This window comes from Scomber scombrus, chromosome 19 (genome assembly GCF_963691925.1).
Source record: "Scomber scombrus chromosome 19, fScoSco1.1, whole genome shotgun sequence".
Taxonomy (NCBI): Eukaryota; Metazoa; Chordata; class Actinopteri; order Scombriformes; family Scombridae; genus Scomber; species Scomber scombrus.
Window position 1 is genome coordinate 23,490,804 of NC_084988.1, and position 144,179 is coordinate 23,634,982.

Below are 144,179 nucleotides of genomic sequence, written 5' to 3' on the forward strand. Positions count from 1 at the left end.
GAGCATAAGATAATAATAAAAAAAATACACACAAAACACACACACACACACATGTACAACCACACTGGAAAAAAGGGCCTTGGGCAAATTGAACACAAGTGATCATGATGCAATATATTGTTGTCTTGCATGCCATGAATTTTCTCACACAGCTTACACTGTTATACCACAACTACAGTAAGGTCTTATGACAGCAGTGATTTTTGGGAGTGTAAATCAATGTTTTTTTTTCCTTTTCTTCTAATGCAAACTAATGCAAATTACTAACATTGCCCGGCTCTGAGCTTCCATTTACATGAACGGTCATTCGTGCCTGAAGAGCTATGGCTGTACTCGAACACCAATCAATATATTTGTTTGATCTTTGCTCCTCGCATCATGGACAGAGACAACAGAATGCATCACTTGAGCAAACATCGGAGCAGTCGAGGTCTGGAAGTTGACAGAGGTTAACTTTAATAAAGCCCTTCTACAACTTACCACCACTCCACTTCTTCATTTACAAGATTGCTGCATATTGATGAGCACAATCTTCCGATACACCCTAAAGAGACATTTAGGCCACGCCTGGTTAGTTGACATTTCAAACAGGTTCTCGGATGTGTGGAGAATGTCTTGAGTGACTGATATTTACAGTATAAATACCAGTTTACTGCATTTCCTGTGCTGGCAATCTTTGAAGTGATAAGCTTTTCATTGCATATAAACTCTCACTATTTGCAGGCAGATTAACCTATATAACATGGAGCCTATATGCTGGAATAGGCAGATACAGTGGCACTGCTGACGTCATTGTGTGTCCATTCTCACATCCTCACAGCTGATAACAAGAAACAACAAGAAAAATCAATTAGAGTCAATCAGGTTGGAGGGTTTTGAGGCTGCAGATCAATGCAATTGATGGCACTAAAACTTGATATCTGCACTCTATGGAACCTGGAACTTTTCCATTAAGCCAGACTTTCATTGAAGGGAGTAACAATGGTAAATCATAAAGTTCCTGAAAGAAAATTCCAAAGATTTAAATATATAGCCACTTTAAATTAGAGTAGAACATAGGAAAATGAATTATAAATTCACCAATAAGAAAGAAACTCAAGAAAATGAAAGAAAAAGGAAATTAAATTGACAGCATTAAAAATACACACATAGAATATAGAAAATACAGTCACCGGCCATTTCATTAGGTACACCTGTGCGATCTAATTCAATCCAATACAACAGCTCTGCTATAAATTCTACTTCTTTTTTTTCCCAGTTTTTGAACATGTCAAAAAAGTAATAACCATGACCTCAATAATAAACATAAAGTAGAATTATCACCTTTCTAACAATGTTAACAAAAACATCATAAATGTAGAATTTATAGCAGAGTTGTTGTATTGGATTACATTAGATTACACAGGTGTACCTAATAAAGAGGCCAGTGAGTGTACATATATTATTATTTGATTTTAAAGTCATTTTAATGATCTTCGATTCTCCTCATTTTGATACATGCATTTTCTAGAATGAAGTGTAATTCTGTGTTAATGCTTACACTGTTAAAACTATTGATTAATGAAGCTATAAAATAAAATAAAAAGCTTAATAAATAAATAAATAAATCAACCTCATCATCATGTCAACCTTTTAGAAATTATATTAAATGAATTATAGGCTGTTTTGTTTAATAGTGGCAGGAAAGACTGACCACTACTTACTTTGTGAAGTGTTACATGTACTATAGAGTGTCTTATCTCGACAATGTTACACCTGTAGTAAAAAAAAAAAAAAAAAAAAAAGACTTAACCGCAGCTTGTAGGGTAGGTGACCCCCCCTCCTCCTCCTCCTCCTCACCTCCTCCTTTGCTTTTCTTTTGGGTTGCTCTTCTTCTGGGCGGATCTTGGGTGCTCCTCTCTCTCTCCACTCCCCCTCTTCACTCTCACTACTTTAGCAGCCACTACTTCTCCGGCTGCGCACGTGGAGAGAACACTATATACTTGCAGCAACGGTCCCACGCGCTTTATGACTACTTTTACGCGGTCGTGTCTCGAGCCCAATGTTGTCATCTGCGGCACGCTCCATCCATTTTTTTCAAAGCCCTCGCGCGAAAGAAGAAACATTTTGGAAAGCAAAATACTTGCAGAGAATGACTCCAGCATAACATCGGCTCCTGTTGTTGTCTACCCCCACCTCTCTTGTCTCTTTTTACCCCCCCCCCCCCTGTCCCGCGCTCTCCAAGTTTGAGTCATTGCACAGAAGTATGGTAGATAAAGGCCCCTTGTTGACTTCTGCCATTATTTTTTACCTGTCCATTGGGGCAGCAATTTTTCAAGTTCTGGAGGAACCCAATTGGAAGCTGGCTGAAAAGCAATATAGTTTCCAGAAGGCTAAAATACTAAAGGACTATCCCTGTCTGACTGAAGATGATTTGGATCGAATTTTAGAGGTATGGACAAAAAAAAACTACTGTCACTTCTCCAACAATTTTGAATTCCTCATATGTTTAAGATGAGATGATTTCCAACTGTTTATATGTATTGCTCTGCAGTTTTTCTGTGACACATGAGTGCTTAATGAGCCTCAGCTGGTATGAGATGTTGTCAGCCTCTACTGTTCATCTTTGTGGGTCAACAACAGACACACTTAACAGTCTACTCTACCAGCCCGAAGGCCTGAAGTTGTCTTAGACATTTAACCAGTTCCACCATATTATCTGATGTTATCTTTTGGTGGGATCCCTGTGTTCTCTCTTAATTATGATAAGTGTTTTATAACCTACTTTTAATGACTTTTCTGTTGTAAACCTGATAGTCAGTCTGTCTGGGTGTAGGCTGATTATGATGGCGGGTGTGGAAGGGGGCAATCTGTAACCCTCAAGCCCCATAAAAAATCAGCAGTACATGTTGTTCCATTGCCAGTTTTTCGTGTCCAAAACGGCAATTCTGCAACCAGCGGTGAAACTGGTGCCATTGACCTTTGTGGTTTTCACCGTCTGTCGGCACAGGCTCAATGAACACATCTAGTAAGTCAACACGCCTGTGATTTCACAGGTGTTCGCCTCATGTCATGTTGTTTGCAGACTTCCTCGAAATGTTGAAGCTTTTTTGACCTTGATTTTTTTTTTTTTTTTTTTCCATTTGTCTGAGGTGTTTGAGACAAGATAAAGTAGAAGAAGAGCGCAGAAAAGACTTGATTTATGTGTTCGCACTGGTGTATATGCAGCATTCCATATCAGAGGAATACTTTTCTTTTCTGCACTAATAACACCCGACAGTGTTTCAAACATTATTGCAATGCCTGGTTGTGTTCCCCCCCCTTTTTTTTAACACTTGCAAGCATGACCAGAAACATGTCTCAACCTGTGCCCCCTTTTTTGGGCCCACATCAGTTTTAGGGAGATTTATTATCCCCCCCACCATCCCCCTCCTTCTGCTTCCTTCTGCTTCTCCTTTTTGTGCCCATGAACCCCCCCAACCCCCGTTTCTGTAACACCAAATCCCTGCAATAGCCAAATCTGCTTCGGGGGTGGGACATTATGGTTAAGACATTTTGGAAATGTACCTTTTTTTTTTTTTGGATGTTGTTTCAGTACCACTGCTGAATCAGCGGTCATTTCGGTTTCACTTCTTGAGGCTGTTAAAGTGAAAACAAAAGCAAATACAATAGAATGATTCTTTTGAAAAGACAACATTTAATCTCACGTCTGACATCTTAACCCTTTCCCGAGTTATAGTGTGTTGTGTTGCACTGTTGTTATCATCACACGTGAGGCCTACCAGTGTTTTTCCTCTGTTGGTGTTTGCCAGGACACCTGCTGCAGGAGGCCCTGGAGTCAGTATATAAAACCAACATATACAGTAACAGTATATCGCCCCTTTAGTTCCCTTTTATCAACCTCATTTGTGTCAGGAACAAAGATTCTAGTAGATTTCCATTGTGGAAACTTTGCACAACTTGTTAACAATTAAAAAAATATATAAGCAGGCTTAATAAGAGAAGGCGACACACTCGTAAAAGTTAGTCCTCCCTGTTTTATTAACAAGGAGTTTACTATTAACTATAGGACCCTTGAAGTGGTCACAGTTTACAGATTGGATTTTATGGCCCATCAATGTTGCCTCTTGAGAAGCTGTTATAAACGTTCAGCTGGGAAGAGGAGGGGGACGAGGGGGGGGGGGGGGGGGGGGGTGGAGTTTTTCTCCACATTATCTCTCCTGCGAATAAGAAGTCAACATTCAGAGCGTCCTGGTTGCAGTGTGTGAGCGGCGCGTTGTGTTTAGCGTGAAGTCGGGAGGAGGCGTCATAAAGTTTACCCCAGGCTATACTTGAATACATGCACAGTAGGGTCCATGAGTCTGAGACCACCAGACTTTTTAGACCCTACTGTATGTATAGCTATATGTGAAGTGTGCTATAATTTTATTAGTCTTTGTCTTTGGTGCTCACCAGTTAAGTAGCCCCAAAACTTTACATTTAGATGCATTTAAGAGGGGAAAAGTCCTAAATTGTATCTTTACCATTAGAAAAATAGTTGCATAAATTACATTTCATACATTTTCTTTACCACTTATCATCTAAAGGGTGGCTTGAGAGCTGCAGGCAATTTTAACTGACATTGGGTGACCTCAGTCAGTCACAAGGCAAATATACAGTATAGAGACAGACAACCAGTCACACACACATTCACACCTACAGGCAATGTAGGGTCACCAGTTCACATAACCTTCATGTTTTTAGTGTGTGGGAGGGAGCCAGAGAACCCACGGTCCCCCAACTGTCCAGTGGCGTCACACCCACAACCCTCTTTGCTGTGAGGCGACAGCGTTAACGACTACACCACCGTGCCACTATAATTATACTTCAGATAATAATAATCTCTTAACCAATAAAAACGATGAGAATCTAAAAGAAAGACGCATATATCACACACTTTTTATTGCTATCAAATCTCATGGGATGTTATTCTAAACCAATATAATGCATATAAAGCTAAATGTAATTGTAACATTAAATTAGGTCAGTCAGCAATAAATATGAGCAGTTTACTTGATCAAATCATCTCCAAAACATGTTTTTTTTCCGTCATATAACGCGCTGTAAAACCCTGAACTCATGCAGCACACACACAGCATGAGATGTCATTAGAGTTGCATAAAGTGCTGTGTGTCAGTGACAAACGGAGGAAAATATTCAAATTCTTTAAAGAAAAGTCAATATCCATGTGTTTCAGTTTTTTTTGTTAAAGAAAAAAAGAAGAGATGTTTGTAATATTTGACAATTATTTTTGCCTTTTTTTTTTTTTTTTTTCTTTTTTCTTCTTTTTTCCAACTCTGAATATTAGGCTCCAGAGCTTCCCCCTTTGCAATGAATCAACTGCACCCAGTGATGCAAACTGTGGAGCTGGGGTAGGTTAGGGTAGTCCATGCTGCACATGACCTGAAGATCACGTTTTGTGTGGCCAAATCAGGAGTTTGCAAAAAACCCTGCCAATGTGTTTATCAATACATTGCTGTCACATGCTTAAAGTGAAACATGGCCTCCGGTCAGAATGAAAAAGCGCAGATAAAATGAAGTAGCACACTGTTTTCGGCGCTAGCTTACTTTGTCATGTGCCCAGGGTGCTGTTGAGCGGCCACCGGCTTGAAATAGCAAAGTCTTTCTTCCCCCTTTTTTTTTTTTTTTTTTTTTTTAAAAAAGCGCAAAAAAAGAATGACATTACAATGAAGTCCTGGAAGGTGGCAATGGATGTGAATGTCATGAGTTTAGGTGTAGGCAATTAAAGAGACAGAAATGTCTTTATAGCCTTGTACGCCTCATTTATTTTAACTTTAGACACAGGCACAGCCTCAGGATAAATTGAGAATGTAAGCACACCAATACAGACTGTTCAGAAGGGGCGCTCCCATCCGCAATGAACCTGCGACAAGCTCAATTTAAGCTTCAATTGAGCTCTTAACTTGTAATAAGTCATTGATGTATACTAGGGTTTAATTTAAATGTTAATAAAGTCGGCAAATGAAAAAAAAAAAGACGAAGGAAAAATCCCCATGTGTGGCGTTAATGAAGCAAGTCTCACCCATCACATGCAATATTACCAGCCTTGTTTAAAGCAGACGCTCACAAATCTGTTAATGGTATAATGCTGTGCCGAACAGATGTGAGAATCCTTTCACTGTCTGGAAATGTTTGCTCGCCCCCCCCAACCCTTCTTCTTTTAATGTCTTTATCAAATCCAGAAAAAGCAGTAAATTGGACACGGTAGCCTGTACATTTGTCTTAATCAACATCAGATTCTTCTGTTATTTTGTAAAGATATGATTGGCCGATGCTTTGGAATAAATGGCACACAAACTTGCGTCCCACACCGCTTCAGATTTTCCATCCAGATTGCAAAGTTTCCCCCCCCACGCTCTGTGGCAGATCTTTGATTGGTGCAGACAGTAAAAATCTCAGCATTGTTTCTCTGGATGCATTGTTTGAAAAGCCAGGGGCGGATTTAATGATTTAGGTGGCCCTAGGCAGACTCAGGCATTGGGGCCTCCTACATGCCTTATTTTCACCCTTTTGACTTATTAAGAATGTTGGTGCTGGCAGTGGAAGACGGAATATCCTACTCAAAAATTTAAATGATTAAAACCACAATAAACATAGTGTGTTAAAGGTCCTGCATTCTTAAAATGTAAGAGTGCAGAAGTCTGTTTTAAGTTGGAGCTCATTTTAAGCATAGTTAAAGCTAAAATAAAGCATCATATTTAATTTGTTAATCACATATTTATATTGTGTAGAATCTGTAAAATAATCAGCAAAAAGCTATTAGATAAATGCAGTAAAATGAGAAGTGGTTACTTTTTAATACATGCCATTTAAAGAAGTTGATGATTTCTCTAGTGAGGTCGGTTACTTGAATATTATACTCCTTATGCTACTTTTATATTTATTCTCCACTAGAATTTGGATACAAAATATATCAACTGAAAAAATATGATGCATCATTATAGATTAAACCCAGCGCTTGACCTATACAACATTCGAACTGACAATAAAATGTTGATTATAGCAGTAATGATAATAATAATAATAATAATAATAATAATAATAAAACAAGTAACATAATAAAACTTTAGAACTTTTAAATGCAGGGCTATGGCTTGTAATGGAGTTGTTCTATTATTGTGACTTCTTCCATCATCTCAGTTTTCTTTTCTTATAGGCTACTAGTCGACTCTGTGTTTTCTTATGTTATCATCATTCTCTTTGTGTGTTTTCATGAGGGGATTGGGGGGAAAGGGTTGATGTTCCCATCCACTAACAAATGAGTCAATGTGGTGGTCGCAGCGTCTCCAAAGCGATGGAAAAGTTTGTTCATCTGTAGAGTGTGTGGTTGGGGGGGTGTCTCAAATTGACGTGTTTTTATATACTCTGAGGACCTTTTTGTAAGCACTTTCAGGGTACATTGACTTAGAATAATTACATATTTTTATATTTTATATCTAAATATCATAGTAAAGCTATAGTAGTTGGGTGGGCCCTAAGCAGTAGCCTACCTTACCTAATGGTAAAGTCCACCCCTGTGCAACACATTCACGTCTGTATCAGGAATCAATACACAATGACATAGAAGAGCTTGAGTGACTTCATTGTTTGTGGTTGGGGTCAATCCTGCCCACAAGCAGCTGCTCCTTGGCTGCACTGTGTTCATATACTGGAAGTGGAAAAATACCTAGGGACTGGAATGGTATGCTGGGCCACCGGCTGTCCTGATAACAGTTGGAGTTTGTCATTGTGGCTTTTACTGTCCCCCTGGTTATCAGCGTGTGGCAGTAGTAGATTGCTAAGCCTGCAGTTTGGCAATATTTTCAGTTTTAGAAAAGAAAGAAAGAGAGAAAAAAAAAAAAAGTCAGTCCTTTTTTGCTTTGAAGTGTGTGGGCCAGCCTCAGCGTTGGTCATGGGGATATGGTTTGGCTACTTTTTTATGGCATCGTACTGTAATATCAGTGCGAGTCAGCATATCTCATGCCAAGCTTTTTTTCACAACTTTGTCTGCGGCGTAGTTAAAAAAATAAACAGTGGAACCCTTTATTTTGGATATAGAGCTAGTCAAAACTTATTGCTCTAATTGTTTGTTTCAAAAAGTATCAAACATCCAATAGATAATTTCCACAGATCCTGCAGAAATTTGAAATGAGTCATCCCGCTTGGCGTCGTCTTTTACTACAATGTTTTTTGTTTATTGCAAATTTGCAGATGACAGCGTCGAATTTGTAGCATAAAATGTGTTTTTAAAGCGTTGGCGACATTCTGTTAAGTTGTGTCTGTACCAGCCGTAGCCTTAAATGACACTGCTTCAGTGTAAGAGGTTGCAGGTTTAATTTTCCTTGGCACATATATTTCTATTCACTTCCTCCTATGACATGTACCAGTATGAAGTTCATCAGCAGATATTTTCCTCATTCCGTGCCCTAGGTGTGCCACTTGGCCAAATGCCATTCAGGTGATCATCTGGACAGATTTATAACTATTTACAGAGCTTGCTTGTTTTGTGTTTTTTATTTTATTTTCCATAACTAAATTCAACATTTACAGAAGAATAAATGTTGTTTGTGTTTCCACTGGGTCATGTTTATTTTCCCCCCCCTGTGTTATAGACTAATTACCTCTTCTACAACATTCCATTTCATGCAGTCCATTTTTTGTAAATTGTCCAGCAGTCAGGCATGTGAAGAAGCCCTTAAACAAAAAAAAAAAGGCCAGTCTAACAACATCCTCCTGAGCTGGTTTGGGCTCAGTCTTACACAAAGTGTCTATTTATCTTCCTCCCCCGGTGCTTGTGCTTTTTCCCCCTTGTTCTCAGGGTCATTTATGACCTCTGGCGACCATGAGTTGACCAGTGGCTGACCCTTTCACCTTTTAAGAACCTTGTGCATCGCTAAGCCTGTAGTCAGTGCATGGATACCATCTTTTCATTGGTTCGTGCCTCGTGTACAAGAATCAAACTTTCTCCTTTCCTAGTTTTGAGCATGCGATGGTCAAGACGGTTAAATGGCATCAACGAAGGATTTTCGAAGATTTGCATCAACAAATGGACATTTTGACCTCTAAAACTTTAGTTTCAAAGGTTATATTCCTCGTCCTCCATTCAGCTGACTCTCGTGATTTAGCTTGCACTCTGCCCTCATTGTATTGTTGTGAATCAGCGTTTTGTGCGTCTCAAACTTCAGCACTTTTTATCCGGCAGACAGACTGTGAACATGTGCAAATCACCCTCATGAGTTTAGAAGACGATGCAGAGCTGAATGCATGCACACACAGACCACATACATGACACACAAACATAATATTTGTCACTTTCTTTATGTAATCTTAGTGGCAGGCAAACCTCAAAGGCCTCAAGCTGTTAAGCAGTCATACCTATTAAGACAACCTTTCATATTTAGAGGAAGAGGTTTGGGTAATTTACCAATGTATGTCATGTGCATTTTTGAGTACCTGCTTTTGCAGCTGTGCTTTTTCAAATGCCTCATCACTTTCCTCTACTTTAACCTACATTGTTGGTGGGTGGCGCTCTCAAAACTTGCAGTACATGTGATGTTCTTTACCCTTTTTTCTATGGGAGGTTTCTGTTCTTTATTCAGTTACCAAGGTAACCTGGTATTGGTTTCAGACTACTGTGGTACTGTGTCTCTTGTTTAACTAGTGTGTCCCCCAGTTGTTCAAACGTGTTTGGAGCTAGAGGTACATTTCGTCTAATGTTCTTCACGTCAATAGGGATATACAATTTTTATCAGCTTAAGCCGAATAAGAGTTTAGCCTGAGCAAGGCTTAAAACAAGGTTCCCCATGGATGTAAATGTAGGCAGTCGTTACAGATGCTGTGGTCTGTCAGGAGAACTGGCAAATGTGAAAGTGCGTAAGCAGGACAGTCGTCCACTTGAGTGAGGTTTTGCCTCTTTAATTTCTAGTCATGGATCGAACAAACTTTGTCATCACTGCTGTCATCTCAAAGCCCAACGGAGGCACTGTGTTGTTTCAGCAGACAAAAGAATAGCCTCCCCTTGCGCTGGTAATTACAGAGCAGAACTGTCACAAACCTGTTATTATTAGAGAACCAAGCATCTTCCAGTACTTAAGGGCTCAAATGAATTTTGCCAACCCCTGCACATTTCCCCCTTCAAGCACATTTTAAGAAAGAAAAACTTTGGTTTTTCGTTCTTAAATGTGTCCCAGCACACATTGCCGGGTGTTTGCGAATACCCAAGAGGGGGAATTCAGTTTCTGTTGTGGCCGATCAAGCACACATATGGTTGGAAATGATTGATTAAGCATTTTCTGTATCCTCTGTATTTCGACACCAACGCTTCCCTGCAAGAGTGAGCTAATGTATCCGATGCTTAAGGTGTACAGAAAAAGAAATACAGCATGTAGATTAAGCGCAGAATACCTGTCATGAACAACTCTTTGCATGGTACACATTCCGTGCAACCACTGGAGAACCACCTGGTCCTTTTAAATCCATGCATCATCATGCGATTATGAAATAGCTGTTTAGGTATGCGGCACTTGCCTTCCTGTTTCCCTACCAAAGTAAGCAGAGGTTGGAACTATAAAGCCCTGGGGTTAAAGGCAATTCTCTTGGGTGCCTGAGTGTCGTTTCAGCTCATCAGTAGTGCTGGAGATACCATCAACATATCACAGGAAGGATGCGGTGGAAGAAATGGAGCTTACACACAACAAACTTCCTGTCTTCCTTTTGCTCAACAACATCGGACTCTTATAAACTGTTGAATTGACATTAGCATTCATGCATTTCTGTATTTATTTCTCTTTTAAGATGAATTCCAGCCTTTGCTCAGTTGTGTTCTTTGATCTTATTTGTCCTCAGGTCGTGTCCGAGGCTGCCGGCCAGGGGGTCACCATAACCGGTAAAAAGCCCTTCAACAACTGGAACTGGCCAAATGCTGTTATCTTCGCAGCAACTGTTATCACCACTATCGGTAAGCACTTTGTGGAGGTTTAGCAGTGGCATGATAGAAAAATATGCAATTTTTTATAGATGTAAACTTTTTTTCTGAATCTTGACTGTTGCTAAGTAATGTTAGAACTGAGCTGTTGGGTAGACCTGTCATGCACGGTTGGACAAACTTTCTTGAAGTCAACAATTTAGCTACTCTGTTTTTAGTGTGTTCCATTAAAACATGTTTTTTATATTGCTCAACCTGTCATTAGCATTTCCAAGTCTCTCAAAGTTAGTCTTGCTAATTTGGTTATCTAATAAGATAGGTATGTTGCATTAAATGGTTGTCTCTGCCGTTCATTTAACTCACCACTCTGTTTACACTTTTCCTTTTTAAAGGATATGGGAACATTGCCCCCAAAACGTCAGCAGGCCGTGTATTTTGCATCTTCTATGGTCTGTTTGGAGTGCCTTTGTGTCTTACCTGGATCAGTGAACTAGGAAAGTTCTTTGGTGGCAGAGCCAAGCACCTGGGCCAGTTTCTAACCAAGAAAGGATTTTCACTGGTAAGATGATATGGGCTTTTTTCCATGTCTGGGAAAAGCATTTGCATCTCTCTATGGTATTACGAAACCCCTCACCTGAAGTAATGTCGTCTTTTTTTTTCTTTTCCAGAGAAAAGCTCAATTTACCTGCACAGCTATTTTTCTTCTCTGGGGTGTGCTGGTCCATTTAGTCCTTCCACCTTTTGTATTCATGTCCCAAGAGGGTTGGACATACATCGAAGGCTTATACTTCTCATTTGTCACCTTGACTACAATTGGTTTTGGGGACTTGGTTGCAGGTAAGCTCGGAAATAAATACTCTTGTTTTATGTTGCCAGGAACCCTGTAGTTAAAGCATAAATATCCCTGATTATCTTGAATGCATCACATATAAAAGGCAGTTGAGCAATAATGTATAATGCAATATACACAGATAACAGGAAGATTGTGGTTTATCATTTTGTTATCAAATCATCCAAAGTTATGGCCTGGTTTAATTATACTTTTATACTTTTCTTTGTCCTTGCAGGTGTGGAACCAAATAAAGAATACCCTACTCTGTACCGTTACTTTGTGGAAGTGTGGATTTATCTGGGGCTGGCATGGCTTTCTTTGTTCTTCAACTGGAAAGTGCGTATGGTGATTGAGGCCCACAAGGCACTGAAGAAACGCCGCAAGCTGCGTAAACTATCTCTGGACGAGCTCCGGCATTACAAAGAGTCTCACAAAGCTGCCCTTCGTTTGCCCCCGACTCCAAATGACGTCAACATCTTCAGCTTCCTGTCCAAGAAGCAGGAAGGCTACAATGACTTGATTAAGCAGATTGGCACTAAAAAAGACGGTAGAAACAATGGTAGCAATGGCAACGCAGTCAGTAAATCCAAAGACATGTCTCGCTCTAAGAGTTGTAATGATGCTCCCATGTTTAACGGCCACACCATCCTCAGTCTGGACCGCTCGCCGCGTCAAAAGAGACGCTATAGTTTCAGTGACCGTGTCACTGTTGCCTTTTCAAAGTCCAAGAACTACCTCCTGGGCTCAGACAATGGTTTGCTGCTAACAGAGGACCATGTAGAGGTGGACCTAGATCTTGACCAGGACCCAATGTTTGAGAACCAGCTTGACAAGGATGTCGACCCAGAGAATGGAGGAGGGGGAGAATGTGGAGGAGGTGGTCGAAGGGCATGGGACTCCAAGGATTACCATCCTCTAACCTTCCAAAATGCAAATATTACTTTCATTGACGAGGAGAACTTTCTTAGCAATAACCTGGAGGAGGAGGACGACGATGATGATGACGATGATGATGATTCGAAAGCAAAACTATCCATCACTACATGTGATGAAAACATTGAAACAAACTCCAAGGAGGAGCAGTGCTCTGAATCTGAAGGGTCTGTGTTCACCAGTGAAGGTTCAGAACACGGTCACTCCTATGAGAAACTCGTAGAGGAGTATGCAAAAGAAGACAATACAGAATCTTGAGATAATAGGGTTTTGAACTGTGCAGTCAACACACATTGATCTACTGTTGTTGACTGCGTTATTATTGAAGTAAATGCATTTCTAATGTGAACCGTTTGAAAGGACATCAGAAGTACTATTGCACTGCTGGGGGTCCGATGATGAAAGACTGCAAAGCCCGATCAAATTTCAAATGAATGTTCTGTTCTTGGTGGAAAAATGAAAAAAGCCACATGATTTTGGCTAATGTGAAAGGTTGAGCTTTCTGTAAACTCTTGGAACAAATGACCTGGATCTTGATGAATATGGAGTATTTAACATCTGCTCTATTTATGCCTTTTTATACGGTTTTAAAAACTATATGCCACGCATTCATTGTAATATGCCCAAACCAATAACTATTTTCTGTGAGAGCTTGTTTTTTTACTCATAGGCTAATAAGAAATGATATGTGGAAATGGTTTTAATTTCACATAGTTTCTTCTATACATATTCACCATATTGGTGTTTTTATAATATTTATTAAAATGAAGGACATGGTAGCTTTTTATTCATTGGCTACATGGGTTTTTATGTCTCCCATTGCACAATTCCACCAAATGAGGACAGTGTAAAGTCCATTCCAGTGCAGATTGTCTTTTAGAACCTGAGCCAAACATTGTCTGAAGGAGGTTAAGAGACAATTCTCCCTTTTCTTTTTCTTTTTTTCTTTTGGTATTTCATTTTTCTTTTTGTGAAGTCCTTGATAACTTGTTGTGTCTGAGATTGCTGTTTGTTTTGACTGTAAGCAATAGAATTGTGACTGCACTAGAGGTCATCAGTGATGCATAGGCGACATGTGGAGACCCACAACTAACTGAAAGGAAACTTGGAAAAGAAAGTCATTTACTTTTATAAACAGAGAAGCATTTATGGCAAAAATACGAACATGCAGCCAAGGAGAAATTCAAACTGGAGATATTTGTCCTTTTTTGTATAACTCTGTTCCCAGCCTTTTTTTCTTGACTGCTTTGAGAAAAAAAAAAAAAAAAATCTGGTTTGCAATGATCCTCCCACTGTGACACAGACACCTCTTAGTATACACTCAAACCGGTTTTCTTGAACACACACTTTTTATTGTTGTGTTTTGCTGCTGACAGCACGTCAACTGTCAACCTCTGTTTTTGGCCCTCTACCATAGCAGTGAATAATGGGAACAAACATTTTATAGCAACAATATTCTTTCCCCTTTTTTTTGTCTCTTTAGCACCCTTTCACATCATTGTATTTGCCATGTAAATATTGGCTGAAAGCCCACCAGTAGCCACAAATACAGCTCCTCTCAGGACACGGCCTTGCTACTCGTGTTTGCCTTTGGGGGCTCGCACTGGCATGGATGACTGAAGTACCGCTTACGACAGTCAGCCAAGGTTAACCTGCAAAAGATCAATGCTTTCTTGACGTAGGCTTCGGTTATGAGGCGAGGTTTAGCGGTATTGGTGCTTTCAGTCCTTTTTATAGTATTTTCCCCTCTCGTAGCATTTGAGAACAAAACTGTAAACTTGAGGGGATTCAATTTCATGTCCGTTGCTTTTCACAGTCTCATTTTGACCAATCCCTGCTCCACACCGTGCGCCTTTTGCACACGTTAACTTGCACAAAAACGTGAACCAGTGTTACTTTTAATATTAAGGTGGCAGCGATCGCACTGTCACACAGGGCTTACTTTGAATTTCAAACCAGTCTCAAAATTTAAGCCACATACAGTTCAATCTAAATATACTGTAAATACAGTCTCCATGTTTGTAGTTTTTTTTTTTTTTATGTGAACACAGGGACCAAACCATCCTAACTCCTAACTCTGCCTTATAGATGACTGCTAGGAAGTAAAAATGCCTTAAATCCACTGCAAAGCAGAGGGTATGCAGTACATACAGTACAATATAACATCTGTTGAATGTACTTTGCAACGACTCACTGAAAAGGTGATGTTTTTTTCACACTGGGTGTTTTTATTTTTCTCCTGTTTTTTTTTGGTATTTTGACACAGAGCCACCTGTTTTCTGTACGTTCCTCTCCGTCATTTTCACTGGTTTTCCTGCATGTGTTGGTGCAGCATTTTTATGCAGCCATGGTACTTGGTCTAGACTGAATTTCAAGCATATCTTAAGATTAACTAAGAGCAGGTTAAGTCTCTTTAACCCATTGTCCTACCCATTTTCCTCTTAATGTTGCTCCATTGTGTAAAACTCCAGTATGGTTATGTTTTAGTTGTCTTTTTTTATGATTAAATTATTCATGTTTGTAAAAGTTTGTATATGAATTCTAAACAAAACTGTATATTTCATGTAAAATAAACATTTAATAAAAGTGTTTTTGATCATATTATTGACACATTCTAATGTCTTTTTTTCTTTCTTTCAGTTTAGTACTGTAGTTTGTGGTTTTTCTTGCTTTGCTATAATCTCAATTTTTTGCAGTTGATTTTCTTGAGCATGTTCCACAGGCTGTTACATTCCTCAGAATGACCATTTATCCAGTCATGTCTCATTAATAGACCGGCATTCATGAAGCACTTTTTTTATCCAAAGAGCTTTAATGTGTGTGTCTTGTTGCCTCATTCATACAGGGAGACACAGATCAAACCACCAATGATTAATGAACAACCTGCTGTGCTGCAAGCCTAAAACTCAAATGATATGTAAAAGGGAAAAACTACATCATCAGAGGTTGTTTATTCATCCATTGCATTAGTTAAACATTTTGTCACATATTAAATGTCTATTATCAGATTAGATTGCACAGACCGCACAGATAGAGTATTTTTCTTATAGTGACATCATTCAAAATTTAAATATAGCGCAAAGACACCCCTATAAAAACAGTTCATAATCTGCCTATAGACACGTGCTGTTACTCTGTAAAACATCTGAAGCTGCAGTCCTCACTCAATGTCAACAAGTTCATGTGCAAAAATGTGTATTAGATATTAACTTGATGTTTAACATAGTGACACCTGGCATTACTCACTATGCACACACACTTCAAGGTCGTGCCGTCAGACAAGTGAACCACGCTCGGCAGAAAAAAAGGAGCGAAAGGCTGATATGCAAACGTAGTCTGAATAACGCAGCTGAAAACCAGAACAAAGCTTGAATAATTTATACAAAGAGTGAATTGCAAAATCATCTGTGCTTGTTTGAAATGTACCTCAACAAGTTTATATGATCAGTTAATGATTGGAATGCGGGTGAATTTTAATACGCGTGGAGCCAATGAGCTGGGCTGTTGACATTTCCCCGATCAGCCAAAAAAAACACGAGATTAGTGTGTGCAAAACAGTGGGTTGTTGTTGGCACAGGCTAATAATGAACACCACTGCCTGGAAGGATTCAGCGGCATAACTTTCCCGGGTGAAGAATTCATTTCAGCGACTTGTCCCTACTTAACTTTTTACCTGCATTGAGAGAAATATGAAATGAAACTCACAATGCGTTGACATTTTTAAGGACTTTATGAATCTCTTACGTGACATTATTGCCCCTCGGTCCGATGCCATGTGAAACACTCACACACAGTAAGTCTTTGCAGCTCCGCCATCAATGTTTCACTAGAATGGGTGGCGTTAGAGGAACCTTCGCCCTCATAAATGTTCGCTGTTGAGGTCTTAACTGATGATGGTTACTGAACCAAACTAAAGAAAAGGGTTCACTTTGAAAATGTGCTGAAGCGGGTGGAAAAACTGCATGTCTCCTGTTACTGTGGGATTCCAGGCGCAACATAAATCAACCCTCTTTTACGTCTTCGAGTTCCTCGCTCCGGATTTCGATCCAGCAGTTGAATTACAATGGAAACTGAAACCATTGTTGTATTTAACTGGAAAAAGCCAATGTGAAATCATTATAACGACGAGATGGGGGATAAATAATCCCGCAGGAAGTCTCGTTGCCACATATATGATGAAGACTGATTGCTAAAGGTGAAGATTGAACTGCATTCACAGGTCCTCGTTGAAAAGCTTGAGTTCATCATTCATAAATATTTAATCCGACCACTGGAAAAAATGATATTCCTTTGAAAGTTTAAATGAACACTCAGAGCTTCATGACTTTGTGACTTTGAGTCATAGAGTGTAATCTCTGTGAGTCACATTATGATCGCCTTGCAACATTGGTTTCATGACTAGCAGGAGGCGCTAGCCGTGTGCTACGTGTCCAACATCACAAATGTGAGGACAAGGCTCATCTTCAAAAACAGATTACAGTATGAGTGCACTCAATATCAACATAATTGCAATTTGAGACATGCCTCAGGATAGTAGGAATTGGCATTTGGTCTTTGACTGGACTCAGTCATTCTCTGTTATGGGAATCAATAGCATGATTCAGAGCCAATGTTGTCTCAAAAAGGGAGCTACAGTAAAGATACTTGTGTTTATAGTGGTGTATGCCTTCATGCTCATTTAGTAATAAACCACAGGTGAAGAAGCATCAGAGTCTCTTGTGTCTTTAGGGTCACAGCACTTAAACTTCGCACACTTTTACCACAACGTCAGCAGTGATGATTTTGAATGGTCGGGGGGGGATTTCAAGACAGAAATTCGATGAGGATAAGAGATCTGGACATGTTTGCTCTTCTGAGATAATACAGCCCCCTTTTAATTTGTTGACTTCTAGCCTACAGATAGGATCTAGAAGCATGCACCAAAACCACACTGAGCTGAAGCAGAAACATAAACTGGCTGCATGTTGTTATTGGACACCTAGAAACTTCCATTGCAGTGCTCGGTGGACAGTTTTTATTCCTCTTTAAATAGTCGACATATGACTGATTGACCTTTGGATCTACTTCCATTTACTGTCTTAAAGCTATTAATAAGCTCACATAAAACTAGACTGGACGTGCTGGTTGCCACATGTATAAAACACATTTCTATAAGGGGCATAAATAAAAGTGTGTACATAAAAGTAGGACTTTTAGCACTCAAGGTTTTCAGTTTCAAAGACATCATGAAAATGAGTTGAGGGAAGTTCCCTGTAGACCATGATTTAGTTTTATAGCATGCAGTCAGTGTATCATATCAACGTAGATTGTTAATTCACAACTATTGATATGAATATGTCGTATGAACAGCATTTACATGTAACAACGCAAACGGACTATGATTTCCACGAGATGTAAGAAGCCGAGTGGAAAGTGAACCCTTGGTGTGATGAGCTGCTGAAATTTTACACACATATGTTGAATGGCACGGCACAGTCGGCCACCGTGGGTCAAAGGTAACACATTATCTTGCCATTTGATGTGAACGGAGTCAAAAAACGTCTTTGAAATAAAATAAAAAATAAAAAAGATTAATAGGAATCAAACCTCTTATGTATTTCTTCTATGGGTTTAATACAAGAACCTTTATTTTGTACACTCAGACACCTACAGGATTCATAGACTGCATGGGTTTGTGTCTGTGTACCATTCATTTCGAGAGTCAGATTATGCAAGGAGACCTGAAACCAGCCTCGGTCTTTCACATCGCAGTACTTCCTTCAAAGTTTGTGTTTCCCAGATGTAGTGTGTGCTTGTGAAGAGATTACGGTAAGGTAGCGTTCAAGACTGGTCGGCAAACACGCTTCCAAGTCCGACTAGATTGTTCTAACACAGGTCACCATTCTTGACCGAATTCCCTGATGTAATGTTACATAAAAGGCCAAATTCTCTTCATCTGTTCTTCTTATTCTTCTCTTCTTTTCTCATCATTTCAAATATACAAATACTGGTGGTGTTATATAACGGTGCACATCATTCAGTCACTTCCTAAAGTGGTTATAAAGAAGAAAAAACCTGCAATACAAAACAATCCTCAAAGTGCTCAAGGTCTTTTAACAGTAACTAACACTCGGGGGTGTATGAATAAATCAATGCCATCCTCCTTTGTGTATCAAAAACATCATCATCCTGGGACATAGTGATGCCAGCTCACTTCCTTGTCAACAAAGGAAGAGGGGGAACCAGATGGAGGGTTGTTTCTGTGGCCTGTAAAACTGCCGACGCAACAACCGCTCACTACGCAAAGGTCCAGGATGGGGAAATGTGACTGAGACGGACCCATGGACCTGACTAACACTCAATTATTTCCTGAGTTTCTGTGTCCGGCCTTCCGGGCCGGAAACTTTTGGGCACCCCCAAGAGGTGAGCTGCACTGTTCAGTGTGGTCATGTGTGTGCATGTGTGTGTGTTCTGTCATAGGCTACTTTTGGGGACAAATTTCAGAGTTAGGACCAGTTCATTGGGGACAGCTTGTGCTATAGGGGACAAAGTTGTGTTCTCAGTTGGGAAAAGGTTGATTTTTAGGTCAGTGGTTAAGGTTTGGGTTGGGGTTGGGGTTAGGCAAGTAGTGTGGATGGTTGGGGTTATGGTTAGGGTTAGGTTTTCAGAAAATGAATGTAAGTCTACAGTATGTAATGTTCCCTAAAGTGACTATGGCCTGATCTGTGCGTGTGTGTGTTTTGAATGTCGGGTGAGGTGGGATTGTTAGTGAAGATGCGGGAAGTACATTGGCAAAATGCCCATTGCTTTTTAAAGAGCGTGTTGGAAAGGATGGGAAAGAATGACACTGAGCAAAGAGGAACAATGCCAGCTGGTTGTGTTGACTAGAGATACTATGTTCACAAAGGAAAGAAAGTAGTAACCTTGACCTTTGACCCCACAAGACCCCACCAATGTAATAATCACAACACACTTTGAAAATATTGAATATTTTGGCCTTGGGAGCATTTGTACCCAACATTTTATGTCATAAAGTAATGGATTTTTAATGTAACACTTATGTAGGGCAACATAGCCAGGAAGTAGAATCATGTACATTTCTTTGATTTTTTTGTTGGATAGTGGCCCATATTTCTGGCATCTACTGTAGTTATCAGCTACTGTATCTAAAACACTGGTGGTTTTGGATGTAAGCCTGTAGAATTACAAAGCACCGCTTTTTTGTTGAAGCTGACATGTTTCTTTGATGTTTAACCGTCATAGCGACAACACTGAAGAGGAGGATGAGTTATGAATTTCTCACAGTAGACAGTAAAGACCACAAGACTCATAACACTCTTATAAACAAGCTCAGAATGAATAGATTGTAACTGTGGGTGGCGGGTATACGTCTGTGGTATTGATGTTGTTCTTGTAACCTGTGAAGTTGTTTGTGTAATTCTCGTGGCTGTACGGAATGTGAAAATAATTATCCTGGAAAGGACAATAAAAAAAAATATCTATCTATCTCAAGGAGAAACACCATTATAGTAATGTATGAAAATATTTAATTAGCTCGATATGGTATAATAGTGTAATGAGTGCATGAAATTCAGTAGCTCAGTTGCTATTTAAAAAAAACATGTCATCCTAACATTAACCTACTGCCCTATAATGTAGTTTGTCATATACTGGCAATATGCAAGTGTTGTATTTTTCAGAAATTGAATATAACAGAGGTTTTCAAATTGGGGTTAGGTGGGCCTCTCCAGGGGGGCTTACAACAGTTTCAGGGGAGGCTCAGTGAATGGAAAAGAAAAAAAATATCATATTAGTTATTACATTAGTTATCAGAGGGAGATCACAAAGAATAGCCTAAATTTGTGTGATTTGGTTAAAGAGATGGTTTAGACATACTGTAGTCTGGGGGAATTTTACTGTTTTTCCAACTTTCCCAGAGTCAGAAACTAATAATGCCTGCAGACAGACCTTTTTATGTATTTGGTGTTGTCTGAGGTTACGTCAAACAGCAATATCAGACTATCTTGGCTCAATTGTTTAGTGCCTACGGGATCAAATAACTTAATAATGATCCCAGGAATTTAGTGAAACGAAGCAAGTTAACTAAGGGGTGGGTGGCGGGTGGGTGCCTTTTTCCAAGCTTTGCCTGAGGGGAGGCCCACAGTGTCATACTTTGAAAACATCTGGAATATAATATTAAGTATTATAAGTACGTTTTAATTAGTGTATAATCACCTAAAATTCAGCTGGTTGCATCTGCAACCTCAGTGCTAGATGCTGCTTAGTACTACACACTGGTCCTTTAATCAAGAATAATATAACTGCAAAGAATTATGGAAAATATGTTTAACCACATTTCCTTCTCGATTTATCACTAAGACAGCAACCAGAATATATGAATGCACTTTGTTTATATCAGTGACATTGGGTTTGGCTGCTTCGCCTGCAGTTTTCCACAGATCACTGTTTACATTTGAAAAGTAATGCACATGCTCTACATTAAAAAAAAATATACACCATAATGGCTGATGTTATGAGTGCAGCACTCTAAAGTTTAGCATTAGAAAAATGAAAATACAGAGCATGGCTTAAGATCAGAACCACTGACCACTCAAACATAGATTTATACCGTCCTCTGCTGAGCAAACGGTGCACACACACTTTTGCAAACGCCAGTAAATGACACTGTAGATTAGTGTTGAGTAAACAGTAAATTATACTGTAGACTAAACAGTAAATTATACTGTAGATTACACTGTCGATTAAAGAGTAAATCATACTTTAAATTATACAGTAAATTATATTGCAAGTGCCCCATTTAAGTTAGACCCTAAACATTTTATTTTGGCAAATCATTTCAAGTCTCCTTTGTAAACAGTGTACTCCGCTTTTATTTTGAAAAGATCGACTCAGCCGTCACCCGGAAACACTTCAGTGTTATTATGCTAGCGATGTGTCATCAACAATACACCAGCGAAAGGGTGGGAACTGCGAATATTAGGGAAAATAAGAGCACCAGACACTTGTAAATATTTATTTAGTGGCCAGTTTTAAACCAGTGAGACATGCTAACTTTGTTAGCAGACTGTCATTCATGTTAACTCGACGGCACGACTCGCAAACGGTCTCGAACTGCTAAGCTACGTTGATCTTTTTTTCCAGCTGGACTGTTAGCACGCAGGCTAACTGGCTCATTCCCTGTCTGCTTGTGGTCCTGACGGGACGGGAGAGAGAGATGTCCTGCAGCTTATTGGAGTTTTGTCGGCTCCAAGAGCTCAAAACGGTCAGGGACTACTTGTTCCAGAACCAGAAAAGCGAGCCAGTGGAGGAGAAGAATCACGCAGGTAGTAAACATGGTCATTAGATAGACCGGTGTTATGTCCAAGTCTGTTCCCCTGTCGATATGTGTTCCTCCTTCTTCATAACCCCAACCTGCCATCTTCTGAGGTGTTTAACCTTAACTCCACGCTTACCTTAAACTCAACCAAGCTAACTATAACCATAAACTAATTCCAACTACGGGTGTGGTGCTATGACAAACACAATTTTAACAGGAGGGGAATCTTACTCGAGGGGGAACAGACTTCAACATAACACCGGACTAACACAGTATAGAGTTACAAAACGGAAAAGTATTAGCTACCTGTGGATGTAGTGCTAAATAAACTAAGTTATATATAAGTTTAAGGCTGTAATGTGCACATATAGAAAACTAACGTAGTTGCCTTAGTAAGCAAGATTGGGTGGTGGGGTAGAGGAGGGGGACTGACATTTTTGGGCACATGTTAATCATGAGCTACATCATATAACCATCGGTCTTTTTATGTGGCATAAATCCCTCTCATAACAACGTTTTCTATTGGTCTGTCTGGCAGCTACATTATAATGTAGCAGTAGTGTTTATTTAGTAGTAGTAGTATTTATTCAGTCATCACAACATAACAAACAGAAAAGTAATTACAGTATACAAGTATATAGATTCTATTCATGTAAGATGTTAATGACTGAAAAGGTATAGGCAGAGGCATAATGCTTATATATGCCTATCCTACATAAAACCCCACATTAAATTAAGCAACCCACCAAAAAATAATAATGAAAATGAGAGAAGAAAAAAAAGAAAAGACTACCTATTTCAATGTGTAACTCTCAAAAATAGCCCTATATGCCCTTCTTTTGAAATTTAATAGTGAGTTACATATTCTCAAATTTAAGTCTGAAGCCTTATTCCAAAGTTTAACCCCAACAACAGACATACTCCTGTACTGAAAAGAGTCTTTGTACCGGCTCTGGCAGTGACTTTATTTTAGCTCTGTACATTATTTGCTTTATTTTAAAATAAACCAAGTCATTTAATTTTAAAACGCGCGACTTCATAAACAATGGGTCGCGTGTTTTAAAATTCAATTTAGCAAAGTGTAGGTTGGGTGGGGCTTCAGCTGTGCCCTGCAATACCGTCAAGCCACACTGACACAGGAGGAGGAGATCTGTCTGCCTTTCTTTGCTATGAGTCATCCTGCACGAAGGCACCTGAACGCATCACTGCAGGATGCTTAACAAGAAAAAGAACATCCACACTAAAAGGGCATACGCCACACACACATGCACGTGTCATTAATCGTCGAAGCGGTAGATGTGTATATGGCGAGGTGTGTGTCATCACCGCAGCCTTCCAGCACATTGACAGTGACCCCCCACAGGCACACTGCACCAGATGTCCATGGCAACAGGATTTCGTCATGGATTGCGCTGATTTTTCTGTCACTTTGTCTTCCACCCACTCTTGATATTGTTAGGTTATCCTCCTTTAGTGCAGCCTGTGCCACCAATTCCCCCCCTTATCCTTTCTGCTGTATTTTTTTTTCTTTTTCTTTTTTTCTTTTTCTTTATTCTGTTAATATATCATGCATGTCCATTAACCCAGTCCAGGTTTTTCCTGTAATTTGACATATCTCTTCTTGGAACTGAAACATATTCAGTGTGTTAGTAACCTGCCTGTAGGTGCTTGGTCATATGAATAAAAACATTTCACCTATAATTTGCACAAGCTGCTCTGTCAGCATGTGTTCACAAAATAAAAACAGTTTAATTTAATTTCTCTGTTTGTTCACTTTTACCCAGCCGCAGCAGAAAATGAGCTGTCTTGGGAAACTTCTGACTGGGAGGCAGCGTGGGATGCTGGCGACGGCAAAGAGGAGGAAGCCACTCCTGCAGCAGCGGTCTGTCTTCCTTTTGTATTTCATTATGTATCATCATATTTTCATTTCTTCCCTCCCATACTCAGCAACATGTGGTTTTACAAAGCTTACTCACACACTGTACGCAAAAGGCAGTATAAATCCTATAGAAATGATCAATAATATTTCAGTATTGTTTCCTTTTTAATAATTCCCCTTTATTTTATGATAAATGACCCCAAAATAGTAGCTGTTGATGTTGGAGAAAGCCACAAACAGAGATTACATGTGTTGTTCAGTGACAAAACACTCTTCGACTTGGTTCTGTTTTGGTTGGTGGGAAGCTGGTGAGGGATCACATTTTTGTTGCTGTGCTCCCAAGTTTATCTGGAGTATAGGGAAATTGGACACTTTAAATATAACAAAAATATCCAGTTCTGTTCATATTCATTGAACTCAAGGTGCTGCGTGGTTATTGCTCACCATAGAATAGACTTTATTGTCATTGCACAAGAAGTACCACGAAATTTGCTGTGCCATGCCTGAATATAAAAAATAGACAGTAATAAATACACAAACACACACTCGTACACAATCATCCCAAATCAATAAATATATAAAAGCAGCTCGAAAGCAATATTGCACAAGTTGTTCCATTATTTCACATTGAGTTAGGTTGTAATAAAAAGATTCTCAATGCAGTTGATGACACAATGGTGGGGCACTGACTCACTGACTTTCTTTGCTGTGCAGGTGGAGGAGGAGGAGACCACAGGCCAGAGCGGACCCTGGCTGCATGATTGCATCGTGTCCCTGTCGCCCTGCTCTGACCTATTAGTGGTGGCCCGTGAACAGAAAGCTGTCTTCCTTTCAGGTCAGATACTCTAAAACAAACACACACACACACACACACACACACACACACACACACACACACACACACACACACACACACAAACACACACACACACACACACTCCTCTCTAAATAAACAGAGGAGTTGTGTCTTGGTGTTAACGCTTATTGATTCCTACAGCGAAGTGGCGCACGGATGACAGCGGCAGAGAGGAGATGACCCTGGCTGTGTCTTGGACTGGAAGCCTCAGCACTGACGAAGGGTGAGAGTGAATTAGATTCACACCAGGAGGAGTAACAATGGGAGGCAGGGATTAGAAATAAACCTCAGCATGACAAGGAAAAGAGGATGAAGAGGGATCACATTGAAAGGGGATGGTAGAGGAACTAATGAAACAGAAGACAGAGCTGCAAAGGGACATCTGACACGCATATACTTCATCTTACTCTGTGTGTGTGTGTGTTTTCTCTCTGCAGGGAGTGTGTGAGCAGCTCCATCTGTATACCGCTGGCAAGCCAGAAAAGGTAAGAACTGCTAGTGTGGGTGAGGGAGAAAAACATCTGCAGAGTGGCAACATGCCTGCGTGTGTGTATGTGTGTGTGTATACATGTGGTAAGAGCTGCTTTTAACAGTGTGTGTGTTTGTTGTTTGTGTGTGTGTAGGAGCTCCACAGGACGGCCTGACTGGACATGCGTCGTAGTGGGTTTTACTTCTGGATACGTCCGCTTCTATACAGAGGTAACTTTTCAATGCACAATATTTTTCCTCTCAATTTTTCATGCACAGATAGCAGTGAAAAAGTTAAAATCGGTCTTTAAATAATCAGGAATGACATGTTGTTTCTCTACAGAATGGGGTTCTACTCCTGGCTCAGCTTCTGCACGAGGACCCCGTGTTGAGACTCAAGTGTCGCACCTATGAGATCCCTCGCCATCCTGCAGTAACCGAGCAGGTAATAACACATTCCAGACACTGTTTCACAACTATTGAAATCCTATTCAAATTAAATGTATAATTATTATTGAGTGTGGAGATTAAAGTGTAACCTGCGTTCTATGTCAGCACATGTATGATAATTGATTTGTTGATCACAGCATGAGGAGCTGAGCATCCTCTATCCTGCTGCGCTAGTCACCATCGACGGCTTCAGCCTCTTTCAGTCTCTGCGTGCATGCAGGAACCAGGTGGCAAGAGGTACTACTACTTCTCTGTGTGTGTGTGTGTGTGTGTGTGTGTGTGTGTGTTTGTGTGTTTGTGTTTGTGTTTGTGTGTGTGTGTGTGTGTGTGTGTGTGTGTGTGTGTGTGTGTGTGTGTGTGTGTGTGTGTGTGTGTGTGTGTGTGTGTGCGTGTTTTTTTGTGCATATGAGAGCTACAGGGCTGTAGTGTTAAATATTCCAGTATGTTGCAGTGTGTTAACAGAAGATGTTTTCTTCACTTGCTGGCTTGGTGGATAGACATTGCCACAAAACATGCAGGTACAAAGGAGACAGACACATACTTCCATCTGTAAGCAAACCTTTATAGACTGTAGAGGGTTAGTCAAGCTTCAACAGGGTGTTAGTGATTATCTGTGTAGTAGTACTGTGTGTGTTTGTGCGCATGTCTTTGTATCTTTGAGAGGACCAATTTTAGAACCAGCGTTGTGAGGACATATCTATGTCGTGAGGACATTTTGGCCGGTTTTCACAACTTCAAAGGGCAATTTAAGGGTTAAGAGTTAGAGGTAAGTTTAAGATTAGAATTGGATTTAGGTTAAGTTTATGGTAAGGGTTGGGTTTAGGCACTTAGTTGGGATGGTTAAGGTAAGGGGCTAGGGAATGCATTATGTCAGTAAGTGTCCTCACAAGGATATAATGACAAACGTGTGTGTGTGTGTGTGTGTGTGTGTGTGTGTGTGTGTGTGTGTGTGTGTGTGTGTGTGTGTGTGTGTGTGTGTGTGTGTGTGTGTGTGTGTGTGTGTGTGTGTGTGTGTGCTTGCTTAATGTACCCTTAATGTACCCATATGTTTTAAAGCACTCTTTGGTACTATTAAAGGGCAGTACAAAAACACTACAAGTGTAGCTAAATGTGAGGCTGGTCTACTAACCAAAAGCCATCAACAGATGATGAAATTCCTGCTACAATCTTTGTTAATACTTTTTTCCCCCCTGTCAATCCAGCTGCAGCAGCAGGAAGTGATGTGATCCAGCCTCCTCCTCTGGCCTATAAGAAGTGGGGTCTGCAGGACATGGACACCATCGTGGACCACAGTAGTGTGGGTAAGAGACTATTTCTGACAGTGACTGAAGCTCATTCTGACTTATTATTATTGTATTACATCAGTTTCTATTGCACATATGACTTAGTGACAAAATTCTCACAATGTTAAGACTAAAAAACTAAAAACGAGAAAGAGTTGAGTTACATGCTAGTAAAAATTCCCTTGTTTAAAATAAATGGAGTGAATAATAAATAGTATTAAATTCCTGTCATTTTCATTCTGCTCATCCCTGTTCTCTTCTCTCGTTAGGTGTCATGACGCTGTGTGTGTTTGATCAGATGAAGAACGCATCTATCCTGGGGGGGTTTAACGCTTCAGTTAAGGGCAGCCCCCCCGCCATGAGCCAGTACGTGGCTGTGGGAGGTGGGCCGTACACTGGCTTTTACTATGCTGTAGAGGTGAGAGGTGACAATCAGCCGTTAAACATGTCAATCTGCAGAGAAAATGATACAAAGTGTGCATTTTTGAGACTTTGATGAATAAATGTTGCCGTTTTGTGTCTCTCTCTCTGTCTGTCCTCAGGGAAGCTCCCAGCCTCTTCTCTCTCATGTGGCTATGGCTGTAGCCAGTAAACTCACCTCAGCCCTCTTCAACGCTGCCAGGTGTGGTATTCTCTGTGTGTGTGTGTGCGCATGTTAAACTGTGCCTCCATATGTGTGTGTATGCAGAATGAATTCTGAAACATAAAGCAGTTTGGAGCCTCATGAGACAAAGAGGGGCAACACTAACAAGCACGGCTCAGTTTGTGTCCCGTATTGTTTAAAGAGCAAATAAGGTCTCCAGTGTTTCTTTGTGCTTGTTTGTGCCCTTAATTGCTGTCACACACACACACACACACACACACACACACACACACACACACACACACACACACACACACACACACACACACACAGAGACTGAACTCTACTGCTGTAACAGCACAATGCAACCTCATCCACACTCTGAATCGTAGCCTGTTCTCTCCAGAGTGCCAGAATAATGGAGCACAATTTGCTTTCATCCTCCCTCGAGCTTCCTTTTACTCTCTCACCCTCCTCTTTTCTATTTTACATGGATTCATTATCTTCTCTCACTCTCCGTCCCCCGCCATCACTCTCAGTGGATGGTTAGGTTGGAACAAAAACAAAAACGAAGAGGAGACCGTCCAGAAACAGAAACCCAAAGTGGAGCCTGCGACGCCCTTAGTAGTCAGGTACCAGTCATGATATCTCAGCAGTTTTCCTTTTGTGCTGATTAAAACTGGCAATATGAAGCTCGTCCTTTCTCTTAAACCTGACCCCTCTCTGACTCTCTCTCTCTCTCTCTCTCTTCCTCTTCCAGATTCGGTCTCCCTGACTCCCGTCGCCACGGCGAGTCCATCTGCCTGTCACCCTGCAACACGCTGGCCGGAGTGACTGATGACTTTGGTCGAGTCACGCTGATGGACTTGGCCCGGGGCATCGCAATCCGCATGTGGAAAGGTGAGAAGAACATGGAATAAAGCTTGATTTATAGTGTTGAGTTAAAGCCACCAATATAGGATCTTTGTAAAAGATTGAGTAGATTAAGAAAGGACTTGTGCTAAAGATGTAGAGCTGTTCTTTCCCTCCTGTATCAATACTTCAATAACTTTGTGTTAAAAGTGCAACATTCAAGTATTGATGAAGTCTACCAGAAAACTTGATCCAACATTCATAGTATCGGTTCTTTGTTGAAAATCAGTTGTGACGTCCCCTGTGTCCCTGTTCTTTAAACTTCAGGCTACAGAGATGCTCAGCTGGGTTGGCTCCAGGTTCCAGAGGAGCGGGGCGACAGGCAGCACTCCCCCTCCGCTTCCCACCCCAGACGCCACGCTCTGTTCCTGGTGATCTACGCCCCTCGCAGGGGGATCCTGGAGGTATGGGCGATGCAGCAGGGGCCTCGAGTCGGAGCCTTTAACGTGGGGAAACACTGCAGGTACACACAATGCACTCTCGTTCACTTTCTATTACTATTAAACATAAGAGATTAGAGAAATTACAATCTTCTGATGTGTGTGTGTGTGTGCTCTTCCAGGTTGTTGTATGCCGGCTACCGTCTGATGGGGGTGAACAGCGTGACCAGTCAAGGTTGGCAGCTTCACACTCAGCAGGTGTGTCTGCTGGATCCCATCACAGGAGCGCTGAGGACGGTGAACATCCCCTTCCATCTGGCTCTCAGGTTCGCACACACACAGACAGAGAAGCACACACACATACATTAAACTTAAAAAACACTGTAGGTCAACTCCCAGCTGCCCCCCATCCCATGGCATTTGGAGATGTTGCTGTCAGCCTTGCAGCATAAACCATTTAATCTACTGGAAGCATTTGAGCTGACATGGTTTTCTCTCAAGTCTGTATTCTTATTGGCAGTTGTGTCAGCTATAGGAATGGGTAAGCTGCATACCCTTACAGTGCATTAGGAATACTGCTGCTTCTTGCTTGGTGATGCTAGAGTTGTGCTGCACCCAAACACTGCATTCCACCTTAAAGTGTGGTCCCAATCTGAAGCCAGTCAGCTTCTATTGAGCAGCACCCTTTCCACCTTCCTCAGGGCGGTGGTTGGAGCTTACCGGTGTTATCTACATCAGACACACCCTGCCCACATACACCAGCTGTTTGTCTGATACAAATCTTAGCTGCCTTGTGCAACCAGTCTACAAGACTAGACTCAATGCAATCTTCATATTGTTTATCATTAAGATGTTTGTTCAGGCTTCCTATTCTCTTTTTCTTTCTCATCATACATTTAAACAATACAGGATACTGCATAGATAACACAGAACACCTCGCATGATGAACAAAATTGATTCCGGTGGGTCACCTGTGTGTATTAAATGTATTACTTGACAGCTGGAGCGTACATGCACTGCTTTAGGAGTTTAAGTAACTTGAACAAACTTCCTTTTTCAACAAAGAAAATACACTCTATGTAACTCAATCCATAAAGAACTTCCTGCTGTAACACAATGACACAGAGACATTTTGGAGTTTTTCCAAGAGTAAGGCTCAGTGCCAAAATAAAATGAAATGACAATAGCCTCCAGCCTGTCTACAGCTTGTTAAGGATGTCCTTTCAGTGCCCTTCTCATGGCAGCAGTCCATCCATACCTCATCTCTGTGTGTGTCCTCTCTGCTTCAGTGACAAGAAGAGCGAGCGAGCCAAAGACATGCACCTGTTAAAGAGACTGACTACTATACTGAGGAGCAGAGAGGTGGAGCCCGGTAAGAAATACAAGATGTATAGATGTAGACCGAGATGTGACGAGAGAGTTTTTGAGAGCATTTTTGATCCATTTTTAAATCTTTTTTTTTTTTTTAGATATTTTGGAGAGTGAAGCCAAAAGCGCACTGCTGGAAATCAAACACCCTGCCATTAAGAAGCAGGTACGATCATAGAGAAACACTTTATTGGATGACAGTGGCAGCCACATTTCTAAATCCAATCTTTGCCCTTACCTCCAGGCTCTTGAGTCTCTGCTGGCAAACAAGAACGCTCCTGTCTCCTGTCTCACTAACATCACATCAGCCTTAAATGACACTCTGAAACAACAAGGTAAAGCAGCAGTTCATCTGTAAGAGACTTTTTTTCTGTCACATTAAAACCCAAGTGTGTTTATATGTGCATTTTTAAGAAGACTAAAGAAATTATTTCATGGCTTTCTGTTCATGGTGTGTTCTTCATCACAGATCCTGAAGGACTGGACTCAGTGTTAGTGGAGCTCTGCTCTTCACAGCTGAAACTGCTCCAACTCTACAATGACATCCAGCAGCTGCACTCTGCTACAGACACACAGACCTGCTCTGAAGCTGTGAGAGGACACACACACACACACACACACACACACACACACACACACACACACACACACACACACACACACACACACACAGTGTTTGTTAATGTTACTCACATAAATATTAGTGCTTATGTAGACTGAGTTAAGGGTTATTGTAAATTAACAGTTAATTATCCCTCATAATCCCCACAATAAAATCCCCTCTCCTCCTCCAGCTGGAATCCCTCGAGGGCATAGAGGAAGAACTGTCCCGCGTGGGCCCCACTTTACAACGCTACGCCCAGCTCACCTCTAGACCCAGCGTCTCCTTCGCCCAGGACTCACCCAATTTGCCCCTGTCCGCCCAAGCCTTCCTCTCCCAGATGGAGTACACTGAGGAAGGGCAGCTGAACGTGATCCGCGGCTCTGAAACTGAGTGGAACAAGCTCGGTAAGGCAACACAAGTTTATGACCCACCTATACCATAATAGATCCAGTATCTGTATTAATCAAACAAACTTTATTTATATAGCACCTTTCATACAGTCTAGCGTAATTCAAAGTGCTTCACAGTTAGTGGATTGACAAGCTGATAAACATTGACAAACATTAAAAAAAAAAAGGAATAAAAATAAAGAATGAATTAAAGACAACAATTGAGACCAATGCACACAAGAGAAAATAAAAATGTAAAAATGTAAAAATGATAAAAATGTAAGTAAAAATAAATAATGAAATAGATATAAATAATTTTTAAAAATGAGTAAAATAAGAGAGATTAAGAGAAAAAAAGGTTTATTAAAAGTTAGGGTAAAAAAAACTAGGTTAAAATAAATTAAAAAGACAAAAGAATAGTCAAAAGACAAAGTTTAATAAAAACTGTACTAAAGCTAAAGTTAAAGATAAAACTGTAGAATTAAAATAATAAAATAGTATAAAATAAAGTAGACAAAATAAAAAATGATTCATCAAAAGCCAGGCTGAACAGGTAGGTTTTGAGTTTCCTTTTAAAAATTGTCAGAACAAACAGAAAAGCAACCTTTTTGTCTGTTGTGTCATTTCTTATTCGTGATAATGACTGAAGGTTTGCTCTTGTGTGTTCTGTGTAGGGAGCTTCTTATTTTGGGGCTGCCTGTATGGAAAAAGCCCCGTGCATGAAGTCTGTGATACACTACAGCAGGCTGGCATCAGTCCACAGCAGCTACTGGTAAGATGGAGGAAAACACTGATAGAGGGAATGAGTTAAGCTGAGTAGATGTTAGATAATTGTTCCCATTATCGACTTTAACATGTCATTTTGAATCTTTTCTTTTCTTTTCTTGCTTTTTCTGCCAGTCTCTGTTGTTAAGTGTGTGGCTGCAAAGAGAGAAGGAGGTACTACAGAAACCAGAGGAATACGCTAAAAACCTTCACACACTACTCATCACCTTCAGCAACATGAAAGGTGTGTGTTCCTGTTCAGTGTGTGAAGCTTTGTTTATTAGAGAGTGGAGCACAAGGTGAAAAAGTATGACTGCAAGATGAAATTCTCTTTTTCATCAGGTGCGGTTGAGGAGTCATGGGACACTCAGTCTATCTCCCCCTGGTGGCAGCAGGTCCGTTGCACGTGCGTCCAGTCGCACAATGCTGCCGCCTCTCTGCTGGCCGCCTTCGTTGCTCATCGTGCGGCTAAGGCGAGCATCACCAGCCGGGCCGACAGCAAGGTAGAGAAGTCTCATCTACACACTCACTGGTGCTCTCATCCAGCAGTACCATTAAAAATCAATGTAGGGAAATAATGGAGCACATGAATAGTTTAATCTAGGGGATCTATTTTAAAGCAAGAAATCCAATTTAAGTGTTGAAGCATAAAGGTAGCACTCCACTCTGTTTCACCATTTAGACATTCTGAATTACTGGTGACATCACAGCTATGTCTGTCCTTAACATATCATGGTTGCTTAATAATGTTTCTTCCCATCCTTACTCTTCTTTCCCCCACGCTCTTTAAAAGTATCTCAGAGGAGACTAAAAGTGAGGAGGCTCTTAGGCTTTGAAGGAGGAACCACAGTGGTGTCCTATGCAGATGTTTGTACCAGCTGATCAGCTGATCTGAGAGACAGTAAAATAAACAGCCAGCCTGTGTGGAAACAGCTTTACTGTAATATTAATAATATTGCATGACTGTAATACTGTAGATCAGGCATGTCCCAACTATTCCATAAAGGGCTGTGTACCTGCAGGTTATTGTTCCAACCAATCAGGAGCACACATGAATCAGCTGTCTGAAGATTGAGATCAGCTGATTAAATGAACCTTTATGGAATAGTTTGTGTGTAGAATCTGAATCATGAAAACAGTCTTGTTCATACTTTACTTGTTCATTTTTTCTTCATCAGCCAAAAGGTTTTTACTTTCCATTTATTTCCCGTTCCAAGTGCATCTCTGCTTCAGGAAAAATATACACTTATATCGTCAGTAAAGTTATAACCTGTCATTGTTCTCATTAATATTAAACGTATAATATCAGCATGAGCTTGAAAAGGACGCCATGCTTACAATACATGTGCTCTGGTAGTCTTGACTTGTATATGTTTTACAGTCGTTGTGCATCATGAGCATTTACTGTCTTCTCCAAATGACGCTGGAGTGAATGAGGATGTCTTTTTTTGGTCAATTGAATTCCTCCGTCCTCATGTCTCTTCCTCACACTCACTGGCTTTGACACCTCTGCATGTGTTTGTGTGTGACAGCTGCAGGAGTGGGAGACGGTGTCCCTGGAACTGGAGCAGTGGGTGGTGTGCGTTCGGCAGCTGGAGGACGTGCTGGTGCTGCAGACTCTGCTGTTGGTGCCTCCGCCGCAGGGATCAGTAGGGGGCGCTGCACCACAGTGCTCCATCAAAATGCTGCTGGAGGGAGGCACAGGTACGCTGAAACAACAATATCTTACTGTCATGTTTTAGTATGTAAGTTTCATTTTTCCCCTTAATCTAAGTACTTTTTTTATCCCTACTTAAGACACATACTTTTATATTTCAACCTCAACTTCAACTTTATTTATAAAGCACTTTAAACACAACATATTTGATCAAAAGTGCTTCACACAGACGAAAAAATAAAATAAAATAAAATAAATGACTATATTTCAGTTGGTTTCCTTTCTCATTTTTCTTCCAAGGTGGCATTACCGACAGTGTTTCCAAGTGGGTGTTCAGGCATAACTTGGCTCCCGAGCGGCTGAAGGAAATCCTGCAGGAGAGAGAAGATAAAGAGGCAGAAGATAAACTGGAGCAGGCGGAAGGAGAAGAAGGAAAGGATGAGAAAGAGAGAAGCCAAGAGGACACAGACAGAACAGCAGGTCAGACATATGTACAGTACAAGTCAGTGCAAGTGTGTCAGTAGATTGATATTTAACCTCATGGAACCTCTTTAAACCCTGAAATGTAATCACTAAATGAAACACTTTCTACTGTTTTTCCAGAGCTGTTGGTGGCAGTGTGCCAGAGGTTCCCACACTCCCTCTCACCTGATTTACTCTTAGCCCACTGCTGCTGGGAGTATGTGGTGCAGTGGAATAAAGACGCAGAGGTGCACACACCATTCTGTTTCTGCATATTTTTAATGTGTTATCAGAACCAATCACCTCTGTTCTTCAATCTAGACTCACACCTACTTCTCTTCCCAGGAGGGTCGATACTTGGGCTGGGCTGTGGAACACTTAAAACTGGTCTCCAGTCCACATATCCAACTAGGTTAGGGGCTGAAATACTTGTTATAAACACGCATACTAATTAATAAAAGTCATATTTATCCTGTTGTCAACTTAAGTCATTAGTCAAGCTATTAAACTGCACTCATTTACAAGCTGTGTGTTAATAGTGAGGTTTTTCTCACAGGTATTTGTACGATGATGTGGAGTACGTTCATTGTCAAGCGTTTCTCAGCAGCAGCCTTCCTCATGGAGAAGGTCAGTCATACACACACTTACACAGTCATGTCTGTGCATCTATTATGCTGCTGTTGAGTCTTTCAAAATATTCACACTCTTTTTTTCAGGTGGGGAAAGCACCCAAAGATCGCTTATTTCGACGAGTAAGTGACTAATGACTATTTCTATGGATTCCCTATTTCCTGTTTCTATGGTAAATGTATTAAGTGGTATATGTTTGTGACTGTGTGCAGGATGTAGGGATGGGAGACAAAGCCGTGACGTCGTTCCTGGGTTGCTGCGTCCAGCTGCTGCAGATCCTGATGGAGGTGACTGAGCTGTTGGTTAACAATAAGAGCCCTTTGTATTTTATAGATTACTATGTAAGTAAGGAGAAGACACTACAGAGCATGATGGAGAATGACCTGCAGCTTGCATCAATCCAATACAAAGCATGGACAGTGACTGAGGCTAGCAGCTCCAGCTCCATCTATGCTTTGTTGTTTTTTTGTTCCTTTTTGAATTTGTAAAGTTAAAATATTGTATTATACACAGCACCCTGACTTTTTGCATTTAAATTGCAGCATCTTCCAGCTTGTGTAAGTTTTAAGGCTTTTCACTGAGTGTTCATTAGGAGATATATTGACTTTATGTTTATTCATTATGTCTTGTGCCTTCTAACAATGACTATAACACGTTTAAATGAATCTCATTCCAAGTAAAGTTTATAGTTAGCATGCTGGGTATGTTGCTATTAATACATTAATACATGCATCTCAGTAGAATTTAGGAAGTTTGTGTTTGAAAATGTTTACTACAGCTTTTACTACTAATGTAGTGGCACTACTAATTATCACCATTTCACTGCTGTTACCACTAGTATCACTACTGTCACTACTACTAAAACACTCATTTGTTATTGAATAATGAAAATAATAATAATTAGAATGATAATGATAATAATAAACTTTATTTATAGAGCTTTCCCTTTTCCCTTTCATACAAATGATGAAGCTCAAAGTGCTTTACAGAGAAAAAGAAAAATACAATACATAAAACTACAGCAAATGAATCAAATTTTAAAATAAGTGATAAAATTAGACAATTTGTATTAATTAGATATTTAATGAAAAATAAGTTAAAATGACACTAATAGTCTTATAGCTTTAGGTAGAGCATATGCTGCACTTCCTATTTTCTATATTTAAAAAGACCAGCAGTAGATGATCTGAGAGCTTGTGAATCTTTATAAACAAGTTTTTTGTTTTGTTTTAAGAATATTTCTTTTTATTATTATTATTATATACAATACAAACAATATATACACAAACACCCAAAAAAACCCATATGGAAGGATGGGTTGACATCAATTAATACAGCAGTATTTATTGATGCCAACAGCTAAATCAATACATATCCCTTCTTTTTTTCTCTCTTTTTTTTCTCAACAAGATTGTTAGAAAACAATGCCATTACATATAATCCTTAAAATCTATTCTAAAATATACAGGGTGCCAATAAAGTGTAGCTAAAACTAGTAATACATACATAATATTTTTTGGCTTCCTTGTTTTGGTTAAAAGTCTAGCAGCAGCACACAATATTGAATAGGTTGTGAGTGTTTTGGTAGTCCAATAAAAATAGCATTGCAGTAGTCCAATCTATGTATATATTTATCTGGGATAGGAACAGCTATTTTGGCCATATTTCTTAACTGATAAAAAGCTGTTTTTGATCAATTTCTTTAAATGAGTATTTAAATTCAACTCAAGAATAATACATTGACATGTTAACATGTTGATTTAATTTGGCTCTTAATGTCCTTTTTAAGTAAATCGCCTAACTCTCAATCACACTTAGATGTTTGATGTATCACCCAGCTGGCTCACTTACAGTGTGTGCATGTTCTATATTCTAACTAAACTCTGAGCTGACATTAACATCTGAATTAACCACCACCTACCTCTTCTGTTCCCTCTCCAGGCTGACTCAGCGGTGGAGGAGATTTCCCCTCCTGAGCTGTCAGTAGAGGAGGCGTGGTGCGGAGCGGAGGGCCCCGCCTCTATAGCTGAACTGGCCATGGAACAGAAAGGTGTCCACTTCCCTCTGGTGCAGCACCACTGCCTGTTAGCCTCCCTGATGCACGCTGCTATGACCTTTATTCTGAAGGTCAAACCACTCAGCCTGTTTGACAGCAAGGTGAGGGGACAGAGAGGCACAAAGACCCATTTATCTTACACTTCATTATTAAATATGTTTCTGGGTTCCATTACAACCATTATTTGGACTATTAAATGCTGATTTGGCCTGTCAAAATGTCCAAAAAGTTCTTAATTTTATTGTTTAAATGGCTTAAATCTTATAGAAACATCTATTTTATGTCTACAGGTAATTTTGAATTGAATACTTGAGTAAATATAACGTGTGTGTGTTGTTTCAGGGTAAGAACGCTTTCTTCAGAGATCTGACGAGCATCCAGCTGATGCCCTCTGGAGACTCAGACCCAGGCCTGGTCTCACTACGACAAGAGGTGAGAACTGTGATGTGAAGAAGGAAAACACATCTCCTCATTCTTCATACTTCTAACCTCTCCTCCTCTGCCTCAGTTCCTCCTGCGGGTGCTGACCGGCTGGGTGCAGGCTATAGATGATGCTTCCAGCTCAGCCTCTGGCACCGGGTCTTCTCCGTTACCTTCTAACGGCCCCAAAGCTGACTGGTGGCCCTCGCTGTGTCTGGAGCTGGGCTCTCTGCTGCAGGTCAACCCCGACATCCTGCGACGGCACCTCGTGTGCGAGCTCTACAACCAGGGCCTTGACCTGAGAGCAGAGGAGGTCAGCAAAATAACCCGAGTGCAGTTTAGAGCCTCAAAGTGGAGAATGGCTCCAAAGCATGACGAAACATCTGGTTTACTCTTTGGCAGACAGAAGCTAAAAATCACAAGACAGTATTTGTATAGATTTTGCACCTGTAGTTCTTATCATGTGTGTGGTTATCATGCAGGTGATGCTAGAGGTGGAAGACAAGGACGTGCTGGGCTCTCAGCTGCTGGTGCTGACCGGCCAGAGGCTGAGCTACCTGCTGCTTCACAGTCAGAGCCAGACGCAGCCTGCCATGGAGCTGCTGGCCCGCCTGCCCCCCACCCTCTGCACCTGGCTCAAGGCTATGGTGAGAAATGTCTCAGCTGTTGGATGGACCGTCGTGATATTTGTGTTCCCCTCAGGATGAATTATAATAACTGTGTTGACACTTTCACTTCCCCAAATCATCAGGTTAATTTAGCCAGTACTTTGGTTTATAAGCAGATTTGTGTACAACTGACATTCCTATCACCTTTAGTCATACTTTACCCCTTTTAATAAGCAAATGCTATGATGCTAATATGGTAAAGTAAGATGCTGAACATAGTAAACATTATACCTGCTAAGCATGAGCAAAAAATGGGTCAATCTAGACCCAGTTTTTCCTTAATTCAATTTTCATATCATGAAATTCAAGACTACATTTTTGTCCTGGCTTTTAGACCTGTCTGCATGTGAGAACATGATTTTATCTTTTTTGTTTCAGGACCCCAGCGAGCTGCGGTGCCTCCTGGTCCCCCTCTCCCAGACCAGCAGGCTGGTCGGCCGCTTGATCGAAATGCTGCCGGAGAACCACGCCCAGTACAGCCTGGCTCTGCACCTGCTGGAGGCGGTGGAGGCCCTCACGACGGAGGACTGACCCTTAGAGGGAGAAGGGGGGGGGTGGAGACGTCTATGAAGGCATGACCATAGGAAGAGGAAAGGGGTGTTGGGAGACTAAATGAAGCAGAGATATATATATAATAATATGGTCACTGCTGAAAGACGCCCCCCCACCTCCACCATCCACTGTTGACATTGTCCTGCCACTTCAGAATCTGGACTGTGGAGTCCAGAAACACACACACACACCATGCTCATGGAGATTTTTTTCTTTTATCATTCAGATGATGTTAATACGATGAAATCATCCACATGACTTAATTGTAGAAGGCGATGATAAATATAAAGAGGGGATACGATAGACTTTTAACTCTTTTTTTTAATCCCTGATATTTTTGTGCATGTAACATAAATTATATTGAATACTTGCTATTGTTAGGATACATTAATGAGATGGTTATTAAGGAACGAGGCACGTCTTTCTCTTTGTCATTATGTCACCACCTCACTGACTGTCACATCAGACGTCACTCTGTGGGTTTCCTGCCTGTGTGCCATATCAGCGTTCGGTTCCAACACTTCTCTCCTTCCTCTTTCCGTCTCTCACATGGACAAGAGTGATGTATCATAAAGAAATGGACCTTATTTTTTATTTATATATATGCAGACAGTCCTGTACTAGCTGTGCCTGTACGCCTCCTATTCTGTAGTCCCTCCTCCGCCCCCCAGCTGCTTTCACTGGGCTAATTCAACTCAGAATAAAGAGGTTTCTCAAACGCTTTGATGTACAGTCTTCTCTACCTTTTTTTTCCTGACATTTAAAACACATTCTGAGATCAAAGTCCATTTATTTATCATTCAGACATTTTTTCCCATATACTTTTTGAGTTTATTATACAAAGATAAGCAGCTCACCCATATTTTATATCACCCTTATATGCAAGATCAACTCTCTGTTATCACATAGTGACACCTGTAGTGAATTCCTCCATATTCTATACATTTAAATATCACTTTAAAAAAAACAGTGGCTTCCCTCCTTCACTGTAAATAAAGTCAACACCTTTCATTCCCATCTATAAATACAGTTAATCATCTTCCTCACGCTGTATCGTAATTTTGGGTTTACGGTTCAAACCTGCTGTTTAAGCGTGTTAAGTGCATCAAGAATGAGAACCGGGCTATCAGCTGTTAGGACGTTCCAACGCGATGCCAGAAAGCTCAACCTCCGAGCTGATGTGGGAGTGTGAAAGCTGGTGTCCACTCCCACCCGAAGCAGCAGCAGGAGGAAAAAAAACACGAAAACAGCCGAGGTGATGTCCACTGGTCGTCACGGCGACAAGGTGTTTCGTCAGTGAGCCTGCGAGACGACGGTCTGGCAGCGTGGGCACATGCAGTCTGCTGTCTCGGCGGTGTAGCGGCGGCATCGAGGGCAGCGGGGGGTGGACGTGGGCACCGCTGCTATACTGTAGGCGCTGTCCTCCCGGATAACACCACCTAACACACACACACACACACACACAGTTTTACAGGTCTGCAGCTGTATTTAAGTGCTAATGATGATCATGCATGTTAGTAAATGTATCTATTATTATCGTGAGTGGTGCTAATGCTCCTCACCCTCCAGGTTGATGAGGAAGCTGCCTTGTTTCAGCAGGGCGTCGGGGGGCAGGTCGCGGGGCAGCTGGCCGCTCAGGTTGACCCGCGCTGCCATCATCAGCTCAGCCAGCTGGGAGGAGGTGGAGGTGGGCTCCTCTTGGAGAGACTAGAAAACAAATCACTCTAATTAAAATGTTTTAATTTAAAAGGCATGGTCGAGTGAACATGCAGTAACTTCCTGTGTCCTACCTCCATGAGTTCAAACATCAGACCGGGCTCGATGGCGATGCTGAGGTCGTACTGAGCCGCGTTCTTGCCCGGGATGGACGACAGGAAGGAGTCCCTGATGGCGCACGCCCCCTCCACCACCTCCTCCAACCCCGGTCGCCTCCACACAGAGCTGCTCTTGATCCAGCCGCTCCTGAATAGCGTCTCCTCTTCTGCAGACACAATTAGAAAAGGCAGCTTATCTACAGCCTTGAACAATGCTAAATATCAACTTCTAAAGCATCAGATGAAGCTAAACATACTGTCATGTCCTGGTGCATATGCATAGACCTCTTCCGCTAGATGTGGCAGGATGGGAGCGATGGATCTGGTCAGCCCATCCAGGATTTCCTCCAAGGCGGTCTGACATGATCTTCTGCCCAGTGAGTCTTCTGGATCACAGTACAACCTGAGAGACAGAGGCACAATGAAGAAACATGAAATCTTAAGGTTTTTATTTATAGTTTTATATAGTTTAACCCCAACCTTAATATCCAATCCCACAACCAAACAGGCTACAACAATACATTTAAAATATATGATAATAAATCATAAGACTTGGTATATTAAAACAAATAAATTACTTACAAATACACCTAAGAATACAATAAATATCTGCAGTAATTTGAAAAAACACTATAAACTATAAAATGACATCCACATGTTATATTTGATTTTCTCTAGTTTTAAATGATGTGATATCTCTCAGCCACCTGGAATGAGAAGTGTGCTTTGGATTTTTTCAGTTATACAAGATAAGACAATAAGATATGGGGCTGACAAGTAGGTAAATGCAACAGCATTGTAAATATTCATACAATATCCTTATTGTGTGGTTTAACACTAAAAATGCCTCTTAAAAGAATTTGCTTCAAATCTATCAGAGATTTAAAGATTGGTCCCAGAATGACCAAAGCATGTGAATGAGAGTATCTGGAGACAGTTTACATCTGGATAATGTGATCATAGACTTAGTTTCAGTATTAAATATGAATTAAAGATGTGTGAGGTTAAAGGAGACTCAAAGTGAAGAAGGTGCAGATAAACACAGTGTAGGAACTGTGTTTTCTAGCTGTTACCTGTCTTTAATGATGCTGAAGTAAAAGCTGGAGAGATCTCTGGAGATGAAGGCTTGCAGGATGCGGATGACCCTGCCTGCATCAAACTCACTGTAGGCGTCTGTCACCTGCAAATACACACACACACACACACATATATATTTCAGTGGTTTTATTTCAGTCAAATGAAGTAGCATGGACTGGAACAAGGTAGGTAACTCTAAACACACCTTGATGCTGTACTCGCGCAGCAGGTGCAGCATGTACTGGTCGATGTAGTACATCTCTTTGGCGTCCACGGCTTGAACTCGAGGGTCGAAGCCTTTCAGGTTACCGAGGAGGAACTTCAGAGTGTTCCTCAACTGACAGAGAGAGAGAAAGAGAAAGAAGAGCAGTTAGTAGCATTCATGAAAGAATAACCACTCAATTGAACTAAGTGCTTTTTTGTACTTCACCGGTACCTTGCCGATGCTATCTTTGGCTGAGTTTAGCACAGTGGGCCCGATCTGAACCTCAGAGAATATGTTGGACTCTGCCACCCACCAGCGCAGCACGTCTACCCCGTACGCTGGACAACTGGAGTCCTGACAAAAGGAAAGAGGGGCAGGTTGTGTGGGAGGGAAACAACGCTGTCAGTAAATAAGACTTATTGTTTAGATGAATGAATTGTTAATGGTGGTTGGTGTTAAAAACAGTAATAAGTGAAAGCCATGAGATGTTAAGATTGAGTGCACCCTCAAAAAAATCATACTATCTTCAACAATTAAAGGGTCAATACACCAAACAAAAATTTAAAAAACCGTATACTTTTCCCACTTCCTTCCTATTTCCATTACTGGTTAATTTGCTGGTTATTTTATCCATTCATCTTTTTGTCTGTTAAATGTCAGAAAATAGTGAAAAATAACCCTGATCATCTTTTAGAGCTCATGGTGATGACTTCAAATGTGTTTTATCTGCTCAACAGTCTAAAGCTGTTACTGTTAACTAACTGACTGAAAAAGTTATTTGATTATCAATATAGTTGCTGATTAATATCCTGCTGATTGACGATCAATTAATCAACTAATCGTTGCAGGTCTGCTGGCAACATTTCAGAGCATTTCAGTTTAATTTACCAAAAGTGTGACAATAAAGGAAGTTCCATTCACCTCTGTTTTTATTTAAGTTTGGCAGGAACAAAGAGAAAAAAAACAATAATTATGGCTACACATAACTACGAATCAAATATGGTTTATTGTGATTTGGGTGAACTGACCCTTTAAATTTCAGAAAGGTTGCTTTTTAATGAATACAATATTCAGTTCAGATCATTGCAGACTTTCCAAGGAGCCTTAAACACTCACCTTCCCTCCATTAATGACTGTATCAGGATCCACAACGTTCCCCAGAGACTTGGACATCTTCTCTCCCTTCTCACTGATAGTAAAGCCATGGACCACCAGAGATCTACACACACACACACACACACACACACACACACACACACACACACACACACACACACACACACACACACACACACACACACACACACACACACACACACACACACACACACACACATCAAGATCAAAGCCCGAGATAATTTGTCCAGAGATGCAGATAATTCTCACATTTTTTATTGTTGCAGATACAGTTCTTGCAGTCCTCCAGATACTTCTCTCCTCAAAACATCCCTTGTATGAGTTGATAATGGACTGGACTTTTCTAGTCTTTTGACCACTCAAAGCACTTCTACACTACAAGTCACATTCACCCATTCACACACACATACATACACTGATGACAGGGGCAACCACGTAGGATGCCAACCTGCAGGAAACTAACATTCACTCACACATTCACACACTGTTGGCGCAGCCATCAGGAGCAATTTGTTGTTAAGTATCTTGGGAATCGAACCACCGATCTAGTGGATGACCCGCTCTACCCACTGAATACCCTGTTGGGTAGTGTCTCAAAAAATGTTATGCTAGTGCAGATGTTATAGCTGAGGTTTGGTAGTTATAGAAATATAAGCATTTTTCCTGCTAAACCCTTTTTCATTTAAAAAAGGAAACCTAAATTTACAAATATAAAATGTTAAATCTTAACACAAACAGCTGTACAAGAATTTTGCCTGAATAATTGTCTCATATTAACATAAATATGATTCAAATCAGGGCCATCGGTGGTAAATAAACACACCCAAAACTACTAATTCCTGTGTATTTAAGCAGCAGATTTAGGTGTTTAGTTTTGATACACTGTGCTATAGACACCCTGATGACACATCTGTTCCTCAGAGTGAACACAGCAGCCTGTGCATGGGGGACACTCACTTGTAAGGCGCTTTGTTCCTCATGGCGACACTGGTTAGCAGCGAGGATTGAAACCAGCCTCCGATCTGATCCTTCCCCTCCACGTATGCATCTGCTCTGGAGTCTGACTCTGCAGGAAGAAAAGAGCTCAGTTCAGTTATTTCTACACTTCAACCACAAAAATAACCCCATAAAGAACATGGTTAGTGTGTGTGTGAAGACTTCATCCACAGAGGACAGAAATATCTGGAAAAGACATGAGAGGTCAGCCAGTGTTAGTTGGGGAAGTTGCCCCGATGCATCCTGTGTACAAGTCATCTTTATACTCATGATGGTTTAGAGGCTTCACATAGACAGCCAGATGTTTGTAACATGGCATCAGTTGCCCCTCTCCACCCTGAATCCATCCACAATCCACAGTGAGGCAGCACAGATAGCAAAGAAGTGCAGAGTTTGGGTCAATCCTGGAAAAAGAAACAAACTGTTCTCCCAAACTAGGGGCTCTGTCTAAATCCTGCATGCAGCAGAGAGAGTAAAGGAAAGAGAACGGTTGAGATTCATGCTGCCATACAGAGTTCCTCATCATCTCCTACTTCCATGTCCAATATTTATAAATATTCCTCATAGCACGTTCAAATGCTTACTGAAGGTGAATGTTTAATTGTAGTCATCATCAGCTGCTAGAGAGTTGCTGTGACTTTCAGTAGCAGAGTGACAAAGTTCATCTGGCAAGCGTTGGTATCGTGGAACATTTCCCAACTCATAATTTCACCTTAACCGAGAGCATTTGAAGGTACAGCGAGGAAGAAGAACTAGATATTGAGAGACAACAGGTATAAAAGCCTGAGAAACAAAGAGAGAGGGACAAAGACACATTGGCAGACGAGGGGTTGCTGTGTCAGCCAGTAGGCGGGTGGTCAGATAACCTGTGACGAGGGGTTTGCGTAGCGGAGCAGGGAGCCAGCTGAGACGTGACTCAGTCTCCTCAGACTCTCCCTCCATCACCTCTGGAAATGACAACACAACCAAAAACAATGGAGAACATGTCTACTTTATAGCAGCTCATAATCTGCTGACTCACAACCTGTTTTATAATACGACTGAGAGTCCACAACCATGCTAGCAAGTACAGCTCTGACTTTTGTAGCTTAGTCTAACTATTTTCAAAAATGATGAGACAAGACTCTGGACTTCAAATCAGACATGCTTCTTCAGTGAATATAAAGAAACCATACATGTTAGCTTGTGGCGACTGCTAACAAACAACATCTAGTGCTAACTCTTAGCTTCTAAATTTAGCTTCTAAATGATGAATTACTATGTAAATCACACTTTCTAATGTTCTTTTAATTCAATATTTACCATATTAACTGTGTTACATCAATTATCAATTTATTAACAACTGTTATGAAATAAAATTATCATTTAATAAAGTACAACACTGACAAATGCTAATGTCTGACAATAACAATGCTAATGTTTGGCAGGTATAACATAGATATAGTTAAGCATGTTATCATGCTAACATTCGCTAGTTTAGCTTCTAAATTGAACTTCTAATTTATTAATGAATATGTAAATGAAAATGTGTAATATTCTTTTAATTCAATATTTTCCATATTAACTGTCTTACATGCATTATCAACTTAATAAACGTTATGAAATAAAATGATCATCAAATGAAATCACAACACTGACATAAATGCTAATGTCTGACAATAACATGAATGCTAACATGCTGATGTTTAGCTGCTATAACGCAGGTATAGTTTAGCATGTTATCATGCTAGCATTCGCTAATTAGCCCTACACACAAAGTTGGGAAGGGAATGTTATTAGTCTATAGATATTTGGTCATAAACCAACATTTTGGACAAATGAATATTCTGACCTGAGGATGGCGCTACATGAAACTTCAGGAGATCACTAAAGAGATTACAATTTATTATGAGGGGGACATGAAGGTCTGAAAGTTTCATGACAACTAATCCAACACATTTCATTTGAAAACCTCTATAAAACCTAATGGTGGTGCTGGAGAGAACCCCAAGGTTATAGGCATTCATCCTCTGGGAATCATGCTTGTCTATGCAGAACTTGTAGATGTTAAAGTATAATGTAGTCACTGGATGGACCTGCTGTTGGCGCTACATGAGAAGTCAGAGGATCACCAAAGCCAGTAGAATTCATCCTCTGGACACCATGAATGTCTAAATTTCACAGCAATTAATCCACAACAGATGAGATATTTCAGTTTGACTAACCAACATCTCCATTACTACAACCACACTGCTATCATGGTCAAACAATTGTACTTGGGTATTCAAAATTTCCACAAAACAAGTAAATTATTTTTCCAGTTACAACATCACTGCCTCTAACTTCGCTGGATAAAATAACTGTTATAATGAACGATTTCACAGTAATGAGACAGAAGTGTGGCAGTGTATCTGTGATGAAAATGCCTTCACTGATTTTACTGTCTGCAGTTCTAGTAACATTGAATTAAAAACACGTGTGACCCTGAATGCTGAGACTGCATGACTTGCTAATCCATGTTTGTGGTCAGCAAACTAGTGCTTTTACTAATGATACTCTGCAAAACAACTTAGTTGGGATGGTGGACTACGTAAGACGGGTGTAAGTAGCTTTCCTACAATAAAACTAATGAAAGGAGAATTAACTGGTCAGCAACCCTGATCCAGTATCTAACTGATGAAGGGGACAAAAATATTAGTGCTGCTGATTCCACTAAAACATATCCAAATTCATATGAATCAACATGATTTGCATGAAGAGATTTCAGGTGTACCTTCTAGTACAGCAGCCCATGATGCTCCACTGTCAAACCAGATGTCCAGCACGTCCTCTCCACGAACATAGTCAGTGACTGGACCTGCTTTACTCTGATAGACACACACGCACACACACACACACACACACACACACATACACGAAAGTTGACGTTAACTGTCAGTGTCAATCAAATGACAGTTAGATGTACAGTACTGTGGGTTTATGGGGTGTTTGCTGAAAATGTCTACTTGAAACTTTCTGTATGTAACAACTGTACAGAGTGAAGACTCAATCATGTGGTAAATATAGGAGTAAATATAAAATGAAATTAAAGTTCATTTCAAAGTTCAACTTTGACGTGCAAATCCACACAACTGACCTTAGTCATCTTGACATTTTAAGAGCCAAAATGGAGGAAGCTATCATGGCTTATTTGCTGTGCTTCACCACCCACACCACTTATTATACCTATACACAATTATACTCTTGGCAGAATGAAAAAAAACACCTAAATAGTTTTAATAATTATAATATTAATCAAAATAGAGGATTACACTGTCTATACACTTATTTTGTGGTCCATATCACCTAATGAATCAGTGATACTGCTTCTAACTAACCCATCAGTTCTAACTTAATATCACCTTAACAAATACAAACTCACCTTCTTTATCACGTCTGCTGGCAGCAAAGTCTCAATAGGAAGCTCCCACCAACAGTCACTGCCCTTTTCTTTGAAGAGCTCTGCTATATGGGACACTGTGTGTCTGCAGAGGCCAGAGACAGGAAGAACGTTTAGTATATAACATATTAGTGTGTTTGTGTGTGACAGACAATGTTTTATCTCTAAAAATGTGACCGTGTGTATCCAATAAATGTGTCTGAGCCAGTGTGTCTGCATGTTTGGGCTTACTTGTTGATGAGCGGCTCTCCGGTCTCTTTGTGGTAGAACACTGGTATAGGGACGCCCCAGCTTCTCTGTCTGGAGATGCACCAGTAGGTCCGTCTGTCCAGCATGGCTAACAAGCTTCCCCGCGCTGACTCTGGCAAAATACGCACCTTCTGCAGCGCATCCTGCACCAACACATGCACACATGTAAAATGCATCACTCTCTTGAAACCCAGGAACAGACTATGTTTTTTTCCAGCAAAAAGGAGCTCAACAAAAATGTATCAGCTTTACCTTGGCCTTGTCTTTGAGTGAGGCTGTGTTAATGAACCACTGTTTACTGGGCCTGATGACGACTGGCTGCTTGGTCCTCCAGTCGTACGGGTAGCTGTGGACACACTGCTCCTCTTTCACCAAAGCCCCGCACTCCTTCAGCATGGAAATCACTACAACGGGCAGTCAGGTGATCACATAAACATAACAACAACAAAACATGCAGATAAATGTGAAAAAAAACAAAAAACTTTCATCCATGTTATGTGCATCTTTCAACATATACGCATTACCTTTTTCAGTGCCCTCACTCATCACAGACAGATCCTTCAGCTCAGGGCCGGCCAGCTCAGTGAACTTGCCATCCTCATCCACCATACACTCCTTAGGTGACAGAAAAACATACAAACTATTTAATAAAAATTCACTATTTTGAGTTTACTGGGATGAATTCAGCACCCTATCAAAACCTCATACAGTAGCTATTAAATAAATAGCTTAAAACTTACTATGAAACATTCATTTTATTAGGGCTGCAACCAAGGATTATTTTACTGATTGGTTAATTATTAATTTAATGTATAATTTGTTTTTTAATATTTAAAAAAGGCCAATCTTAAGTTGCCAGAGCCCAAAGTAACATCCTCATATTGCTTGTTTTGTTCTTTCATCAATTCAAAAGCCGAATTTTAATTATTCAACTTACAATACAAACAGAGAAATGCAGTAAATCCTCACACTTTGGAATATATTATAAAAAAAAATAATTTAAAAACATATTATCTTTAACAGCACAAACAACATGCTTTTCTTTACTCCCAACGTACCACAGACAGTTTAAACTGTGACGCCACGCTATAATCATCCATGCCGTGAGCTGGCGCTGTGTGGACCAATCCTGTTCCTTTCCCCATAGTCACATGATTGGCCGGCAGTAGCGGCACTTCTTTGTCGGGTATCGTGGGATGTTTGCAGACCCCGCCTTCAAGTTGGGACCCTTGGAGAAAAAAGACAGGGAAATATTAAGACTCACCCTAAAGACTCTTTTGTGTATGTGTGTGTGTATGTGTGTGTGTGTGTGTGTGTGTGTGTGTGTGTGTGTGTGTGTGTGTATGAGCATTACCTGTGTATGTGCCTACACTCTCCAGCTCTGTGCCCAGCAGTGTTGCCATGCTAGCTATACGCTCAGTGGCCACTAAAAGCAGCTGAGAGTTGTCAGTCCTCTTCACCACAGAGTACCTGCAAATAGAAAAAAAGTCACTTACTGAAGCCTTCCAAATGTAATTCTACATTCACATTATATTTTATAATTATCCTATTAGGAATAAGAAGGTACCACAACTAGTATTTTAACTTCAATGAATAATTACAGTATTAATCTAATGACAGTTGAATTACTATAAGCAAAGAAGCCCATCAGTAAGGGACTGTAAGCCTCTTTCCAGGTTGAAGTAAGAACATTAACAATGGCTCCATTCCTAAAGTGCCTCAGTAAGCTGGTCCAGTGAATAAAATCTAGTTATTATTAATGTTATTGATTTCAGCAGTGTTATTCCTGCTGGGAGGAGTGAAAAATGGTATGCATCTATATTCATATATTTTCAGATATAGTTGTGTTTTTTTACATAATTTTTAAGCAGCACTGAAATGTTTAACTCTCAAATAGTGACATCATAATCCAGCAGAAGCCTCAGACTGTCAGGCCCTGTTGAACACTAACAAATAAACACATTTTGACATGTAGCAGGAAAAGCGCAGGTGTGAATAATCTAATTAACGACGGCTGCTTCAGTGGTTGCTGTCACACAGTCCTGACTTACTGCAACGCATAAATAGAACGGAGCCATTGTTAATGCCATTAGTAACACCTGCACTTTCCATACAATGACAAGTCAACATGCTTTAATGGCAAAACACAAGGAGAGAAAGTTGTTCTTCCACTGCAATTAAAGATACCGCTTTTATTTTGAAAATCTGGAAAAACTCACTTGACTATTTCTCTGCTCTTTCTGATCTAAAACCAAATGTACTGCAGCAACAAGCAATTAACTACTGCAATTAAAGATAACACTTTTATTTTGAAAATCTAGAAAAGTCACTTTACTTTTTCTCTGCTCCTCCTTATCTCAAAACAAATGTACTGCATCAACAACCAATGTACACAAGCAATTAACTACTGCAATTAAACATAGAACTTTTATTTTGAAAATCTGGAAAAGTCACTAACTATTTCTTTGCTCCTTCTGATCTCAAACCAAAAAACTCAGGGCTGATGGGAAATGCAGTTTAGGTTTTAAGACATCATTAGTGTGAGAAAATGCCTCATCAGTAATTACATATTCTATTATTACATAGACTGAGGTAGTGCAGTTAATGATGATAAGTGCACTTTAGAGTAATGAAAGTTGGAGCCTTGGCTGACAGCAGAGAGCTGAGCTTGACTGACTGAGACTGTGTTAATGTCATTTAGTGGTGCTGGTTCTTACTGGGCGTTGGGCATGTAGCAGACGGCCTGGTTGGCAGGAATAGTCCACGGCTGGGTGGTCCACACCAACACAGAGACACCGCTCAGATCTGCTGATGTACACAAACCAGACACAAACGCACACACAGTGTCAGAAATCTTCACTTTAAAACACTCCGAATTACCTGTACCTGTATGTATTAGCATTACCTGCTTCTGAGGCTATGTTAGGAGGCAGTGTGACCAGGGGGAATGTGGCATAGATGGCCCTGCTCACATGCTCGGGGTTGTACTCCAACTCTGCTTCCGCTAGGGCCGTTCTAGAGAGGAAGAGACACGGAATTTAAGCATAAACAAGGAGCGAAAACAAAAAAATGTACAAAAGTTAATCTAGTACCTTGATGATGGAGACCAGAAGACTGGCTTATAGTCCTGGTAGATGAGCCCCTGAAACACAATCAAGTAGAAAAACCATGTCAGACTGAAGAAAAACTAATTATATCCAGTACAGATGTACCACTGAGAGGCAGAAGTCAGCTGGTTTAACATTATTATAGCTGTTACTAATGTTACTATTTAGATGAATAGTTATTGAAGCTCTTCAGTCTGGTTAAGCATCTTTGCCCACCTTGCTGTGCATATCCTGGAAGACATTGAGCTGAGCCCCCTCATAGGCTCCATCAAACGTGTAGTAACACTGGTCCCAGTCAGCCATCACCCCCCAGCGTTGGAAAGCAGCCTTCTGACGAGCTATGGCCCCCTCTGCAAATTCCCGCGCTGGGTGGGATAAAAAAATAAAACATTACAGCAGCTGCAGAACTAACAGAGCTCACATTCAACCAGCCTTCTTCCTCCTCTCCCTCTTTACCTTTCTGTCTGATCTGCAGAGGACTGAGGCCGCTGGTCCCCAGCTCTCCCAGAGCCTTCAGCTCGATAGGCAGGCCGTGACAGTCCCAGCCTGGGATGTAGTGGACCTGTCGCCCCCTCAGCATCTCAAAACGGTTGCGGATGTCTTTCAGGATCTGGATCGGACAAGATAAGAGTGGATTGGATGATGACGGACAGTGTTTGAGCTGCTGTTAGATGCTGGATTCTGACAATGACAAAAAAAAAATGTAATAAAAATGACTACCTTGTTGAGTGCATGTCCTACATGAGGGTCTCCATTGGCGTACGGAGGTCCGTCATGAAGGCAGAACTCCTTTTTGGCTTTCCTCTCTTTCTGCCAGGTGTACAACTCTGCAAATCCACACTCCTACAAAGCAGTCCACAGGTAGAGAGGGTTTATGTTGTGATTTGGCACAAAGCATCACGACTATGAGGCAATCTGTAACCATGATTATCTATCAAAACAGGATGTGTTGTAGAAATGTAACCCAGCACTGTATTTCACCCACAGAGCCTTACACATTAGTTTCAGTCAGTCTCAATATGAGGTTGTAAGAGCTAAACACATGTGATGCATGCCGAAGTGAAGACTGTACTGTAAACATAATATAATATTTTAAATTATTTGCTACAACGCGTGTTCTGCCATCTACAAGAAAGAAGAAAATTAATTTGACAGTTTTTTGAATGGAGTCTGGTCAGCCTCTTATATATCCTTATACCTGCTGGATCTGGAGCTCTCTGTCCAGAAGCTTCTGTCCGGTCAGCTTCATGGGGAAGTCAGTCCGGGGCAGGAGCACTGTGTCTCGGTACAGGCCCTGAGCAGAACCGGCCTCTGCGGGCTGAGCGTTACCTTCTCCTGAACTGACAGCACACCAGCGGCCGGTGCTGAAGGAGACAGCCCGCTGGAGGAGGCCGTCTCCCCGCTGTGACCTCCGTCCCCATCTCGCTAGAGTCTGGCCCACTGCCGAAACCCGGCACAGCAGCATGAAGAGGAGGAGGCTCTGTGGTCAATAGCTGAAATAAATAGCTAAAAACTAGCTAACTGTTTCACTTGTTGTGACAATGTGCAGGTCTCTTGTTGGTATGTTCCACCTTCTTACAATGCTGTGTTTCTTCCGGAAGAAATATTAGAGAGGACAACTACGGCAAGCCAGTGGGTTCAGTCGCAGTAGCGTTTTTAAAACTAATGTGATGAACGACGCTGGAACGATATTTAAAGAGTGATTCCCCCTTTTTAATCACTTATAAGTGAATACGTGTAAGCCTCAATTTCCTTAACACTGCTTACTTACATTTAGATTTGTTAAACATTTATTGTATTTGTGAACAAAAAAAACCCTACTTAGACTGGTCAAATCTGGACTATTAACAAGGTCTGATCTTCATCAGCAAAATGAAAGCATCATAAACCTGAAAGTGATATTAAACAGCATTAAGGCTTTTGCTACGATGCCTCACACTTTCTCAAACATGTAAAAGATGCAAAGACAGAGAATCAGCTGCTAAACATCAATATATATCAATATATGCCCAAACTTTTCCTTAACTGTAGAATATGCATGTGGAATAGTTTCAACACCTCTGTATTCTAACGTGACTTTTATTAGTTAGCTACTTATGTTTGTAAGCTTATTGTTGCTATTAATATTGCTTTTTTTCCTTTTTTTTGCACAGAATATACAAACAACCAGACATTCCAATTCATTAAATAAAATGTATATAAACATAAAATAATAGTTTGTAGAAATAAAGAAAAATAAATACATAAATAAGTAATTAAATATAAATTCATAAGTGACAGACTTCTTCAATTAAACAAGTCTGAGTTGATTTTTAATTGCAGGCATACTTTTATTTTTTATATGCCCTCTGGTGGTCACTGTGAGGAACTACAACTATAATACAGTAAAGTAGAAATAATAGTAGCCTATAGATCATTATAAATCCGGTTGTTGTTGTTTTTTAAATGCTTATTATTGCCATTTTATGTCAAACTGTCAAACCCTAATATCAGAGCTTCAACCTGGCACTTCAATGCACCACCTGAAACTGCAGTGTGCGTTGTGTGTGCTTCAGGAGCATAGGGGAAACTCCAAATGAATATATTTGCATGCATCCTTTTTATATCTACCTCGTGCATTTTGTAATCATGTCAGATGGGCAAATCATTCAAACTACACTTTGATAATAAGCAAACTGATAGTAATAAAATAGATCAGAACATATATGCCTCCTGTATTTCCCACAACACTTGAACGCAGCATGCCTGTGCATCAGCAGGTGATACTGATGGGCTGATGATGTCACAGGGGTATAAAACAAGAACCCGAAGTCAAGCATCTCTAGTTTCAGTCACCTAGTCAGTCTGCAGCGGACCTGATCGAAGCGAAGAGCCTAGTACTTGTTCACACTCCACATAGACATGATGATGATGAAGATGTGTGTCGCCTACTTTGGAGTTATCCTGCTGGCTCTCCATGTTTCATCACAGGTTGGTTTTTTTCAATCAATTCATGATATTCCTTGAGTTTAGTTTGAAAGTATTATCTCATATGTAAGAGTGTTATTCAGACAAGAGGACACAATTACCATGATGTGGCCAACTGCTTTTTCCCCCCCAAGACTAGAAGCCCTTATGCCACAGGTGGCTAATTTCTAATTAAAGGATGTTTTTGCTGTAAATTAGTGGTCTGTCTAAATATGTTGAAGTATAGCACAGTAGGCATAGATCTAAGGAGAGAAATATCTGTTATATTTTTTTTTTAAGAGAAAGGGAGGAGATCTATTAATCAAGCGACAGGTGCAGCCACTTGTAACTTAATAGGTTACCTGTAGAGCAGTGTTTGGGGGGTTTCGTGTCATTTGATCCTCAGCAGTTTCTTAATTTTTATTTTAGGACTTATTTAAAATCGAGCCTCAACTTGTCCTATTAGGCTCAGGGGAAATTCAGACTACTTGTATTGAACATAACTTTTTTTTCTTTTTTTAAACTGAATTGTGTGTGGTAAATCAAGATCAGTAGTTTCGAAGCTTGGTTAAGTATGTGTACCCTTTCTACATATTTGGCACCTCGCCTGCGTCCTCGAAATTTACGCATGTGTGCATAAAGCTCCATTCATGAGCTGTATGACTAAACTGTGCTGATGCTGTTAGTCATGTAGGAACTCTGTGCATATCTTTTAATTGAACTGAACGAACTGATTTTGCAGACTACACCTGCCATGAACGAGACCACAAACGGAACTACGACCGATAGCACCACCGTAACGCCAACCAGCTCAGTGAACATGACGACCCCAAAGAAGAACGGGTGCGGGAGGACCGACGCCTTTACGCTGCTGCTGCCACTGGCACTAACGGCCCCTCTCCTCCACAGTTGGTCCTAATGAACCGGACTGATGGCTCCTCTGCACTTGACACACGCACCGCCACGCTCCGGCAGGATTGATAAGGCCGTTACCGTTACTCCAAGAGCAGTCTATCTTTTTTTCTTTTTCTTTTTTTAAAAATCCACCCCTCTCACTCACTCTTTTGGATTTCACCGTTAAAATTGTCTTCACTGGGATTTCATTCTAAAAGGAGTGCGCACTGTAGCCCAGCGCGCGCCGGTTTCAGCCTTTTACGCGCCCTGCTGTTCCTGTCATTATGGCCTGCTGTGCTTGCAGGAGGCCTGTATGGACTGAACTCTTTGAAATTCCCCTTCTCCAGGGACAATTCGGTTCCTTGGTGGCTGCAGTTTCATAGCGGGTGGACGAGTTTTTGTGGCTCGTAATGTTATACCAACTGCGTTATGTGAAGCAAAAATACTTTATCAGGCTTCACAGGTCTGAAATTTTGTCTAAAGAAAAAGGTTTTGTATCATTATGAAAAACGTGTGATTTAATGTAAGTTTTAGCTCGTGTTTTTTGTATGTAATAAAGATTTGAACTGTAAATGTTCAACTTGTTTGCTGGTATTGGTTTAATTTTAAAGCCAGATTTATTTTCACTAACTGTCCACAGATTAAACAAATATGCTTTCAATCACCACGAAACTTTATAAAACGACATTTAAGGGGCTAAAAACAGTTTTGAGGTGTGTAAGGAGGCCAGTTTAACTGCATATGTAACTTGTAAGGAAAGGATCAAGTAGCTATCGGTTACATTTGGATAATCCAGCTCTACTTTGAACTTTAAAGCTCTTACTCTGGTATGAGTTGAAGTGCTGGTAAACACACTCACAAGCTCCAATGCTGTGGACAATAAGCTTGTCTATTTGTCAAAGCTGATGTGCTTCAATTTTGGCAGCCGGAACCCTGCTGGCACAAAACCTCAACTATCATGTGGCTGTGGGCACTCCCTTTTTTTCATTTTTAAGATTGTTCAGTTAAATACTGTATGCTGTTAATTTCTAGGAGTTTTTCCCACAAGTGTTAAAATGCTTTTTAGATGACATCACTCAATTTTTAAAGATCAATCTTAAATCTAATCTTGCTCATGACAGTTGAGATTTTAAAAGTAATTTACAGCAGGAAACTCAATTTAAATGTGTTTACTAGATCACAAGTTGTCAGTTTCCTGTAGCTACAAATGAGCTCAGACTTTACTTTACACCTTTCCTATCCAGATGTGAAAACGGCCTTTAAGCTCAGACATCCAAATGAAGCAACACAGGTAAAACTTTTTTTTAACTGGAAGGGGACTTTAATATTTGTCTTGTCTGCTGTATGTATGGAGACAACAATATCAAAAGACAGGCTAACCTAACACTAAACTCTTATTTGAATAAGCTATCTTAAGTTAATGCTTGCTGTTGGGTGTCCTGTTACACAGCAGCAACTAACATATTGGCAGTCTCCCCTCGGTATAGGACGGGCCTTTTATTGTGTAGTATTTGTAAGTACTACTCAAACACAGGAGGTTGTGAGCACCAGCCAAATTGAACAAAAACACTTAAATTATTGAGAGCAGGTAAATAATTTAAAAGCCGGGTGAGGTGTCTCCTCCTTCACCTGGTGCTGCCATCAAAGGGACTATCTGAAAGACTGACTGGTATAATTCACCTGTTGTTGAGTCCCCTTCCTTCCTCCTCTCTGTGCACCCACTCCTAATCTGTGTGGGAATTGCATCCCACCCTGATCACATGACAATGGTTGCATTGTCTGGCTCATCTTATCTCCAGAAGCTTTCAGATCAGGACCTTTGCACTGTGAGCCTGTCTTGCATTCTTCCAGGTACCTCTTTGCTTCTTCCTCAAACATATATATTTCTCTTTTATTTTGAAGATGAGGATCTTTTCCTCCTATCACTACCTCATAATCCAAAACTGTGCAGAGGCTTGACGGAGCAGTAGCCACATTCCTGCAGTGCGGCCGTGAAACCTAAATGCCCGAGGAGTGCGGTCAGGTGATCGAGAGAAGAGCTCTCTCCTTTAGTTGACCGCCAGAGTGTGACCACTTAAAACCCTCCTCCCTCCTTCCCTCCCTCTTCCATCCTTCTCAACCACTCCACCCATCTCCTCCTGAAATGTAAGGAGAAACCTCCAGTTCAGGTATAGGTGTTTGCTAGTTTGGAGGAGGAGGGAGAAGCAAATAAAAGAGAGGGGTGGTAGAAACATTGGGGGAAAGGTGAAGGACACTCCAAAGCTGTGCAGCTCCTTCACCTCCTCTCCAGCTCACAGGAATCTGCTGTTGAAAACAAAACTTAGTTAAGAACCCTGACACTGAAGCATCTGATAAGTGGTCTGACATACCACTAAATGTCCAAGCTGCTTTTTACCATTTTACCTGAATGCGTCACACTTTTAAAAGCACTTCTTTTATCCTTCAGCAATGACTCAGCATCTATTCTACAGTTCCTCTGTGTCTCTCTGGAGACAATAGCACAAGGTTTGCTCCTCATCAATAAGTCAAAGACTATCATGTGCTGGAAACAGGTATCACTACCCCTTTACTGAAGCTTCCCAGCATGAGACCTAACAGCTATGAGAAGGGTGAGCTTGTGCTTCTGTTTGCAGAATCAGTGAAGTCATTAATGTCAAATTCATTGTGGTTTCACAGTGAGTCATGCTTTTAATTAAGGGGGTGAGAAGCTGATGCATTTCCTGCTGAAATGCCGTAATGATTTGTTGTTGAGTGACATCTTATTTGTCCCAGATCTGCAGCTGAAGCATTCGAGAGCAACCGAGAATCACCTTTACTTTAAACTATTGTGCATGCACACACTATGTAGCGGATGAATATAAATAGGAGTCGTCAGCAATCAGACAAAATAGCAACATACAGAGGCGCCCTAGTAGGCCAGTGGTTACAGCACATGTCATATACACAACATCCCTGGTTCTAAATTTTATTGTAACTAAGTCAAGTTACAAGTGTTGACAACATACTGCACATTAACAAACACTTAAAACTCTCCTGATATATAAGGTAATATCATTATAATGTGTTGTAAACCATTTTCTATACTGCTTAAAGATCAGCAGATAAACACTGTTTAACTTCAAGTAAAGGGTGACCACCATTTTTTTTAACCTAAATGAAACTACGAAAAATTCTCAATACCCCTGCCAAAGTTCAGAGCTGCTAACAGACCAAAACACATCACCACGACATCATCACGACATCACCGCGACATCACCACGACATCAGCAAAATCTCCTCAAATTACATCACAGCTTGAGGAAAAAGAATAATGAAACAATGAAACTGCACTAAACTGTATTAGCTCCATCAACCCCATTTATTGTCTTCAATGCTTACATTCTGAATCATTATACTGCTATTGTTAACTTTATACAATGTGTTCTATTGTAATTAATTATGGTCATATACCAATCCAAGAAAAAACTGAATTAAAAAAGAAAAAGTGAGTAATAGATGACTTTTATTGATTTACACCTCCAACAACCCCCGTGGGAAAGAGAGGAGCATATGTACACACACACACTCTACACATGGGTGAGTGTGACAGAGATAAAGAGAGAGAGATCTAATTTCAAGGTCTCCTGTGAGCTTTAATGGCTGCACAGATAATGACAGGGATGCAACTCCCTGTAGGTAAAGTTATACAGAGGTTGAATAACATTTTTAGCCACGCTGCCATTCTAAAGATCCCTTCACTTACCATATTTATTGTGCCGATATGAGCCATCACAGCATGCATCATTGCATAAGGGAAGTTCCAATTTGTTCTATCAGTACATCCTGTTCAATGCAGAAGTTGCGAGATGTGACACAATTAATATTTCACAATTCTCACAATCATGCATTGTATGATTTCTGAACATGACAACGAAAGAATAAACAATTCTCTTTTGCTATTTTCATTACAGTTTATGGGGTGACGCTTGATTGTGTGATGTTTTAAAATGCTACCCACCAACCCTGGCCTGCACTCTGTTTCCTGTCTCTGTTTGAGATAATGTTGCATGCAAATCAATCAAAACATCCTCTTTTCTTTGTTCTTGTCCAATCTGACACCTGGAGTATTAAACACCTTAAGATAACATTTTCCCCATTTTATGTATTAAACATACAAGCTTAGAGATCCAATTATCAGTCAAACATGTTACAAAGCATGTATGATAAGGTTACCCAATCATCTGGCTACCACAGCAACCATCTGTATGTCCATTGGTTATCTCATGATGTTCCACGGCATGTGCGGCCTTTCTGATACATTCATTGTGTGTGTTCCCAGTTCAAAGCCCAGCATACAGTACGTAGCCGTGAGGGTGAATCGTCCCATTCCTGCAGTCTGTTGTGGAACAGCTTGCGTGACCTACTTTGCATGCAGTGCTTTGAGGTTTTTATCCACAATATTCGTCACACACGGAACATAGAAATGAGATGTTGACACTGATTTATAGTTTATAAAGGACACCAGGTGTGAAATATTGTTTTGAACATTAAGGCCCTTCTACAAGTACTAACATTGATGTAATTGATACTTCTATGAATGACAAAAAGTAATTTCAGTAACAGTTTGTTATGTCTGAAAAGGGCAGAGCATTACTCATGTAAATGGAATAGTTTGACATTTTGGATTACTCAGTATGGTCTCAGTGTGGATTACTCTCAGTATATTAATATATAAAGGTGTGAAGAGTACACAAAGTGTTGAGATAAATATTGAAAGGTTAGAAAAGTGACATGTTAATTTATATACATATAATTAGTGGTGATGTGCAGTATATACAGGTTATTTTGGTACTGAATCTAAACACACAAACGGAAGTGTAAAAGTGACAAGTTTTACTGAGCACAAGTCCCCAGAAGACGGTGACATAATGTTCTGCGAAGACCAATCTGCCTCTGATTGGCTTTGACCCCGATATACTTATCCTGACCCTAACCATCTCACACCTCATGATAAACCTAGCTTAGCTGACCAATGAAGGTAACAAGTGCGAGCCAATCAGAGGCAGAGTAGGGCTGGTCTTCGCTGAACATTCCGTCACCATTGGAAACAAAAATCTGCGGAGCTAGCTAGCGTAGCTGTGCCCCTGTTTCCAGTCTTTGTGCTAAGCTAAGGGCATACTTGTTTGTGTTTTGCAGTATATTTGGTTATAAGTTCAATCTCAGCAAACTTTTTGGTTAAAATAAAACACACACTTGTATTAAGTTTAGTTATAGTTTATTGGTTCAGTTTGAGGTCATAAATGTAGTATTTTCTTTGTTTTTACTTTGTGTTACAAAATGTTCTTAAAGTGGGAGCATGACACTTTTGAAAGAATAAATAACATATTCATTTCCTTAGAGGAAGAAGAAGTTAAACTCATAAGTAATCTCTTTCTTCATTCATTCAATACACTAAGGGGTTTGGGCTATAACCTTTGTTAATCTATTGACTGGTAGCTAATGGAGGCTAATTCTAGCTAACATTAGATACGATATATTGCTGTGTAACTGACATTATGATGTTAGCCTCTTATAGGCCACCATCACCTGGGCTTGTTCAGTGAGAAAAACAGTTTGATAAGTGACATTGTTAAAGAGTAACTGACCTCAAGTTTGTCTTATTGTTTAATTAGCATACTGGGCTTGTTAATAATATACTGAGTAATCAAAGTAAGACAAAGCTCTTTTCTGATACTATTGGAAAACACCTTGGGGTTAGGGTTATGGTTACTCATTTTACTAAGATCAGTTATATATTCAGAGGGTATTTAGCACAATAGTTGTGGCCTATTATTTAATGTAGCATTTTATAGTTATGTGCTACTGATAAAGGCAAAACAAAAGTCTATGATAACCAGGTCCATCCGTCCATCCATCCAGCCAGCCTTGCAACTGGAGACTATCCAAACATGGACTTGGCAAAAGGCGCAGGGTACATCCTGGACCAGCCACAGAGCTAACATATATAGACACAATGTGATGTTTGACATTGAACTGGATCCAAAAACAACCTTTTAAAGAATGCTGAACTTATGCAACCAGAAGTTAATCTGTGAAAGGTGAAGTGAGCTGAAGGAAGCTGTGGTTGTGGAAATCTCTAACATGGCAGCAACCAGCTGTGTCACTAATCATTTGGTTTAAAGAGAAACGTGCCCCTACCAACCACTACCCTACCACACACACCCCACACACCACAAACACACTCTACTGCTTGTTTTTTACTTTTATATATACAAGACTTCCACTGGACAGGTGAAGACATGTCTTGTTCTTTGCAATACAATTCTTTCTTAAACCCTCTCTCCTGTGGATGGGTGTCTGTTATCACTAATCACAATCACTGAAACTAAAAAAATATGACACCAAAATCATCTGTGATGCTAAGAACCTCTGAGGTGTGATATGCCTCAGTATCCATAACCAGATTATTTGATGTCTTGCATCCAATGTGAAAACGTCAAAGGCATACAAAGCTATACACTACATACATTTTTATATGGACCTGTTACCATGTATGTAGGAGTATCAGAATTGTGTGTGTGTGTGGGTGGAAGATGGCTTATGTGTATATGAGAGGAGACTGTGCTTTTCTGAGATTTCATTAGCACGTCCTTTCTCCGTCAGCTGTGAGCGAGGGCGACAGTTGCGTAATGCGCGCAGGGATCAGGATCAAATGAAAAGCAATGGAAAGAGTCGGGCAGGTGGGAGGGATGGAGCGAGGATGAAAGAGAGGAGAAAGGGATACCACGCAAATCCACACATTAGGAGAGGAGAATGTCAAAGGAAACAAGAGCCTGGCATGGGCCCTTCATGTTCTGCTTTGTGTTTGTGTTGTGTGCGTAAAATATTGGAAACAACACAGCTAGCTCAATACATGTGACAAACTCTCCTAAGCCCTATATTTAAAAGGGACATATTATGGTTTTGGTGACTTTCTGTTATTTATATGCTGTTATGATCAGATATCTATACTAAACATGGTTAAAGTTCCAAAACTTATGGTTAACTTAAATAGAAATGCTACATGCAAGTCTGGCCAACTGAAACTGGCCAATCAGAAGGGGTGCCTTAAAGAGACAGGAGCTATAACGGCCTGTTTCAGACAGAGGCTGAAATGAGGGGGTGCATTAAGGGCAAGTAGGTTATAAGATAAATAGGGAATGTGATTGCTAGAGTGCACTTTTGCAAATCCATGCTGTCGTGTCGCAGGTGCTTTACCTTCTATGAATGTCGTGTTATGGTACTAGTATCACATTAAATACAATGATTGTTCATTGATATTAGAGTCTTGCTAGAGTTAGAACTGTACAAACAAAAATATAGTTAGCCATATTAAAGCTGGAATGTGGGAATTGTGCATATAAGTGAAAGTGCAACCTGACCGACAATATTTATGTAATTACTCTCACTGCAAGAAAAAATTCCCACTGCAGGTATAACGTTATAGTAGTAGCTAGTATGCTTAGCTTACCTTGACAGATAGTGTAGCCTAGTTAGCTAGACAACTAAATGTTGTGACTAAAGTGCTAAAGCGTGATTTTATGCAATAACTTTTGATTTGACTAACAACTTAACTGGTTAACTGATTTATTCTTCTCATGTTGGCATTATACTTTTTATATTTGCTATTCTGTCTTCCACAGTTTCAAATTAATTATTTTGTGATTTTCGGTTTGAATCTCCTACAATATTTCCTCTTAATTCAGTAGGCAGAATAAGCATCATGTATATCAAGAAAAAGAGAGACATAAGGCGTTACTTCTTGGTGAATTAAGTAGCTACATTATATATGTAGTAAAAGCCTGAGCTAACTTGCTTTACATCTATCAGCAAATACCATTTGCCAGTAGCATCTACTTGGTGAGTTAACCTATTATCTTGAGATATATTGCAAATCAGAAGTTGCCTTCATTTTCATAATTTACATAGCAAATTAGAAGTTCTATTCATTTTCATTTAGCTTTGTTGTTAACACAAACACCAGAGAAAGAGACAGAAAAAGAAAGAGAGAAAGCCAAGACTAGGTAGGGAAAGAGAAGAGGAGGGAACAGGTAAGAATTTATACGATGAGCTGTAATTTTACCTCAAAGAGAACACCCTTTAAGCAGTGTTTTAAACCAATTTCTCTCATCGTTCATTCTAAGCACTCTTTTTTTTTAAGTTAAGGTATGTCATTTAATGGTTGTCAATACAGGTCAGAGAGAGAGAGCGCTACACCTGTGTGTTGTATGTTATCTCATTGAGCAAATCCCATATACCAGACCAAAACTATATAAATGTGGTTGTCAGTTACAGTGTATAACTTTTCAACTGTGAGCTTTGGTGTTGTCTGAGAGTGTATTTCTGCTTCAAATATTTATAAAACATTTATAATAAGATTAATAAATCATAATACCTCAGACACAGCAATGGCAGACCAATGCATAGGGTTGAAGGTGAGGACTTGAAAGGCCCCTCCCTGCCGAATTTATGTCCCCACCACTTTCCAAATCAAACGACTATACACCAATACACCCAAATAAGCATATTTCCACAAAATGCTAAACCTATTCCTTTAAAGATGAAGCGCTTGTTAATGATTTAACAGACACGAGCTCAAGCCCTAAGTTGCCTAATACTATTCTTAATTGTCTTAATCAGGCCCCATTGGCAGAATCCAGAGTTACTTTAAATACAGTAGAGTAGTCCATAACTGCTTTGTGTTCTTCTCAGCAGGAGTTGTCTAAAATTAGCAAGTATGCTATGTGCATCCTAATTGTAGCAACAGTGAGCTGGGATTTGGGGATTTGGGGTGCAAGCCTATAACACAATTAGGGAATGGTGGAACTGGTGGACAACTCTTAAGAGAAAAAGTCTTCAGTATACACAGCATACTGAAGTCCGCTGGAGTTTGACCTCATCAACTTATTTTTCAAAAGCAAATAAATTAGTTGAAAGTATTGTAATATATATAATTGTTCTTTTTTGTCTCAAGAGCAACAACCTCATGTATTATTTCTTTCTATCTCGAAAAAAAAATGTAAATAGTATAATTTCTATTAAAAACAGGTTGAAAAAAATTTGAATTAAAATGAGATTTATTGGCACAAACACACCCATACACCCACACACACGCACATAGTTGTGAGGTAATATTTTCGAGAATAAGGAAGTATGACATCAACCCAGTATATTGAAACATAGTATAACTTCAGTAAATGAAACTTATTTTTTCGAAATAATTGGGTGTGACAATTATTTATAAATAGATGCTGGTACAGAGGGGAAAAACCAGACAGGAAGACTATATCATGTCTCTTCACAGCAGTGAACAGGGAAATGAGCTACAGTAATCATATCCATTTTCCATTTGTTATTCAGTAGCAGTTTGGCGAGCAAATTATGCAAAATTTCCTTGCTCAAATGTCTTTGATATCAATTCATCAAAAGTTCACAGATCAATGATTAATACACAAGGAAGAACACAAACCATATGTAAATATATGTAATAAAAAAAAACTAAACAGTGACCTTGTGTGTAAGGAATTATGTTCACAGTTTTGCACAAAATATTCTTAGAACTAATCGTGAGTACCAAGTATAGATCCTCTCCTGCAGAGAAATGGGTCAGGATTACATGGAGCTGGGGTTAACTGTGAGCAGGTTATTGCTGACTCTGTAAGCACCTGTTGAACCTCAGTTTAGGACAGTTTCCAGTGCTGCTGTAATTGGCTGACTGGATTCATTTTACTCAAGTTGACTCCCAAGACTTTACTGTGTACAGTCTTAACGCTTGAGCTAAAATGGTTTGTTACCCAACTCCTCTTTCGATGGAGTAGTAGACCTAGCTAACGTTAGATTTGCGTTATCATTCGCGGTACCAAATCACTGCAGACTGCTAAATTAACCCAATAAACCTTCTGATGGCTTATATATGACATATATAGCTTGCGGCGAGAAGTGTCCATAGTTCCACACTCAACTTTTTGACAGTTTTGAGTGCAACATCCAGGTACTCATAGTGCACTGAATTGTCCCATACTTCTCAGTGTGAAAGCACTTATGCACTCAAAATATTAAGTGTAAATACAGAAGTATGTGATTTGAGACACAGCATAACACTTGCACAAATATGGATAGTGTTTTAATTCATTTCAAGTTATCTCCACAAATTGTGCAGTTTGGGGAGTGGAAATTGAAAAAAGCTTCTATAATTGAAATTTAAACAATTCCTCAGGGTGTGTGTTTGTATGTCTTATTATATGATATGGGATACTTTATATAAATGAGAATTAAATCATATTTAATCTGCTCAAACTGTCTCTGATTTTGCAGTATGTGTGTTCATGGACACCGTATAAGAAATATCACTCAAAATAATCCACCCATCTTTCATTAATTTAATAGCAGAAATACAGCAGCATGTCACAGGTTAAAAAAACATAATTCTCCACTCAAACATGATGCATGTTATACGACAGTTTGACACTTCTTGTAATTGTGTTTCATTCCATTAAGGATGCTTAAAGCTATCATGTAAGAAGTGATGTCCATAATTCCAATGAAAATGTCCAGAAATAGCATCTCAAAAGTAAAGAACGTCCATCTTAAGTAAGTGTGCCTGTATGTAGTGACTGATTCTTCATACAGCTGAAGTCTGCTCCCTTTGGGTCACACCCGCCTCAATCCTGCTCTCGTTGGAGTCTCCGAAGTCAGCGATGGAGGGAAACCCGACCCTCTGCTCGATCCACTGGGCAACACTAAGCAGCTTCCTGTCTTGGAAGGCTGGGCCTATGAGCTGTAAGCCAATGGGAAGGCCGCGTCTTGATAAAGCGGTTGGCACGGACACAGCCGGGAGACCTGGGGTGACGGCAAAACAACAGTTGAAGGTAAGTTCACACAACAGGCAATGATTAGGATCTCAAGGTTAGTTAGAGGTTAGTTTGGAGAGCGATAACAGGCTGGAGAAAGTTTAACTGAATGCCAAACCACCATGTTAAAGCCCTGAGGTTCACTTTGATGTGAGATAAAATGATGACGTGTTGACAAGGTTATGATTCTGCCCTTCAGTGGTTTTTACAAAAGAACAAATACTAAATGTCCCCTGTTTAAATTTCACTTCAACATTTATGAAGCCCTGAGCCTGTGGTGTAAAATAAGGAAATAATTTAAGGTAGTTATGAATGAAACGTATCAGTTACTGGAATGTGGATGTGTGTCTATAGTAAGTGTATCCATGCATACAAAGAAACAAAAAAAGAAAGTTCCTGAATCCTCCCACGTGTTAACTTATGCACGCATGAGTGCCCCGTTTTTTTCTCTCTGTACCTGCCATGTTGACAGGCTGGGTAAAGACGTCTTCCTGTGCGCTGCGTGTTCGGTTGTCTTCCTGTGAGAAGTCGGTGTACCGCGCGGCGTCGGTGAGAGTGCTCGGTGTCAGCAGCACGTCGATGCCTGAGCTGAACACGTGCTTGAAATCCTCCGCGATCAGCCGGCGAACCTTCTGGGCTTTCACAAAGTAGTGCTCGTAGTTTCTGGCAAAATGAAAAAAACATTTACTCTCTTATATTTAAAGAAAACGACCAAATCGGCTCATAACTGAAAAGAAAAGGTCAAAGCAATAAAGGGTCTGGAGTCAGTGGATTGAATAAGATTGGTGGGATGATGCTCAATCTATTGTCTTACTGTTGGAGGAGAAAGTAGTTGCCAGACAGTATCCTCCCCCTCACCACATCGTTAAAGCCTTCGTGTCTGGTGGAGGCATACATGGACTCTGTCGAACTGTCCACCTTGCTACGGTGACCTGACAGAAGAGAGACGCAAATCAGTGACATTATCTTCTGTCATGATTCGGACTCACTATTCGCTTTCACACTTTCTGACACAGTCTGGCACATTTCCTGTGTGATCTACCGTATTCTAGGCCGTCGAACCGCGCCATGTTTGATGCCACCTCGGCATGGCACAGGACGTGGTAACACACAATCGAGTGCTGGGTGTGGGGGAGTGAAACTTGCTCCACGTGCGCACCCGCCTTCTCGAACATGTCAGCCACATGACTCCACTGTGCTAGAGTCTCCTCTGACAGCCCCGGGGCATGGTACTCCTGCCACACATTCACACAAGCAGATTTATGAACTTAATGTATCTATCCATACAGGATAAAGTTGATGATCATTTCGCTAAGACCTACAAATTTCAAGTGCATGAATCTGGTTTAAAAATACCTTCGGAATGCCTATGCGTACGTTCTTAATGTCAAAGTTTTGAGGCAGCTCTGTTGGTGACGATGGGGCCGGGACTGTTGTTGAGTCTCTCGTATCCAGGCCTTGGAGAATACCTGTGTGACATATCAACAAAATCCCACATCAATGCCCAGCACTGTGGATAGATATATATTTATCATGTCACATATATTTTTATCAAATGTCAGTTAGTATTTATTGCGATATATGAGGAAGCACACCTGTTGAAACATAAACTTGATGTTTGAAGAAATGTGGAGGAAGTGAAACCCTTTTGTTGTAATTTTACTTGGAAGCGAGACAGACAGTGTGGCAACAGACAACAGAGAGTGTGATATGCACGTCATCAGAAATATTTTATTGAATAAGACCCACTTCATGTTTCTTTTATACTCCCTGGTCAATAGAAAGAGCCTTTAGCCTATTAGCCTACAGTGTAGCACACTCTGTAATAAGAGGTCATCATCAGTTTCCTACCTAAGATGATGGCTGCATCACTGACACTGCGGGTCATAATGCCAGGGACGTCCATTGAGTTGACCAGAGGAATGAGGCCATGTCTAGACAGCAGGCCATAGGTGGGCTTCAGAGCCACAACACCACACAGTGCTGCTGGGTTACGGGTGGAACCGCCTGTGTCCGAACCTAAAGCCCTGCCAGGTATGGACCAAACTTGTTAACATAATTTTAAAATCTATATGTTTTTTTCCCTTTAAAACAGTTTTGGAATGGACAATGAACATGAATCTGATTGCGTTCCCTCACAGGTAGCTGGTTAGGGAGGCTACGGCTGCAGCGCTTCCTCCTGAGCTTCCTCCAGTGATGACCCAGTCGGAATCTGGTGTCGCCCCCGTCTGTTCTATGTAGGAAGCAGCGTAGCTCCAGGGGTTCCTCACTGGACCGAAAGCCCCATCCGTGCTGCCAGAACTGGAAGATAAGTAGAGTCCATTTTTAGAATTTTTGTCTGTCACTGCATTGTATATTTATGAGGAGCAACTCTGATATTTATAACAATGGTCTTACCCCATAGCAAACTCATCCATGTTGGTCTTCCCCATGAGAACAGCCCCTTGGTCAAGGAGCTTCTGGACCACTGTAGCATTGTATGGTGGTGTGTAGTCTGTAGAAAAAGTAGAGTCAGATTATCATTAGAGCTAATTATTTATATAAATGGGAAAACGAGACACAGTAACTTTAAACTGAAGTAACCTTTGAGCATCTTGGAAGAACATGTGGTCTTGATATTCTCTGTACAGAAGTTGTCCTTGACTGCAAAGGGGATTCCATCCAGAGGACCTTTGGGAGCACCTAAAAAGGAAGACAAGTGTTATCAAACAGTAACACCGGTGACTCTACACTGACCAGATGAAACACACGCTCATGGGTCCATACCCTGTAGCAGTCTGGTTTCTGCTTCTTGCGCCTGCTTCAGTGCCAGCTCTTCTGTCACCGTGATGTAAGCATTTAGATGCTGCGTTTTCTTAATGCGGTTAAGACACTTCCTACAAAGTTCTGTTGGGGAAATCCTTCCCTCCCGGAGAGCCAAGGACACCTGGAGAACAACGAGGAAAGATCAGTGGAGGGAGTAGTTCTGTCGTTAAAAATACTTCTTCTTTACATGAACATTTACATTTTATGATACTTTATACAGCACTTCTACTCTGCAATATTTCAGCAGTCAAAACTGTATGCATTGTAGTACTACAATGTTGTACTTTTTTACTCCAGTGCACTTTGATGTCATAGTTACTGGTTACTTTGCAGATGATGCATTGCTATATATTGAACTACTCAACAACACATCAAATATTTAAAATTTGCTGAACTTTTATATTAAATGCCTTTTACATGTTGCTGCATCAGTTATAATTAAGGCTGCAACTAGCAATTATACTCATTATTGATTAATGTGTTATTTTCTTAAATAAATGATTAGTTGTTTGGTCCATGAACTGTCAAATATTTTGTACTGACCAACAGTCCGCTACCCAAATATATTCTGTTTACTGACATGGAGGACTAAAGAAACCAGAAAACATTTACATTTGAGAAGCTGGAGCTAAAGAATTTGACATTTTCTTCTTAAAAATGACTTGAAGTGATTAATCGATTATCAAAATAATTGGTTATTATTTTAATAGTTGGCAATTAATTGATTAATCACCTAATCATTGCAGCAACATGTTAAACATAACATTGAATGGATCCATTCTACATAATAACTAATTTAATACCTTTAGTACAATTTGCTGTCATTATTTACCTTAAAAGCAACAGTACTTGGTAGTTTTATGCAATTTTGTTTGTGTCCTCCTGTTCCTCCTGACTGTTAGAAGATCCCTTCATAATGAACTTACAATTTAAGTGATGGGGGACAAAATCCACAGTCCTCCTTCTGTGTGTAAAAATTGATGTGAAGCTAATATGAAATGAGTCAAATCAACTGTCAATGTCACAGTGTTTTTAGTGGCAAAGTCCATCTTTTTGTTACTATACTTCCACCACAGCTCAACAGGAAAACACTAAGAGTGAATTTGATGCTAAAATGACTGTAAATGTGTCAGATATCACTTGATATGACTAGATCAGACTGCTGAAGCCTCATATAAGCTTTACGTCTACTTTTAAATGACTGCGTGGACACACTGTGGATTTTCTCGTCCTTCACTTCCATTGAAAGCTCATTTGAAGGAGATCTTTAATAGTCAGTATGAATAGGAGGAATGATTACAGCGAAAAAAAACCTCTTGTGTTCATATGTACACCTGAAGCTGTCCTTCATGTGCATCATTATACTTTCTAATTGGTGACTGCAGACAAACATATTTTATTAACAACTAGAGAAGACAGTTATTAAGTTTATTAGTAGCTGCCCTGCTTTGCAATGTCTTCTACTACAGTCATATAATAAAGTAATACAATTTCCCTGAATATACAGTAAGCAGTGTGCTGTTTGCTGACTGTATATTTAGGTTATTGCCTGTAAGGGAGAAGATAAATATTATGTCAGGCTTAAGCTAGTGCACCAACATGTCCTCTGCTCAGCTACATGCAGCACACACACACAGTACACACTCAATCACACATGACTCGTCAGTAGTCGTACAAACCTCCCTCAGTGTCAGGCTCAGCATGTTCACAGCACTTCTGAAGTCAACCTTTCAAATCATCAACAACCTTCCCACAGCGTGCAAAGCTTCTAGGCTTCCATGTTCGCTCCTGTCATCGACATCTAACAGCACTTTCTCTGATTGGATCGCTGTTGAGCAAACGGCGCTCTGATTGGTGAAGACGCCGAACGCTGTGACAAACCCACCGGTGTTTAGGAAGTAGCATGACACGGAGAGGACGTTATGAAATGATGATACACTTTGAGGTTATTTAATGTTGTCTAAAGGTGTAATTAGATATGTTTGTATAAGAAGAACATGTTTATATTCAGAAGCTAGCCGTGGCTCATATGGAAGTGTAATGAATGAGTTAGCTCAGTGTGTGTAACAGAGACTAAACGCACCGTGACTTATTTGACTTTATTTAAGCGTTGAAACATGAGGGCTGTGAGACATTTAATGCACAGTAAGTGGTTGTTATGTCTTAGTAATTCACCAAGTGTGAATACGAGTGTTTCCAGCCATGTTCGACTGTTCAGCACCTCCAACCGCTGCATGACTATAATGCCTGCCTGGGTCATTGATAAATATGGGGGTAATGATGCATTAAGGTTCACTAGAAATGCCAGTTTTCCCATCATCCACTACCCCAATGAGGTCATTGTCAGAGTGTTTGCAGCAGCACTGAACCCCATTGATGTCGGCATGAGAGGTGAGTGACAGGTGAGGTTGAATGTTATATACCTTCATAACTCTGTGATATTTGAGCACACAGGCTGGGATTATGTGTAATGAATGCATGATTAAATGCATGGTTATGACAACAAATCTGATATGTGAGTGCATAGGCAAGATGAAGTGGGAGATTATTTTTACTCTGTCTGAGCAAAACATGATACTGAGTCAACGCTGATACAAATGTGGATTTCCTGTTATTTAAAATGATTTTTTTTCTCTCAGTGTTTCTGAGGAGGTGAGGGGTTAGTTTGTGGAGGTAGATAGTGAGGGGCAACAGCAGTGATCGCTCAGTGGGAGTTAAAAAATGCCACTTGCTAGATTGTACTTTGACCTTTGTCTTTTGTAAAACTGTGAAGAGTTTGCCACAATGCTGAGATCCTGCCTCCTTTACCACAAATATGATCTCTGTGATCAATCTCACTAGTGACTTAAATACACTCCTCTCTATACTCTTTATTTCAGTAGCACTAGGGCTGAAACATGTAGTTCATCAATTAATCAGCCAATCATCCAAAAAAAATCATCAGCATCTCTTTTGAGTATTGATAAATTGTTTAAATCTCTTTTGTTTAAAAACTAAAATGCCAAACTTTGCCTAGTTCCATTTAACATGATCATGATTAGACCTGTCGTGATACTTTTATTGGACGATATATTGTCTCAGAAATGATCGCGATAAACAATATTATTGTTATTTGAAGATCATTTTATATCACTGCCATTATGATTGGGGACAGAGTCTTCTGCAGTCTCCACTCAGGACGTACACAGTGAGGAATGGAGGACATTACTTGCTTAGCCAATGTGACATGAATAGCCTCTTAATAGCTCATGGGTGTCAAACTCATTTTCATTCAAGGGCCACATACAGTCTAATTTGATCTCATGTGGGCTGGACCATTAAAAAGATGGAAAGATGTAAGAAAGGAAAGAAGGAAGTAATGAATGAATGATGGAAGGAAAAGAAGACAGCATGCCTTTTGTTATGAGTCATTCAACACCAATATTACTCTTGTACATAATGTTATTATTTTTTTTTAAACTATATTTAATACTACTATTGTTTTTATTGCTTTTGTACCTACTTATTATTTATTGTTCTTTATTCTTTCTATTGATGCTCTTCTATTGTTGCTTTGCACTGTAAATTTGCAGAACTGTAACATGAATATTAAAGTCACCAAATTATAACAAGACTATCAAAGTCAGTTGTGATTTCAGATAGCAATTCAACACATTGTCATTTCATACATTTCTGTAAATGGAAAAAAAAAAGTTGTTTCATAGCTGCAGTTTTGCCACTCACACATACAACTGAGTACCATGTGAACTTCCTCCACCCACAGATAAACAAATAATTGCGTAACTGATAGCCTTCTTAATGCGGTCACACTTCGGAAATGATGTGTGCTGATTTTTTTTTCATTTGGTCACATCATACAGATTTCCTTACAGATTCAAAAATACAATGTATTTCTTCAGATATCTTTTTCATCTACTTTCTTATGAAGTGGAGAATTACTGCTATCTCCAATCTTGATATTTCTCTCAATCCTCTTCTTTATTCTTCCTCTTGTGCTGTCAGGTGGCTACGGTTCTTCAACACTTTCCATGAAGAGAGATCCTCTGAATATCAAGCAGACGGGCAGCGAGTTCCCTCTCATCCTGGGGAGGGACGTGTCGGGGGTCGTCATGGAGCGCGGCCTGGACGTGAAGTACTTCAATGAAGGAGACGAGGTAATAGAGTGGAGGCGTATGCTCGTAAAACCCCGGCTGCCACTTCATTATACATACAGGTGATGCCCCTTGTTTACGGAAAGATCTCGTTCCTCCGCACTCTGAGTCACGTATGAATAAAGTATGAGTGTAAAGCTTGTTGCCAGGTTGCTGTAAACAGAAATATGTATGGTAACCTGGTTTTCTGTTGTCGGGGGGTTCGGCAGGGACGGTGTTTGCGTGTCATCGGTGCAAACAGCTGGTCGGTGTCATAATGTGGGAGTGTTTTTCGGGCTCTCTAACGCTGCGAGCATATTCATCACAAGGGTGTCTGAACACTGTAGCTGACCCAGTTCATCCACAGTTACGCCAGGATCACGCCCCGTCATCTCAGTCCCGGTTTAGATACATGACATGATTTAGAAGAGGTAAAATAGGTTCCTCGCAGGAAGCTGTGTGATGTTATCAATGCAGAGGCTGCACATGTGGCTGTTTGAACCATAAACAGGATTCACCTGATCTTAAATTAAAATCCCCTTCTGCTCAAAAATGTGTTTTGCATATTGTTCCTTCAGTTGGATGTTTGAGCTTCACTGTGAAAAGTTTATTTAATCTGAATTTAAGTTTAAGGTACGTACCTACAAGCAGAATTTGATCATTTTAAAGACTTTTTTTAATGAGGTTACTCAACCTTTTTTTCAGACACAAATTATTACTAAAAGCAGATGGAATCTTTAACCTGTACATACCGTTCATATTCTGACTCATTATCAGTCTCTACACCAATTCACATTCATAAATTCTCCATCAGTCAATAATAAATGTTTGATTAATCGTTCTGTTTGGCATTCACAATCACTATGTTATGATCCAGGAGAGAACAAGAATGGGTGAACAGTATGTAAAGGTTAATAATTTCATATGATTTTATGTTGTATATGTATTTTTTAGACTGGTTTCATTCAGTATTGAGTTTCAGTTCTTGTTGGAGTTTTTTTCCCCAACTCTCCCCAATCACCTCACCATTGCTTTAATGAGAATTACTACATATCAAAAATTCTTAGTAATTGTTTATATTTTCACACCCGTCACACCCTCTTTACCTCACTGTGGTCACTGACCCTGTGTGTGTGTGTGTGTGTGTGTGTGTGTGTGTGTGTGTGTGTGTGTGTGTGTGTGTGTGTGTGTGTATTTGTTTGTGTGAAGGCAAACAGGAGCTTTAAATAATCCTGTTTTAGCAGGTCATGAAGTCATATTCTGCACTCTGTTTTGTAGAATTAAACCATTATAAACTAACTATATAGAAACTCAGACCCTTTTTCTTGTTACGTTATATGTGTGTGTGTGTGTGTGTGTGTGTTTCCTGTTTCTCCTTCAGGTGTGGGCAGCCATCCCTCCATGGAAGCAGGGCAGTTTGGCCGAGTTTGTGGTGCTGAGTGCCAATGAGGTATTTAGTTTTGCTCCTATCTGCCTGGAAGTTCAACACTTGATAAGTGTCACTTCTCATCAGTGCTTCCTCTTTGTTGGTGTGGTTTCTATCAGCTGCACAGTCCATCAACTTCAACATGAGCTTATCAACCATATTATTTTTTCTTCCTTCCATGATTAAAAAAAAAGGCTGCTCATTTGCATGCTTCAATGGGCTCATTGAAGCATGCAAATGATTAAAACATATCTCATTTATCTGTTGTGTGAAGATCTGACACAGTTATTCTGACATTCAAATGTGTTTTTAGAATGACTCAGCAACTTTTCATCACAGGTATCTCACAAACCAAAGTCGCTGAGTCACACGGACGCCGCAGCCATTCCTTACGTGGCGACCACTGCCTGGTCGGCCCTCGTCAACACCGGGGGGCTCACGAAAGACAACTGCGCAAAGAAGCGGTGAGGGAACACGCACACACGCATAGCCACACACACACACACGATTTCCACTCCCTGTCCACCCTAAAGAAGATCCCCCGTCTTTGATCTAGCCAATTATTCCACTCGCCGCTCTCTCTAAGCTTAGTCCCTCTTAGCCCGCTCCGTAATGAGCTTTTGGGGCGATGCGTTCTACTTCTCTGGCAGAGGCTCAGACGCTCCTTTTTTGCACCGCAGTGAACTTGACACGCTAAAGCCTGAAGTGCGTTTGACATGAATCCTAATGAGGGAGAGTCTGTGCAAAGCGGTGGTGTGGAAAGCAGAGCGGGCGCCATTGTTGAAATGTGTCGTTTCCTCTCTTTCTTTCTCACAGGATTCTGATCCTCGGAGGATCCGGGGGAGTGGGAACATTCGCCATACAGGTACGGATGAAGAGGTGGATGATGATTCTCAAGCTGATTTTTTTTATTTTTTTTATTTTTCTAAAGTGCATCAGACTTCTCTCAACACAAAAAAATGTTCCCCATTGTTATCTACACATGCAAAAATACAGATAAAGACCACAGAATGATAACAGTGTGAAATTAACAGGAAATAAAGCCTGTTTGTGTCTGCATGGTGACCTGAATACTGCAGCTCACGTTACAGATGCAACATTTGACCTTATTAATTATACATCCTCCATGCTTCTCAAAACACTGCGTAATATTCTGCTCAATACAGTAACCCAAACATATATTTATTCTTAGTTATGACATAAATATTACAAAAAGGACTCGTCTTTTTGAAGATAGGGCTGATAGAACTTGTGTGTCCAGATGCTGAAGGCGTGGGGGGCCCATGTGACTGTAACGTGCTCCCAGAATGCCGAGGGCTTCGTAAAGAGGCTGGGGGCGGACCATGTGGTGGACTACACTGCCGGACCTGTTGAGCAGCCTCTCAGTGCCTTGGAGAAGTGAGAGAGTCTCTTTCACAAACACACACACACACACTTACACTTGTTTTTCCATTCATATCACTATTTAATTGGAGATGCTTAGTGTGTGTGTGCATCAGACTTGCCCGTGTTACCATGGCAACCCAGTCACTGTAGCTGCGGTATGCTCATTAGTGTGGGAAATCTGAGCCCTTTAATTATCCGACGAACTTTATTGCCCTCAGATTTGACCTCTTTCTTCCATTTCTGTCGACTGTCCAATCATCTTTCCCACACCTTCTAATTCTCCCTCTTTGTCTTTCACACCCACTCATCCCCAACACTTATATATCTTTGCTGGTGTCACTTCTTTTCTCCAACCCTACCGCTCTCCACCTGAAGATTTGACCTGATCCTGGATAATGTCGGGGGGGACACGGAACTATGGGCGCTGGGTCTGCTTAAGCCTTGGAGCGGCGCCAAGTATGTCACCCTTGTGACACCCTTCCTCCAGAACACTGACCTGCTGGGTATTGCTGACGGCATGCTGCAGACTGCTGCCACCATGGCCACTAAAGCCCTCAAGGTGATTATTTTCCACATAATTTTATTGTGAAATCCAAAAAGGATTCACAAGTAGTGTTCATTGATGCTTTTATTAGTTTGTAACTAATCTCAATTAGTTTGTAGAAGTATTATAAGAATGGTGTCATCTCATATTTCGGATTTGTACCTCTTTAGTCTACCATGCCAGGAATCAAATTCACAGACAAACAATGAAAAGGGGGAACTTTTTGCATGCAAACTTCACCTTACAATCATCAGCTCATATTTGATAGTAATGTGATGCCATAACAGCCTCCACATTTCTGGTTTCAGGCTCTCAACAACATTTTGTAACCTGTGTTTCAAAAGTTATCAATAGAATTTTAAAATTAGGTAACCAGTGTAGGGATGCTAAAATAGGCATCAAGTGGACTCTTTTATCTGAAGTTGAAGTTTAGAGAGATTGCATTGACCACAGTAATCCGAGCAGGATGTAATGAAAGTGTGAATGACTGTTTCCAGATTCTTAGCGGATAGAAACAATCAGATATTTTGAGATATTTTGAAGGTGCAGAAACAAGTGACATCATCCGTTGGCCAAAGATACATTTGTTTTCAAAGATAACATCTAGATTTCTGCACTGGGTTTTGATTCAAGAGGACAGAAAACATCAGTGAGGAGAATAGTGCTTGCTGGAGGAGCCTGGACCTATGATAATGGCTTCTGATTTATCTGAGTTTAACAGAAGAAAGTTTTGAGAGAGCCAATGTTTAACAGCTGTAAGACAGAATTGTATTTTTTGTTTTGTTGTTGAACTCAAAAGAGAAATAGATCAGGGAGTCATCTGCATAAAGAGGGAGACTGATCTGGTACCTCTGAAAGATTTGACCTAAAGGTAGCATATAAAGGAAGAATAATAAATGGCCTCAAACACTCAGTGTAGTACTGCTCAGCTTCCAGTTGTGCACTTTCCCTGGGCCAATGCAGTAGTAGATACCTGCATTAGACACTGTCCTGTAAGACTTCTGACAGCAACAAGGAGGAGAAGCACAGTCAATACTCCTTAAGTAGCTGAGAGGTGGAGGATTTCAAGTCACTCATGGCCACACTGAATTTCCTATTAGAAAGATAAGAATAAAACCAATCTAAAACTGTACGTGATATGTCTACATTCAATTAAAATCACTGTTGTCTGAATCAAAAGCTGTAATAGGATCTAAAGCAATAAAACAGATGTTTGGCCATTGGCAGATGCTAAAAGAATATAATTAAGAAGTGCTGTCTCAGAGCCTTGACCCGCCCTTACACCCTACTGAAATGTATCTAGAAGCCTGTTAAAAAAAAAGAGGTATGCCGCAGCATTTACATTTCTTGTAGCCTGAGCTATGTGTCCCATCCAAACCATGAAAAACTGCCTATATACTTTATCCTTATTGTTCAAATCTTACAATAAATCAACCAACTAGACAACAAAGCAGTCAGAGGACAACTAAATGTTTCATGTTCAGTGAATGCCAGTATTATGACCAGATTGTGATCGTGCAGGTCCACTACAGTAAGGTAAAACGTTATTCTTATGATGGTATTTAGGGTATTTACATGTTTATATTATTACGTCTTGAGCAATGTAATTGATTTTACTGATGTACTGCATTCCTCATCTCCATGCTCATAAAATAACCTAATGAATTGCAAAATTCCTCATTAAATTAATAATAAAAGGTCATTAGAGTTTGAGTATCTACAGCCGGTGCTTATTTTGGCCTAAGGTATTAACGAACAAGTGGAAGAGCTCGGTACATTCATTGTAAGAAGCATCCTGTGTGTGTACCCAGTGTGGTGAAGTCATGCAGAGCTTGCAACCTGCACCTAGTGCATTTGTGGTGGCATGCTAGCGTGTGCATTGTCTTTTTCCATTCTACTCTTGAACCCACAATCCACAGAAGAAAACTTGTGGTTCGCAGTGGAAGTATTTTTGCAGTAGGTCAATTGACACAGTATGTATTTGCATCAGTGTCGGTCTGGCAATGTAGTCAACCAGACTTTCCAGGTGAAGAATTATAGGTATAATATGTGTTCAGACCTTCTAAAGGACACTCTAGTTCTGTCACAGTTCTGTTCAGTTTGGGAGTTTAACTCATTATTGACCAACAAGTACACAACAGTTGTAAATGATAAGACACATAAGAACACCTACAAAATGACCTCATTTTGTAGGTAACAAGGAAACTGTTATTCAACAGACATCCTGTGGAAGTAATATGGGAAATTCGCATGCAAGTTGTTTCAAAAAGTTTCCATAGGCTCATACTCTGCACTCTTCAAAATTAATTATAGCCACTGGCAGATGAAAAGGAAACTCAAAACAATATCTTTCTGCCAAGTTTTTCAAAAAACAAAAGTAATACAATTGGAATAAATAGCAGCATGTTAAATAGCTAATCATTGCTGTATGGAGAATCAGGTATCAATTCATTTTTTTGAAACTTTAAAATTTAAGGTTGGCGTTCTGTGTTTTTCTTTTGGCTATAAATCCCATAAAAACACCAACCCCAGCAATGCATTAGTCTCTTTCCACCCTCCATACCCTACCTGAGACCTCAAGCCCATCTGCTGTTGTTGAAATGTAATTCAACAACAGCAGTTGTTGAGAGTAAAAGCTCTTAATAGACTTATGCGGCTTGGCTTGTTGCCTTCATCACGGTCATCATAAAACACATTACAAGCAACATTTATATAGGATCTTTAAAAACAGAAAAAATTCAAAAAGGTAAAAAAAAATGTGACTTCAGGCCAATTATTACACCAGACAGTCAGGGAGGCATCCAATAAAGTAACCAATAAATGACAAGGGTGACACCATATTTGGTTCATGAACCAGAAGTGTAAATCTTTCCCAATCGATCACAAATATATAGATAATTTTTTATAAAGTAATTTCCTAAATAGCTGGGTGCTTTAATTTTTCACAAATGGCATGGCTCAAAGGATGGCAATGCTGATTGGTCCGTCCACCAGTTGTCCCAATGACTGTGTTGATCCTCTAGGTTCACCATGGGGTCAAAATTGGTTTATGACCAAATATCTGCAAAACTAGTGACATTTCAATCAACCTCAGCAGAGCTTTTTGGTTAGTGGTAATTAGCAAATGTTATCATGCTAACATGCTCAACTAAAATAGTGGACAAAGTAAATATTATACTTGCTTCTCAGCCTGTTAACATCAACATGTCATTCAGTTACCATGCTGAGATTAGCATTTAGCTCAACGTACAGTAATACTACTAACGCCTAAACAGATGATACTTAAATGACCAGTGTGTAACATTTTGTGGCATCTAGCAGTGAAAACAACTGAATACTCCTCCCCATCCCAACATGTAGGAGAACCTACAGTGGCCATGAAACTTGCAAAAATGTAAAAAGGCCTTCTCTAGAGCCACTGTTTTCTTTGTCCTTTCTGGGCTATTGTAGAAACATGGTGGTACAACATGGCAGGCTCCGTGGAAGAGGACCCACTCCCTATGTAGATATAAAAAGGCTCATTCTAAGCTAACAAAACACATTTCTTATTTTCAGGTGATTATACACTAATTACAATATACTTATGAATAATATATTATATTCCTGCCAAGTATGTTCTGCTAGATGCCACTAAAATCTACAAACTGCACCTTTTAAGTTTATTGTTATTTTTTGTCTTTTCATTGGATTTGTTGACAATGAAGTAAATACAGAATATTGCCAGCCTTATCTTTTAAACTTGAAAGCAATTTAATGACACTTTGTACAGTAGAATGGAGTTTTGTGTCTGACTTCCTCGTCGCTAACTTTCATTTAGTTCATTTCTTTAATTAAATTGCTCATGAAAATTACATCCCCTGAGTAACTTTCCCTTTTCTTGCTAAATATAGAGCGAGGTGACTGTTAATCCAAGTGGTTAAAGCAGGTGAATAGACTGTCGGTAGTATGACAGGAAACAGACTGTCCGTGAATGTAGGCTAAAAATGTATAAGTTTAGTATTTGCGCAGTACATAATACTCCTGCACTAGTTTTTCAATTTCCTCACTTCCCTCCAAGCAAACAGAAAGTATCCAGTTCCTTTTCTCTCTGCTACCAGTCTTAAGCCCTTTCCTGCTTCTTGTGTAACCAAATAGGATAGTGTGTCATAAAGTCTGACGCCTTCATAGCACCTTTTAGAAAAATGTTCTATTTATATTTCCATTCAAATAAATGGCCGACTAACCCATAGTTTACATTCACTTGAATTCCCTTCAATAGAAGATTTTTTTTATGGTCACACAAATGTAATACAAGACCCTTATTAGCACACACACCCTCCAATCAGAACTACAATCGGAGACTGATTATTTAGACTGACACAGCAGGGGTGTATTTTTTTTTTTTACAGTTGCTGATGCATTGTTTCAGTGTTCGTAACGTCAGTCTGAGTTGACTAGGTGTAGGTTAGGGAGTCCACCCATAATTCGTTGCGCACAGAGATAAAAGAAAGGAGAACGTTGACACCTCAAAGTAAAAAGAATGGGAGTGTGCACCTCCAGGTTTCATACCTCCTTGAAACACACACACACACACACACACACACACACACACACACACACACACACACACACACACACACACACACACACACACACACACACACACACACACAACACAGTGTACATTGTTGGTAAAAGGAAAACCATAGCGCCGACAGCTGGCTTGATTGTCACAGTGCCCCCATTTCCAAATGGGCCTGAAGGAAACACGTTAAGTAACTCTTATATATTGAAAATCCCTACGCACATACATACACGCACACACACACACACACACACACACACACACACAAACACACACAGTCAAACATAACAAAGGACAGAGTCAACTTTTTTTGTTATGCGTCGCACCCTGCTGTTGAAGGCTTAAGGGAAAATAGGCTGCTCCACACAGACACCTGACACACATGAGACCCTTTGGATATAAGTGTGTGTTGAATAATGACATTTTATATGTATATATGTACAAAGGATATAAAATTTATGATTCTGTGCATTCAGGGTGTTTTTAAATTGTGTTGTTTACTATAAATACATGTTGTAAAAAAGAAAATATGTGTGAGCTTACATACACTTAATCATTCAAATAATGAATCACCACTTCCATACACTAATCTATTCTAAAACTCACTCATCACCAGTGAATGCATGACCTTAGGCAAGCACTACTGACACTAATAATGATGCTAATGTTGTTGGGTTTTTTTTTTTGCATTAAATCTGATGTCAAAGTCTGTGCCATACTGGGAGTAGAAAAGCTGTTCAGACAAGCATCCACATACAAGTCAAACAAGAATGTAGATAATGTACAACCCTGTCCCACATTACTGACATGAAAATAGGCCGATACAGCTTGACCCCATGTAACTAGCGTGGCCTGACGGTCATACAAGTACGTTTGTGGCTACTATTCAAACACTCATGAAATGAAAGTCTGAAGTGCATCTAAGAAACAAATGCAACACCCAAATCAATTAGCCTTTTAATGAAGCTTTAGCTAAACAGCTGAATAAACAGCAGAGAAGAGACGTGAAGTCAAAAAACTAACTCAATTTTAAAAAAACTATTTAATCTTTGCTAACATTAGCTAACATTAGCCACCACAAGCTAATGGTCATATCGGACCAAGTAAGGCTGTAGAAACAACATTTTTTAGTGTAATGAACTGAGGAAGGTTTAATTGTATTGCTTATGAACTCAACTAATGTATTATTACATATCTGAAATATTACACAACCCCATTGATTAACATTTATGAAGATATTTCTAAACAGTCCATAAGAATTCACGCTATAGCTCTAGCTCTAGCTCTAGCTCTAGCTACAGGCAGTTAACATTACTTTTTATTTATCTTTTATGGCAGGAACTAGCACAACAGAGGCACAAAGTCAGGTATAATGTTGTGAAGAAGTAAGCCAGAACAACTGGAATATTTAACATTACATATTTAGATTTTTCATATGTGATGAGCTCCACACAACTGTCTTCTAGCTTTCTTGTCCAAATCTATGTTGCAAACATGTCATGTTAACATCTTTTAAAAGTGAAGTTTCACAAGTTGTTTTCATGCCATTTCTCCTTTTTTTGTTTTCTTGCAGCACCTTGTGAAAGGAGTTCACTACCGTTGGGGATTCTTTGCACCTAGTGGTCCAGCACTGGATGAAATAAGGGAAATAGTAGATGCAGGACAGGTATGGTACCATTTTTACCCCCTGAACTGTTCCTCCAATTTTTAAAGCATTGTGTGCACATTACAGTTTTTTTAAACCAGAATTATGCACATTTCAGGATAATAAATTGTGAAAAATGTTGATTATTAGAGGTACATGACTTGAAATGATCATAAATCATTGAATGCATTTGACATCTCCACAAATGAAAAGATGGTAATCTTGTAGTTCAGTTCAGGCTTGTCGTGCCCTATATGCAGAGAACACCCAGCATTAGCTTGCACAAACATGGTTTAAAATAAAGAATATAGAAAAGTGCTGATGGGAAAAGCTACATTTAAAATAATTTGGAAAAGATTCTGTTCATAGAGTTAATGCACAAATAGTTAAGCCTTAAACTGTTGATCTTATAATTTTAATAGTTGTGAAACAAGGCTTCCTGTACCCTCTTCTTCTATCTGCTCTCTGTCAGATCCACGCAGTTGTGGAGGAGACCTTCAGCTTCTCACAGGTTCCTCAGGCCTTTGAGAAGATGGAGAAGGGTCATGCCCGAGGAAAGACTGTGATCCAGATCAGCAAGGGGGAAGAGGACTCATAGCGCCGACTCTCAGGAAATGTACTTTTCTGTATTATCATGTAACAAAGTGTCTGTAAAAAAAAGTAAAAAAAGGAGATCATTTGAATGAAAGGCGTCAGCTTAATTTATCCACATCTGTAGAGAAGGCACGTAAACAAGGTCAACTTCTGTTTCTCGTGTGTGTGCGTTGTACAGCTTCACTGTATATTAGGCTGCTAAAAATGTATATGAAAGCACTACAGCTGCTGTTGTATGCTCTAAAATGATCGCCGTTTTTACACTAGCTTGAATAAAAGTCACAAAACACAACAACTGTACATTTAGTAAACAGTTTATAACACATTATAATGTAGTTGTAGACATATATAAGGACATTTTAAGTGCTAATTAGTGTACAGTATTTGACAACAGTTAAACATTTTCCTAAGAAGAATTTTATGTCATTACAACTGTATATTACTGTCATTAAGCCATTCATGGTCTGTTTAGATACCAGTGTTTACTTGTACATGCTCACATGATGAGTCATAGTAGTTGACAAATACAAAATATTTATATGTACTAAAAACTTTATAGTGTGTCATAAACCATTTATTACATGTATGTGTACTGCATATAAATGTTAAATATAATGTTACCAGAAAGGTGAACATAAATTCCCTATTGAGATCATTTCACAATTTCACTGATGTAATATTTTACTTCTGCAGCTCAGAATAGGAACTTAACCTCAGTTGATCTCAAAGTGACTACACACAATGCATAAAGGCCAAATGAATCACCAGCAGTATTATTATTTAAGTGAAGAGAGAAGAAACTTTACTGTTCCAGTTACCTGGATCTTCTCTTTGCTTGATATTGATATGTTGTTCCTTTCTTTCTCACGATAAGGTGTACATACAAATGCCTGCTGTAAAAGAGTTACGTGGTCATCGTGTGTGTGTGTGTGTGAAAGATGATCTGATCCTTGTACGGTCAGTGTTTGGTACATTGTGTGTATGCGTGTGTGTGTGTGTGTACAGCTGATGGACTTGATAGCCTTTAGTGGAAGTGGCTGCTGCCTCTGCTTGGTGTCATATTGCTGACATTTAAGATTAAGCCTGACAGGTTAGTGCAGTGTTAATGCAGCTCTGTGACCATTATCTTTTTTTTTTTTTTTTATGACTTAAACTTTTATTCTGTGACCATTATCTTAATATAATAAAAACATAATACAAGGGGGTGGACAAAATAACAGAAAACGCCATGCAGAATAATACAGTTCAGCATAAATACCCTGTAATACACCCTGTTGTTGCTCAAATTTGCATGACTAAGAGGTGTTGTAGCAACTCTAGTTATTTCTAAAAACCACTGTTTGTTGTAATGTTGTGAAATGTGTCATACATATACGTCAATTGTCGCTCATGACACTAGAAACAGCTTTTGGTTCGTGCACATTTTGTCAGAATTTTACAAAGTGGTGGCAGCCAATCATCTTATTTTGTGCCTAATAATCAAAATATAAAGTGTGTATTTAACAGTGCACCAGCTGATCACACCAAATGCTTAATGCACACACACCACACTTCCCATTGCTTGTAATTGCTGTCACCACATGCTTTGTTGTGGTGACAGCAAATAAAAACAATGGCAAGCGGTTTTATTAAAAAAAAAAAAAAAAAAAAAGATACAGGAAAGAACATTTTTATTTCACATGTAACAGTTTTCTCTTTTACATTCACATATTTACAACGGGCAGCATCGTTCTTTTTTTTTTTTTTTTTAAAGTTGTACTTTGAAATTTAAAACTCAAATCTATACACTTGATGCTTATGTACAACCTAACACAGTAAAGTACAGTTTAAGCAAAAACATATCAAAACTTTACAATAGATCATTTCTGATCTACGGTAATTACAAATACATGTATGGAGTGTAGGCACATCAGACTTCATGTTACAGTCTTCAGTATACAGTGTACATTCATATTTGCTGACAGTGTGATCAGAAAACACACTGCCACCATGTAGTAGAAAGTACCATAAAAGTAAAAAGAGGTTTGCAGCATTGAAACAGGGCTGAACTCTCATACTACATGCAGTGAAAACATGAGAGGGGATGCATGGAGTCTTTGGTATACAGTGTTTGAAAATCAAGTGGTTAAAAATAAGCAATAATTTTTTTACATGTATTCATTCAGAATAACAAAAAGAGAGTGCATGTTTTTCAAAGGTTGGTTATAATGTTGGTCCAGTCAATGGTAACCCTCCTCAACAAAAGTGAGTCAAAATACTACAAAGAAGTGCAACGCTTGCACCAAATCCCCTTCAGAGCCTTGTATTTAGTGATGTGAGTTCCACAGTGGAGCTGCGTCACAGGGCTCAGTCTCATTGCAGAGCTGCAGCAGAGGACCGTGAAGGCTCGTCACATCACAAGATCTCCAATGTCCATCTTTGGTTCGGTTTTCTCTCGTCAAGCGTATTGAGGATCACCTGGCTCTTATCGTACTGATGACCACCTGTGAAACAAAGACAGTACATGCTTAAAAACAACTGTTAAAGTGACAAACATCGATATTTTGCTCACATGTGGCACATATAAGAAAAATATTGTGAACTATAAAAATGTTCACATCTGTTTTAGAGTTTTAAAAAAAGGAAATGGAATGATTAAACTGTCAGCACAAACTGCACATCCCTAATACACCAGGAGGTGGCGTAGTTGTATCAGGACTGAATCTCAATCACTCAACTGAGGCAGCACCACACCTTTTCAATTTACTCCATTAAAAGTAACTAGAGAAGAATATGTGTGTGTAGATCAAGTCAGAAATATCTGACCTTTGACCTCCAGGACCAGGTCAGGTTTGAGGTGGTAGCGCACCAGTCCGTCTGGGGTGATGTTCCACAGCTGGTTGTCTTTGCCTCGCTCTTGGGTAACACAAAGCCGGCTGCCTGCCATCACCACGTTGCCTGTGGTTCCCAAGCAACAGTCCTCCACCATCTGGAGACAGGAAGGACGTGGTGGAGAGAGATGGAGAAGCGTTAGCATGTATAAGCTGTTTTACTGTAGCTGTAATCATCATTTGGTTGCTCAGTTTTGTATATGAATAACTTAAACCAATAAAACCAGTCTTCTTATGGCTGTGCTAAAATGTTGCTATTGTTCCATTGCTACATTTTCAGCCAAACTGCAATCCGTTCACACGTTTAGAGATCATCTGCTAACAGACACCAATCAGGACTGAACAAACAATCTGCAGCAGAGATCATGTGTGGACTGATTGAAGTCTGTTGGGAGTGTGTTATTTCCTGCTTTGGATTATTGTCCCGATCACATCCTTGTTCTCATGTAGAGAATCAACTCGGACAAAAACAACAGCGCCAGAGAGTCTCTGTCGTCGCCTGTTGTAGGGAATGCTAGATTGATGATGGCACAGCCTTGTGATAGGTCAAAACATCATCTAACTTAAGTACTGGACTTCCACAGGAATGCTCACCTAACTTTTGCCACATTATACTGTGTATTGTAAGCTGTCACACTACTGTAATAGTTCCTACAAGGAAATGACAGCAGTTTTCTAACCAAATAATCACACTTTTTTGAATTAACCTAACTTTTTTCAGGCCCATGTGTGCAAAATTCTCTCCCATCACTGCAGAAACCCAGGTTTTTATTATTGCTCTTTTCACTCAGTCCTAACACTGCAGTTGTGACTACACTGCAGGAGCTGTTTGCACAATTTTAATGCTCATTTTTTGAATTATGTGAAGCTATAAAAAGGCAGATTTAGATGCAAGACGTTTGTGTGGTGGTGGTGTAAGTGCTTTTGTTTTTGGTGCTGTTTTCTTTTCCACTGCCCTCCCCCTTCCTCCACTGATCTACACAGCTGTGCCCTATTGCCTTCACCCTTAGCATATAAACTCCATGGAAAGCTCGACTCGGTGCCAGCGGGCCATCCGGCAGCATCGAGGCTGTTGCTGTGTGTATTTGAGCTTGTGTTTGCGATATGTAAATCCCTAGTTTTGTACTTTTACTTCAGCTCTCCTCTTGTTTTTCCCTCGGGTTATCCTGATTGTTAATCCCTGCATCCCCCTAGACATCCTCAGGGTTGTAACAGTGTTGTACCTTGCAGGTGAGCTGTCCCTCCCGATAGATCCAGTCCTGCTCCAGCCCTCCTGTCTCCTCCATGGCCTGGACCCTCATCAGTTTGAGGTCTTCCAGCGTCCCTGTCAGTGACATCACACATCCTGTCTCCTTGTTCCGTAGACGGAAGTACATCTTTTTCTGTTGATTAAAGACACACACAACATGGATTAGACTTGTAAATACACAATGAAACAATTTAAAGTTTATTTTATTAAACTGGCTGAATTTATTAGCATGACAGTGTTTTATGTGGTATTCAGCTGGAATCAAATGTTCAACAAAAGAGGAAAAAACATTCCAGAAACTTCAAAGTGTGGGTAGTTTGTTATAAGATTACAATTTCCCAAATCTCATCCATACCTGGAGTAATGGACGCAGGGATCCTATTCGCTGCCAGCCGCTGAACTTGTACCAATCACTCACTTCGCTCGGTTGGACCAGTACCTGTCGACCGCGGTAGTTACTGCCTTCATACAACACCCACCTGGACAGAAGGCAGCCAGTCATGCTCTGTTATAGTTCAGCTTTGTTAAATCAAATGACAGATGAACAATCTTTATTTACATTCTAAGCTGAGCTCTTTGATTTACAGTTTTATTGACTTGTTGTGGTTTCTTCACGTCTCTGACATGTTTACTGCGGCTCTAAAAGCTAAGCTAACACTGTTTAAGGGAATTTCATGCTTCCCTGTCAAACCTTTTGCTGGAATATGAACATTTAAAAGTTTTGCCACTGTCACTTTGGCATTACCTCAACACAGATGATTTAAATAATTTAAATTAAAGTCCCATTCATGACAAAAAACCCGAAATTTTAGGCAGACTCTTAAACACAACTGAGGAGTTTGAGTTACAGATGGAACAGCAGCATTGTGTGTGTTACTTAGCAGAGTCTAATTGAGTGACTACATGCAAAACTAATAAAAAACAAATCTTCAAACATCACTTAAATTGTGTTGAAGTCTGGTGTTTGTGTGTTAAAACATTTGTTCATAAATATTAGATTAATGGCAGGTTGTAACTGTATTCTGCTTGTGGGTCAGACTAAACATGGTGACGTACATTCCTCCCTCCACCACCAGGGAGCGTATGTGTGCATCCAGGCCCGCCTGCAGCAGGTTCACCGCTCCATTGGTCAACACCACTCTGCGACCCCTGCAACCCATCTTACTGAACAAGACGATGGAGGGCAGAGAGAACTCCTACACAATAAGAACACAGAGGTTAATGAATGGACCAGTATGTGAGATTTAGAAGCATGTAGTGGTGAGGCTGCAGATTAAATGAATATCCCCTCCCCACCCATTTTCAAGTGTGCAGTAGAACTATGGAGGCCATGAAACTTGCATAGAACATTAAAAAAGCCCTCTCTAAAGTCAGTGTTTGGTTTGTCCCTTCTGGGCTACTGTAGAAACATGGCGGTGCAACATGGTGGGCTCTGTGGAAGAGGACCCACTCCCTATGTAGATATAAATGCTCATTCTAAGCTAACAAAAACACAACTATTCTTATTTTCAGTAATTATACACTAATTAAAACATACTTATCAATATTATATTCCATTTCTTCCAAGTCTGTTTTGCTAGATGCCACTAAATTCTACACACTGCACCTTTAATCAATACTTTCATTCGGAATGACTTACATCATTTTACATTTACCGATGATATGTACCATTTATATTCTTGTACGAGTACATATTACACCATATATATACCATTTATATATCTTGTACAATTCCATAGCTCTCATCACTTAGAATATATATTTTTTTACTATATTTATAATATTTCACATTTTAATTGCCAGCTATATCACCTATCTTTCATGGTAGTGGTATTTCTCTCTTTACCTTCTATTTTCTGACTGTTATTCACCACAACACCCAGGCAAATATCTTGTATGTGTGAAGCTACTTGGCAATCAACCCGTTATCAATCACAAACAATCACAAGATAGAACAAACACAGCTTTTCGTGTTCTTTTTTGTTCACACACATATTCACAGCACTCACATGTCCGGCGGTCTGTATGGAGCGAATGGTAGAGTCTGAGGACAGGAAACCCATGGCCTCTGTGTCGGGGTACTCTCCCTCCTCCAGCACATACATGTTCTCTGTGAACTGAGCTCCTTCATACACCACCCAGCTAACACATAAACACACACACATTATTTATGTAACATTGTTCTAATAAGGATTTAGAATTTTTTACATTTAATAAGAGGGTTTGGCTGAGTTAGAATCAACAGCCAGCCATGACACAATCTGTTATACACATAATGTGATATTTCAAGTTCAGTTGTGTCCACTGTACCTGCCAGACAGCACCTTACAGGACATGGGCAGGAAGTCTTCATCCAGAGCTGCTGCGCTGTCTTCCAGAGCCAACAGCCTTCCCTGGAAGTCTGGCTCAGAGAACAGCTGCACCTGCACACAAACACACATCCAAACAGCCTTACTGACCCAGCCAGAACATACAACCAAAGACTCAACATTGCTTCACACTGCAGATGAGTAAATGGTTCATCTGTTTCACATAAAGACTGAAAGGAAAGGAAGATACCTTGAATTTTGACGTCCCCATCTGCGTGTCCTGTAGAACAGACAGGGAGAGAGATAATGAACACAGTTCTTAACACCTGAAACTGGCTTAAGAGTCAGTTTAAAAAGCTTGACATGATAGAATTCCTTACATAGAAGATGGGCTGTATTGATGCTATCTTGAAGTTCTGGGCTCCCCAGTCCTCTGGAGTTGCATACAGGCCTTTCTCCAAGATGTAGACCTCTCCGCTGAATTGGGGCTTCTCAAACGCCACCCACCTGCCAAACAGAGAGAATTCATTTATTACAAACCACTAACAATATCTCTTAAACATCTTAAGAATATAGCAGGTTTTACTGACCTTGGCCCTGTTTCTCAATAAGCAGAAGAAAGCAAACTTTGAGGCAGATGTTATTCAGATGTTCATATTTTATAGTCTAACTTAAACATTATCACACATTTCATATCAAATTTCACCTAAGATTTAAATACAAAAAACACCTCTTCAGCTTAATAAGATTTATCAATTGGATTTTTTACGATCGTCTCGGCCTTAAGATCCCTTTGAGGAATGGCGCCCCGAGATTGTCTCCCTGATTAAACTGTTTTAACTGTCTTGAACTGTATACTCTCATTATCATTGTCATAAAAAGAGTGGAGTCCATGCTTTTAAGGGGTTGTAAAATGATTCAGCAGGCGAGGCAGATGTAAAGCAAACATTGGAACAGTCACATAAAGGTGCGTTCAAAGTCAAACCCATTCACTCAAATCTGTTCACTGAACATGTGAGCCGTGTTTTAAATCGAGACGAATCACGGATTTGTTTAGAAGCATTTTCTTTCACAGATTTTGATGCTTTACTTTATTTTATCACTTTACCACTGCCTACTGTATGCTTTTTCTGTCACTTTTCTTTGCTGAGACACTTGAAAGGTGTTTGTAATGTTAATCTTTCATACTAAGTAACCCTTCTTATTAATGTGCATCAATGTCAATATAAATCCTCAGCCTCAAGAGATGGAAACCTTTCACAACCTTTGTAATCAAATACACAATCAGATTAATTACACTAGCTAATAGCATAATTGTATCCTCTGGGGCAGTGTGTGTGTATGTGTGTGTGTGTGTGTGTGTGTGTGTGACAGAACACTTAGTCATGCTTGTAAGGTGAGAAGCACCCGCCCAAAACTAAAAGGGCGTGCACCGTAAGATCTCCCTCGACGGTTTTAAATGTCTCACAGGAAAAACTAGATCTTTCTATAGTTATTTATTGTTGTTTTTTTCAAATAGTAACAGTCTGACTTACACTCCACCCATGACGTTGATGGACTGGGTTTTGATCCCATGGCTGATGTCCTCCGTGTTGAGGACGGGATCCAGCAAGTCCACGCTGAGCCCCAGCGCGTCAAAGTGCCGCTCGGTGAACAATTTGACGTGTGGGGACAGGAAGTCCTCGGGAAGATAATAACACGGTGAAATGATTAGAAAGTGAAAACCCGGTTCACTCCTTTTTTTCAGCTCTCGCTTTCCAGTAAAAGCAAACAAAGGAAATTCAATCTTTTATGTTTACAGTTCACTTAGAATCAACAGAAGCGGTCCGACGTGCAGAAACACCACGGCAATCAGACTTTATTACCAAAGATTTAAGCAAGATTGAACAAGGATCTTGGAGATGAATGTTTGAGGTGGGACTTACTGTGCAAAGAGGCCGGAGAGACAAGAACCCATCCTCAGATCCTCCCCAGTCACTGCAGTGAGGATACTCCCCCTCCTCCAGGATGTACTGCTGGCCCTCAAAGTCTTCTTCTTGATAGCCCACCCAGCTACAAGGACAAAACAGAGCATGCTGGATTTTAACCTCACTTTCCCCACTTTTACCTCCTTATTATATATTAATACAACAAAGTATCGTCCAACCAGCTGGATGAGGCCCATCAACAGCTGATTGGCTATTGGCTCATGGCTGATTGTCATAATGAACTCAGATACTCACAGACCACCGATTATCTGGAGGGACCCCACGGTAGATAGTATTTTCTTATTCGCATCTTCTCCTTCTTCCTGTTCTTCTGTCAAGTTGAACACGTCACTGTCCACCTCTATAAACTCTCCATCAAAGTTGGGCTTCTCAAACACTAAAGCCTGGATGAGACAGAGAGGACGGAGTTAAAGATGAGGCCCTGTTGCACACACAGGCCTTACTGGTGTGTGTGTGTGTGTGTGTGTGTGGACCTGTCACAATAACTACTTTTATTGGACGATCGTCTCAGAAATAATCGCGATAAACGATATTATTGTCATTTGAAGATCATTTTATACCACTGATATAATAGTAATATAATAGCATAATTATGCAATGCAAAGTGTGGCAAAATTGAGGTAAATGTCTATATATCATGTTGATATATAGACATGATGATGTGGATAATTGAGTTATTGTACGATTAGTCGTTAATGTAATTATTGTGACAGGCCTATGTGTGTGCGGGCTGTTTAAATGGGTTTGTGGTCCTTTTATGTGTTTTCTGGTCCATTCCTGCCCTGAGGTAGAATGCCACTCATTCCACAAAGTACAATAAATCCTGACCTATCTCACACGTGTCTATCAATAGAGTGTACACATTACAAGTAAAGACTCGAGGGGCTGAGAGCTGTCAACATACCAGAGACACAAGGTAAAAAGATGTTTGGACATGATCTCCAAAGGGCTATTATATACTAATGCCAAACATTTTTTTAGCTAATTTAATGAACTTACAAACTCCTGACACAAGAACGTTGGAATTCCACAGTGAAAAGTTCATCATAGGACTAAGACTCCTAGAGTTTCCTCCAGCATTATGTTTGACCACCATGTAAATTTTGAACATGACATAAAATCACTCCTTCAGTCTGCTTTTTTTCTTGGCTGATTATAGAGGTATTTAGAAATAAATGAGAGTCCTACAGTAATGGAGAGACTGCTACCATATGTCAGCTTTCTGCCAGTTTCTGTATAATTTCCTCCGCAGGTGATAAACCTGCATGAACAAGCTGCAATGTTTCCCAATTCTGTGTGAATTACAGCCAAACGCTCAAGATACTGAATCACAGCAGATACAGTAAATATGCATTGGCTAACCTTGCATGATTCATCTGTAACAACTTTTCCTTCCTCTACTTTCCCTTACCTCTGAACCAGACTCTACAAAAGCTAGTTACAACTATAACACGAGACTATATGTAGTTTCCATCAACAGTCGATATTGATAGATATACAAACCTTGACTTCATATGGATGTTCCACCTTTATTGCTCCCTGCATTGAAAAGACACATTTGTCAGAGTGACACAATTGATAGAATGACACTATAATGCTAAAATGTATCATATTGTGCATATACTGTACCATTTTGAGGGGCCTGAGAGACCCAATGAAAGGCTCAGGGAAACCCCAGCTCTCTGGGCAGGGATACTCCCCCTCCTCCAGCACGCCTACAATACCTCCAAATCCAGGATCGCTGTACACTAACCAGCTAAAGACACACACAGACAGCATGTCAGACAGGATGAAGAAAAAACACATGGTTATGGCATATGAGACATACACATATTGACTTTTTCCTTTACAGTACTTTGGTAAAGCAAATATGCCCTAACCCTGACATAATGTAGGGAGAAATAACATTACTTTCGTTTTCCAAACCATGAGCCAATTGAAAAATGTAAGTGCTGACTATCAATAATCAGAAGCAGTTTAATTATGTCAAATTATGACAACTGTAAGTTCTAGTCTGCAGCCTGCATTCCTTTAAAAAATACACAACAGATGCTGCACACACACCCTTTCCTGTACAGTCTGTAGAAAGTTTGAATGCGTTGTGTGCTTTAAAAGTACAATAATCCAAAATGACAACTATGATTATCTTTTTAAAAATGCAACATGCCAAAAACAAGTTTGCACAACACTTCAACAGTCAACCCTGACAAGTAGCCTCAAGGTAATTTAGCATTAGAAATAACTGGGATGTTTCCAAAGTGCAACATTCCTAGTTACTTGCATTTTCTGTTACTTTAATGAGCGGCAGGAAAGTGCATTCGGCATGAGCGTCAGCTAAACTTACACTCCAGTATGAACTTTAATAGAGCCAGTGGTCTGTGGAATGCCATAGGTGCCGAGCTCTACCGTGTCGTCACAATAAGTTGACATCCTTCCCAAGCCGTTCACCTCTGCAAACAGGTCGATTCTGGATAAACCATAGTCCTGTGAATCACAAAATAGGCATATATTGTTTATTGTTTCAATACTTATAATAAATGTCAGGATGATAACGGATACCTATTTTCGGTACCAGTACTGAAACTATGGTATCTGATAAGATTCCAGTTTTCAAATATTAAATTTCAAAATCAAAGCAGCCATACAGAAACTCAGCATATGACAAAAAGTCTAAAATTGGCAAAATTATGATTTAAGTCAGAAACTGTCTAATCAAAGAATAAGTTAACATGAGTACAACTTTGATGTCAGCGTTTGGTGCTTGACAGATTTTGGACAGTCAAGTTCAACTTCAAGTGTATTGTCATTCCATCCATATATAAAAACAATACATACAGAGGAATGAAATTGCATAACTTGGGATCCTTGTGCTAAAGTTAAATAAAAATAAAACGACACACATACACACTTAATTAAAAAAAATCCTAAACTAAGACAGACATAAAAGCAGCAGTGATTAATTCATATTTATAATTCTTATTGCCTGTGGGAAGAAACTATTGCACATTCTGGCTGGCTAAAAGAGTGTTGAGGTTGAATACCCAGTACAGTAACAATAACAATATGATCCAAAGTTGATTACATCGGCGCTCAGTAACCTACCCTCACTGCCAATCGAATAGAACCTATGACAATAGGTGCTGTCGGAACAGGCTGACCCATCTGGTCTAGTGTTGCTGGAGTTTCTTCGCTTGCCCAGATGTTCACCATGTGCTCTGTGGGACCTTCTTCAAGGGCAATGATGCGCCCCTGGAAGCCAGGTTTTTCATAGATGAGCCAGCTAAAGAGAGAAAGAATTACAAAAAAAATCAGAAACGATTCTCATTAATATTAGTTGATAGATGGCTGAAGGTCTACTTGTTGTCTGAATACAAGAAGAAGTGATGTGTAGGCAGACTGGCATTGCAAAGAGCATCACCTATATCGATATTATTCTCTCTTTCTATGTTTCTGTACTTTGTTTTTATTATTAGTGTGTGTGTGGGGGGGGGGGGGGGGGGGGGTATGTATGTGTTGGATGATTGGGTTTTATTTTTATTTCTCAAATTCCATGTTTTTTCAATTTTTTCTGTTAAATGTTTCTTTTATGTAAAGCACATTGAGTTGCCACTGTGTATGAAATGCGCACTGTAAATAAAACTGCCTTGCCTTGCCTATTATGATTGTGCTTTATCAGCTACACAACAATGCCACAGTGGATCTTGCTCGCCCCCTGTGCCTTCTGGGAATAACACTTGTAAACCTTAGAATTCATATGGAATTAAACCTACAGAGTCTTTAGAACAGCAAGAAGACCCTTACCATCCTCTGACGACTCTGACTGAAATGACAGGGGACAGCTTCATCGCCGTGGCATCCTCTACATCGCCGAAGAGTTCAACCGCCTCCCCTTGAAACTGATCATGTTCATGTATGACAATCTGGAACAGGAAGTACACACATCATTACAATCTGTGACACGGCATGACCGAACAAATATAAATAAACAATGTGTATAAATAACATTTAATTATACCTTTCCAGGCCTTTTGTGGAACCCTCTTATTACAGGTGTCTGCAAAGAAATGCAATATTTCAGTTATAAACCAGAAAACACATCAGGTATTTTGTGTGCATTGTCCATCTAAACACAATCATGTCATTCATACTTGTGCTTTATTTGCGTGTTACTACAAATAACCTATTGTGACATGTGACCGTTGAGCTTCAGAAGACCAGATCTTGAAAAATTACTCCACTGCAAAATCCCTGACGGAGGACATGCTTGCTTTGTTTCTCATGCTTCCTCCTGTTCTTACTTGCAAATGATTCATGACTTTGTTGCAACAGCCATGCAAAACAAAGGAGCAGGATATGATACTGAGACATGTATATTCACGGCATATCAATGTGGTGAATTCTGCAATACAACTGCAAGTTGAAACCCTAGCCGCTCAAAACCCATTCAAACTTTTGGGTTGTTATTTCTCTAGATTGAAGAAATAATTAGAAAAAACTGATGTTAAAGTACAAATATTCAATTGCCTACCTTCTTTTTAGAAGTGGAAAGTCCATTTCGAGGAGTCCGCTGGATGGATTTGCTGGTTGGAGGCAGACCTTTAGGACCTTTCACACCCACATCAACCTTAGGTACTCCTGGTATCGAAGGCTTGTCCATAGCAGTACTCCCTTTAGGATCTGGTTTTATTTTAGTCACCTTTTTGGAATCCTTTGAGACTTCAGACACTGTTTTGTTCTTCTGTAAGTATTTCTCTAAGTGATCAGGGAGCTTTATATCTGAGAATGAGGGCAGAGGAGGAGGAGAGGAGGGGCTAAGCGCTGACTCAGTGGTTGTACCTGCACCAACACCCACAGCAGCGTCTGGATCTGTACCTTTCACGCCCTCTTTATATGCTCCAGTGCCAGGCAACGGTGAATCAACAACTGCTTGCTTTCCGAGCGAGGGCAGGTCCTGCTGTTGTTTAGATGAGATAGTGCTATCTGAGGTGGGGGAAGCTTCCTCTTTGGTCTTTCTGGAGGTCCGAGGGGAACTCAGTAAGCTAGAGAGAATGGATATCCTTCCTAGCCGTGACGTTGGCTTCCCCAGCTTCCCTGGCTCCTCTCCATTGTTTTCTTTCTCTTCTTTTCCTGCATCAACCTTATCCCCCTCTTTGACTTCATCTTTTCCTCTTACCCTATCAAGTGACAGGAGTATTGACTTGTCTCTTGCACATTTTCCCACAGTCCGTCCTTCCCTGTTTTCAGCTTTTTGTTTTAGCATCATAGCTGGAGAAAGATCCCTCAAACTTTGGCCATTTTTCTTTAAGCCAAACTGGAAATGCTCAGGATCAAAAGTTCTCTCAAAATGGTCTTCTTTGATGGCTGGCATGGCAAAAGGTGGAGATGGGGACATTTTACGAATGCGCCTCTTCGTAGGCAATGAGAAAGGCATGCCGCACTTCTTAATGCTCTTGATAAAATCATCCAAGTCTTCAGCTTCAAGAGATTCGTCCTCACTGGCTGACGCATCAAGTCTTCTTTTATTTTCCTGTTTCTGCTTTTGATGATGTTCCACATCTAGCCAGCTAGATGGAGATTCTTTATTTAGTTGAAGCCTTTGTGGTGATTTCACTGCTGGGTAAGGGTTAGGGAAGTGGGGAAGAGGTGACCTGTCATTGAGCAATGGCTCTGCAGGTTTTAGTGGATCGCTGAGGTTTATGGTTTTCTTTTCTCTTGCAGTCAGCAGTTCCTGTTTCAGTCCTCCACGAATAACACTGAACCCTGTTAATGACTCCTCAGTTTTTGTCTTTTCTTTGGTGTCTTTATCATTCTTCTGAGTGCCTGCATGAATGGGTATTGTAGCTTTTTGTTCTCCGTCTCCTTTTTTGCTGGATACATATTTTTTAAAATCGGATTGTGACTCTATCTTAGCATCTGATGCCTTTATCTGTGAATCCTCGTGTTTTGTCACTTCATCTTTAACACCATCTTTAATGAGGTTTTTCTCTTCCTGTCTCGTATCAGTCTTACTAGCTGTTTTTTTGGTTGTGGAAACATTTGGTTTACCAGGTAATTTGGCATCTTCTGTTGTTACAGTTTTCGGTTCCTGTTCTAGGTTAGCACTTGGAGCTTTGGAATCTGTGGGTCGATCAGTGCTCTTCTGTGGTTTCTCCATCTCTTTAAGTTGATCTTGAACAATTGTGGACTTCTGTACCTTTTGGGTGCTAACTTCAGTGTTAGCATTCTCAGTTGCAGTCTTGCACGCCTTAATACCTTCAGAGCTTACCGAGTCGAGGCCTTTAGTTATTTCTTTTTGACTCTCAGTTGTCTTCTCTTGAACTTTAGTTTGAACTTTTTCTGTTTCCTGTCTGAGTTTCTTGTCTGTTTTTATCATGTTTTCATCTTGTTCTTTAACAATTACAGGCTTCTGCTTCTCTTGGTTGCAAACTTTAGAGTAATCCGTCTCATTTGAAATCTCATTTGAAATCTCATTTGGTAAACTCTTCACTGATGAATCGTTTGTTTCTTCCGTCATTTTAGTACCTTCAGCACTCTGAGTTTCAGTGCTTGCAGCTTTTATTTCTGGAGTTTGGCTGTCATTTACATCACTGTGTTTGTCATCCTGATTTGCATTGTTATCCTTGACCTGCTTATCTTTGGTTTGAAGTATTTTAGGTTCCAGTTCATTTTTCTTTGTTAATGCCTTTATCTGCTGCTCTGCTTGCTCTGCCATCTCACATTCCTCTTTTGTATCCAACACACTGGCTGTATTCTTATCAAGTCCACTTATTTTTTCTGTTTGCTCTGCCTCACTCTTCTTCTTTTCCTGGGCATTTGTAACTGATTTTTGCAGTTCCTCCCCTAAGTCAGGCTGTAAACATTCTTCAACTGATGATAGATCTGTCGGTTTCGTTAGTTTCATAACTTCTTTCTCTGCTTTATATTCGATGGTTACAGCCTCGGCTTTCCTGCTTTCCACAGCCGCGTCATTCAGCTTTTCATTTGGTTTTGACTCTTTCTTCTGCCTTTCAGAATCTCCTTCTAGTAAAAGAGGCTCTTTGTCCAGCTGATTTTCAACATTCTTGGGTGATTCACAAACAGTCACAGTGACTGTTTGAATGTCCAAAGCCTCTGCTGGTTTCCTGCCAACCACCTCTTTACTTTTCTCCTCTACCTCAACATTTTTTGTTGAAGCTCTGCCTATGTCACTGTGAATGTTGTCACCCACAACAGGTTTGTCTGATGTATTCATTACATCCTCATGAGCTGGTATTGTGTCCTTAGTCAGCACTGCTGAACACGGCTCTGAAAGACCTTTCTCCTGTATTAAATCTGGTTTTGCGTTACTTATAAGTTGGATTGTCTCTAAAAGGAGCTTGTCTTCTACTTTTTCTGGAGATATTTCTGGTGATAACAATGTTTTCTGTTCTTTTGTGGTGTTGTCACTTTGAATTTTATATACATTTTCAGGTGAAGGCTCCAATTTAGTTTGTTCTCTGTGGCTATTAGTCTGAGCACTGTTTACATCAGGAACCTCACAGCTAGGCACACCCTCAACTACTGAACCTGTTACTTTTACCTCAGCGTTTGCTGTAATAATCACATTATTATTTTGTATTGGTTGGACTTTCGAAATCCCATGAGTAGGACTGGTTATGCTTTCCTCTAATTCCACAGCATCTTTGTCTTTCACTTTGATTTCACTGGTATTGTTTGTGAGTTCTAGAGAGTGTTCTTCCTCCTGTTCAGACGTAAACGTGCTTGTAGAATTCCTAGTTGGGGAATGTTGAAGTTGGATTGCATTGGATTTGGATTTGACTTTGTCTGAGCTTTTCTGACCTCTTGTAGGAAGTTTGCTTAGAGATGAGGGATCAGCTAAATCCTTTACTGGAGTCTTTTGGTTTTGTTTGATATTGTCGCTATATTTGGAGAGCTTTGATGACATTGTTTTCTCTTGCTTGGTTGGAGGTGCAGACACACAAGTAGGTGTGTCACTCTCGTCGTGGCTAACGCTGACTTTAGAGAGGTGTTTGGATGGTCTTGTTGACAGCATGCTTCCTGTTGGAAACATATACAGAACTTTAAAACAACAAAAGAACAATCTTGAAAAGCAAAAAATGTAATGGTGTTTTAGGATATATGCTTATTTTCTTTCTTGCTGAGTGTTAGATGAAAGGACTGATATCACTCTTGTGTCCATACAGCAAATTTGAAATGAGACCGAATAACTAGTTAGTTTATGTTAGCTCTCTCCAGAGGTAACCAAATCTGCCTACCAGCACCTCTAAAGTTCACTAGCTAACACATTTTAACTTGTTAGCTTAATCTGTACAAAACGCTAAAACACTGGACATAATGTGGTTGTAATTTGGTGGTGAGGGGGGTCTCTTGGCCCTCTTGGTCTCTTGGTATGTCTCTTTAACGCTCCAGTTTTTATATTGATTAAACAAACGAAATATAACATGTTAATTAGTGAGGTTTAGAAGTGCAGTTATGTACATTTTGTTAGAAAGGAGCCAGTGTTTTTGCTAAGCTTAGCTAACGCCTGCTGGCTCCAACTTCATCTTTATCATACAGATATGAGAGTGATATCAATCTTCTCATTGAACTCTAGGAAGAAAGTCAATTAGCATATTTTCCAAAGTTTCAAATGTTTTTAATTTGATCAATTTGTATAGCATACCATTTGTCATAACTGCTGTCTTACCTTTCTTGGGGCTTTCAGAGAGTGGAGGAGGTATCTCACTGGCAGGTTTCTCCACATGAACTGTTTCTTGCTGCTCTGGACTCTTCTGGACAGGCTTGGGTCTGTCGGAGTCTGTCTGAACTGATTTCATTTTTCTATTGTTAGTTCCACTTGTTTGAGGTACCTCATCGTTCTTCTTTCTTGTCGGAGATGAAACAGGCAACAGACTCTTTGATGCCAAGGAAGCCTTACTATCCAGATGCTGCTGTTTTTTGACATCCAGGCTTTCCCTGACAGTTGGGCGTCTTGTTTTAATACTACTCTCCTCGTGGTCTTTCTCCATGCCATTTACCAGGTTCACAGAGTCAATGTCATCTGACTTTTCTGTAATAGCCTTTATTACTGTCTTGTGGGTTGTTTTTGTGGGAGAAATGTCTCCTGGCAGAGCTTTCTCTCCTTTCGCTTCCTCAAAACTTGGTTTCCTGCCAGCTTTGGATGTAGTAACCGGAGATTTCAAAGTTTCTTTGGCTCTAGGTAGTTTCTGTATCTTGGAAGTGGCTACTGACCCCGAGGCATCAACCACTGATGTTTTATCTGGTGTCACTGGTAATTTCACGTCAGCGTCTGATGTTGTCCTTTTGGGGATTTTTGACTTTAAGCCCGTTGCACTTGAGGGAGAACTTGTGCTTTGGTCTTTTAATGTTGGTAACATAGAAGCTGTTTTCTCATTACTATGCTCCCCTTGTGGTAGCATATCGCTGGATGTTCCCACTTTCATGCCCTCTGTGGAGCCCTTTGCCTTTGTTGTCACATTTTTGGCCTTGCTTCCAGCTGCTGAGGACGGGGTCTTTGTTCCACTTACTGTGGTATGCCGACTCTCTGCTGCTGCTTTAACCCCTCGTTTGGAAGGTGTAGCCAGGTTAGTCCCCTGACCTCTTGCCCCAGACCCCACAACTTGAGGTTTTACTCTGTGCATGTCTGAAGTTGCAGAGGTATCATCTAAGTCAGAGACCTCTGAGTCTGTTTTTTCTTTGACTAGTTGTGCAGGAGTATCTGTGTCAGAGTGTGTCTCATCTGTTGCTGTGAGCTGCTCATGTTTGGCTTCCTCCAGTTCCACATAGTTGTTGTTTTGGAGGCTTGGCAGTCTGTGAGAAAAGAGGAAGAGGGGAACATTATCACAATAACTTTTATAACCCCATTTGAGTTTTAAAGGGGTATGCTACTCGTATTCGTATTAGACTGATTTTAACATGAATGGTCAAAACAAAGTAGAAGAGGCACAAATATCCTAACTTTAAGTCTTTAATGTGGTTCAAGCTGCAAAAACATTCTTCATTTTCCATTATGAAACCATAACGTCTTTCATTAAACCTTCTCTGCCTCCTAAAATACCCACTTCTTTTAAATCCCACATCTGCAGTTTGTCACACAGACTTTCTATTGACAAGACTATGAGTCTACTGCCATGCTGATCCTTCTATGAGGCTGATTATCACAACGATAATGCTAACATTTGTTTATTAGCACTAAACACAGCCTGGTGGAACCAAAGAAATGGACCAAATTACATTTTGACCAGATGAAGTTATTACAATTCATCACCTGGGGACCATGAATATGAGAAACCTATTCCTACAGTAATCCATCCAATAATTGTTCAGGTATGTATTTAAATAACTAAGAAATCAACCTCATGGTGATGCTGGAGGAAAAGTCTGAATACTACATTTATTAAAATCTCAAGTTGGATTGAAAACATACTTACAGGCAAGTCAAGTAAATTAAATCTATTTTCATGTTGTGAAGCTTTTAAGCGTCTTAAACTTGAGACTTTGCATTAGATTGCAAACTGGAGGGCAGAAGAAAGCTATAAAAAAAACCCTCTGCATGGTCAAACTTCAGCTATGTAAGAAAAATCACCCTGCAGTAGTTCTAAAACTATAAATCAGTCCCATTCTTCAGGCATTTTTAAGGCGTTACCGTACATAACCTGGAGCGCACAGTAACTCAAAATAGTGGACATGCCTCTCTTGGTTCACCAGTCATTTGAGAAGAGTAACTGTATACATGCCTTGCCTTTTTCCTTTTTTCTATAGGCATGTTTAAATGTAAACCACATAATCCTAAAGTCAAACAGAAGTATGCAGGCAGTAGTTATTACTGTAGCTGCCTGTCAACTTTTGTAATGACTAACTTATTCAGGTAGTGAATATACACCATAGGTAAACACAGCAAAGGTGACCTGTTTTCAGTTTGAACTTGATGAATGAATTTTGACTTTATTATCATTACATGCATGGTGAAAACATTTAATTACTATTCAGGAATTGCATCCGTAAAATGTCTTCTAAATTGTGACCATCTGTATAATTAGACAGATAAATATTTCAGTGCCTCGGTGCAGGGTTTAGCTTGTATTGTTCTCCTCTGGTACAATAGAGCATGGGAACACAGAGCTCGGGTTGCACACAGGCTTTGCCCTCTTTACCTCCCCTGCTTTGTGTTGTTCTCCCAGAATCAAAAGGAGGCTTTTTAAGCAATAACCACAGAAAATTAAAATAGACAGATACTCACAGTTCCCCCTCTGTCTTTGAAGTTGATTCCCTGCTGTCCTCCTCTCCCGCTGGTTCATTCCCATCTGAACTTGGCTCCGGGCTAACGTACACCTTATGGGCAAAAACCTTGTGCTGGGAAGGCAGATTCACAGTCTTGCGCGTAACACGAAGTTCTCTCGACCTGCGTTTTTCCTTTTGGGAGCTTTCCTTTGAGTCTTTGCCAGGGTCAGCCTCCTCTGGCTGCTCAGACGTTGTTTGGAACTCCCCTTTAGCCGGTGCCAAGGAGATGGCTGACTCTGGCAAGCTGCCCCCGGACAGCAAAACCTCTGATTGGTCAGCAGGGCTCTCTGCAAATGAGTCGTCCTCTGGAATCACTATGACAGGTACAGCCAGAACAAGAGACGCGTCCGCACCGGAGCCCTCTTCCCCTTCTTTTATTATATCACTCTCTGTCTCCCCTTCCCTCCTCCCTTCCTCCTCCTCTACCAGGTGCGTTTCCACCCATACGGCTTTGTGGAGCTGGACAGGGGAATCACCTTCAGGCAATAGCTCTCTGTCAGGTGAGGGGCTCCGAGGAGCGGTTGCAGTTCCCTCTGATAATATGTGACCCCTCCTCACTCCAGCATGTTCTTTCACTACATCTTGAGAGTTTTTATCCAGCTTTTGAGACATGACGGACTGTGAGGTGGACTTAGACTTAGAGCCTAAAGTAATTCCTGTTAAAGTAGTGCTGTGGCCCTTCTCTCCAATTTTCACTGAGACTTTCTTTGTTGCTAAGCTTATGGAGGTTAAGTTTGGTGACTTTGGGGCCTCAGCTGTACTGGAAAAGGGGATTTTAAATGTCGGTAGGGTGTTCGGGCTACCTGCATCACCCTCACCGGAACTTTCTGTATTCTTTACGACACGTTGCTCCAAATTGACCTGCAACCTCTTGCTTACTTCCTCCACCACTGATTTTGCAAAACCTAATTCAGAGGTGGAATCAGCACCCTGATGAGTTGTCTCTGCAGCGTCCACATTAGTGGGTGTCACATTCCCAGAATTCCTTTCAGCGCTGGCTGTGCTGACATTGCACACATGCAGCTCCTTCACACTGCATAGGTCACTGCTGTAACTATCCGTTATGCTCGTGCTGCTGGGGCATTCGCTGAGGTTGTCCCCACATTCCGCTCCCGTTCGGGGGTCCCTCAACACATACCGAGGCTCAGATAGCTCGCAGTCTTTTCGGGAAGGAGTGGGAGTCTTTAGCCCATCTTCCCGGTCGAATTGGGGCGAGTGCGGAGACGTGGGGGACGTCGGGGAACTCGGACAACTCGTATCTGTTGAGGCATCCGAAAGATGCCTGCCGCTGCTGCTGCTGCTGCTCTTCTTTTTCTTGGAGTTGAAGAAGCTGCTGAAGCGATCGAACACGCCCCGCTTCTCCGACGAATGCTGAAAGAGGACAGACAAGAAGCAGACAGTAAAATAAATAATGAGGTGGGAAAAGCAGCTGAGGTGGCACACCCTATTGTGTCTGACTTTGACACAAAAGAGAAGAGAGAGAGAGAGAGAGAGAGAGAGAGAGAGAGAGAGAGAGAGAGAGAGAGAGAGAGAGAGAGAGAGAGAGAGAGAGAGAGAGAGAGAGAGAGAGAGAGAGAGAGAGAGAGAGAGAGAGAGAGAGAATGAACACTAAAAAATCAGTAGTGAAATAAGTATTCAGATACTTTACTGAGATAAAAGTAGAAATAAAATCATGTAAAAAAATAGACATTAGTATTACCAATGTAAAAATACAGTATCAAAAGTATTCAGTATGCAGACTGGGCCCTGTCAAACTGTTAAATACCTTACTTTAAAGGATTACTCATTATCACAAGTTCAAATGTATGCAACATACTAATGTAGCTCATTGAGTTAAGTTCATTTGCACCATTTTTCTATATCCCTGCACATCCTACATGCCTTCAGGTATTTGGACTTATTTTGACTGAATACACCTTTTCTCAGGACTGTGCGGGCGGGGGGGGGGGCTTGATTGACAGCTATCTCATCTTTGTTGCAGGTAAAGTTCAAACTTTCTCCCTCTTATCAGCACATGGACTTTGGTGACCTCATGTAAATCCCTGCATTGTTTTGCACAACGCAACAGCTTGAGCAGGTCAGATCAGCCACACGACATAGTTTATAATAATTTATCATATTGTATAAGGTTATCATATGTTTTGCATGTAAATGAACGTAGTGGAGTTAAAAAGTACAACATCTCCGTTTACAGTGTGGTAGAGTAGAAGCGTAAAGTAGAATAAAATGGAAATATCTCATATCTCAGTACATCACAGTTGAGTAAATGTGCTTAGTTACTTCACACTACTGTACAAGGCATGTTCTTTAACAGTATTGCTGATATAATCCTTTTATCAGGCGAATAACTATATTTGGTAATTCCGTAAACATCCAAAATATCCTCCCCATGCCTCTCTGTGAGTTTTTATATATAGACTTTTTGGAAAATGTTTTACCCTAGACCAGCGAGGAACCATATATGGTAACTTCATTGAATTTGATTTGCAACATAAACATGTACAATTTTGAAAAAAGTCACAAAAGCAAAAAAGTCATGTAATATCCGCCAATAACTCCCTAGGGTTGAAATTTTCAATTTACAAGTATTTCAATGAGTGCTCTATAAAGGGATACACTAACTTTACCTTTAATGGATTATTTTCAAGTCAATCACTTTAAAGAATTTATCAAAAATACTGCACAATCAAAAACTAAACATTCTGGCACACACACTAACACACCAGGACAATATGTAGGTCACTATTAACTAACTAGACAGATATAAAACTTCACAGCTCAAGGGTTGCTCACCGCAGCTACTAACTGTAAATAAGCAGTGAAAGACTGAAGGCGAACAAGACAAGGCTGAGGTCCAAAAACTGATTGATAGGAAGCAATCATCTGATAGGAGACAGTAAAAAAAAAGAACACACCTTGCAAAACCTGGCAGACTAAAGAGCACATGTCCAGACGAGAAAAAATAGACCTCGGTATTAAAAGAAAAAAACAACAGTTACATACCATTTTTTTAGTTCCTGGAATCTAATCTGTTGAAATGATGAAGATGTCTTTTAAAATAATCCTTAAACTCAGCGCTGCTCACAAAGTAAATCCAACATCCTGCTGCTTTTATGAACTACATAAAAAAATGAAACCTCTCCTACCAGCAGACAGGCAGGACTGGCTGCGATTATTTGTGTGTGTGTGTCCCTACTCTGGAAAAAAAAAAAAGCTGTCTGACTTGAGGGCACGGCCATTTGCATCACAGATACAGTGTGTGAACAGAAAGAAAAAAAAATATTGTGAAAGACGGTTGACATAGGCAACAAGAGAAAAGGAATTCACATTACAGTGAAATGAAGGGGTGTGGACATGCCTCACCCTTCCCTTCCTCGTTCTAAAGCTGGGAAAAATCAATAGAACATCTGTTATCTACCGTGCCTTTATTTAAGAAGAATTCAGCTTGTATCAGGTAAGACTCATAAACCTTTCACTGAGAGAGGTACTATTCTATATACCGTGAATGAAATGGGTCAAAGGTAAGTAAATAAATGCCCAATCCAATTTATCGACATTTAAACTGCTCTGAGAATAAAACATGAATATTTCCTGTCTGAGCAGGAAGTTTTCTGTAATAAAAACCAGTTTCAGTGTCACATTATTTCACTGAGCAAACAGCAGGTATAGACAGTCCGTTGCTGGGCTTTCCAGTTTTTTATCTAAATAGAATGAAAGCACAGAAACCTACCTGAATAAACTCACTCAGATCATGTTTGGTTTTTGCCTCATACTCACTCAAAGCAGTCAAAGCAGTCAAAGCAGTCAAAGCAGTCATACTGTACCTCCAAATCATTTTGACCCATTAAAAAATCCATCATATCGAAGTACAAAGTACAAAGAAGAGGATGTGCTCAGTGTGTGTTTAATTCTTCAATGGTTACCTGTCGTCCTTCCACACAAAGGTATGAGTTTAAGCTCTCCGCCAAGCATTCCCCGTGTATTTACTCATAGCAATGACAAATGTCAGGAAGGTGGAGGTATAATACAATATCTGTGTGCATTTTGACCCAGTTCCTTATCTGACAGCCAAACCTCTGCACCATTCCCTGATCTCTGCAGCAGATAATAATGAAGGCACACACACGAACAATGATCTTCTTTTCTTATCTTAATTACAGTTACATAATACAGGGAAGTGGATCTTTCAATATGAATGCAAAAGGGTAAACAAAGTGCGTTTTTTTTTTCCTATCTAAAATTTAAATCATCTAAATATAACATGCTCAAATCCCTTAAAACTTTAAATCAACATGTACTTGTACTCGAGTGTTTTTTCTTCAACATCTCCCACTGGCACACGAGCAAGTTTGACAGGTTGGAGTCGAAGGAAAATAGCCCAGGGTCAACTGGATCCCATAGGATTAAGTACATCTTAAAAGGGAAGCATGCTTCTGGTGTATGTTATTACAGTCTGCGTTCACCGCCTTCCCCTGCAGGCATAGAAGAGAAAACTGTCGTCGTTGAAAAGTGACGTCATGTCAAGTTGTGCAGCTGTTTGGAGAATCAAGTGAAAATGAAGGCTGAAGTATGGATGTACTCTGAATGTCTTTACTGGTAAGGGTACAAATACACAAAGTACACACAAAGCATAATAAAAATATATATAATAAAAAAAGGAAGGGTATGCAATACCAAATGCATTTTCTCTGTTTTGCTGTAGCTAGCACAACTATTACAAAGCCTGCAGCTAAGAGCTTACTGATCCATAGACAGGTTTTTGGTACTTGGGTCAGTGACAAATAATGGTTGGCAAAAATATGTTAAAAATAGTTTTAAAGCAGCATCAGGTTTGTTAAAATGTACATTTAGTATTTTTGTTGGTTTTATGTCATTTGAAATGACATTTTTTTAACCAAAAGTAAGACTGAATGCTCCTGAAAATGTCAAATGGTGTAACTACAAAATAATGATAAATATTAAATATTTTATCCACCTACAGTGTGTTTAAGTGGACTTATACTAATAATTACTTCATTAAAAAATAAAAAATAAAAATATATATATAAATGTTTCCTGATCTCCATGATTCCCCAGATGAAATGTAATATTTAGAACAATTGTATTCCATTACCTTTATTTAATATAAAAAGTTATAATGTAAGATCATGCCAAACTAGTTGATGTGGTGTTTTATTGAGAATTTGTTGTTTTTAAGCAAGTTTAATTATTTGGTACAAAGTGTTTTGTGGTTACACCACTTAGACATTTTTGCCATAAGCCTCTAATATAAAAAAGAAATGTGTGAAAGTTATTCATACGTTTATTTTCTCATTTTAACCCCTTTAAATTTGACTAAACCAAATGTACGCAAAACAAATGTCATTGACCCATGAGTAGATTTAGTCTCATAAACTGTCAAACAACATATTTTCCCCCTCTTTACAGTTAAAAGCCATTCCTTCGAGCCGGATTTGAACCAGCGACCTAAGGATGCCTGGTATTCCACTACAGTCCTCCGCTCTACCAACTGAGCTATCGAAGGGATACAACACATGGAAAGTACCAATACAAAGAATACAGAGTGATTTTCCAGTTATAATTCAAAGTAAGAAACATTCAAATAAAAATAAATACAATGTGTATAACTGTATAAACCTGCTGTGTGTCATGTACTGTTAACCTAAGAAATCATCTCATGATATAAACTTTACTTTGCACAAACACTCACACTACACATTGAAGTGTAGCTGAAAATAAAAGGACACAAACACACCTCAGCACACTTTCTACTAACAGTGATCTAATTATTCTTATTTTTCCTCCTTATTTGCATATTGTAAGGTCAGTGCTGTAGAGCTGCAATGCTGCCAGCTATTAAATGAATCAACAACTATTTTGGCGGACCATACAGCTGATGATACTAATAATGAATCAAGAAAAGAATAAACAGATCAATCAATCTTTCTTTTAGTCATTTTAAAGCAACTCTCAAACAACATATTTGTTCGGCCCTCTTTACAGTTAAAAGTAATTCCTTCGAGCCGGATTTGAACCAGCGACCTAAGGATGCCTGGTATTCCACTACAGTCCTCCGCTCTACCAACTGAGCTATCGAAGGGATGCAACATAGTCAAAGAGCTAATATAAAAAACCAAGAAATTCCTTTCCAGAGTTACAATCATGAACAGGAAATATTAAAATAAAAATGAATACAATGTGTATAACTGTATATACCATATATATATCAATCTACTGTTAACCTAATAAATAATCTCATGATATAAACTTTATTTTGCCCAAACACACAAATAGTACACAAAACACCTACATCAGAACACGTTCAACTGACAATGATCTAATTTTTTTCATTCAAATGTTTTCTCCTTTTTTACATATTGTGAGGTCAGTGCTGTAGAGCTGCAATGCTGCCAACTATTACATGAATCAGCAACTATTTCGATGGACTATGTAACTAATAATACTAATGAAATGAATCAAGAAAATAATCAACAGATTAATCAACGATGAAAATAATTTTCTAGGTGCAGCCGTACAATGCTGAATGTGCTTTATATTCATGAGATATGTAGACAGAGGTCCTGTATGAAGTTAATAGACAGTAAAAGACAATGTGGTGGAGGCATGAACATTTCTTGATGAGTCACAGTGGTGTTTTTTCCACTCTTGCTTTTCAAATGTTTGCATACTAATGAGCAGAAATGCTGGCCTATCTAAAATCTGACAGCAGAAAAAGCTGTGGGGGAAGTATTCAGATCCTGTACTGAAGCAATGTCATGTAAAATACAAGTGAAAGTCCTGCACTCGAGTGTCACTGGAGTAAAAATAAGTAGCATTGGCAAAACATACTTAAAGTATCAAAAGTTAAAGTACTTCTGAAAATGGCTCCTGTGAGTGTTTTACTATTATATAGATTATTATATTAGTGCAATAAACTGGCATTTTACTCTGAGAGTCAGTTGAAGTGGAGCTAATTTAAGTTTACAGTATTATTGTTTAAGTTTACAGTATTATTGTTTAAGTTTACAGTATTATTGTTTAAGTTTACAGTATTATTGCAGTATTATTGTTTATTCTTTACATTTTGCTATTTTAGTATGTATAGTTTGTCTTTCTTATATTCTTATTCTTAGTCACTATGTGTCTGTGCAATGCTGCAGCTACACTGTAATTTCCCAGCTTGGGATCAATAAAGTATATCTATCTATCTATCTATCTATCTATCTATCTATCTATCTATCTATCTATCTATCTATCTATCTATCTATCTATCTATCTATCTATCTATCTATCTATCTATCTATCTATCTATTTATCTATTTATTCCCTCTGAAAAGTTGTGGATAAGAAGTATAAACTACCATTAAATGAAAATAATCAAGTTAAGTGCAAATACATCAAACTTGAACTTAATAAGTACTTGAATCAATGTAATAGATTACATTCCACCACTAAAACATGACTAACATCCAAAAAAACCCTCCAAAGCAAACTTCAAAGCACAATAATAGGCCAAACATACAGTATGTTACAGTATATGTTACTTATGTTGCTATAGTTACTATTAAGGTCAACTTAAGTCGGTCTGATTTTATATCATTCAGTTCTTTTCTTTATGAAAGTGTTATAGTGGCCCTGGACTTCTGCCCAAAAACAATATTACTGTTTCAATTAACAATTAAAACACAAAGTTAACTGTCCCACACACACACACACACACACACACACACACACACAACACACACACACACACACACACACACACACACACACACACACACACACACACACACACACACACACACTGATACATCCACAATCACATCAGCAAATATATGCACACACACACACACATGGATACATCCACAATCACATCAGCAAATATATGCACACACACACACACACACACACACACACACACACACACACACACACACACACACACACACACACACACACACACACACACGCAGATCTAAAACAGATGTTTGGCACTGCTTGCAGATGAGAATGCAATATTAAAAACTAAGTTGGACTGTTTCCTAACCTCAGCTGATCATTTACTAACTTTCACTTACATAAAGGTGAGTAATGATTTGTAAGTCATTGAAGTTTTTAGTTGAGCAAATGTGGAAAAGAAAAACACATCAAGTAAAAACAAACCTTGAAGAGTTTGGAGGACGACGAATGGCTGTTTGGCTGACTCATGTCGAGGCTGAGCATGGATCTGGACTCAGACTTAGGGTCCCAGTCCGATTCAGTCCGGAAACTGCACTCTGTGGAAACGCTCATCTGGTCAAAACTCCTAGGTGGAGAGAAGGCAGGAAAGAGGAGAGAGAGAGAGAGAGAGAGAGAGAGAGAGAGAGAGAGAGAGAGAGAGAGAGAGAGAGAGAGAGAGAGAGAGAGAGAGAGAGAGAGAGAGAGAGAGAGAGGGGTGGGGTATGGGGAACATAAAGGGGAACGGGGGTCGAGAGGATGTTATGTCATATGCCTTTGTTTCCATTCTCACTGTATTGTGGATCTATTGCTATCATGTATTCATTGTCATTAAACTTTTTTTTTAATTTACCACAATTTTAATAGATATCTGTATTAATATGTACCATTTTTCCAATTCCAAATCTAACATAAAACAATAATGAAAGTGGAATAATGGACAGAACACTTTAAAGGCCTTTGCTGCAACATGAAGCGAAACTTGAAAAACCTACATATAGGACTGGGTGGCGTCCCCAGCGTACACACAATGTTTCTCATGAGCAACATACAAATAAAACCTCAAACCTCCAAAACCCAACCCTGCTGCAGTCTGCTATGAGACATGTTGCTGTTCTAAACTACACTGACAACTATAATTGTTCTTAAATTGCAGTAACGCTTTCCATTCTGCCTTTGTTAGAAAAAAACACACACACACACAATTAGATGCAGACAATGTGACACTTGACGGACAACATTCACTCCCCGACGACGAACCACAGACGTAGAGCAATTAGAGTGTCGTTGAGGATTGTGGAACACGCGTGAGGCATGAAGGTGGAGCGTTTTTAACTAGCAGGATGAATCACACCCAATGTGGTGCCCTCTGAGCAGGGAGCAGGGAGCAGGGAGCAGTGTGACACGATGACACCACGCCAAAACAGCATTCCACCTCATTTACACGATAGACGAGCTATATTTGAACTCCAGGCAAATGCTGCGGTTTTAATACAAGGCGGCACTGTCATATGATAGTCTAATAGGTTTAGCTGTTGTTATGAAGGACACAAAAGATGCCAGCCTTCAGGTGCCATGTTGTTTAATTGCCACCGAAGTGCAATCATATCCAGATGTCAGAGCTCACTTAAGCAGAAACAGTGCATCCCAACATCTGTATAGCAGGGGTTAGATTAGGAAAAGTACTACAGGATATCATTTTTGTAAAAACAGAAAGGTCATATGAAAGCACAGTGAGGTTACTTTATGTCTGCAGATAGTTGCATTTATCCTACAGTAAACCTCGTCCACAATTATCAAGAGTATTTGCAATACTGTGTTTCGCCACCAGGGGGCAGAGGCAGACTGTTTCGGTACAGCTGGGAGAGAGTCCCTGGAACTGGCATGAATTATTCTTTTGTGGTGTTTGTCTCTGTTAAAATGTGCCAAGACTTTGAAGTCAGGCTTTGCACTTCATGACCGACTGAGACGAACAACCACCACAAGTTGTTTGGTGTTAAAAGAGAGACAGTGACTTCATTTGTGAATGAATGTAGAGTAGTTTAATGCACAAAATATGGTGATTTATCTCAGCTGTCAGGGTTATGCTGTGTTTCTAGTGTGACGGCTCAAACTTTTTCCACCTTGTTTATATTCTATGTGCAGGCTGAGCTGTCGGGTGAATGGACCACACCTCACCTGATAGGATCCTCGGCTGCCTGATAAAACAGGCCAATCATCTGCTAGAACTATCAAAACCTCACACTGAACTTATAAAGATTTGTATATCACAATCATGTCCAGATGACTTTTACCTACTAGAGTTTATTCAAATTGAATTTCTTATGTGATTGTTTTCTTCTTTGAATACGCCTTTCAAGTAAAACGTTATGTTACATACCTTTAATGAATGCTGTTCAATGCATTGCAAGGTTATGAGATGATGAAATATTATTATTCATATTTCGATGTGTGCATCCACATTGTTTACTTTGACCCACTTCTCAGCCCACCCCAAAAGATATGCATGAACATGTTGCTGTTATTTGACTGGAGCCATATGGCAATTGTAATAACACCAAACCCTTATCGTGCTAATACATGCATGTACCTACATGTTTGTATGAATTACACATATCAGAAAAGGTTACACTGGATTAATGTTGTTGTGATTGGTGCCACAGTCCTGTTGCTTGTTAACTGATGGTTGGCATTGGATTTAAAATCGTTGAGTGCACTGCAACTGTAGAAAAATGTGTGCTACAGTATCAGGCTGTAGTTTTGCCACATCACCAGTTTATCAAGTTGCATTGAAATGAAGGTGAACATTACTAAACCTTTAACTAGCATCTACTCTCCATGATCAACAGTCTCTAGCAGAATAGGAACCTTGAAGGAGGAAACATAAGCAACCCAAGCTGACTAATCACAGTACTCGTGGTCTCCGCATTCTCTTGTAGTTTTTGAGGAGGTGCATGTTTGCTCCAGCTATGCAACCCACATCCCAAACACACAAGTATAAACCAATCATAAAAAACAGAACACACCAATAATTTCTTGTAAAAATCATTCCATTGCGATCTAATAAGGTTACTGTTAAAAATGTGTGGTTTTTTTTTTTTGTATTTTAGCATATAAAGACTAAAGGGGAAGGGTTTAAATGAACTCTGCTTCCACTGCTGAGGCCTAAACCTGAAATATGTTGACAGCCTTAGTTTCTAAGATCTTATTGCATTATCCAATGCCAATGCTTTGTTTTACAAGGGCTTTGCCTGTGATTCTGCACCCTGCACTGTAAGCACTTGAACTTTAAAGTCAAATAAAAGTGAACTAATGATAAAATTAACACAAATATATCAAACAGGGTGGACTTTAAGGACTGGGCAGGGCATCTTTAATACAATGAAAGCTGGCTGTGAAGGGAAAAACTGACCGATGCATTTTGTGACCTTTGACCCTGACACATAACCTTCAGGCTGCAAGCACATGCAGCTGAAGGCCAGGTGCCATCTGACAACAGCAGGAGCTCATTTTGAGAGGAAAATGTGATCTATGCATCCTTAATCTAAAAACTCTTTGAGAATACTCCTCACACTGTAAAAGCAAAGCTGGGTGAAATGTCTTTCTGTATTGCTCTGTCAAGAATATTTCATAGTAAGTCCCTCCACACTTTTAATAAGTGACCACAAGTTATCTAAAGCTACACACCAAAATATCAATACGTTCAGTGAAAACATGGAACCAATCATAATGCATGACAAAATGTGATAGTATCCGTGACTTAACATAACTGTCCAGCTGGGCGACATGAAAGGCACTTTTTTAGGTCAAAGTACACCATTTCTGTGAACAACACATCAAAAATGTAGAGCGACCTACATCAGCCTTCAGCATGCAGGTACAAACAGGCTCCAACTTGTTTGAATCTTTTCTTTGTTGAATCACAGACAAAAGCTCTACTGTTGTAAGCACACAATTGATCATTTAGATGTTAACGAGGAATGTTTAATGTTGATACGCCATGGCAACCGACATCAGGCGTATGTTCTATGGATGATTTGATGTAATATTAGATACAGTATACAGATAAGAAAGAGAAATGACAAAGTGACAAATGTGAAAAAGGAAGGTTCAGGAAAACAAACCTACCTGTGCTGTCAGTTTATCTCGTCCTATCAAAGACGGCTAGTAAAAGTAGTCACTGTGACACCAGGAATGACGTGTCAGCGCAGAAATGTTGTAATTCTACATTAGCAAAACCAGTGATCCCACTAATGTATTTTATAGCCACGCTTCAAGCAAACAGCTGACAAATGATGCAAGCAGCTGTCTAATGTTTTTTTCATTATCATTCAATTAACTTCTCCATCAATCAAGCAATTGTTTGGCTTTTAAAATGAAAAATTACCCTCACATCGCGCATGGTGACATCTTGCTAAACGTCTTAATCGCCTGATGAATAAAGATGGTAGATATTCAAATAGTCAAAAAGCAGAGAATCGTTGCAACAGAGAATCTGAAATTAAGGAATTTTGACTTTTATTTTACAACTATGACTAGGGCTGGGTATCGGTACTCCATACCTTTAAGGTGCCGAAATAAATCGATACCAAGAAGTATCGAGATGTCTCCTGTCAAACGATACCTGCAATCGCCCCTTTTTGCACCCAGAGTTAGAAAATATGACTATTTGTATGGACTTGCTCACAGCCAATCAACGCAACCCATCTGTGGTGGTGAAGTCGCAATGTAATACTTCTATTCACATCAATTGGTATCATATCCTTTTAAGGGTACTTGGATTGGCACTGGTATTGTAATTGTTTAAAGGATGCCCAGCCCTACCTATGATTTATAGGTTAATATGAAATTAATGAATTAGCTATCAGACTAGCTGCTGATTTCAGTCATTCAACTAACCGATTAATCACTTAATCATTTCAGCTCTAGTCTAGACCATAATTTGGAGAACGCTGACATCAGCAGTTTCCCATCACTAATGAAATACATTTTGTTTTTATCCTGAATAACCTGTCTATCGAACTACTTTGTGATCTCCAGAATAAAAGGTTATGTTTAGATTACAAATTGAATTTAATATGACGATGAGATGATGAGCAAAAGTATCTTAAAAACTCATCTTTACTGATGAAACACACAGCATGAAGCCAGCACAGATTCTCACAGATTTACTTTCTGACAAAATTGAAGGAAGGAACTCTTCATCACACATATGCAAACATTTTACAACAATCGAGTACCATCATAAAGCTGCCCGTCTCATTGAAACAACTATGTTCCCAATGTCTAAAAGAAGCAGAGATGCTTAACAGGATAACTGTAAGTTTGAACAGCATGGAAAGGTCTCGAACAAATTATAGTCTTATAGTTCACGGCCTTTGCCTAAGAGGAAATTACATTTTACATCATGCTAATTATGATCGTGCTGATACATGTATGTCCCTACGTGTTTGTATGTAACTACATGCATCAGTAAAGGTTACGCTGCATTAATAGTTGCCGTATCTTATGGTCGGTGTGAGACGTCAGATCGGTTTGTCCGTATTTATAATGCTGACCACAGAATTGTGATTTGAGAGACATTTAGTCCATGTTAAACCCTCTTTCTCCATTTGCCCTCATTTCCCGTCACGATCCAAAAATCTGTAGTTTGGAGGACTTGTTACCATGACAGCTGGCTTGAAATCGGAAAGCTAGCGAAGCTAACAAAACAAATAAAATAGTTGGTCTGGAATGAGAGCGGTAACCTCTCTTGCCCTTGCTAGAAAAACTTGTTCGTTGGCTCCGAGTAAGAGAGGTAAAACCTCAAATACTGCGTAGAAGCTGTGTTAACTGTTTACTAGGAAAACACCAGGCATGCACCGACTTCCACCAGACGTCAATCAACTGAATTCACTGCAAGCTTCAGCCAAGTAAGACACTAACACCACACTGATACAACACGCTGATGCCAAGAAGGGGTTATCAAGACAAACTCATCTTTCAGTACTCAAGAACAAACAGGTAGATTAAACAAACAGAATTTATTAAGCTCAGCGAACCTGCAGACCTGTGCTGAGCTACTTAGTACATTTCAACAAGGGATGGAAGGGATTCAACAACTGACTCATGCTCTGTTTGGGCATATTAGGGGTATAATGAGTCACAGGAGGCTGTTGATGGAGGGTACCTTGCTCTAATATTATAAGAAAAAAAAATCATAGCAAAAAGAGCAAAAGCACAGGACTAAGTGAAAGGCTATAATAGATTGGGCATGGTTGGACTGCTGCCTGATGTAGGGACTTGTTCCAAGGACAAGTTGCCCAATAAGAAGCTTGGAGCTGGCAACTAGAAGCTCCCACTCTGCATTCCTTCTAATATTTCACTTGACAGTTTTAAGTACCAACAACACAGCAGTTTCCTTTCATGCATTTTTATAAAACAAAGCATTGCAACGACATGAAGTGACAAAATGATAAGGTAAAAATAGGCTCCAACGTGGCTCCCCATGAACCAGTGAATAAAAAAAACAGACCTTGTTTGTAAGGCTGAGAGCGTTTGGGCGTGCCCGGAACAACTGCTGCAGGGCCCAGTGTTTACCAGATGCTGGGCGGGTCTGCAACAACCAGTAGGCCGAAGCCACTACACTTCCACTTGGCCCATAACCTACGGCGTGCAGTGGAAACCAATCCAACATGTTTGTGAAAGCATCAAGCCACAGACATGATTCATGTTTGATAAAAACTGAAGCTTAACTATCTTGCAATTGAAGAATGGAGCCAAATGCATGTTTACTCCATCCTGCAAAGTGCTACGAAAGTAATAAATGGATACAGTAAATCACTGTTCCTGTCACCTTGACATTTCTTGTGGTACAAGTACAAGCAGATGACAGTGCTACAATCTGACTTACATGTTGACTTTGCATGAGGAGGAAACTGTGGCAGTTTCCATTTTCTCTCTCATTCTCTTTTTCCACATCCACTATTTCATACTTGCTTCTTCTAATTCTTATAGTTGAAAGAGGCAGTTTCAGCTGGTACAACACCTATATATGATGATACACATATGAAGTCAAATTAGCAGATACTAGTAGCAAAGTAAGGATTGGGTCTACTGTTTTTCTGTAGGGAAGGTGGGGTGACAATGACTGGCCCACGAATAATTAGAGCAGCAATGGATGACTGTTTTTCGGTGAACTTGCTGGTTCTCCTACAATATCCTTTTTTTAAAGCGGAAACTCAACTTCTGTGTTAAAATGAAGCAAATCAAAAATGTTTTTTCTCATCTATCTATTTGTAAACCAATATGATGACAGACAATAAATGAGAGCAAGACCCTGTAAAAGCTTGTCAATGTGATGTTGTAATGTCAGATAAAAGCAGGTATTAGTATCCTCTTTGAGCCCTGTTTTTAACTTAACGCTATATTTGCTGATGCATTGGAAAATTGGCTCTATTTAAAGTATGCAGCATTAGCGATAATCAGTTCCTGTTGGCAATGTACCAATGGGTGTACAGACAACTTTCACTGGATTATGTCAATACTGAAGAAAACGTACAAATGTGATGATTCTTAAGTGTCTTTTTTCTACGATTTCTAAGTGGATTTATGGAGGTTTGTTGGCGATGTACATTGGAGATAATGATATCCTCTGGAAGTGCAAGTCACACTGAATGATATCAATATGTGTTTCATGTCTGCGTGTTAAGATTTGACTGAGTTGTGCTGGATGTCCATGGTTTATTATGGACCAGTTTTTCCTCTGGCAGTAATGGGCTTCCATATATAATGCAGCGAGGATTTTTAATGCAGTAATGTAACATGTCGATGCCAAGCTTTTACATTTTCTCTACATGTTCAGAATGCATAAAATCTTCTCCCAAATGAACAAATATGTCAGATGAATTCTTGTTTTGTGCAAAAATTAAAATGCAATGTGGAAAAAAGAGAGGTTTGGAGCAAAGAATTTCCAAACAGTAGGACAGATAAAAGTGTTCGTTTTCCCAATGCGGTCCCATGTGTTCAGCATGTTGCAACAATGATGATGAACTACAATATTCCTCAAAGTCTTTTCACAATGGGAACTTTGTTTTACCATGGAAAAACTTGTGTAAGCCAACAGTGCTTGCATAACCCCAACTGGACTGTGTTAAAAAAAACAAAAAAAACACTCCTCCTTTTACAGTCCTGGAGGTGTGTTTGTGTGAGAACTGTGACTCTGCATGAGTGCATGCTTATGTGTAAAGTATGTTATATCAGCTTGTGTTTGAAACATAGCACTGAATGCATGTGCATATGTGCACACATGTAAAGCAAGGTCATGTTTACTTTAGTTCTACCTGCTTGTTTCCTGCTCTCTCACCTTGAGTTTAACGGCAGTGTTTGAGGGACGACTGTAACACAAAAGGGCAACAATGATATGCTCATGCTGGAGTTCACACCTGGTCATTCAATGAGCAGTGCACGACCATCACTCACCAAAATCTATTCAGCATGCAAATACTGACACTCAGCTTATGCAACACACATATGCACACACAAGATCAAATAATTCAACTAAAGGAAAGATTCAAAAATGAAACACTCCCTTCTACAGATTCATGGCAAACTATTGTCGATATCATGCATGAGTTGAATTGAACAAATACAGAACTGAACAAACTCGGCAGCTTTCACACTCAGCAGAGTATAGGTCATGCTTTAAGTAAACACACACAGACATACACACACTAACAGACCAACTAAGTATCTCGATGCCAACATTTGTCTTTCTTTAAAAGTAATACTGAACCAAATTACCCCAATTAAAACTTTCAACATTCTGCCAATTTTAGATTTAAGACCATAAATCATCCTTTATAGCATGAAACACAAGAAACACAGCTAGTAAAATATCTCAACCCTCCTCAATACAATACAATACATTGTGATCTGAGCTGGTGTTAACTGTTGTTGTTGGAGATGTATTTCTGGTTGCTCCAGTAGTTGTTAGTGTGTCACTTTAATAATCCACTGATTAATATTTTAATCCAACTAATCTAGTTGAGCCTGGTTCATTAAATGGCAGCGTGTGCACGATGGCATTTACAGTAAGTGCACATAAAACCCTGCCAGCTTTGAGTCAATTATGTTTAGGTATGATTCATTTACAAAGTATGTGCTGATACTCGTAAAATTATCATCTAACTCCAGCAGTCTCCACACACAGCTCGCCACAGTTTTATCTACGTGATATCAGTGTGATTAAAACATGAATCTGTTTCGCCCATTTAGATACAACACACAACATATGGAGTGTTTAGATAAGGGGTGTCAAACCTATGGCCCGCAGGCCAGAACCAGCCCGCCAAGGCGTCTAATCCGGCCCACTGGATACATTTGCAAAGTATGATGCCAGGTTTCAGGAGTAAGTTAAACTGTGTGGAGCCTACTTCATGGAAAATGCTGATTCAGAGGTTTTTCCACCCTGACCAGAAAACAATCCTCTGAAAAAACAATGAATACATAATGTGTTCATATTCAAAACATTCATATGTTGAACATTGTGCAAAATGTTGTCAATCAGCAGCTTCTGTACAAAATACTCAGTAAAAAACTGAGATCTAATATTGTTAAAATTGCACTCATTTTTCTTTACACATCTCAGGCCTTTCATCTGTTTTGTAAATAGATGGTTGGTTATAGTAAAGTTATTATATATTATTTATAGGTTTTATACAATGTTTTTTACTGGAGATCAAATGGTGCTGTAGTTGGCCCTTGAACTAAAATGAGTTTGACACACCTGGTTGAGATGATTGTGTGAATCTCCACCTTGACAACACGCAACTGGACAAAGTAGGTAACAAAAGGGCAAATATCCCTGCAACTAAAAACTGCCAATTATTCTCCAAAAGTTCTGAAGAAACTGATGTTCAATGGAAAATTTGAAAGAAATTAGATTTTTTCCGGAACAGCTGCCATGCTTTTTTTTTGGTTCGAAAATCAGCAGAGCAGCAACAACCCAGCAGTGTGTTTATCTGATCAGTTGTGTGAAAGTTTCATGTGTTTAAATCAGTTAAGGAAGGAACTGTCAACCATCTGTTGTGCTGCCTACTTGAAATAACCTTTCCTTGAGGCTTATTCTTAAAAGCTCAGTGAACCGCAAAGAGCAAAGCTAAAATTGTGGGACGATGTCAGCAGACTTAGATGCATTCATGTCAGTAGTCAAATGACTCTCTACCAAAGCATTTCGCATGCTTTTGTTTACAGATATAGTTTTTAGATTTTATATAGAGTAGTCTATCGCTTAACCTTTAAGAAACCCAGCAAAGCTTATACTTGGCCAAGAAATCATATTTTTCCACCAGAGATCAGATGAAAAATCTAAAAATGTTAACTGTTTAAATTATGGTCACGTTTCCCCGCTTACAAGGACTATTTGATGACTAAGGATTTTCATTTTCACAATTACAAGCCAAGCAGAAAAATGTTTTGGCTCATTCCTAAACTGACCTATCATCTTCACCCGGCACAACAATTAGCTGGAGCTGATTGCAACAGTAAGTTTGAATTACTACACTTTATAAAACCAGTTTTCTGTGTATACTCACCAAACTTCAGAAATAGACCTTTGATTTCCTACATTTTCCAAACTGACTTTTAACCACAGACTTTGACCAGCAGGAGAGAGTTGTAATTTTGTATTGCTGTATTCAGCTGTGGGTTTAACGTGTTCAAGACATGAGCAATCACACTGGCTAAACTCCAAACTAGAGCTACAGTTTTTACTGGTTGACAAACTTTACTTATTAAAGTTGTGCTTTAGTGATAATGTCATCCTGTTATATTGCACTCAGCTCTACTGAGGATGCTTTTGGGTATTTAATTGATAGTATGTAGTTGGGAGGCAGACAGGAAAATTTGAGGTGAGAGGGGGCAATGACATGTAACAAAGGTCCCTGATTGGACTCAAACTGGGGACATGGTACACGCCTTTACTCCTAGGCCACTACTGACACTACTGTCTATTGAGAAAGAGGCATCAGTGCATCTTTGACAATAGAGTTCTCCCTGTATATTTGCTGAGTAATTTGATTAAATTGAAAATGGTTAACAATGGTTAACAACCACTGTTTCCCAAAGGTCATGATTGTGACCTAAAATGTCCTGACCAACAATCCACAACCCAAAAATATTCTGTTAACTATCATGAAGGACTAAAGGAAACAAAAATATTCACATCAAACAAGCAGGAACAAGAGAATTTTAGCATTAGAAAATGACTCAAAACATTTAATCGATTGTCAAAATGGTTTGTGATTAATTTTCTGTCATTCGTCTCACTGATTAGTTGACTAATAGTTGCAGCTCTGGTCAAAAAGACCAAAGTCTTTGGGATTCATTGTGTGGGGACCATGAGAGTCTGTACCAAGTTTCATGGCAATCCATTCCTCCATTTGATGGAATATTTTCACTCTGGACCAAAGTGGTGGACAAACACTGTCATCCCTAAATTGTCTAAAAAGTACTTTACCCATGTTCTAAAGAGTCCTCAGGTCTGTCTCCGCAATGTAGTCAATGACAGGTACATTTATTTATTTGTACAGTTTCAAGTTACAGGGACAATGAACACATTAAGTTATATAAGTGCCCTTAGGCCTGCTTCTCATTCAGCTATAGATAGACCCGTCCGCTTTAATCAATTAGATTATAGTTGATGCATGATGGTGAACTGCACCTGTCAGTCACTATGCAGGTTGGCAGTTGAACAGACAGCAAACATGTGATTCATTAAGCCCGAACAAAAGATTAAACCTTGACAAATTTGGTTAGTCATTAGACATTGTGCAAATTGTTTAACAGACTATCATAAAACTGAACAGCATAACATGGAGATGGAACATGCAAGCCAAGGCAAATGCAGGATGAAAAAATTCAGTTTCTGTAAAGTACTACAATTTCTTAACCTAAAAACCTGTTTCTAATCTTTCTCAACAGTTAACTCATGAAACACCACATTTCATAAGCTACTCCCTGAAGCAACATCCATGTGATGTGATGGAATTCATTTGTTTTCCCTTTCAGTGCTCCCTACAGCACATGCCTTTCTTGCCCCACCCCACACCCGCCTAATTCCCACCCTCTGCAATAACACTGCAGGTCAAAAACAAACGTTCAATACCCACCTGACCAATACTAGTAGATATGTTTCCACCTAAGAGATGTAAGCCTCTATAAAAAGCCACTGCTACAAAAATGACTGTGTTCTTTCTTTTTCTTAGGCACAGGAAGAGGCATTATCTTTTTAATGCCACTAAAGTTTTGGCAGTTTAGTTCAAACATTTACAGTAAACTGCAGCAGTAAATCAATCAGCAAGGTATCATTACTTATCATCTGATCTGCTACAGAGAGGCTACTAGGCAAAATGCTGGGTAAGTGCATTCCTGCAGAGAGAGAGACTGTACAAGAGAGAGAAGAAAAGAGGAATGAACTCAAGAGCGACTGCAGGTAGATCTGTTGAGGCGTGAAGAGCAGCATTTTGCTCACGTAGGATCCTGCGTTTTTCTCTACAGACTTTGTATACCAACCTAAAGATCTGTGTTGCCAACCACTTGACTGCCAAGTCAACCAAACTTAACTGTCATAACAGCTTTTTTCCATTACTGAATAAAACTTATTTGGTTTAAATAAACTGGATCAACCCTGATCATGGTTTCGTTGTGTGGCACATCATTCTGAGTAACATGCAAAGTGGGATGTTACAGCGCATCGCAAATTCATCTTCATTGATGAACCGCTTCCTGTTAACGATAAAAGATCATTTGGCAACTGTTAGTGAAAGGTAAAGTAGCAACCAGTTCAACTGTAGGTAGTGTACATTTTTCTACTATGCAGGTTGCAGTGCTGGGAGTGTGCAATGTTTGTTTGACCTGCACATAACATATTGCTGCAATTGTGCAATTGTTCACTTTAAGTGCTTATCAAAAGGGTTGGGTATTGTTTGAATTTGATCAATTCCAATTCTGCTTATCAATTTTCTAGTTCTTTACAATTCCCAGTTTCAAATCCAATATGGTTAAAAGTTTTATTTTTTTAAGCGTTTACTTGCGTGTTAGCATGAATGTTGGCGCTGGCTGATGACACACTGAGGCTTGGAGACAGACAGTGGCCACAAGGGACAATGGGATCATTTTAAGTTTTTTTGCTTAAACATATTTTACCAATAGCACAATTAGAGAAGAGTCATAAAGTCAGCTAAACAGCTACTGTATATCTATGCATTAACTAACATTAACTAACATAAAGTTAACATTAAGTTAAGTGATATATCAAACATGACATTTCTAAAGAAACACTTCAAACAGCCAGAGGCAAAGGTGTGTTTTATTATTCATGAGTTACATGAGAAAGTATTTCTTATTTTAAAAGTTGAGTCATATGTATGCCAACGATTGTGTATTGAACATTTCAAGACTTATGCAGTTTTTAAAACACACAATTTATGTACTTATAGACTCCAAAAGCCAATTAGAAGAAGTTCAATCTGAACACTTAATCACAACCTGGAAGTATGGACATAGAGAGTATTGATAGTAGACCCTACTACCTTAGGAAGCTCTTTCCAGTACCTTTAATTGAATGTGGAAAACATCACTATATTTGGAACTGTCATTGCTTGTCTGAAAACAGCAGTGGTGCAACGTCTCCTGATGGAAACCTGTTTTATCCTTGTTTGAATGCGAATGAGCAGGTGTGAACAGGTGTGTACATACAGCCCCGAGACACAGCCCAGGTCACTCAGCTCCCAGCTTCTCAGTCCATGTTATGCATGAAAAACACTTTCACTTCAAACGCAGTCTGGGGCTCCAAACTCAGTTGCACCTGTCTGGAGGATTTGGCTATCATGACTCAGGTGTTTGTAGGTCATGATTCATTGGTTTATTTGCAAACTTTACAACAGCCCAGCACTGAATATTTTGTCAGCTCTATCGATCAAAATTCATCAAGACAAAGGTCTTGTTAGACTGTTTTTTTAAGGCAACATTTAATATATGAGAACTTTGGCTTCCTTTATTATATGAAAAAACTCATTTTTATTCCTCAACGTTATGTATCAAAAAAGTATTGTTTGGGTGTTGGTGCCAAAACTCTTGATCATATAAAGAGTTGACGCCCTGTTATCTTACAGATATATCTGGACTAGCTGCAGACAATTGAATCACATGACTCATCACTTCTGCCAAGCTAGAGACATTTCTTTATGGGAAATGGTGTTCATTAAAGGCAGCTAAAAACAGGAACAGTGATATAAAGATATACAGTAGAACAATACTAGATTTTTCTAACACCTTCCTTATCTTATGTTGAGTGAGATACAAGATACTGCTGATTATGTTATTGGCCGAGAACGCGTCTTTTAAAGTAACTTGTATTATTACATCAATGGGATTTTGAATAAGATTTTCTTACTTCTGGAACAAAGGTTCTGGGGCTGTTCAGCTCTCTTTTGGTATCATTATGAAAATTGTCTAATGTTAGCCAGCCCTAAATACTGTTGCTTGTTTAAATGGAGAAACTCCATGAACGTCTTACACTGTAAGAAATGTCCTTTTCCTTGATATTTTAGTATATAAACCAAATCATCATCGGCATATATCTATGTCCATATCTAGACACACACATGGCGGATATCAAAGCCTGTTAGGAAACAAAAGGATCTAAAGAGAAATTAATTGAACCTAACTAGGCTAGTACACACGTACATTGTACCGCATGAACTTGAGTCATGATCACCACATTCACAAATCATCTTCAACTCTTGCATAAAGGGCCACTGATGTCTTAATTCTTGCATTACTATACGACCACAGGCGTTGTGCACCACTCATTTTCGCTTTCAACATCCACACACCTTCGCCTTAGGGGTTGTCTAAGAAACTCTAAGGGAAGAAGCTCACAGCCTCTGTGAAAGGGTGTGACTTGTTTATCTCGTCTACTCATTTCAGAACACCGCATCAGCTTTTGCCTTTGTGTCTGGTTATAGACCTGTCAAGTGAAATGGTTAGCTTTTTAACCTACCTCTAGCCCATTTTTTAAATTTTTAAATTGAATTTTCTTTATTTAATTTTAATTGTTGCAGTCACATTCTAAAAAAAGGCTCAAGTATGTATCGTCACACCTAAACACTTAAACAAGGAGACAACAAACACAAACTGAACCTTTTCTAGTCCTTCAGTTTTATCAGAATGTTTGAATAGGCTGTACTTTCCCTGCTCCCTCAGCGCATGAAGCTCTTCAAGTGCTGTACAGCTCAAATTCCAGCAAGTCACAGCCCTTGAAATTCAAAAGCACTGTGACATAATTCACATGTCATTTTAGCTTGACGTGCCTAAGTCTAGAATGATCTCATTCTCTTACCAAACTGTTTTTTGTCTGATAAGCTGTACAGTGCTGTATCTGTATCTACACCATAGGCAGAACTGGGTGGTATGTCGACTCTTTACGGTATATTGATATATTTGCAAATGACATACAGGATGAGACAGTCCCATTTATATCAATGTAGTCTGATGTTGCTTTAAGAAAAACAGTGGTTCAATCATTTGGAAATGGTTTGGTTCGGTTGGAGCAACAGAACCGTCTCATCTGTAGAGAAGACCACAAACTTCCACCATTTACAACAGCGCCATGAACTCTAATAGGAAGACCATTCTCAGAGATAGGCCTCATTTTATATAATATAGGCTATTTTATATCATTTTTCATTAACACGTTGATACACAGTATGGTACAGTTGTATATTTTCCCATGCCTCAACTATATATACAGAATATAGGGCCTTCCCCTGAGTGTCCCAGGTGTGTATGTTTGCTCATTCGTGAACAAACTGAGTCAGCAGGTCATGAGGACCAGACTAAAAACATGGGACTTTATATCTTCTGGAACAAGAGAAGTTTAAATCTGAAAGACTTTCAATGATACTGAAAGTGAAAACCAGCAGGATTTTCTCTATATCAATTGCAGTTGAGTTTCAGTTACTGAAACAACAACATGGTTGTCGTGAGGTTAAAGATGTGGTGTATCAGTAATCGCACACTGGTGGTGCCACGTCTCTGAATGAGATCACTGAAGTCATTTAACCTCTTAAACCACTGAGACAACGTTAGATCATTTGAGAATATATCTTCAACACTGACTTTGTTCAGTGCAATAGCTGTTTTATGTGTACTACTTAGCTCTGCTAGCAGCACAGCTCTGTGTTTGGCAAGGTCACTTCAAGTCAAGCGGTCGATCGGTTCAGTCTACCACTTTGGTCCACGCTGAAATATCTCAACTATTGAATGGTTTACCATGAAATGACTTGACAAGAAGTTCTATGGCTCAGAAAAGTAAGGAATGTCTGACTTTGGCTACACAATGAGTGGGTGATAGAAATTAAATCCACTATCATGACATTGTACATTTTCGGTAAAATGTATTACAAAACTGTTTATGTAGAAAATAACCAGTTAGGAATGTGTGTTGTTTGGCTAATCCAGTAGATACCTGAAGAATCATGGCACTTCACCACACAGATGTAAACATTATTCAAAATGAAATACTACCATTTAGCAGTCCTGCTCATTGATTTGCCTGGACAATTACTTAAATGATTCACTGATAATCAAACTTGACTTGAATTTCAAGTTTCTACATCACATCTGTATAAGTCACACGCTGGACCGCAAATGACTTCAAACTAACTATATGTAACCAATCATGCTCATACCTGTATGCCTGGAAGATTTATGTTGAAACGTACAGAAACTTTTCCCCCCTCTTGAGAGATTAATGAGAAAACAGTCATCTAGTCATTCTGCAAGATGAAGCTCAATCATCACAGTAATGCAGCAACAAGCAAAACGCCTTTTTGACTGAAGGGGGATCTTAAATACGGTAAACATATTTTGCGGCTGAATTTTGGCAAGACGCACCGGGTTCCCAGTAACTCAAGTACAATGAGACGATAGTGTTTGTGGATGTGTAAGCAGGCAATGTGCTTCCTAACACTGTAACCATAACAACTTAATGAGATATTAATATGTCGGGGTTATACTGTCAGCTTGTTGTAGAGGTCCTCTGCACTTAATACACATATCCACAGCAGGTTATCAAATAAAAAGCAGGTCTGTCACGATAACTACTTTTGTTGGACGATATATTGTTTCAGAAATAATCGCGATAAACGATATCATTGTCATTTGAAGATCATTTTATACCACTGATATAATGATGATATAATAGCATAATAATACAAGAGTGGGACAGGAATCAGTGATTTGATGCACTCTCACATCAAGCAATAATACTACACCAAGTCAAGCTCAGTGAGAAACACATAATCACACCAACTATGCAATTAATTGTGCAGCCTCCTGTAAATCATATGACTTACAGGTTTGTTATGTTCCCATGTCAATAAACAAGTGCCATTCACCTCTCTCACCTGTGTGCACAGCTATGTCTGCTGCCGTATTAAACAAATACACTCAGATCCAGACCTGCTCTGACACAATATCAGTCTGATTGAGCCACATGTGATTCTAGCGACCTAGGAAATGAGTCACACCCACAAGGCAGTTGTTTTTTTTAAATTTGAGCATCAGTTATTATGAAATGCTTGCCTCCCAACTTATCACAACATCAATCAGTGATGGTTGACCTGCTGACATAGAAACACCTGAGTCACAGGCTACAGATGCCAACAAATTGGTTTGGACATGGAACAATCTGGATCTAAATACATACTTGAAGAAAAGTTAAAGAGAGAGCTGGAATTATCTGGAATGAATAAAGCCCTGGAAAATTCTCTGTCATTACTATAACTTGCTTGAGGTTAACCCGTTTCTTTTTTAACCTTACATTTATCCGAGGAAGAATGACTCAGTGTGGGTATGTACTGCTTCACAGTATCACGGATCCCTGCTCTCCCACCACAGAGCTGCCTGATACAAGCACAGTCCTGCACTGTTGTGATAAGTTATGAAGGGGTGAGGGTGCCTTGCCCAAGGGCAGCCTAAAAATGGAGTCAGTCTGCGTCTCGCATTCACTTTCCATAGTTTCCCTCACAGAGAAGATACAAAAGGAAACATAGGAGGCGACAACCTCTTCTGCACTGCCTCCCACCTCTGTATCCGTTTACCTCTCTCTACAAATTTCAAACTCCAGCAAAAAAACAAAAACGGATGCATGACTAAACGAGCTCAGCCACAGCTCAATGCCACAGTGGTTAGTCTTTCAAAAAGAGCCAGAGGGGGGAAACAGTCGCTCAGAAACACATTTACACACACACACACACACACACACACACACACACACACACACACACACACACACACACACACACACACACACACCACTGCTTCCATCACTTCTGTCAGCTTGCGAGATGTGATGAACTAGTTTATGAAGTGAGGTCTGGGTGAGGGGCTGCCAGGGGCCCCTACGGGAGTTTCTATGGGCCCCATCAGTGGAGCTTATGGGGCTCATACACTTGCATTTATGTATGAGAATGTATTTGTTTTGGTATGTTTTGCACTGCTGTCACCCAGCCTGCAGAGTAAATTATTAAAGTCATAGATTACATTTAATAACAATATATGTTCTATATTTTCGGTGGTTTATTTATGCACAGCTACTGTGATCATAAAATGCATCATAATAACATTTACAGTTATTTAATGATTAAGTTCATGGGCTTTTTAAGTATTAAGTCTTAACTTTTAGGATAGCTTGAATGGCTTCAACTAATCAAACAAGTAAAATGAATGATCTTACAGCTGGCTGCTGAAGCTGTCCAGTTCATCAGTGAAGAACACCTCTGCTCCTTCTGCTTCTTCTTTGCGTTTAGATTTCTTCCGTTTGAGCTTGAAGGGCAGCAGCCGCCTCCCCTTCTTTTCTTTCGGGGAGATGGCTGAAACATCACCGGGCAGTGTGGGGTTGTCCCCCGGGTTGAAGGAACCGAGGTTCGCAGGTAAAGTCTCCGCTCCATCTTTGAAGGAGCCCCCCGATTTCAGCTTCTTGTTCTCTTTGTCCGTAGATTTGATCTTAAACAGGTTCTTTACTTTGAGCGAGTTGGACTTGCTCATGATGTCTGGAGGTGTGAGCAGGAGGATCAGACCTAGAGGAGAGCTCTCCTACTTATAACAGTGGATGCAAGCAGTGGGACAACCTGCAGAGCGGGTTGCTGCTGTGGGTTGGACGCCTACACACCCGCTGTGAGGTGCTCCAACCCCGCAGCACAGGTACAGGTGCAACTTCCCCTAACTTTCATAATAAAATCCATTCATGTTATTTTATTTTATTTTATGTATTCATACTTTTATTGATATGTTCTTTTTCATTTTTTTGCAAAGTAAAATTGCATTATACATAATATTCTTGGAATCATTTTATTTACTTAGCAACTGTTAAATAATATTTTCTGTATATTTCAATTCATTATTATTTATATATGTATTTATTTTGCCGAGTTAAGATCTAAATGTGTTTCAAAGCTTTTTCTACATTAATTAAAACTGAAGAATGTGAGAGAAAAAAACATGTTGGATGAGAAGTCATTCATTTGGAGCAGGTAGAAAAAAAAAAGTTTTATATTGAATTAAGAAATACTGGAATCAGTCTATATATAACACTTTTATTGTATAATGTAAGGTTGCAGCTAGATCATTTTCATTATTCAAGTATCTATACAGAGAAGATACAGCAGGATTGATTACTTTTCTCCAAGGTGATGAATGGCAATGATATGACCAACAGTCCAAAACCCAAAGATATCCATTTCACTGTCATATATTACAAAGACAAATACTCAGATTTGAGGAGCTGAAGCTAACCAACGTTTGACATGTAGGCTTAATAAATTACTGAAGCTGTCAAAATATTTGCCAATTAATGTTATGTTGATTGGATTTATCAATTATTTGATTAGTAGTTTCAGCTCTAGTATAGTACTGCTAAAATTCCAAGGTAATCTAATTATGTAATCCAGTTATTCAATCAGAACCATGTTGCAGAAGTCCTGACACTGTTAACATGAATGCCTGCTATCCTATAAATATGCACTTAAACTTGTTTCAGATTGTTCTTCTATAGGACAGATAGAGTTTGACCTGCTTGCCTAGTGAAGAGAAAAAAGGGTTTAAAAGTCAAAACAGAGAGAAATAATTATACACATGTGTCTGGACTGAGCCTCTTCTACTACTTCAATGATAACACATTTAGGCACTAATGTCTTCTTTGTTGAATTATTAGTTTCACAATGTGTGGGTCCACTGATGGCCCAGCTTACAGGATCTGCTCCAGCTGTTCTGTTTGGGAGAAAGTGAAATGAATTTTAACAACAATATAGCCCATGTTACCATGTTGCAATTTATTGAGCGTGTATGTTAATAGACTTAATTTCCACACATTTTATTGCAGTATTCAAGTGTTATTCCCAATTTAAATGCTTTTATTCTGAAGGCAAACATCTTCCTCTCAGCTTCCTGCTTGGAACAGCTCACACACCTCCCGAATCCATCAACACAACCTTCTCAATTCAGTCCCACCTTCTGGTAAACCATTTGACCTTTAATTTAGTCTGACCTTCTTGCAAACCTTCATTTGCCTTTTATCTACCTTTTTACACTGACATGATACAGTTTTCATTTTCTGCATGTGTGTAGGTGTGTGTGTGTGTGTGCGTAGGTGTGTGTAGGTGTGTGTCTGTTTGTCTCCAAAGTTACTGTAAGTTGTCACACTTATGATAAATTACGGTATAATTTTACAAATAAAGTTCCTTCCTGATGTCATAAAGCTTATGTGCACTTTAAACATAAAACACTTCTCCCACTCAGTTTGCAATTAGATGATATGTATTTACAGCATACCGCATATATCTCATATGTTGAAGCTTGATGTGAGGCCTAAAATGTGGCTGTTTTCATACTTTCACTATATCACCATCAATAACATCTTCAAAATAGGGTATCACATCTACAATCTAGGTAAAGTGTCATCAGTCTCAAAACCCAACAATTTTCAAATATCTACAGATATAACATCGCCATCTGCTGGTCATCCTGGGAAAAGCAGCCTCAGTAGGCTATCAACGGAGCAAACTCTCAAAGCCTACTAATTTCAATATTTCACAAAGAAAACACAAAAAAGAAGTTTTTTAAAACCAGAAAATGAAAGGAAGAATGATCTAAGAGGATAATTGAAAACAAAACTGACCAAGATAAGGAGAGTGAACTAATTTAACTCTGATGAAGACACAGTAGCATCAAAATGTTGCAAGTCAATTAGTGTGCTCCAGTTTTAAAATGTTAGTTCTCGGAAAGAACAAGCTGAGATTTGAGGTCTTGATACTGTATGTGTGTGGGACGTTTGTTGATGTTGAAATACAAAGTGTGACTGCTGTAGGTTAGAAAACCGATTATCAGATATCTGTGGTGATATGAAATAGATATGCTGACAGACATACAGTCAGCATATAGTGGCTGAAAACAACGAAAAACAACTAATCCTCTTTGTAAAGTGGTTGAGATCGTGCGGTCGGAAAACCCATTATGCATGCTAAATGATATAAAGTCATGAAATGCAGAAAAATCAGATAAGAAGGAATCTTTAAGAAGAAAAAAAAGGGTGGGCAGCAGACACAGAGTTTGAGATCAAAAAGCAGGAAGACCAGATAAACAACATACAGTAGCAGCAGCCTGTGACACCATAGCTGAATCTTCTTCCTTTCAGGTACTTTTGAAGCGTGCAGTATTGGTGATATATACCTCCCACACGGAACTCTTTCTCCATAAAAAGCTGTGAGTAAGGTGAAGTTTTACTACCTAGGACTAATCTTTTTAATCCTTCCTTTGACTTGGCAGCACACATCAGATTCACAGGATAAAGAACTTAACTGAGTGAGAATCAACATTCTGAAGGTATGTTCTGACCAGAAAATATAACTTGTTTATTTTTCCAAATATTTTCAGTCTGGTTAATACACAATGTATTTTGATGACTCTTTGTGTATTATTGATTTGGTAGCATCTAAATGTGGCAATTAAACTGTTATATTCTTTAACACAGTGCATGTGCAGATTTAAAGCTCCAAATTGATTGATTGATATTAACACATTAAAATCATACAGACACTTTTTAAACACTTTTACAGAACTTACACTTCTGTAAAATACGGAAATAATATTTGCGGAGCTCTTGAAGGGCAGCCTCTGCCCCATCCTTTTCCCATTTTATTGCTGTATCTTCCCCAAGAGATATGTGCACAATCTAATACCTTCCTCATTGACTGCTACTACTGTACAATACTATATATAATCCCTCTATGCTAATATATGAGAAGTGAAAGAGCTGAAACAAAAGATATAATTACACCACATTTGTTCCTTACCTCAGGTTTTTTGAAGAAGTAACTTCATCAAGCAACAGGTTTCTCACATGCTACTATTTGCACACATTATATGTTTAGTAAAGCTTAATATTCATCAAGTTAAACTGAAAAGGAGTCACTCACTGGCTTTGACATTTGCTATTGGGTTTCCTGGTGTTTACTGACCTTGATACATCTCGGTAACCTTTCTACACCGTTCTTGGTTCTCGTTCTAGATGTCAGATTTCTCGCTGATTACGATCAAATCAGTTTCTATGATCAAACAAGCACAGAGTGCAACCATGCAGCCTACCTATGCGTGCATTTACTGACTATTGGGGCAGAAATGGGGTCATTGCCAACAAGAGGAAGAGCTGAACTAGAACACTTCTTTTTATACATCATACAGACAAAAGGCTGAGACGTGAATTGTACTCAGTCCATGCAGGGTGCAGCTTTCGTGACTGGGGAATCAGTTTTGTCCGTTGGGTTATTGTTTAGTCGGAACTTTATGGTAATTTCCATCTAGGGCCGCCTCAATGGTTAACAGTGTTTGACTTGTGAGTTATAGAATAAAAACATTATCTAACCATGAGTTACAATTAATACACTTTTTTATGATTTAAGCCTTATTACAATGTTGCATCTCTTTCTGTTTCCATTCTAATATCTGCTGTTTGGTCTTTTTTTATCCAGATTTTTTAAAATGGAATCGGTGTCTCCAAACTATGACTACAGTACAGAAAGCTACAGTACAGAAGATTACCCAGATGAAGATCTGTGCCACCTTGACCCTAACCCCACAGAGGTCCTCACCCAAAGTTACATCCACTCCATCATCTGTGCCTTTGGCCTGATTGGCAACGCCCTTGTAATCGTCACTTACATATTCTACAAGAGAACCAAGACGATGACGGACGTCTATCTCTTCAACGTGGCGGTGGCCGATCAGATCTTTGTGGTAGCCTTGCCATTTATCATATACAACGAGCAGCACAATTGGTTAATGGGCCTGGTGGCTTGCAAGATTCTGAGATCTGCCTACAGTGTCAACCTCTACAGTGGTATGCTCCTGCTGGCTTGCATCAGCGGCGATCGATATATCGCTATAGTTCAGGCAAGACGCACCTTTGGGGCTCGCTCAAGATCCCTCATCTACAGCCGCATCATCTGCTTAGCTGTCTGGTTGTTTGCGGTGGCTCTAACGTTGCCTACACTCATCTACACCAAGCGTTTTGAAGAAAGCAGTCTGGGATCTGATACTGAGACTGTGATGTGTCAGATGTCTTTCAGCAAGAATGAGACGGCAAAGCTCATGAAAGTGCTGGTCCCAAGCCTTCAAATGGCCATTGGCTTCCTGCTGCCTCTTGTGATAATGGTGTTCTGCTACTCCAGTATCATGTGGACCTTGCTGAGAACACAGAGCAACCAGAGGCACAAGGCTGTCCGTGTTGTTATGGCGGTTGTCGTGGTATTCATCATGTGCCACCTACCCTACAACGTGACTCTGCTGAGCCACACTATGTCTCTTTTTAAGGAGAGGAGCTGTGACGTAGAAAAGATTAAACTGCGAGTTCTGGCTATTTCCAGGAGCATAGCCTACCTCCACTGCTGTCTGAATCCCATCATCTACGCCTTCATAGGGGTGAAGTTCAGGAGCCACTTCTGCCAAATCATAAAGGACCTGTGGTGCTTTGGGAAGAAGCACCTCTACTCCTCATCACGTGTGACATCTGATTTCTGCGTCTCAGGCGTCAAGCCATCTTCAGATGGCTCAAACAACATGTCATCATTCAGTGCGTGACACTTCAGTGGTAGCTTACCTTAATGAAGATGGACGTAAGTAGAGGTGAAAGTACCTGTGTAAAAAGTGCTATAAAAATAACATGTAGTTCAATGAAATGTGCTGAGAAACCATTATCAAGTTAACTTTACTGAAATACAATATTATTCAATCTCATTTTCTCATTTTCTAGCTTAGTGCCTATGAATGTAATATGTATGATTTCAAACAGAATGACACCAATAGACATGATTAAAAGTGAAATACACAAAGGGTATTTCGACAATTAAGTATGGCATACTCGCAAGAGACAGGTTTTTTTTTTTAAAAAGAAAGAAGGTAAAAATCAAAGCAGCAGAGGATGAGATATCCTGACTTCAAACTCCATAAATATTCTTCCTATAATGCAAGCATATTTTTGTTAGTACCTTCCTGCCTGGAAACCACTTATTTCCAAGTTAATGACTCAGTTTGTAATGCATACTCTCTGAGATAAGCCTGACCTTTGGCTTTGCCCGAACACATTTTTATAGTAGGACCATGACATTTACGTGTGAGTGGAAGTCAGTGGAGTTCCCCTTTAAAGAAACAGAAAAAATGACAATTATTTAAAAAAGCTTCTCAGTTTCTGTGACTAAACTGTACGGGCTGTATAATCTCATATAGTCCATTAGACTTTCACAGCAGAGATTTTGACTTGTCATAGCTGGAAAAGAACAGGTGTAACTAGTAACATCAATGATGGCCCTAGTCCATTTAAAAAGCCCAGTAAACCATGTCAGTGAAACTAATCTCACATTCTACATACTATGATTAAGGAATGAAGAATTGGATGAATATCTAAAGGTAAAAAATCTTGTAATGACCCAAAGTTACATTTTATGTCATTGTCCCCATTTACCATACTTTTAATGGACACAAAAGTGGACACTTTAATTTGAAAAAATGCCCTCCTGTAAATACAGATTAAGTTATGAAATGTTTTTTTGTTGTTCTTGCTCTTGTATATACTCCTCCATCAGATGAGTTACTCTTCTACAGTCTATAGTGGGCAAAAACCAACATGTCTGCACATCCTTATTGATACACAGCATCATAAACGGTTATAAAAGATGGGTTTGACTAGGATCCAAACTCAGTAGGGCTGGTTTTGTTCATTTGTTTCTACCTAAACAATAATAATTGGTATAACTGATGTATGGTTGTGACACACTTTCATTCTTGTAAATAACTTGTACCAATGTCTCCATAACATGAGCCTAGTTCTTGATGTGGAGTGAGTCTTATCTTACCTTATAGTATATAAATATGATGACAGGATATATGTAGCTTCATAAAGTGCTTATAATTCTAATTCATACTGGACTGTCACAGTCATCTCTATATTTTTTCTACCCTATTCATGTTCTTGTATCATTTACAGTGTTTAAATAAAATGTAATAAAACTGTCTCATAAAGTGCATTTTCTTACACATATGTGGCCTTAGTACAACTGAGCCATTGTTAGTTCAAAGACAAGGCAGTATGCTAGGAGTTTGTCTAAAAAGCATTTATAATACTGACAAGACTGAATATTTACAAGGTAATTATTACATAAATAGCACTATAAACATTAACATTTAGCTAATGTGCATTATAATGTGATATTTAGACCAGAACTGTTAACTGTTAACTACTAACCGTTTTAAAAAATAACAATGAATGCATATTTTACCATTGAACATAGGCAGATTTTTTAGTAAATCATCATCTAAATCATTACATGATATTTAAATTGTAACTAGCATACTTGAATACTTGATGACTTTGGCACATAAATCTGTTTTGCACATCAACTCTCAGTGAAATATGTGTTACTGATCATCTAGATAAGATGAGAGAGAAAGGAGAAGTGTGACAACGCATTGTGAAACAAACACACAATCACTCTACAGCTTTCCCACAACACAACACAAGAACCCCGATGTAAGATAATCTATGAATGTTTGACACAGTAGCGCTTTACGGGGTTGAGAGAGTAGATGGTGTCAGTGATAAAGATGGTCAGGTAGGAAAGTGTGTAGATAAAAAAAACAAAACCCTGTAATGCAGGTTGATGCATTACCATGAGATGTTGTACACACATTCATACCAACTAACTTTGATCATCCTCTTACTTTTCCTTTATCGTCACCATTAAATTTGTAGACTCTGTGAAATATCTCAACATTGCATGAATTACCTATTAATTTGGCTCAGATGTTGATATTCCCCTCCGAATTAATTACTATTACTTTGGTGAACCACTCAGTTTTTATCTAGTTCTATCATCATGTCACAATTTGAGTTGGTTGAATACTTTGGTTTATGAACAAATAACCGTAAAAGTAAAAAAAAAAAAACCCAAAAAGAGGCATTGCTATCAGCTTCAGCAGTAGTTTGTCTTAATTAGCAAATATTAGCATACTAACACACAAAGCTAAGAGTGTGAACGTGGTAAACATGAAACCTGCTAAGTATTTAGTGCTAATTAGCAAATGTTAGTGTGCTAACGCAAAACTATGAATGTGAACGTGGTAAACATGAAACCTGCTAAGTATTTAGTGCTAATTAGCAAATGTTAGTGTGCTAACGCAAAACTATGAATGTGAACGTGGTAAACATGAAACCTGCTAAGTATTTAGTGCTAACTAGCTAATGTTAGTGTGCTAACGCAAAACTATGAGTGTGAACGTGGTAAACATTATAAGCCTATAACATAGTCTAAGAGTTCACATTCTGGAGGTCGGGGACAGTACCCATGGACTGGCAGATGGGGATGGTGGTCCCCATATTTAGAAAGGGGGACCGGAGGGTGTGTTCCAACTTTTGCGAGATCACACTACTCAGACTCCCGGGAAAAGCCTATGCCAGGGTGCTGGAAAGGAGGCTCCGCCCAATTGTCGAACCTTTGATTCAGGAGGAACAATGCAGATTCTGTCCTGGCTGTGGAACAGTGGACCAGCTCTTCACCCTTGCAGGGTTACTGGAGGGGGCATGGGAGTTCGCTCATCCAGTCTACATGTGGACATACATAGGACACAGTAATTGGGCCAAAGTTGACTTGTTGGATGATTCTAACCATAAACCCATTTAAAATGTAATATAATGTAGGCTAATACCTGACAGATCTTTCCTGTAATATTTCAAGAATACACACGCACAGAAAACAACAAATCAGTTTGTGTAACTCTGGCTAAGGTTGATCTTTTCTGCAGTCTTTGATTTTTTTTTTGTGGTGGGATACCAGTTTGAAGAAACTTCCTCTTGGTGGGTGTAGATGTCAATTCTGATAAATGCCACCACAAGTTGCCAAAGTAAACGGGTAAACTTTAGAATTTCGTAATCAGACGCCATCAAAGGTAAACCAGCGATTGTTTTACTTTATGAGGAACAGATCACAGATAGAAATGTATCACCTGATAAGGTTTCATTAAAGGCATCAATTCATTCTAACAGATACCAGCATTGTATGTAACTGGCCAAAGCCCTAAAATATTAACACATGTTCAGTAAACCTAGATATTTACTACTCTGTGTGAATATCTAATATCTAATATTTTATATTCAAGCAAAGTATTATGCTTCTCTGGAAGGCCGACTTAAACCCCCTTTGTACTTTTTAAATTCTCTGGTCACATTTACTCTGAGTATCTTATTATTATGATTATATTAATTTATTGGAACTCTCATGAGGCTCTTTAGGCTACAAGGCACAAGACTAGTGAAAAAATGAAGCGAAGTGAAGCTGAAATTGTGGCCGTTCTGATCCCCACACGTGTGTCCTCTAGAACAGAATCATCTCATACACAGGTGGGTTTTGTTTTCCTGTCTGACACTATCTGTGGTTTATGTGCATATGCGAGCTAAAACCACCCTCATCTCAGAAACACTAACTGAATCATGAAGCATTTTACAAAATAACACAATGAGCCATACAGATACAGCATAACACACTGGCAGCTGTGTAACATGTTATTTACTGCTCCACCCACATCTGCGCGGGTCTATATCACAGCCTATATGCAGGACAATGTAAAAAACAAAGCAAACAAAAAACCTATAATGTCCACACCTTCATTTTGATCAACAGACACAACAGCAATATGCAAAGATGCGTGTGGTAAACCACGGTAGCACATGAGGAAATGGGTAGTGCAGATACAGCTGTATATATCTTATACTTCTTTCTTTTTTACAAAACAGAGCACAATGTTATCACGACACACATAATAAATGAATGGTGATCAAATCCTTATGCAGCAAAACACAGAGAAATACGTCTTCTATAAAGCAATAGACAGTATGTGAACAGCCTCCTTTTTCATCCACTGGATGTCCTCAGTAAGCTTTGTTTAGTTTTTGGGTCTTACTCAATGGATAAAATATTTCCATTCCACCTCTCTCTGTGTTCTGTATGATTTATGCAAAGAAACCCAGTTGCTGGTTGCTAATTGCAACAGTTTTGTCCACATATCTTAGCCTGACAACCCCACCCCACTCTGTTTACCTCTCTCTTCATGCTGCTGTGTTTGCCTTGCAGCTTGCTCTAACCTGCAACATCCAGACAATCCTCCCTTGTTTTTTTGCCTCACACACAGACACAGACACACACACACACAAAGGTTTACTTACGTTGCTCTTGGGGTATTTACATTGACTTACATTCATTTCCAGGAGAATTAAGCCAACCCTTACCATAACCACTGCTTGCATAAACCTTAACCTTAACCACTGACCTAAAAAATTGTGTTTTCTAGATTGAGGATATGACTTGTGTCCCGTTTTGCACAAATCATCCCCAATCAACGCATACTTCACAATAGTCTTTTTGGCACTGGTTAATGTTAAGCCAGCTAGTCACACAGGTTAAATATATGACATTCCAGATCTGACATGACGCAATTGAAGTCATTCAATCATATTGGTATTTCACTCGAGACACATTTAAGACACATTCGGATGCCAGATGTGAACCGCTGTTAAACTCAGTTGAATCCAGGCCCATTGTGGATGCATCTAGAGACAAGATAACAGGTCTGAACAGGGCCTGACTGGCGTGATGGGATACTGTACACATACTGATACTGTACTCATTTTGCAATCTCAAGCACTGATTTCATGCTGGTAATTTAAACAAACATTTGCCAAATTTTAGGATTTACAAAACTATTTTGACTTTTTTCATAGGAACACACCTATTAACCTCTGTTGTGAGTCATCATTACTCGCCTGTGCAGCTGTTCCTTATTTGCTCATTAGCAGCAGGGCTGGCTCTAAGATTTTGGTGGCCCTAAACAAGGTTTTGTCTGTGGCCCCCAAAACGCCAGCACAACCACCAAATCACACACACGCACACACACACACACACACACACACACACACACACACGCACACACACGCACACACACGCACTAGAGATGAACAAATAATAACTTTTTTGCAATGTATTCAAATATCAGAACGTGTGTTGAAACACTATAAGCCTTTCTCACAGACTTGCCACAGGTGTACTACATGACAATGACATTAGTGATGTCTCTGTCCCATTCAGGTGTCCCATTACATGTTTGACTTTGAACAAAATGATTTGTTAGCTCTTCACAGAAGTATGTCGGATATAGTGTCATACTCTCTACAGTTTCGGGGTGTTTTCTGGAGTATCCCATAATTCTGCATTCTGTAATTCCTCACCTGGCCACTTGCTGAGTTTCTTCCTGAACCAGTGACCTACTTAGCTCTTTATTAAACTGAACTTATGTAATTGCTGTTTTTTTCATCTCTGTTTCAGACCAACCATTCAACTTTGTAATGTATGTGCGTCAGCTCCTCTGTGAGCCTCTTTGACCTACAGTTATCCACAAAACCCTTTTCGGCATAGGTTTGTAAAGACACTTCTTTATATCTCCAAAGAAGCAAAAGTCCAGATTTAACAATCAGTAACATGGGTTAACCCAGATGTTACACTAAGAAAACACTACACCTGCACTTTCACTGCACAGCCAAGATAACATTTTTTGGATTGAGACAGAAGAACAACACAATTACTTCTTTCACTTTATAACATTGTTAAATGTTGGCAAACATTTGCGTACTTACACATCCAGGAGACATGAAGCAACATTAGCATTCATTTGGAGACCTACTAATGATTATGCTTACTAAAACCAATATCCCTCCCTGTTAGCTCTGTTTCGGTCTCCTCCAACTCCTGAGAAGATATCTGTTAGTTGTTAAATGTGCTGCTATGTTCAATCACTAGTAACAAACTTATCTGCGGCTTTGCAGGGCAGGTAGTGTATAATGGGTTGATTAAAACGTTTTCCTCTTAAAACTGGTGCTTGCTGTGGCTGGAAACAGTCTCGAAGAAAGAGTGAGATGAAGCCAAAACACAACAAGCAAATTATAGACTGTAAAACCAAAGCAACAAGCCAAAATAGGCTAAAATGCTCTGAAGAGCTGAAGGGACGTGTTGAATTCTGTGTAGACTCCTCTTTATACTATAACTATTGATAAGTGCAGCTTTAAAGTTCTAGACAGTCAGATAATACAAGCATGCCTAAAAATCCACAGTCAAAGGTTAACTGGATTGAACTCAGGTCAGGAACTATGGTATGAGATGATATATAGCCATCCATTTATCTTCAGAGAAATGACACCTTGTAAAAGACCATTTTACTGTGATGATTTAGAGACCCTTTAGCCCCAGGCTCATTCCATATAACCCTCTTTCACTTTTACATATTATGGACATGCTATAACAAGGTAGCGCTGGATGTCATCTTTGGCGCCTCAGTGACTAAGAGGGGCCCTCTATTGAGGATAAATGTTCTGGAAGAGGATTCTTGAGCTTTTAATAAGGGTTATTATTTTAACCACTTCTGAGTACGGTCAGCTAAACATTTGGTGTTTGATAATGAAGTCACTGCTTTGACTAACCACAATTAGCTTGTGATTCACTCTCCCAAGAGTCATCACCGTTGAACGGCTTTATTGAAGCACCATTGTGTATTGTCTTAATAGATGTGTGTGTATGTATTCGCTCCAAGTTCTTTTGTGTGCAGAAAACAAGGTCTTTACCAGATGTCTGTGAACAATAGCATGTAGAAAGTCGAATTGTTTGACTTGTCCCAACTTGTGCCGGTGCTGATAAGGAAACCATCAAAGGGGAAAGTTTTCATGCTGACTTTTTTTTTTCCATTGCTCATTTTCTGTTTGGTTAGATAATGTCGGATGAGTCTGTTTCAAAATATCTATGCCTGATAAAAATGTTCATGTTAGCATTCAGTTACCACATAGTGAAAGTCTTAAAGAACTTCAAGCAAGTCAAGAGGTTGAGATATAGCACAGCAATCTGGTGAAGCTGTAAACAGAACTACATTCCCGCACAAGCTCAGTGTTGTCTGCTTTACACGGAACTACTCTCCAGAGACTGAAAATTGGATTGTCATTAGACATTGGAGCCTATTCTAAACAAACAGTTTAGTTCAAACGAACAGTGCAAAGGTGTATCTTACTGACATGTTTTTAATAGTTCTTGGACAACAATGGAAGTCTATGACACAAAGGAAAAGGACATATCATACTTTGGATGCACATACAATACTTCTAAGTAAGACCAATTCATCACTGGTCTGTTTCTGCACATTAGATTTGTTAACACTACATATAGCCATATAAAGCCAGCTATATCATTTAACAAGCCTGTGGTAGACATTAGACCCAACAGAGAGCTAAAGAAAGCTGCCATTTTTCCACTCATTTGTATTCACTGCATCTTTACAGCAACAGATAATAGCAATATATACTTATGCTTAGAAGCAGGGCAAACTATAGATGGTCCCTGTCCTCACCCATGCTGTAATGCGTTAGGGTTAGGGTTAGTAACAAGAAAGAAGGTTTTACACACTAACACACACCATGTTCATTGTTAAGTAGTGTTATCAGTACTCAATACCTTTAAGGTATCAACCGACAATGTCAAAAATCGATACAGAGTAGTAGCGGAACGTCTCCTGTCAAACTATACCTGCAATTGATCCCTTTTGCACCCAGAGCTAGAAATTATGACTATTTGTATGGACTTGCTCGCAGCCAATCAATGCAAGCATTCTGCGATCGAAATTGATCATTTGAAGACTTTCGAAATGCATTTGTGTAAAAATATAATCATTTAGATGTGGAGGAGTTGTGGAATTGTATTCAATTTAATGCTTCAATTCATATGATGGGTATCGAAAAAAAGTACTGAATTGGTATTGGTATCACTTTGAGGGCACTTGGATTGGTACTGGGATCATAATTTTTTAAACGTTACCCAGCCCTAATAGGTGGTAATGTGTCTTTCAGAATTTGGTTTCACTCGAACATTTCATCTCACAGATGAGCCTCACTGTTTTGATAATCTGCTCCCCTTTACTGTGCTTTAACAGCTGTAACAAAGTGTTAATGTTCTGTCAAAATGAACAAAACCCTTCCTGGAGTTTCCTGGAAGGATTACCACTCTTAAACCACTGGAAGTTATTTAATATACAGCTGCTCCAAAAGGTGTTGACTTAAGTCTCAGTGGTTAGAAACTGACTGTCTGGTAGATGTTGCTCTCTCTGCAGTTTAGAAGCTTGATTTTAAAGCTGAAGTATTTAGGGCACATACAAAGGTCTTATCCACCATTGCATGGACATGGGCTGTGATTCTGTACCTCAAACTTGGTTGTGCAACAAGAAGATTTAGACAATTTTGCTGATGGGAAGTCAGTGAGGGATCTTACCCTAGCTGTAGCATTAGTGACACCTAATGGCTGATTTGAGTTTAACATGTTTAGAGCAGTATTCTTGGACACCTATACCCATTTTTTTTGTTTTTTAGTACAAGCAATGTTTATAGTCTTTAGGTTGGCAGTAGAAACTTCAGATGAAGTTTACACATGTTAAAACAAGAGGTAATGTTGAGCTTCACTGGGCCTGATTCTATATTGAGTCTGTTTGATGACATCCTGTGAAGCTGGACATTTAAGATGCTACTCAGACATGCACACGCAACAGGAGCACATAGCAGTCCTGAAAAACTTCATTTTTAATCCTTAATAAAACAACAGAAACAAGTTTTCCTTTGTTTTGTGCCTGATATCAACCCGACACTCCTGATGGTGTTTGGCTCACAGCGGTAGCTTTGGCTTGGCCTTCCTGAGTGATATCTCATACTAGGTGAATTCCCCCAATAAAAACTAATGTGTACATGTTTGGATGAAGATGTGTATTCAAAGCATCAATGTCTTGCTTGGGGTTTCTGTTAATTTAACCTAACCCTAACCTCAACACCTCACATTAAAATTCCTCAACCTCTGGGAAGTAAACGCCGGCCAAGTTCATTTATCTGGTCCAGGATTGTGTTCATTTAGAAAGATACTAAAGTTGCTTGGCAGACAGATAGCCTATTTGGCGTCGTAGTGGGAGTGTGTGCATGTGTGCGTGTGAACATACATTCCTTTAATGTGTCAGGCCGGCTCCCCCCATTAGCTAGCTCATTTCGGGTCTACAGGAGAGCTGATTAGGGGTCCTGGCAGCGAAGGGATTATCATGCTGGGTCAGACTTTACCCCGCTGGTGTCCACCAAGGAATGCAGGCAAATCAACCAGCGAGCCAGTCAGTCAGCCAGTCAGTCGGTCACGCACTGAGTCATCCCATCTGCCAGTCAGTCATCTGCCAGCAAGGCGCTCCGCCAGTCCTCATATGAGATTAGCTCGGCTTCCTATCAGCAACAATTACTTGGTGGGATCTGTGTGTTCTTCTCAGCCCACTGCCCTGCTCTCCCCCTGTGTTCAGTCTGATAACACACACACGCACACACACACACACACACTGTATCCGAGGTGATCTATGCTGGATGACTCCTCTTATCTGTTGACCTGTTTTGTCTATATTTCAGCGACAGGATACATTCTGTTTTGGCAATTACAATTAATAGACCTGGGAAAGGAGTTTGGTATTTTCATACGGGGGAGAAAGTCCCTCCAGGGGGGGAGAGGGGTCAAATGTAGCACTCTATTTGGCGCTGAGTTACAGCCGTAAATCGCATTAGTGTAACTTAAACGTTGGGAGGTGGAAACAACAAAAGCTGAGAATGACATCAGGGACTGAGGGGGGGAAAGAGGAACACAGGTGTGGAAGTCTAGCAAGTGCTCAACTACAGACCGATACATCACACACACACACACACACACACACACACACACACACACACACACACACACACACACACACACACACACACACACACACACACACACACACACACACACACACACACAACTACTATACACAATATGTTATTCTGTTAATGGCTAAACCATAAGCACAAGCAGATGTATTGTAGTTGAATGTACA

At 39.7% G+C, this 144,179-nt stretch overlaps 7 protein-coding genes, 1 long non-coding RNA gene and 2 other non-coding genes across 13 annotated transcripts; 5 read left to right on the forward strand and 5 right to left on the reverse strand.

The window, feature by feature from the left end:
- Positions 1-1,845: 1,845 nt before the first annotated feature.
- On the forward strand, positions 1,846-14,987 carry kcnk5a (potassium channel, subfamily K, member 5a). Its single transcript, XM_062439827.1, has 5 exons — positions 1,846-2,431; positions 10,864-10,975; positions 11,335-11,501; positions 11,611-11,779; positions 12,010-14,987. Exons 1-5 carry the CDS (start codon positions 2,246-2,248, stop codon positions 12,963-12,965), a joined length of 1,590 nt encoding a protein of 529 aa, XP_062295811.1. The 5' UTR covers positions 1,846-2,245; the 3' UTR covers positions 12,966-14,987.
- A 6,650-nt stretch (positions 14,988-21,637) lies between these two features.
- Positions 21,638-38,391, forward strand: rab3gap2 (RAB3 GTPase activating protein subunit 2 (non-catalytic)). 3 transcript variants are annotated; one of them, XM_062439902.1, is made up of 35 exons: positions 21,638-22,030; positions 23,808-23,905; positions 24,611-24,737; positions 24,900-24,981; positions 25,196-25,243; positions 25,382-25,457; positions 25,570-25,671; positions 25,814-25,913; positions 26,879-26,977; positions 27,229-27,377; positions 27,502-27,581; positions 28,082-28,174; positions 28,303-28,442; positions 28,722-28,917; positions 29,017-29,160; positions 30,124-30,206; positions 30,304-30,368; positions 30,447-30,537; positions 30,672-30,793; positions 30,997-31,210; positions 31,870-31,967; positions 32,096-32,204; positions 32,303-32,463; positions 33,493-33,664; positions 33,918-34,097; positions 34,221-34,327; positions 34,425-34,491; positions 34,636-34,706; positions 34,796-34,831; positions 34,922-34,996; positions 36,651-36,866; positions 37,108-37,197; positions 37,274-37,498; positions 37,668-37,832; positions 38,232-38,391. In XM_062439902.1, exons 1-35 carry the CDS (start codon positions 21,922-21,924, stop codon positions 38,382-38,384), a joined length of 4,143 nt encoding a protein of 1,380 aa, XP_062295886.1. In that variant the 5' UTR covers positions 21,638-21,921; the 3' UTR covers positions 38,385-38,391. The 3 variants fall into 3 exon arrangements, with proteins under 3 accessions (XP_062295886.1, XP_062295887.1, XP_062295888.1); XM_062439903.1 differs by having other exon boundaries at positions 24,617-24,737; XM_062439904.1 differs by having other exon boundaries at positions 23,814-23,905.
- A 1,307-nt stretch (positions 38,392-39,698) lies between these two features.
- Positions 39,699-51,993, reverse strand: iars2 (isoleucyl-tRNA synthetase 2, mitochondrial). Of its 2 annotated transcripts, none has more exons than XM_062439906.1 (23): positions 51,607-51,993; positions 51,129-51,251; positions 50,865-51,018; positions 50,625-50,773; positions 50,394-50,443; positions 50,207-50,316; positions 50,019-50,106; positions 48,656-48,771; positions 48,360-48,529; positions 47,826-47,916; positions 47,554-47,705; positions 47,284-47,444; positions 47,035-47,137; positions 46,387-46,480; positions 43,596-43,704; positions 42,618-42,720; positions 41,733-41,855; positions 41,502-41,633; positions 41,293-41,399; positions 40,477-40,622; positions 40,196-40,386; positions 39,968-40,112; positions 39,699-39,844 (listed from the first exon to the last, which is right to left on the reverse strand). In XM_062439906.1, exons 1-23 carry the CDS (start codon positions 51,871-51,873, stop codon positions 39,699-39,701), a joined length of 3,030 nt encoding a protein of 1,009 aa, XP_062295890.1. In that variant the 5' UTR covers positions 51,874-51,993. The 2 variants fall into 2 exon arrangements, with proteins under 2 accessions (XP_062295890.1, XP_062295889.1); XM_062439905.1 differs by having other exon boundaries at positions 50,019-50,109.
- Positions 51,994-53,237: 1,244 nt separating this feature from the next.
- LOC134001041 (uncharacterized) lies at positions 53,238-54,828 on the forward strand. Its single transcript, XR_009927460.1, has 2 exons — positions 53,238-53,378; positions 54,097-54,828. It is a non-coding gene; the product is annotated as an uncharacterized LOC134001041 (long non-coding RNA).
- A 9,746-nt stretch (positions 54,829-64,574) lies between these two features.
- qrsl1 (glutaminyl-tRNA amidotransferase subunit QRSL1) lies at positions 64,575-69,704 on the reverse strand. Its single transcript, XM_062440330.1, has 11 exons — positions 69,601-69,704; positions 67,883-68,042; positions 67,700-67,798; positions 67,514-67,610; positions 67,256-67,417; positions 66,968-67,143; positions 66,473-66,585; positions 66,159-66,351; positions 65,931-66,048; positions 65,574-65,779; positions 64,575-65,105 (listed from the first exon to the last, which is right to left on the reverse strand). The coding sequence occupies exons 1-11, from the start codon at positions 69,622-69,624 to the stop codon at positions 64,888-64,890; spliced, it is 1,566 nt and encodes a 521-aa protein (XP_062296314.1). The 5' UTR covers positions 69,625-69,704; the 3' UTR covers positions 64,575-64,887.
- Positions 69,705-69,831: 127 nt separating this feature from the next.
- Positions 69,832-82,555, forward strand: rtn4ip1 (reticulon 4 interacting protein 1). Its single transcript, XM_062440445.1, has 9 exons — positions 69,832-70,312; positions 71,924-72,075; positions 73,433-73,501; positions 73,817-73,941; positions 74,294-74,342; positions 74,739-74,875; positions 75,239-75,422; positions 81,545-81,637; positions 82,089-82,555. The coding sequence occupies exons 1-9, from the start codon at positions 70,039-70,041 to the stop codon at positions 82,212-82,214; spliced, it is 1,209 nt and encodes a 402-aa protein (XP_062296429.1). The 5' UTR covers positions 69,832-70,038; the 3' UTR covers positions 82,215-82,555.
- Positions 82,556-83,798: 1,243 nt separating this feature from the next.
- crybg1a (crystallin beta-gamma domain containing 1a) lies at positions 83,799-95,846 on the reverse strand. The gene is made up of 19 exons (XM_062440372.1): positions 95,155-95,846; positions 94,642-94,680; positions 94,428-94,546; positions 93,729-93,906; positions 92,971-93,110; positions 92,256-92,382; positions 92,130-92,165; positions 90,861-91,009; positions 90,564-90,690; positions 90,174-90,319; positions 89,019-89,145; positions 88,889-88,918; positions 88,640-88,752; positions 88,339-88,471; positions 87,386-87,525; positions 86,685-86,808; positions 86,304-86,462; positions 85,016-85,178; positions 83,799-84,693 (listed from the first exon to the last, which is right to left on the reverse strand). Exons 1-19 carry the CDS (start codon positions 95,281-95,283, stop codon positions 84,605-84,607), a joined length of 2,268 nt encoding a protein of 755 aa, XP_062296356.1. The 5' UTR covers positions 95,284-95,846; the 3' UTR covers positions 83,799-84,604.
- An 11,498-nt stretch (positions 95,847-107,344) lies between these two features.
- trnay-gua (transfer RNA tyrosine (anticodon GUA)) lies at positions 107,345-107,430 on the reverse strand. Its single transcript is given in 2 exon segments — positions 107,345-107,380; positions 107,394-107,430. It is a non-coding gene; the product is annotated as a tRNA-Tyr (tRNA).
- Positions 107,431-107,920: 490 nt separating this feature from the next.
- Positions 107,921-108,006, reverse strand: trnay-gua (transfer RNA tyrosine (anticodon GUA)). Its single transcript is given in 2 exon segments — positions 107,921-107,956; positions 107,970-108,006. It is a non-coding gene; the product is annotated as a tRNA-Tyr (tRNA).
- Positions 108,007-132,701: 24,695 nt separating this feature from the next.
- Positions 132,702-133,799, forward strand: ccr6b (chemokine (C-C motif) receptor 6b). The gene has a single exon (XM_062440689.1). The coding sequence runs from the start codon at positions 132,702-132,704 to the stop codon at positions 133,797-133,799; it is 1,098 nt and encodes a 365-aa protein (XP_062296673.1).
- The last annotated feature ends 10,380 nt before the right edge of the window (positions 133,800-144,179 follow it).

What these genes read in the sequence shown, in the direction of transcription:
- rab3gap2 (XM_062439902.1), top strand. Translation starts at nt 21,922, where the DNA reads ATGTCCTGCAGCTTATTGGAGTTTTGTCGGCTCCAAGAGCTCAAAACG. An exon ending in ATCCTGCAGTAACCGAGCAG is followed by an intron (nt 25,672 to 25,813) that starts GTAATAACACAT and finishes TGTTGATCACAG; the next exon opens with CATGAGGAGCTGAGCATCCT. An exon ending in GAGCAGAGAGGTGGAGCCCG is followed by an intron (nt 30,207 to 30,303) that starts GTAAGAAATACA and finishes TTTTTTTTTTAG; the next exon opens with ATATTTTGGAGAGTGAAGCC.
- kcnk5a (XM_062439827.1), top strand. Translation starts at nt 2,246, where the DNA reads ATGGTAGATAAAGGCCCCTTGTTGACTTCTGCCATTATTTTTTACCTG. An exon ending in ATTTGGATCGAATTTTAGAG is followed by an intron (nt 2,432 to 10,863) that starts GTATGGACAAAA and finishes ATTTGTCCTCAG; the next exon opens with GTCGTGTCCGAGGCTGCCGG. An exon ending in CCAAGAAAGGATTTTCACTG is followed by an intron (nt 11,502 to 11,610) that starts GTAAGATGATAT and finishes TTTCTTTTCCAG; the next exon opens with AGAAAAGCTCAATTTACCTG.
- qrsl1 (XM_062440330.1), bottom strand. Translation starts at nt 69,624, where the DNA reads ATGCTGAGCCTGACACTGAGGGAG. An exon ending in ATGGATGAGTTTGCTATGGG is followed by an intron (nt 67,418 to 67,513) that starts GTAAGACCATTG and finishes CTTATCTTCCAG; the next exon opens with TTCTGGCAGCACGGATGGGG. An exon ending in TACGCATAGGCATTCCGAAG is followed by an intron (nt 66,352 to 66,472) that starts GTATTTTTAAAC and finishes AATGTGTGGCAG; the next exon opens with GAGTACCATGCCCCGGGGCT.
- iars2 (XM_062439905.1), bottom strand. Translation starts at nt 51,873, where the DNA reads ATGCTGCTGTGCCGGGTTTCGGCAGTGGGCCAGACTCTAGCGAGATGG. An exon ending in GAGAGCTCCAGATCCAGCAG is followed by an intron (nt 51,252 to 51,606) that starts GTATAAGGATAT and finishes ACTGCTTTGTAG; the next exon opens with GAGTGTGGATTTGCAGAGTT. An exon ending in TGCGCGAGTACAGCATCAAG is followed by an intron (nt 41,400 to 41,501) that starts GTGTGTTTAGAG and finishes GTGTATTTGCAG; the next exon opens with GTGACAGACGCCTACAGTGA.
- ccr6b (XM_062440689.1), top strand. Translation starts at nt 132,702, where the DNA reads ATGGAATCGGTGTCTCCAAACTATGACTACAGTACAGAAAGCTACAGT.
- rtn4ip1 (XM_062440445.1), top strand. Translation starts at nt 70,039, where the DNA reads ATGAGGGCTGTGAGACATTTAATGCACAGTAAGTGGTTGTTATGTCTT. An exon ending in ACTTCAATGAAGGAGACGAG is followed by an intron (nt 72,076 to 73,432) that starts GTAATAGAGTGG and finishes TTTCTCCTTCAG; the next exon opens with GTGTGGGCAGCCATCCCTCC. An exon ending in CCTCTCAGTGCCTTGGAGAA is followed by an intron (nt 74,876 to 75,238) that starts GTGAGAGAGTCT and finishes CTCCACCTGAAG; the next exon opens with ATTTGACCTGATCCTGGATA.
- crybg1a (XM_062440372.1), bottom strand. Translation starts at nt 95,283, where the DNA reads ATGGACAAGCCTTCGATACCAGGAGTACCTAAGGTTGATGTGGGTGTG. An exon ending in ATTAAAGTTCATACTGGAGT is followed by an intron (nt 92,383 to 92,970) that starts GTAAGTTTAGCT and finishes GTGTGTCTTTAG; the next exon opens with CTGGTTAGTGTACAGCGATC. An exon ending in CCTGGTCCTGGAGGTCAAAG is followed by an intron (nt 84,694 to 85,015) that starts GTCAGATATTTC and finishes TTTGTTTCACAG; the next exon opens with GTGGTCATCAGTACGATAAG.